This window comes from Brienomyrus brachyistius, chromosome 4 (genome assembly GCF_023856365.1).
Source record: "Brienomyrus brachyistius isolate T26 chromosome 4, BBRACH_0.4, whole genome shotgun sequence".
Taxonomy (NCBI): domain Eukaryota; kingdom Metazoa; phylum Chordata; class Actinopteri; order Osteoglossiformes; family Mormyridae; genus Brienomyrus; species Brienomyrus brachyistius.
In genome coordinates, this window is record NC_064536.1 from 18,821,422 (window position 1) to 18,961,242 (window position 139,821).

Sequence of the window (139,821 nt, forward strand, 5' to 3'; positions counted from 1 at the left end):
AAAAGGTGCTTGGATTTGGAAAATTATTAAAATAAAAAAAAAAACAAAACATATATGCATTTATATATATATATATATACTTTGGAGAGAGCCATACTCAAAGGCCTAATGATGACATCACTCTGCTGATCCTGGGATTTGAACTAGTGACATTTCAATCACAGACACCCTGCAATTAGCTGTTATTATACAATGCGAGTACAAGTGTATAGCATTATCAAAGAGCTGCACGGCACTGCTGGTATTCAAAGCCAGGATATTCCCTTTACCAGACAGATGTGTTAAACAACTAAGCCAGTGCACCACCTCCCTGAGCCCTGCAGCCTACCCCAGGAGGGACAGGGCACGGGGGGGGGGGGGGGGGGCACCCTGAGTGGCATTGTAGTCACAGGGCACAGCCTCATACACAATTTCAAACTAAATTCAAATTAAAAACTAATTCAGAGCAAGCAGTCTGGCTAGGAAACAGGAGTTCCTGGAAGAAGCCCACACGAGCATGGGGAAAGAAAGCAAATGCCACACACACAGAGCCGGGGGGGTGGCAGGGGGGGGGGCAGGATTTAAACCCTCGTCCCTGGAGATATGAGGATATAGGGTTAGCTGTACTAATTAATTAATTAATTGTCACCGAAACTGCATGTCATCTAGCAACATGGTCAAAAGAACAAAGACCAGTGTTTCAACAGTCCAGCTGATACTTATGTAGCGGAAGCTTTAACTCAACGCAACGTACATTTTTGAGAAAACAGGGTCAGGCCGGCCCTGAAGCAATTAATTGAGGGTTAAGGGCCTTGCTCAAAGACTGAACAGAACCATGCCAAGCCTGGGATTTGACCCACCGACCTTCTTAATAATAGGTTAAGAGTCCTGCCCTGCTGAGCCAAACTGCTTATTTATAAGTCCATTCCCCTTCACAAGTCTTGGCTTGGAGGTAACTCACTGCGCGCACACCAGTCATTAGCAGTCCGAAAAAACCCCAAAGGGCCACGCTTTACACCCTTTGAGAGCCAGATAGATCGGAAAAAAAGTGGACGGATGTGGACAGCCTACCATGACGCGAGTTTTGCTAAAGCATGATGCGTTGTGTCCTCTTGCATCTGTACCCATCAGAATTCCAGAAAGTCCAGATATCACCTCGAAATGTAATTCATTCCCAATGTCACCCATAAACCGCTTCTAGCACGTCCACTGAGAGGGAAGCGGCCGTCATTAATAAGGAATGCCAGTAAGTTTTAATAATTGATGGGTTCTATGGGATATTCCTTATAATTCAACATTTTACTACAGGCACTACGAAAGCCAATTCCAGGCGTGTCCATCCGGCAGGGCTTCTCCATAACTCACCCTGGCAGCACTGAGGAGGAAATGTCTTCAAAGTGCCTATTTTTGTCCCACAAATCAAAGCCCCATCCACATCTTTCCATTATCAATTTCTAATTAAAGTGCCTGCAGACTAATAATAGAGTCTGAGCCATGTTTCGTTTGAGTCCAGGGCTGGTCAGAGGGGAGTGTCACGTAGAGCCCCACCCGGTGGACACAGAGCAGAATGAGGTTCAGGTTCCGACGTTAGCAACTGGAGAGATAGCTGTCGCTAAGCGCTCACCACTCCCCCCCCACCTCCCCACCTCCCCAGGAAGAAAGCGCAGAGAGGAAAAACAGAGGTCGAGAGGACAGGCCACCCTCCCCCATGCTGGGAAGCAAAGGCTGCATCTCAGGTAAAAGAGGGAAAAGAGGGATGGGGAGGGAGGTGGAGAAGGAGGTCAGAGAGGGAAGGATCCAGGCAAGGTCATGGGGACGAGGACCTGTGACCTTAGCTGCCAGTTAACATCTCCCACAAAGCTGTGCTGGGAGTGGCACAGCACTGACACACACGCAGAGGCCAGAGGGGCAAGGGGGTGGCGGGGGGGGGGTGGCGGGGGGGGGGGGGGGGGCCTGCGGTCTCGCTTGGCCATTCAGATGCGCTCATCTCCCACCAGGTAATCTGAGCTTGTCGATACGTCTCCTCAGAAGGCTCAGGGCTTTCAGGAAGATCTCTGACGAGGGTCTCAGACCTCTGGGGGGGATGGGGGGGGGGGTCGTGCTTCCTGCACTCAGCAGAGATCCAGTGGAAAGGGGGGAAGGGGCAAGGGGGGGAGGATGGGCTGTGGAAAGCCTACTGCATTATTCCATTAGAAGGCAGCGTGCGAGGAAAGAACAACAAGCAAGTCCTCCTCCCCCACCATGAGCACTCACAGACAGAGTGATCCGGGCCAATGTAAGACTCACAGACAGAGTGATCCGGGCCAATGTAAGACTCACAGACAGAGTGATCCGGGCCAATGTAAGACTCACAGACAGAGTGAACCGGGCCAATGTATCACTCACAGACAGAGTGATCCGGGCCAATGTAAGACTCACAGACAGAGTGATCCGGGCCAATGTAAGACTCACAGACAGAGTGAACCGGGCCAATGTATCACTCACAGACAGAGTGATCCGGGCCAATGTAAGACTCACAGACAGAGTGATCCGGGCCAATGTAAGACTCACAGACAGAGTGAACCGGGCCAATGTATCACTCACAGACAGAGTGAACCGGGCCAATGTATCACTCACAGACAGAGTGAACCGGGCCAATGTATCACTCACAGACAAAGTGATCCGGGCCAATGTAACACTCACAGACAAAGTGATCCGGGCCAATGTAAGACTCACAGACAGAGTGATCCGGGCCAATGTAAGACTCACAGACAAAGTGAACCAGGCCAATGTAAGACTCACAGACAGAGTGATCCGGGCCAATGTAACACTCACAGACAGAGTGATCCGGGCCAATGTAAGACTCACAGACAAAGTGAACCGGGCCAATGTAAGACTCACAGACAAAGTGATCCGGGCCAATGTAAGACTCACAGACAGAGTGAACCGGGCCAATGTAACACTCACAGACAGAGTGATCCGGGCCAATGTAAGACTCACAGACAAAGTGATCCGGGCCAATGTAAGACTCACAGACAGAGTGAACCGGGCCAATGTATCACTCACAGACAGAGTGATCCGGGCCAATGTAAGACTCACAGACAAAGTGATCCGGGCCAATGTAAGACTCACAGACAGAGTGAACCGGGCCAATGTATCACTCACAGACAGAGTGAACCGGGCCAATGTAACACTCACAGACAGAGTGAACCGGGCCAATGTATCACTCACAGACAGAGTGAACCGGGCCAATGTAACACTCACAGACAGAGTGAACCGGGCCAATGTATCACTCACAGACAGAGTGAACCGGGCCAATGTAAGACTCACAGACAGAGTGAACCGGGCCAATGTATCACTCACAGACAGAGTGAACCGGGCCAATGTAACACTCACAGACAGAGTGAACCGGGCCAATGTATCACTCACAGACAGAGTGATCCGGGCCAATGTAAGACTCACAGACAGAGTGAACCGGGCCAATGTAACACTCACAGACAGAGTGAACCGGGTGAATGTATCACTCACAGACAGAGTGATCCGGGCCAATGTAAGACTCACAGACAGAGTGAACCGGGCCAATGTATCACTCACAGACAGAGTGAACCGGGCCAATGTAACACTCACAGACAGAGTGAACCGGGCCAATGTAACACTCACAGACACTGTTATAAACACAGAGAGGGGCACAGACACACTGAACCGTGCCAATGTAACACTCACAGACACTGTTATACACAGAGAAACACAGACACACTGAACCGGGCCAATGTAACACTCACAGATACTGTTATACACAGAGAAACACAGACACACTGATGCGGGCCAATGTAACATTCACAGACACTGTTATAAACACAGAGAGGGGCACAGACACACTGAACCGGGCCAATGTAACACTCACAGACACTGTTATACACAGAGAAACACAGACACACTGAACCGCGCCAATGTAACACTCACAGACACTGTTATACACAGAGAAACACAGACACACTGATCCAGGCCAATGTAGCATTCACAGACACTGTTCTTAACAGAGAGAGACACAGACACACTGAACCGGGCCAATGTAACACTCACAGACACTGTTCGTAACACAGAGAGACACAGACACACTGAACTGGGCCAATGTGTAACACTCACAGGCACTGTTACACACAGAGGGGCACAGACACACTGAACCGGGCCAATCTAACACTCATAGACACTGTTATACAAACGGAGGATCACAGACATACTTATTTGGGCATAAGCTCTGAAACACAAACACAGCCCCAAACACACAGACTGACATGCATGTGCACTAAACTGGGGTTAGAACATTCTCACTCACGCACACAAAAATGCACACACTTGCTTATTAGTATGCATGGTGGGTGAGGCGTCTGTCTCTCCAACAGCTGAGTGCTATTCAGGAACAAAAGGTCATTTAAAAGCAGTTATACAAAGGAGTTACTGATACCTCCCTGCCTTTGTGTGAGTGTGTGTGTGTGAGTGTGTGTGTTAGGGGGGCTACTCAATAAGGGGGGGGGGGGGGGGGACTGACAAGGGGGGTCCACAACGGACATGACAGCTGTGTCACGTTGTTTTATTTTTAGGCACCACCTGAAGCCCTGCCCCCTTGCAACGACAGTGTGTATCCTGGCAACAGCTCAGTCCACCCTCATCTCCCTCCCAGGGGGGAGGGGGTGGTGAGGATCTTTGGGGATCACCCCAATTGGCCACCCCCTGGGCTACTAGATGTAGGTGCATTCTCCTGATTAATAGCATTATCTTCTGTTTCCTTGGGGGTGGGGGGGGGGGGGGGGCTTGCCAGTGGTAGGCAGCTGACAGCACTGGCACCTCAGCTTGCCATGTAAGGCTCACCCCCCTCTGCATATCCTGAATGGACCATGCCAGGTGGGACCCAACTACAGGCCTCAGTTCTCTGCCAATAGCAATGAAGTGAATACTGACATCTAAGGCTCTGAGCTGGAAGATTAATGAGGCTTATAAATGTCACAGGGCACCTGAGTGCAATAAAGTCTTGTGGCTATTCAGTCTTTATTTGCTTAGAAAATACTTTTTGGCACCAAATAATTTGAACGTTATACGAACATGTAAACAACACACACACACCAAACTAGATAGATAGATAGACACTTCATTAATCCTGAAGGAAATGTAGGCATACAACTACATACAGTGTCTCCATTGTCCTGTTAAAAGTGTATTAATATAACCACCTGCAACTCTGTGAAGATTTGGCTTAATGGACTTGGCATAAGAGCCAGTGGCCTTATGGGTAGGGCGTTAACCTCCAGCGACACGAGTTCAAGTCCCATTTAGTTTGTTTTATGGGGTGGTCTGTCAGGTCCTGCTTTCTCAAACGTATGCTCCTTTGGATAAAAGTGTCTGCTAAATAACTAAAACGCAATAGATAACAGGGGTTCCATCACTAAAGTGCCACTTCTCCTTTTTGCCTCTGGGGGGGTCATTCCACAAAGCACTCTTTATCAGTTTGCTGGGTTAACTTAAGATAGACGTCATGATGGTCCAATAAGAGTTTAGTTAAGGAGCATTCCGATCGGACAATCATGACTTCCAACTTAAGTTAACCCAGCTGACTGAGAAATCTTGCTTAAGGAACACCCCCCTGGTCTGAACAGTGAACGGAAGCAGGTGACGGAGTAACGGGTCTGCATACGAGCGAGGGAGCTCGAGAAACGTGAAAGAGCTGTTTGTTTCACATCCACTTGCGTGAGTTTGGAGATTATAAAAAATCTGAATCAGACCTGGGCAATTTTTTACTTTTTTATTATTAGCTCTAATCTATGAAGATATGCAGATTTTCACTCGTGACTTTGCCGAATTAATAATAACTAAGTTACAGTCATCCACAGTCGCTGACAAACATGTCTCCATACTGAAGTGACTTTTTCAGAACGGCTCAGTCTTTGCGTGACAGAGATCTTTGTGAATTAAAAGTTGCATCATTTTTCAGTTCTGTGACAAAAAAAAAACAAAAAACGTTCGATGACCACATCTCACCAAATTCACGGATTGTTTTCTCAAACTCCACCCCCCAGCAAAACTTTACATACGTAGACAAGAAAAACATGAACATGTGCTGGTTCTACTGATTTCTGTACATTTATTATTATGGCTTATTATAAAAATAATCATTAAAATCGGCCCCTTGAATTTGTTCCTCCGGAGAAAATAACTGCCCAGCCCTGGTCTGGAGTCTGCATGGACATCGCGGTTTCCGGTTAATTCCACCAGGAAGGAGAAAAACAGAGCACTATAAGGAATGATCAGGACCAGGTGGAGTGGATTGACACATCCAACCCCAGTCACATGACCCCCCTCCAGACAAAACCTGATGCAGATGTTTTCTCTAAGTAACGGCCATCAACCCCCACACACCACCACTTCGCAGCTCACGCGGCTGTCAAGCTCTACATCTTTGTTCCTCATGAAGCCTCTCACAGATGTTGGCCCCGGCATCTGGATAAGCTTCTGTCCCGTTAGCAGCGGCCAATTAACTTACTTGATTGGTTTTCTGCAATGTTTTACCCAAGTAAGTGACACGAACAGGGTGGCTCAGGGGGTAGGAGGGCGACCCCACACCTCCAGGGTTTGGGGGCTGAAATCCCACCTCTGCTCTGCCTGTGGACTTCGCATGTTCTCCCCATGTCATGCGGGATTCCTCTCGCTGCCCTGCTTTAATCCCGCAGTCCAAACACAGGCAGTTAGGCTAATCTGTATCTCTGCACTGCCCCTTAGTGTGTACATGCCCTGTGACGGACTGACCTCCAGGGGTAGGTCTGCTGTTCCTGGGGCCTGATTCTAAACCCTGTAGCTAGTCAGCTAAAAAACATGCTACTTAAGCATCTCCTAAATAGGGATTATTTTATTATTTAGTGTAGTGACTATTTGCGGCCTACAGCCCCCCCCCCCCCCCAAACCTCAGGGAAGCCCTGTGAATGTGTGTTTTGAGTGGTGGTAAATGCTGCTGCTGTTGGCATCCCCTCCAGGGTGGTACACTATTCCTGTGTCCTATTCTCCCTGGCATAGGCTCCAGGTGCCCCTGTGACCTTGAAGATGGATGGATGGATGGGATGTTTAAATAGTTGTGTCGTTACCAAAGCAATAGAAGTTACAGTAAAACATAATTTCCTTTTTTTCAACCAGTGTCCTATAACTAACAAAGCTACAACCTTTCAACCATGCATTGCTAGTTATTTCTGGAAAGGAATTGGAATTCCATGCAAGACTCTCTCTGACATTCTTTGCACCGCTACTGTTTATTGTCGTTAATGTTTTATTGTTACTGTCTTTTAATATGTAAATGTCATTTTACTGTGTAATTGTGTGTGTTGTGGAATGGTTTATTGTCATTTATTGTTTATTGACACTGTTAATTCATGTATTTTTCTTGTCTAAATGTCTAAATGTGTATGTTGTGCTACTGTAGACATGGAATTTCCTTTGGGATTATTATCATATCTATCTATCTATCTATCTATCTATCTATCTATCTATCTATCTATCTATCTATCTATCTATCTATCTATCTATCTAATCTTATCGTATCTTTCTGGTACGTAGAGTGAAAGCTGTTCTGCAGCTGAGCTCGTTTTCCCCCATGCACCATCCCGCATAATTAACGGGCCCCGTGGTCATGCAGTCGGTGGGTCCCGGCGCACGCCACACCACACACGCCTCCCCCTAGGCCCCGCAGCTGTCCAGACAGAAGCCTGCAGCTCCCCACCCCCCATGGGGGTGTACATGTGGTCCCCATTACAGTCCCACAGAGATCGTAGGAACCCCAGCCAATTGACAGTCCTGTGAGATCCCCCCCCCCCCCCCGCACACCATCGCCACTGACGCACCCCCACATACACGCCAGCTCATGCCTGCATATTTCATTACACGTAAAGAGTGCAGGGGCCCTTTCTTGTGGTTGTGTTGCGTAAGTCCGCCTGACGTCCCCCCCCACCCGTCCCTTGCTGAATCTGACCCGCACCCATACCCAGAACTGCTATGTTCACTGGACCCTTTAGTTAGCCAGCCTGGACCACCGAACAATGGACTAAACGCAGCAGGACAGGAATGTTCTCCATCTTTAGAAGGCTTTTGAACCTCCCCACTACAACCACAAAAGTTACACGTCAAGGTTCGAAATCGGACCACAAGTGATCAACAGCCCGCCTTGAACCGCCTCCATCTTGCCCAGCTGAGCAGGAGCTGGGGCAGTGGGAATTCTGGGAAATGCTTACCCCTTGGGAAGGTGAAAGAGCGAACAACTTCACCCGGGGCATCTAACGATGCTGATTTTTTAATGCTAACTTAACCCTGGCGGCTCCATGAAGTACATAAAGATGGATAAGAAGTATCTTTTAAAACTTTTCTGCATGATAATCTGTCAAAAAAAGTATATTCATTATTCCCAGCGGCATCTGGGAGTAGCAAGAACGCTTTCCTTTGTTGTGCCCTGTCCGTCTCCTAGCGTCATCAGCACCTGTACCCATTACGATGTCACAGTCATTCACACTCAGAAGCATCTGTTCCCCTGCTGAGCATCACGACGCAAAGGTGCCGCCGTTCCATTGCCAGTCCTCCTGCCCTCAAGGGGGCAGCACCATCCGACTCAATCATTCAGATACTTATTCAATTAACGAGGCGAAGCACATTAGCGCCGTCGACAGGGCCCGGTGTGGCCTGAGTGATCCGCAGATGCAGCCCTGAGAAGGTGAGCCCATATTGATCAGCATTTGTTGTATCATTAATTTTCCAGATGGGCTTGAGTTAATTACAAGCATGGCATTAGTGAGGGTTCACTGCGGCAAAGACTCGCGAGCCAGGGTAGCGAGACTGATCACTACCCATTTACATCATGTCGAGCGCAGCAGGGCCAACAGACAGCTCTATCTCGCGATACCGCCGGGCTGTTCATGGGCCGACTGTTAACTAAGGACACCCTGTGGTCAGTCAGAGAACAGCAGATCCACACAGTGGTCCCAAGATGAAATGATGCTTTATTTGCCATTTGCACAAGTATATTGTGATGCTCTTTTCGCATATCCTATTTTGCTCTCCTTTGACAAACAGACACACACAAGAGTGAAGCTTGGAGAATGAGGACAGGGTCAGCCATTTATCTGGCACCCCTAGAGCATTTTTTAGAGGTTTAGGGCCTTGCGTGAGAGCCAAACAGAGGTGTGACTGTTCTGGCAAGAACGGGATTCAAACCGGCAACCTTCCAATCTCAGGCTCAGAAATGTAACCTGCTGAGCCACAAACCAGCCCCCTCTGCCAATACCCAAATAAAGCACAGCCTGTATGCAACAATTTTTTTCTTTTTTATTATCATTATTATTTGGCAATACAACAGACTTAGCTTGGTGGAATTTGTATATTCGGCCTTTGTTTTGCTGTATTCCTCTTGCAGATACATTTGCTGGAATCTCTAAAATGCTCCAGAGTTTGTGTATATGTGCCGTATGATTGACTGGCATCCCATCATGCCTTGTGCCCTGTGATGGGCTGGCATCCCATCATGCCTTGTGCCCTGTGATGGGCTGGCATCCCATCATGCCTTGTGCCCTCTACTTCCTGGGATAGACTCCAGGCCTCCCCATGACCCTGCCCGGGAAAGGCATTTGGAAGATGGATGGATGGAGTAATCCTGCTATATTTAAACTGTCCAGCTGACAAGCAGATGGTTTTTATTTAAGGCAGAAGTACAGTCCAGCAGGTGACCACACTCGAGGGCGGCGGGTTTGAATTGGGCCCCAGCGCCGAGCTCTTACACGTTATCTGTTTGCTGACTTGGAATTTCTCTTGGGTTCTCGGTATAATGTTCACATAAAATATGGATTCTACACTGCCCCTAGTGTCTGAATGTATGTGTGGCATCCCATTTAGGGTTAGGCCATGGTTTTTGAGATAGGTGATACAAAACAAATTCCAACTTTTATTGCATTATATAAAGGGTGGTGTATGGCTCAGCCATTTAAGGCACTGTGCCTATTATCAGTAGGTTGCTGGCTTGAATCCTATTCTTGGCAGAGTAGCCACATCTCTGTTGGGCACTTGAGCAAAAACCTCGACCCCCTGAAACCTGCTCTGAGGCACTGGAGGAATGGCTGAGCCTGAGCTCAGACCCCAGGCCTCAACCTCACCTGTGTGTGTATGTCTGAAAATAGAGGGCAAGATTGGCCTTGTGAAAACTAACAAATCTCCGTGTACCTCTTCTTATATTTGTACAAATAAAGCCTTATTGCTGCAGGACACTTTGAATTCAGTCTGCCTCATAGGGCCGGGCTGAGGAACCTGATCCATGGAGAGCCGGTGCGGGTTTTTGGTATGACCTCTCAATAACCCAATAATAAGACAGTGGTTCATAACTGCAGTCCCAGGCCCCACTATTACTGGCTGATTGAGAGGCCATCCCAAAAACCCACATTGGCCCTCCTTAGAGCAGGTTCCCTAACCCTGTGAAACCTGGCTCTTTGACCGCCATGCTGCAGGTAGAGGAATAGGTAGATAATAGCTAATGTATAGCTAATAGAAACCACGACTCAACAAAGATCTTATGGGGTGTTCCCTGCTTTAGAAATCACTTTGAGTTTGACATCCACCATATGCGGCTTAGCCGGACAGCCCAGACATTGGCCAGGCATCCGGACGCCAGCCCCCCCCCCCCCCCCCCCCCAATTCCTGACAGACACTGGCTGTAACTCAACTGTTTGCCACTAGAGTAACTGATGCTGTTGGCCCTGCAACTCATTGCAAGAAGCCCCTCATTTGCTCTGATGGATTTCTGCTAAATTTAATGACACAGGGTTGTTGGGAGGGTGTGTGTGTGTCTCCATCTGGGATTCAAACCAAAGATATTCGGTTTGGCCTGTTGATACGGTGAGATCAGCGCCCCAGCCAGCAGCCCCCCAGGCATGACAGATGCGTCACGGCCACGCCTGGATTGTGTGTGGCGGCTCCCAGCTTTCAAAAACCCTTTCATCCTTTTTTTCTGTTATAAGGTTACGATCGTCTTCAACGCTGGGGGAAGGCTCAGTGCCTAGGCTTCTGTCAAACCATTCCCCCCTCCCTCCGTAACCCCCTCCCCCACCACCACCTCTATTTATGTCCTATTGATCATCCCCCTGCTTCGCAACATCTGCATCACTGGGGCAACGGCGATGACTTCTGGTCAGACATCTCATTGGCTGGCTTTCATATGCTAAGTGATGCCTCAGCGCCCCTCGCCCCCGCCAGCTGACCTTATGGTAGCTTTGAGCAGCAAAACAAGATGGCAGCTGAGACCCTCAAGCAGCCCAACAGTGATGTACAGGGTGATGTACCCAGCCAATGTTACCACGCGATTTATATTTAAAGCAATGTTAACAAGAGAAATTACCTTTAAACACACAGACACTGGCTTCCACTGCATTTCACTTCTTTAGAAAATGCTTTTATCAAAAAAGATTTTTTGTATTTTTTTGAGAAAGCAGGAAGAGAGTCTCTGGAGCAAATGGGGGTTAAGGGCTTTGCTCAAGCATACAACCAGTTTTGGTTACAGTTTGAGTTACAACCTGCATCAACCAAAGTGTCTATATTTAGACATCAAAGCAGAAGATAAACAGAACCTGTGTGGCTCCAGGTCACTGGTATCTCATAAACAAGTGCATTCCTGCCCTAGGTGCCTTGTGGTACTGCCTCAGTCTCCAGGCACCCGCAGAAACACCACGTGGGGTCCTTCCTACCCAGACGCACCACACTACACAGGATGCGAACCTCCCCTTTAAGCCTTGGTCAAGTGGACAGACATTGGTATGCTAATGAGGGATTCTTATTGGATAGCTCTGTGCGCATAGGCAATTAGCTTCAGAGAAAGCCCATTAGTGGAGCATAAAGGCGAAGATTGTTAAAGGTGCTGTTTCTGGAAAATGGAAAATTATAATCCCGTTACCACATGAATGGATGCTCCGTGTATCAATCAATTCGAGAGGAATTCCTGTATTTTTAAAGAGGGACTGAGAGTCCTTTGAATTTCGCTCTGGGGTCTGCATCCGCGTCGCACGCATCCCATTTACGCACTGGCTCACCACAACAGCGTTTTGTTTACTCTGCTGTAGGCGCCCCCACTGGGCTGGAGTGCCCCCCAGCCAAGAGGGCCCCCCACGCAAAACCCTTGTGAGCTGAGGCCCCACCGTGAGAGACAATGACACTATTTAAGGGCACAGAGGGAGGAGAAACACATCGACAAGCGTGTGTGAGGCTGAGGAGCTGGCAGTGAACAAGGGCCCTCCTGCTCTTGAGAGCCACACTGCAAACTGCATAGATAGATAAAATTACATAGATAGGTAGATAGACGACTAATTCCTGATAGCCATTTAAAATGTATTTCATTTATTCATAGTTTATTTAGCCATATTTTTTTTGTTCAGCCATTTCCCTATTCATTTCATTTTTATTCCAGTAATAACATGTACCTCTGCGTTTTTCCTAGTCGTCTACCGTTATGTTCTGCGAGGGTCCTTGGTTTGGCATCTATGTCCATTTAGCGAGATAAGTAAACAAATCACAGGCAAATATGTACCGCGCCGTAATTCAGCCCTGATTAGAACGTCCTGTTTTGCACAATGGATGAAATAATCGCACGAACTGTTGTGTGCGCGGTTGCCTGACAACATTTCCGACAGAAAAAAAAGGAAGTGTGCAGAGTAAGGGGACCTTCTGGCGGGTAGCTGCATCCAGCGAGGGAGAAACAGGAAACGGGCCGATGTTAGTCAGCCTGAAGAGGCTACGGACTGTGCCCTTGCCGAGTATGGCGAGCTCACTTCTCCTCCCAGCGGACCGACACCTTGCCGTTTCATATCCGTCTTCTAGCGTGAATTCAAAATCTTCACATCCAGCAATAGCGCTTCTCTCTCCCCCCCGGACAGCTAGCGCCCCCTAGAGACGACAGACATGTATAACGAATACCAAGCAGAATAGCCCTCAGGGTCAATGGGACTCAGTGTGATTGCGCGACCTGAATGTAACGCCATCCGATCCAGGAAGATCAGCTCCGAAAAAAACAGCATAATAAAAATAAAATGGGCTGTACTGACATTTGTCACTACGGGATTATCCATTAACCGAAAAACTGAATAGGGAATTCGCTTCTAAGAAGATGAATTAATACCATGAGACTGTTTTTAAACTGCAAGCTAGACAATGAATGCTTAATAATGTATCTCAGATACTGTTGGTACAAACGTAATTGCGAAACCGACCTTAAAAACCGGTAGTAATATTATGCGATTCGTAAACGCCGACCCGTATTTGGCCACGAGAGGCAAACAGACTCGGGGGGGGGGGGTTGATTTGGAAAACATCCACAGCTTGACCATGGCGCCCCCTGCAGGTGTGCCGCGGTAGTGCCGGGTGATGAAAAAGGAGACCAGTCTCCATAGAGCAGGGTTTCTCAAATCCCTGGGAACTGGGAGGGAGCAAAAATGTGGACCGTATGGGGGTCCCCGAGGACTGGTTTGAGAAATAGGATTATAAATAACTACATGCAACTCTGATTTGTGGAACGGGCTACTTACATCAGTTGAGAACTGCCTCTGTTGAGAAAACTACAGCAGCATTATTAAGCTGTAAGATGTATGTTATAAGGGAATGAATGAAAATAATGAAAGAATAGGCCTGGATCAAGGATATGGGCAGATTCAGTAAATCCCTCAGCGTTAAGTAGGTTGTTCCCAATCTAGATAATATCATATTGGTATAATGGCATTTGTTCTAAAGTGCATTTTGTGTGTTCTATACCCAGGGGCATTGGAGGGGCACTGGAAGGGCACGGATACCCAGTGAAATTCACAGGGCCCAACACTTTCTAGGGGATCCAAATCCCCCCCCTTGGCGAAATCAACTGAGCAATTGAAAGTGCCAACCTGAACAGGGGGCCCAGGGTCACATGTGTTTTATGTGATTAAATAGCAAAAATGTCAAATAAGCCACACATTTTCTTACAGTTATAAACCAAGTATTTCACAATTCAACATTCAGCATGTCTTTGGAATTGCTGGGGTGAACTATCCCTTTAAGACACTGACCATTATGTCACGACCTGCATTTTGTCTTTCCCTCGATGGATCTATCACAACTCCTGCATGCCCACTAGGCTTAAGTCCATCCGTTTTCTATAACCACTTGTCCTATTCAGGGTGATGGTGGGTCCATAGCCTATCAGCACAAGGCTGGGAACAACCCAGAATGCGGCACCAACCCATCGCAGGACACAGTCGTATACACTATTCACTCACCCACGCACACCTATGGGCGATCTGGCAACTCCAAGCATCCTCAGCTAGTTTTTGGACTGTGGGGGAGGGGGGGGGGGGAACCAGAGCAAAGTCAGTGACAACATGGAGAGAACATGCAAGCTCCACACCTGTAACCGTGGCAGAGACTTGGACCCAGGTCCCAGGGGTGTGAGGTGACAGTGTAAACCACTGCAGCACTGTGACCACTGCAGCACTGTGGCCACTGCAGCACCTAGGCCAGAGTATCTACAGTTGAGAGCCACACTGCAAACTGCATGGAGTTTCTTCATTGTATCTGTAGGTGGCTGTGGTTAAACTTAACAAGTCCACCACATCGTGAAGAGATATCCAAATAATAAATATAATTCTTGAATGTTAAAATAGATTTTTGCAAAACAACATCATCTTGAAGAACTAAGTTTTCTAATTGCAGGTCAATCATACTCTCTTTAAACACTCACTTTATCAAAAAATATCCACCTTTTGTAAACAATGTAATAAACTTTCAAAAAAAAGAAAAAAAAAACTTTTTTTGGAAGTTACAAGGTTCAAAAGGCACCCTTTACTGAGAATGACCAAAATGCATTACTAATGGTGTTATTACCATCTAGCAGTAAGACTCCTGTTTTATAATTATTTTGATACAGATTATTGTCAGTCATCCAGCTCTTCTTTTAAAAGCAGTTTACTGGAGAGATTATGGATACATGGTCATTTGATGCTATCAAGAGATGTATTTGTGCATCAACAGCCAAGCCATGCAGGTTAATTTGACCATGTTATCTTTCCTCGAGGCAGCATGCACCGAGAGAACAATAAAACTCGTAACACTGGCCCCTGTCTGAAATCATATTTCACCTACGAAGTAATTAGATACCAGAACATACTGGTGACTGTTGGTGGATCAGAGGTGAAGCACTTCAGTAGGGTCCCGCATGGACCAACCTGATGCCGTCGCTTATTTAGCAGAATTCAATGGCCGATTGTGAAGCAGGACTAAGCTATTTTCTCAAGGATTTTTCTTATAAAGGGTAAACTGGAGACATGTCTGTGATTGTTCTGGACAAACGTATCCAAGTTTGTCCTCTTTTGTGGAGTCACTTTAAACTGATGAAGGATAACACCGGGATTTAGGGAGGCGTTGAGGTTGTGCTTAAGTATGGCTATTATGGGTACTTACTGAGATTCATTGAGGAATTCATTGGGGATATGGTCTATTACACATGTAGAAGGTCTTGTCTGTCCCCCCCCCTCCCCCCAGCAAATTCACCGGATGAATGGTGTCGGGTGTATTTACACAATCTTGAGACACTTGCAGTGCTTGGCAAGTTAATATTTGTAGACTGGTTTTGACTTCTGGTTAATTTTAATAATGAAAACTATAAAACTGCTACTGATAAGACTAGAATGTCTTATGCAAGAGCCTAAGGAGAACGTCCAGAAAAACATCCGTTTGGTGACAATGTAACACAATCAAGTAAACAATAATAAGTGCAAACTTGGACGGCTTATGCACTTTTTAGTCAATGATCCACCATAAGTATGGCACCGACACTGAGGCAGGCTAATGCTGAAACATCTGTGCTTCACCCATGCTGGGTCACCAAGAAAAAAGAACTGGACACAAATTTGGACCAGGTTATTGTTTAAATAACTGTTGCAAAAAAAAAAGCTAACCTTTTATCGTTAATTAGCTGGTAGTAGCAGAATGGAGACCCTCCTTACTTGGCCCAGGACTATCAGACCATACTAACAGGAGCATTGGCAATTGGGTTATCTCTTTAGCACACTAAACGACAAAAGGAACTCATCACTTAATACAAAACTCCACTAGGGGGCAAAGTGTGGCTCAGCAGGCCTGTGATCAGAAGGTTGCTGGTTCAAATCCCATGTTCTGCAAAATTGTTTCACAGTTGGGCCCATGAACAGGGGCCTTAACCCCCAGCTGATCCTGCTTCCACAAAACGAACTTCACTTTGGATAAAACGATCCGCTAAATAAATGAATAAAAATGTAGCAGCCAGCCCCAAAGAATACCCAGGCAAATGTTTGTGATGGATCAAATCTATTAACCAAAGGTCACCAGCCCACATGAGGCAAACTGAGTTAATGAAATGTTTCACACAGGCAAAAACAAAAGCAGACGAAAGTGGCCCAACTTAACATAAACCCATTACCCAGAACCCTGGTTCCAGCAGGCCAAGATAATCCAGCAGCACTCATAGTAGCCCCAAGCATTCAGAAGAATCACTCTGACAAATGAGCACAGCTTGAAGAACCCAGCAAGCTTTCATACCTAACAGCTATGTAAATGTCAGTAGGTGTGCATTCTTCTGCTGAAATTAGCCCAGAAGGCCAATGAGTGCGGCTGCTTTCTGGCGCCCTCTGGTGGCCTCACCTGAGCTTTGCCGAGGATGTAACATTACTCCTTTTGCTCTCAGGTTTATAGTGCTCCGTGTGCGACCGATAAGCCACAGACAGTGTTTAGTAGTTTTGATTCATTTCACTTCTAGTGGAACTATTTTATTCTGGGCCCGTGTAACAACTGTATGTGATATTGCTGACATTGCTATTATAAGTATAGTCAGGTATTTAAAAGGTGGCATTCCAACTGAAAGTATCTGTTTGCCTTAATCAAATCTCCATCACCAAGAAGATGTCAGAGCAGTGGCCTGTACTCCGTTACTCTGTTACTGGCTTATAGGGGTAACTTGTCAGATTTAAGGTAGTCTGGGCAAAATGTAAGTGAACGAATATGAAGTCCATTTAAACTGTGGTACCTTAAATACGACAAGTCAGTAATCCCGCTTCGTAGTACAGGCCAAAGGTCTGTAATGAACTTTTAATAGTAAACATCGAACATGTGAGTTTTATTTTTAGCAGTGTAAAGGTAAGTAATAATGCTAATGCTAATAATACTGCTAATAATGCTAATTATGATGATAATAATAATAATAATATCTAATATTATGATACACAGGAAAGAGGGACCCCTAGTGCAGGGCTATTCAAATCACGGTCCTCGAGGCTCGAGCCCTGCTGATTTTCCAGCCTTCCTTTACCTCTAAGCCGGTTGTGAAGCCTCTAACCAATCAGAATCAGTAATTATTAAACTAACTGCCTGGGAGAACTGAAAACAAGGCCTGGATTTGGAATAGAGGGCTGGATTTGAATAGGGGGGCCCTAGTGGAACATCTAACTCATAATCTTGGTCTATATATAGTTTCTGGTGGTACTCAGACACATTAGTGACATAAGGTATAGAGATCCTGGGTTGTTGAAGCGAATTAGAAGTGGGAGACTGTTTAAGCTGCGATACAGGGTCACGTGCCTGAGGCCTTGGTGCTGCAATAAGAATTTTTGGCAGGCAGTTTTGTTGGCCATGTTCTTTGATAACATTAATGATCCCTTCCACTTAAGATACAAAGCATTCTTAGAAAAACATTCTTACCAAGAACCATTGCATTTGCTATAAAGGCTTCCTCAAGCTAGAGGTTTCAGGAGTGCATAATTGGTAAGGGTTCAGAGGCATTTTATGAGCAGTTTTGCATATAGATATGACCATTCTCATTAATCCCTTGGATTGTTGAGGCTCAGTATCATTCGTTTCGTCATGGAAATTTCATTGCTGGAAATAATCTAATTTGGCCTCAGTGTTAGAAACCCGGGCCTCATGGAGGCATTTTGCTAAAACAAGTGGCTTTTCACAGATTGGAACTGTAACATTCCAACATGCAGGAGGATCATGGTTTAACATGCAGGAGGTTCATGGTTTAACATGCAGAAGGTTCATGGTTTAACATGCAGGAGGTTCATGCTTTGAACTATTACCCAGGACTCAGAGTTGACTACTGCTGCTGATAGATTTAATTTACATTCCTTTATTTAGCAGACATTTTTATCCAAAGTGATGCATGCTGGGAAAGCAGGGTCAGACAGTCTATGGAGCAAACAGTCTATGGACCCTTACGCCATCCAAAACCCAGTTTGTGTTTCTTTTCCACACACAGAGCTAAAGTAACTGTCTTATATTAAATTTGCCCCAGTTCCCATCCGGAAACCTTCCACTACAAGTGCAGCTAGGCGGAGCTTCCAGTGAATGTCCAGGTACAAGCGTACGCAGTGCTGGAGCAAGAGCTACAGTGTCTTGTAACAAAGCTAGAACCTAATTAGACACCTACTCAAGTCAACAGAAGGTGCAGCATTAAAACCATTCAGGAATAGATGCATGTAAAATGACATAAAGCATTGGAAAGAATCTCTACTTTAAAGCCCACACTTCTCACGCATTAAGACTCTCAGAACAGGGTTGGACTGATAGGCAGGGCAGCTGCCTCAGGGCCCCACCTCGGGCCCTACCCCGGGCCCCACCCCGGGCCCCACCCCAGGCCCCACCCCAGGCCCCACCCCTCTCCAACCATAAATCTCACATGTATGCAAAACATTTATGAGGGTTAAAACACTGACATCATACATACTGAATAAACGTGCGACATGCCAGGTGGGAGCCATAACGGAAAAAAAAATTTGGTACAGTACTTAAAACAACTTTGAAATGCAATAGTGTGTAATGTTTTGTAGTGAAGCGATGTTGCTGAGGCGTGTATTTAACAAAAAAAAAAGCATGTTTGTGGAATTTGTTAATTACTGCTGGCAACTGATTTCATGTTAGCCTTTAACTTTATCCTTTTCCTGGACACTCCAATAGGTATATTTCCTGTATTTTTCCTTTAATTAAACTAGTTCTTTGGATTTAGTGGCATTTAAACAAGGCATTAATACAAAAACTGAAACGACTGTAGATAACCTCCAAAAGCTTCTTTGATTCACTAGCAGAGCGAATGCCATTTCCTTACAGCTTAAAGAGCATAACACTGGCTGGGACAGACTGGCATAATGTGCAGCGATTCTCTACACACACCGAAGGTGTTCAGCTTCTCTGCATTAATTGCAGGCCACTTCCTTCTCTAGCCTGTTATTGAAGCAGACACCAAGACATATAGGTGATTTACCAGAGTGCAGTGGCACCCCCTACTGGTCAGATGAAAATATTATTTCAATAAAATTATATTTGTCACGTTTTAAAAATGTGGCTTGTGTTAATCATGTCACTGCGCAATTAACAATTGATTATACATGCATTTGCTTTCCTAATTTTTACTTATTTGTATTTTCTTTCTTTTTTTTTTTTTTTTTTTTGCAAATTAATTTATCTGGATAAAGTTTAGCATAGCCTGCACTGAATGACTGGTTGGGCTCTCTCACTTTACACTCCCCGGGAGAAAAGCCTATGAATCAAGACACTTTGTTAAACGTAAGCAGTGTTTCTCAACTAGTGGTGATGGGACAATTTTCAGTGGGCCACAGAGTGAGTGTGCTTTCATAAAAAATGACTTTTTCCAAGCTCCCAGTCGACAGCTATATTTTGATCGGGACTTAATGACCCATGAAAAATGCAGGTCCTAAAGTTTGTGGATCCCTGCTTTAAAGCACTGTACCATTTAATCCAGTGATCACCAAGTGGTGGAATCTGAGCCGAATCTGGACCAAAACACAATCCGGACCATGCGATTGTAAGCAGAATCTGTCATCATGGGTCCCGCTAACACTGTCAGAAAAAAAAGCACCAATTTGTACCATTGAGGAGTCCATTACTTTTCACTGGGGCTGTACCCTCAAGGGTCTGTCAGTGGTATCCTAGCTGTAGGTACCTTTTAATGCACACATATGCACACTAAGGAACATTTTTGTAGCATTGAGGGTACATCATTGTTGCTTGTACATTGGGACACAAAACTGTACCAGGGCTGTGCCCTTTTGTCTGACATTCATAAAATCAACATTTTTTTTCAGATGCATTGAACCATGGCTTTGTGTTGCTGATGGAATCTGGCCCTTGGGGTATAGTGACCCCTGACCTATGCACACTCCGCTTCGATGACGGCAGCGGTCTGATGCTCCCTGATGATGCTTAGCATGCTACATGCTAAATGTGCTCTCAGTTCAGTTAACTCTGAGTGAAGGGCACTGACAGGAAACGTTCGACAGTGGCAGTATTATTATATTATATGTTCATGTGCAGTGTGAATGGTGTGTGAGTGTGCCCTGTGATGGGCTGGCCCCCCATCCTGGGTTGTTCCCTGCCTCGTGCCCATTGCTTCCGGGATAGGCTCCGGACCCCCTGTGACCCAGTAGGACAAGCGGTTTGGAAAATGGATGGATGGATGGATGTTCATGTGCCCTTTACTCCAGGACACAAACACATCAGAGACGACAAAACGATGGGGGGTGGGTGGGGGGGGGGGGGGGGGGGGGGTCTAAGACAATGAAACACTTTAAGTGACAATTCACATTGTCATTTAGCATTAGAACAGTCTGTGACAAATTCTAAATAAGCTATAATTTTAATCTGGGAGATCAGAAGTTCTAGTTAAACTATCCCAGTCAAAGGTTAGATCAGTGTTTCTCCACCTGCTCCTTGTGGACCTATAGACAGTCCACATTTTTGCTCCCACCCAGCGTCTGGGGGTTCCTGAACACCAGTTTGAGACACTAGATTAGATGAGCCAAGTTTGGTGCCTAACTAGAGCGAAATAAAAAGATTTACTCATGAACCCGAATGATATAACTGTCACCACAAGAGGGAGCCCTTTTCACGGCTACAGCGTAAGGGCAGCAGCTTTTGGGTCTATAGGTATGGTAGGGGGATACGTATCTTTTCCGTTTTATCCGCCATACGCTCACCATAGCTGCAAAAGGATGGATCAAATTATCCAAAGGTCCCCCAGGCCCAGTCAAGCTGCCAAACTGCATTTCCCAAAGTCTTGAAGACAGTGAAGTCCTTACAGATAAAAAATGTATATCATTAAATACAATTCATTGTCTATTTCAATAATGTCCGCAGATCTACCATTCTGTCACACCGTATGACAGGACGCATAGCCTGTTTACGGAATAATATGTAAAAATCATTTGCCTTTATATTCCGTAAAGCTTAAACGTAAGACAGGTGAAATACCGATATGCGTTACGCAATTATTTTGAGAAATGGTGCTGGCGAGAACTGATTGGACACGAATTGAATAAATAGCGTTTATATTTAATTTCATGCCTATTTCAGGTCTCTTACTCTGTATCTATAGATGGATTTGGTTTTCATTTCATTGTACCACTCACTTAAATTGAAAATGACCTGGCGGCATAAAATCACACACGCACCATCCAAAGAAAACGATCAGCCGTAAGGCGGGTGAAATCTTACGCTCGCATGGTAGGACTACAAAAAGCTCAGATCACGCCTATTCGGAGCAAATCACATCACCATGACGAAAACCGAGTCTTGAAGAAGAAAATGCAATTGAAATACGTATTAAAACCTCGGTATTTGGAGAGAGGGTAGGTCTGCACTAGGCGTGCACTATTGCTGCAGTAGGTGAGTGCGGCTGCGGACTGCTTCAGGACCTCCCTGCGTGGACAGCGCGCGTCGGTGCTTCATCATCCTCCCTCTTCATCCTGCCATTGTGGATAACGTACACTTGGCTGCTTTTATGCACTCCGTCATAAAGCAGAAGATCATCTGACGTTTTTTTTTTGGACAGAACGGGACCAATCGCCATAATAAAGGAATACAAATCAAAGTTGTACATGCTCTGGTCCACACATAGGACAGGCTGCTTAATTCGTTCGGTGTATATTATCGATCCCCGTAAGCTGATGGCCAGCACCTCAGGCAGAACATCTATGCACGTAGACCTGGGAGATTCATACGAGCAGCTGGATACATAAAATAAAGCGGAAGACCCGGTAATGGTGGTAAGTATACCGGATGGTAATTGATTTTGAAGTAAGTATTAGGTTATATCATTTTAATTAGCATTTTGCGTTTCCGTTTTATTATTATCATTATTATTATTTAGAAAAGTTAGAAATGCGTATTGACTTGATGTGTCAGTATTGGCTTCATGCCTATACCTGTATTAATTATTAAACATTAATTTCAAATGCCAACACAATCGTGATTTTTCTGTCACTAACACATAGGTATTTAGAAAAATGGCCATATATGGGGGGGTTTGTTTTGACCAAAATAATCGCCTTTGCTACGCGACCATAATATTTCATTCATTTCGTTAGCTGGAACAAACCTGTAAGAATGACTGATGCGGTATTTCATCAAATATTGATGCTTTAATAAATCGCTACGTCAACCTTCACATCACACTGCAAACATAAGATTGGCTTTATCTAAAAGAATGTTTTATTTGAAAGGGATATTTTTACTACATGAAATATATTTTATATGAAGCCCATGTCAATAACGGTTTGAATTGGTTCTGTTCACTTCTCTTACAGGATTTCGAATAGCGTTGGTGCTGTGTGGGAACTTGATCCAGGAGTGTGTTGCAAAGGGCTTGCCTGTCAGCTATGTACATAAGCAAAAGCATATCCTGGCTTCAGTATTAAGTAAGCACTACGTGTGACTACCGCAAGTTTTGAGAAACAAGAATGGACACAATGACCCACTTACAAGCTGGTCTCAGCCCCGAAACCACGGAGAAAGCTCGCCTGGAGCTGAACGAGAACCCCGACACCCTACATCACGACATCCAGCAGGTCCGGGACATGATCATCACCCGGCCGGACATCGGCTTCCTCCGGACCGACGATGACTTCATCCTACGCTTCCTACGGGCCAGAAAGTTCAACCAGATCGAGACGTTTAAGTTGCTGGCACAGTATTTTCAGTACCGGCAACAGAACCTGGACATGTTTCAGAGCTTCAAACCCGATAACCCCGGCATCAAACGCGCTCTTACGGATGGTTTCCCCGGTGTCTTGGAAAACCCCGATCAATATGGCAGAAAAATACTGATCCTCTTTGCGTCCAACTGGGACCAGAGTAGGTAAATATTTTAATGTTATTACTTTGTGTCATCGCTCTTCATCACCCTTCAGCATTTCCATCCATGTCTGTAAAATACATGTATGGCTTAAACAAAGTCAGTTTTATTTGCAGGTATAGATAAACTTGAACACAGGCATCTTCTGGAAGTTCCATGAATCTCGGAATCTCCTTCTTGACCCACCCCTGATCCATGATCCTGATCCATGGGAACCATGTTCCAACCCCCACTCCTTGTGTTTTGTATGATAGCCCACCCCCCCCCCTCCCCAACTGCAAAAAGGCCAGCAAATTCGAACAGATCATTTAATCACATATCCACAGAGGTTTAAAGTTCAGGTTCAGAACGCAGGGGTGCTGCTGAAGATTGGGCCCCATGAAAGTTCACTTTATAGGGGTCCCAACCCAGATCCATCAGGTTATGTTAAAAAATTTTCAGGCTCGCAGTCCCTCAAGGGTCCTTGGAATCGGCCAGACTTTTCCCCGTTTTATGGCACCCCTGTCAGAATGTACAAATCCAGACCGTGATTTACTTTCAACCAGCCAGTTGAGCATAAAGAGTCACGGTCACAAAGTACTCAACTGGCTGGTTGAAACAAAATCTTGGTCTGGATTTTTTATTTTCTGGACCTGAACTTTCCACGTCTGATCTTTTTTTCAAGGGGGAAATCTCTGAGACTGGGTTTTATTGGTGGGACGTCTGTATACAGGAGGAAAAAATAAAACTGGCAAAACTTTTTAAAGATTCTTCCGTTAAGGGTTACTAAGGAAAACCCTTCTAATACCAACACATTTCATTCAATGATGGGTGTTAAAATAATCGCATGCCAAAGTTTTTTGTGTGTATACATGTTGTTCCTTTTTTCACGTGGACTAAAGGCCAGTCTGTTGCTGAATTAATCTGGCATCCATACAGGCAGTTTAACACATCGGTCATCATCTCCGGTCATGCGTCTTTCCGGGTGAGGTGTGAAATGTGACCTGAATTTCGAAAGCACTTTGCTTCTTCTCAGTTGGAGACCTCACATTCATGCCCATGAAGAGCATCACTGCCCAATTCGACTAAAAATAATCTACCCCCCCCCCCCACATCCTAGCAGACTACCCAGTGGGCCCCACAACGGATAATGAACATTGATTGGCTTAACATCACATGACATCAAAATAGTACATTTGAGTAGAATTATGCAACATTTAAAACAAAAAAATTCACTGATCGACCTCCATCACAGAGTCTGGAGTCTAGTTGTTTACCTTTAAACACAACCTTGTGACCTGTCAGAATACTGACATGTGGCAGCAGGAATGACCAGTACTTATAACAATAGTTTCTTTATGTACAATAAGGCTTTTAGAGAGAAGCCAAACTTCCTGTATCATTCAGATCACTAAAGGAAATTCTCAGCAATTAGGAGGTGTAGGTAAATGGATTCTCTTGGACTATCATTCCCTGAAATGCAGGTGAACCTGAAAAGCTATTTCCAGGTAATTCGGAACCTGGGGAGTACTTTGGACATTCCTTTGGCCCCATGAACGTGCTTCAGCCAGCTTACAACTACAAGTGACACTGAAAACATTAAATGGTTTACAGGTGACCCTATGATCTTATAGTACTGTTGTTTTTATATAAAGATAGTGGATTGGTGGTTATCAAATAGTTCGACATCTGAATGTCTTTAAAAATACATCAGGTATTATAATCCTAGTTATTATCAGGAGAACCTCAGCCTTTAGAAACGCAGTAAAACATAATGTTTCTTTTTGGCTGTGTTTATGATATTCCTTTCACTTTATTATTAGTTTATGTGATGCCATGTGTCCACAGCTCCTGCAAATACTAGCACCTGTTATACTGAAAATTAAACCTTTTTTTTTTTAGCTAGTAAGGAAGAGAACTCTTCAAATTACTTGTGTTTCTCTAGGTATTTCCATTCTGTTAGTGATTGCTTGAAGCTTCTAAATGAAAAAAAGATTAGCATGCCCTCTGGGAAATCATCACAGCATCCTTCATTACCTCCAAGCGTCGGAGAACATCCTTTAATATCCTTTAACGTCTCCAGATTTCTCCTGGTTGTCGGCAGGTACATGGAAACATATAAGAACACAAGAAGTGAAACAACTGGTCTCATTACTGTCAATGGGCACCATATGGGAAAGACTGATTACTCAGCACTGATCCAAAGAGATATCTACAATAAGAAAATGTTGTTGCCAGGTTTAAAGAAGTTTCTGGAAATCTACACCAAAGATGGGTAACTGTAATGGTGCGCACACTAACAGAGCCGTTGGTGGGAGTGAACTGAGAAACCTCATCAGGGTAGTAGGAGCCTGCATTAAAATATCATAAATGAAAAATTTTATATTCAGCTTTTGGGAAAATGTAGCTGTAACGTAGCTGGCATCATCAACATCAGTACAGAAACACCACAATTCTGCGAGTACTCAGAGACAAGATTTGATGGGTGATTTTTTTCACATGATTAAATCGCATTAAGAAAGGATATTTTTACAGTCGCACCAGTGTTACCAGCCAAAAGGTTTATGACTTTGCCAATATACTTAATTGTGAAATGCATTTATCTTGTTGTCAGAGGTGGAAAGTTCAGGTTCAGAAGGTACAAATCCATATCAAGATTTGGTTTCAACAAACCAGCTGAGCATAAAAAAAAGCACATTCACAAAGCGCCCAACTGGTCGGTTGGAACAAACTCATGGTCTGGATTTGTATTTTCTGAACCTGAACTTTCCATGTCTGCTTGTTGTCTTGTTTTTCTTCATTATTGGTATTACATACTTTGGGTATTCCATACTGCTGGAACACCTTGAGTGGGCGGGGCAAAAATTTATTGAGTGTTGTTTCGGCTTCTGCTGACGAGCTTTAAAGCTCAGTTGGTTGGTGAAGGTATTGTAGACTTGTAGTGTTGAAGGACTTGGATTCAAGTCTGGGATTGGGCAAGGTTAATTTCAGGGTGTGGGGTATGTCTTACTGGTTTATAGAAAGATTGTTCGTTCAAATCTCATGGTTGGCAGAGTGATGTCACCGTTGGGCCCTTGAGCGAGGCCCTTAACCACCAATTGCACCTAGGACTGGCTGACCTTCTCAGTTGTATATCACTTGGGATCTTCCATACCTGCTTGTCCTATATGTGTGGAGCCTACCCCGGAAGGGATAAATACGTCAGATATGTAAAGGATTATGGTATATTTTGAAGCCAAATATGGCTGTGGTCTTCTGAGGTGCTCCAAAAAGGTAACACATCCTTGATGAAGGTATATAGCAAGGTGATTCTCCATGCGTACTGTCAGTGTAATGACATCATCAGCTGTAGGTTATAAACTCTGGCACTCTGTTCCTTGTTTTGTCTGATATCACTATGCTCACACTGTACTCTTGCCTATGATCCCCACAAAGGAACTGCTTCACAGACATCTTACGGGCCATCCTGCTCTCCCTGGAGGTCCTGATTGAAGACCCTGAGCTGCAAATTAATGGCTTTATTCTCATCATTGACTGGAGCAACTTCTCCTTCAAGCAGGCCTCCAAACTCACCCCCAACATCCTTAAACTGGCCATCGAGGGGCTGCAGGTGAGACGGAAATATACACACTTTCTGTCATGTTCCAGTGATATTCGTTAAAACCACGCGTCTGGCTGATTAACACACTGATTCTGAATGGGTGCCCTGTGGAATGTAGAAAAGAATTTCGCAGGGCAGAATTCTGTATCTCAAAGCAATGTTTTAGGTTCTACTGGGTACTGTCAACATCATTTAAGTAAATTATCAGATTTTATGTACAAACATTATACACCAAGAGTGTGGTGTATGGCTTAGTGGGTTAGAATGGAGTAGCTGGGATTGGATGGTCGCCAAAATCCCTGGAACTGGCAGAGTGATTTCCCAGTTGAGCCTTTGAGCAAGACATCTAACCCCCAATCGCTCCCAGGAAAGTCTGACCCTTATTTTTTTAAATGTATGTCACTTTGTGTAAAAGCGTCTACTATGCATGTAATGCGTTTGACTACCCGACGTAACAGGGCACTGCTGTTACAATGGTTTCATGCGAATTTGAGAGCAATAGTTCTCATTTCTAGCACAGATGACAGATTTCGGGAGTCTGTTAAGTGCTGGCAAACGACGTGAGGACATGGGTATATTTTTCGTCGGCTGAAAGGCCTACTCCTCTCTGAGGTGTGATGTAACCATCGCCCAAAATGTGGAGGCTCACGTTCCAATAGGATTGGATGAAAAAGAACAAAACAGAAGTAGATGCATGAATGGTCCTGTGTGTGTGTCCATCACAAGGAAATCGATGAGAATTGTGTTCTTTTATTTCGCCTGGGGCTTCTTCTTCGGCTTGCTGTCGAAGCTCTGCAGTGCTCATAGAAATATGAGGAGCACATAAAAAACACATAAAGCTGGACATTTATCCAACATCCAAATAGAAAATACATTGGAAATTCCAATTTATATCCCCATATCCACTGGGATCTTGGATCCTGAAAGTGGAAACACTGTGTCCCCATAAACCGTACGGCACAGCAAAAGTGTGAAATTATGTTTGCGGTAGGCTGTTGACAATTGGGAATCGTGACTCGAGTGATTATCAAATTGTCTCACTTCTTTCAGCAGGAATCTGAATACAGTAATTGAGGCACAGTTCAATTTCCAAGTAGACAAATGGCTAAATAACAGAATGGATGCGACCCAAATCTCTGCAGTTTCATAGACACCATCCTTGACATGTCAACATTCCCGGCTCAAGACACCAACAGGTCTCTTGCAACTTGGAGCCCTTTTTCCGGCCAAATGGATTCTGTTCAACGTTAAACCAAACAGTCTGAGCCAGGTCATGTTGTGCTGTGTCAAGAATAAATAAAGATTGACGTTTCTCTTGGACAGTGTTTACATAGTGTTGCGACGCCTTGTTGCTAAGTAACAGGATCAAGTGGGAAAATGGTGTGTCGTCGGTATCCCTGACGATTCAGGAGAACACCGTTACATTCCAGCTTTAGTTTGGAAGATATTCCATAAAAATGTGGAAAATATGACTTCATATGAATGTTTAGTTTTTTCCTAGGGGCTGGAACAAAGGTCCAAATGAAACAGGAAAAGACCCCAGCCTTTTGAAAAGTACCACTTGCTGTCTCTGAGCTCACAGAGCTGGTTACCAAGTAGCTGCTTGTACGGATTTAGTGGAAAAAAATCTTTAAATAAGGCACTGGTGTGTCTTGGTGTTGTGACAGGTCACCACGGTGCACAACTATCTCCATCGTAATCATAATAGCTGCACTATTATCACTTTACTAGTGATTGTACTTACGTCCTTTGATAATTAATAGAACAAAATGAAAACTGGAAAAACAGAAAAATATATGTAGAAAAAACCTAAATAAAAAAGACCTAAATTAAAAAGATAATTTGATATATACTGTCTGCGATGGGCTGGCCCCCCATCCTGGGTTGTTCCCTGCCTCGTGCCCATTGTCTCCGGGATAGGCTCCGGACCCCCCGCGACCCAGTAGGATAAGCGGTTTGGAAAATGGATGGATGGATGGATGGATGGATGGATGGATGAATATATACTGTGTGTGTGTATACATAAATATAATTTTTTTATTTAGTTTTTTTTTTTTACTTTACTTTTTACTTCGTTATTAATTCACCCCCCCTAGCCCTAACTGTCCTCTTAAGGAATAACCAAACTTAACAAAGTGGCATGTACAGTGTGAGGGATGCAAGCAAAGACAATGTCCTCGACAGAGGAGGAAAAAGAATCGCTGGATGTCGGGAGCACATAAAGAGAAACTCACAAAAGGCAGTAATTTTCCTGTCTTTGTCATTGTTTGGTGGCTTGAATGAATGCTATACTTTATTTCCCCGGGGGGAGGGGAGGCTAACTTGCAGCATGTGATGGAATGAAGATGAAACAAATGGATTAGCTACCGGGGTCTCTTTGGGTACCATTTGCCCAGCTGGTGTTTGCCTTGGCCAATGAGAAGAGGAGTTCACTGCCGGTGTGTGACCCACATTTTACCAAATGCACAAGAAAGTGAATGGAACACGAGAATGTGAGAAAGGGGGTGTTGTGTGGCCCAGGGGGTTAGGGTGATGTCAGCAACGTGATGTCACCGCGGGGCCCTTGAGTGGGGCCCTTGAGTGAGGCCCTTGACCTCAAATAGCTCCAGGGACTGGCTGACCCTGCTTTTACAAAAACATATGTCGCTTTGAATAAAAGGATATTTTAAACAAAAGGAATATTCCGATTATAAAATTCAAGAAATGACAAAGGAATTGTATTTTGAATTTCGGCCAGGCTCATTCAAAACTGCTAGCATGCTGGTGAAGTCGGTAACATTATCAAGATTTATGCAATTTAATTAGCCCGCACAACGAGCTTTCATTACAAAACACTGGCAAGACATGATGTGCTGCTCGCATTAATTGATTTAATCTCCAAGCTTATCAAGGTTGCCTCACAGCTATCCGCTCTCATTAAAGGACCAGGTTTAAATTTCGGTCCTGAATCTGAGCTTGTTGACTGACAAAATGCTGGGCGCAGTGACGCCAGCCTGCCAAAGTAAACATAAAAACCATCAAACAACTAAATAAGATGTATTAAAGAGAAAACACTGTAACATCCGCACATAATCAGTTAGCAGGTAAATCTAAAGAATAGCAAGAATATATAACAAGCTGTGCTTACAATGCCAGTACACAGGAAAACTTGCTGGTGCACTGAGGAGCAAATCAGAGATGCTAGTACTACATTCCAGTGAGTGCTGTCCACTCCAGTGAGTGCTGGCCCATTCCAGTGAGTGCTGGGCCACTCCAGTGAGTGCTGGCCCATTCCAGTGAGTGCTGGTCCACTCCAGTGAGTGCTGTCCCATTCCAGTGAGTGCTGGCCCACTCCAGTGAGTGCCGGCCCATTCCAGTGAGTGCTGGCCCACTCCAGTGAGTGCTGGCCCACCTCAATCACCGATGGCTTTCCATGCACCATTATCATAACTACTAGCAATTTTATCAGTTTTGATAAAAGCGATGCGCGCAAAAATAAGTTACCGTAGGTTACCTACACAAACCAGTGACCTTCCAACCCCTACAGTAAACCTGCAGAGCCCCCTTAAATGCTAAAGTCCCACTAAAATTAGAACTCAGACCACTGGATTCAAAGCCCATGGTGCTAACCATTACACCATAGCACCTCACACGAAAACAACACTGTATTTCTGCCACTCCAATAAAAACATCTAAAACCCATCTTGCTTTACTCATACCAAAGTATCTGTGTTTCCTTTCGCTTCAATTCGCCCCCATTCTTCTTTCGAATCATCCAACCCATCACTTTCTGACATCATTCCGGTGGCTGTCCTACTCGGATTCTTGCCAGGCAAGGACCCTCCTAACGTTCCGCCTCATAAATAGTGGAGAATACCACCATTATTTAAAATGGACCCAGAATAGTCCAACATGCACTGTACGGCAATTTAATTCAGAATTGTGCCCCAGGCAGTGACCAGAGGTGGGTCTTGCAGTACGTTAATGCAGCAGGGTCATTCAGAATACGTGCAGCTGGGACCGTGATTACTAGTGCAATTTAAGACAGTATTTTTTTATTTATTGATACAGGATTGTTCTGTTTATCTGTAACAGTTTAGGGGGATAACAGGTTTTACTGTTTACTGATTTAAACAACTCCCTCAGTGCGATGAATCATACGTGGGTAGGAATGGAAAAGATGGTTTATATTTTTACTTGGAATTTAATATTTAAACTCAAAAGAGCTATTCAGAACCTGAAAATCCATCACTAATTTTCAAATGGTCAGAGAGCTGTTAATTAAATATGTGTCTCATTAGTCATGAGACTTTTCGGGAATACAGATTAGATTACGACCTTGGAATCCTGGCCAATCCTGGCTGTCCTTTTGAGTCTCAGAACACACTGTTACTCTACTGTTGTCCTATTATTCTACCTGACTTGCTTATAAAACCACAAAAGGTGACACCCGGTTCTCCATAAAGAATCGATCATACAGTGTAACATAGTTGAAGCTGGATCTTTTTTACCAGGCTGACAGTTCTGCCTGTATCGTCTCCCCGATTCCTAACCACATTCTATCCAATCACAGGCTAACTGAACCTTCCAAAAGGATGTATTGGTTACCATCTGGGCAATGGTGCCTTTTAAGCGTTTAACTGACATCACGACTAGCCTACATCACTGCACGCTCCCCGAATGCTCTTAATGCTGCACCTTGTAATAGTTTTCCTCTTAGGCTCTTGCTCCAGTACTGCTTTCCTTTTTACCTGGACATTCACTGGAAGCTCCGCCTAACTGCACTTGTAGTTGAAGGTTTCCGGATGGGAACTGGGGCAAATTTAACATAAGACAGTTATTTTAGCTCTGTGTGTGAAAAAGAAACACAAAATGGGGTTTTGGATGGCGTAAAGGTCCGGTGTTAGAGTCTTTATTGCAGTGGCAGACATTTTTAAGTTTTTGTGCTCGGCCCCATGATATAATAATTATCCCACTGGATCCAGTGTCTGTAATGTACTGTTTTCCTCACTTGTATGTTGCTTTGGACAAAAGAGTGTGCTAAATACAGTGAATGTATATGTAATTATTTTTAGCACCCTGAGCACCCGAGGATACCTTTACCATCTTCATACCCGACTGCTCCATACAGCTAAACGTCTTTGAATGTGACCCAGACATTGAGCCCTTAGGCACGTGGCGAGGGAGCCTGAACCTGGGGTAGCGGTTGGGAGGTTGGGGACGTGGCTAATTACTGATCCCGCGTGGCCCTGCCTGTTGTGTGTGTGAATAAATGGCTTCAGGGTTAAACACCATGAAGGGGAATCACTGCTGCACCTCTGCCATGTCCTTAGCTGCACAAAAACGTGAATCTCTGCAGGATTTAGCTATAGTGTCTAGTTAGCCAATATTTCTCAGACGCTTCCAAAATTCCAGCCGTATCTGTTCATAACTCTGCCTGGATGTGGTTATTGGCCAATTAAGTCAACCGTTTAATCTGACGAAGTGTGTGAACGTTTAATGTGTCATAATTTTATGCCATATAGCATAAGGTACATTTGTTTACACCGTTTGCTGGGAAAAACTGTCAATGCAAGTAGAATGAAATGATGCTTTATTTGACATTTGTACAAGTATGAGAAAAGGTACGTTGGAATTGTTTAAGGACTTTGCAGGCTCCATACTGTCCCTTAGAAAGGACATATAGAGATGATAATGAAACTTGCGGCCTGAGAATAGGGTCATGCGTCCATCCAGCACCTCTAGAGCATTTGTTGGGGGTTAACAAACTTGCCCAACAGTCTAACACAGATGAAACTATTCTGCTGAGCGAGGGATTCGAACCAACGACTGATCACAGGGCCAGAGACGCACACTGACCCTAAAACCGGAGCTCAATGCAAAATAATCTGCAAACCTATAGCTTATGAGCCTGTTCTGTACGGTGCCAATGTGGTTTGGGCTGCTAAGCAACTAATCAATAACGTTTTAACAAACCGGAAAGTTTTCTTCTCTTTCATCATCCTGATAGGACAGTTTCCCTGCTCGCTTTGGCGGAATCCATTTCGTCAACCAGCCGTGGTACATCCATGCACTGTACACAATAATCAAGCCCTTCCTGAAGGACAAGACGAGGAAGCGGGTAATTGCCGTCAATCTCTCGCATGAAGCCGGTCTCGTGTGCTCAGGGCGACACTCTGATCAGGTCTCAGAGTGGCAGGGAGCTCGGATAACAAAGGCTAACAGCTATTACAATGGGAAAGTTATTGAGGTCTAAGCAAGGTCTGACTTTAACGCGGGTGGTTGTAGAGGTAATATGTTACACCCCTGTATTTCGGTCATACGGAACTGTTTTAAAATCGTTTGGCAAATTTTGTCATGGCGGACACAGGAATAGAATTACTTTTGAAAACACTTCGTACCATGATATGATGTCCAGATGGGAAGATGGTATGAAAAATTAGAAACTGCCCAAGCCTTGGAAGTATATGTAATGCAAGTCTGCAAATAATGCCAGGCTCTGTCAATGCTGGAAGGGACTGGGTATTTAGCTTTATGTTCACAATAACGTGTAGAGGAGCAGGATAAGGGCACCGGGTAAGTAAGGTTAATGCACTCCAAGCCGTGCGATATATACACTGTCTGCGGAGGCAAAGATTCGCCCGTGGAATTCCTTTAAAAATGTATAATGCTCAGCTTGAAGTGTGTTACACCACAGTTACTACACATTTGGCTTACACATTTGTACATAAAGACGTGATTTTCACGATTACGCAATGAAAACGCGTTTCTTTACTAAAAATACTACGTTATGCAAATGATTAAGCATTTCGCTTATTCACAACCCAAGCCACCTTCGTTAATAATAAAAAAAGCTCATTGCCAAGACCATAAAGCAGTAGCTAGTTTGATTATAATAATGCATTTATTTACTACTGTGATTTTCCTAGCTGGAACTGTTTGTGCAGTTAAAGAAAACTGATGAACACTCTGACCAATCAGATATGAGGATGTGCTGTAAGGCTACGGGATGTATGAAATGTTCTTATGCTAAGATTTCATTACAAAGGATTTTCTGCATTAGTTGACAGCTAAGGTTTAAGAGTGCTTCCTCGACGACATTTAGCTCAGCATGGGGCGAAATATTACTGTCATCTTACAGGCTTCAGTAAAATAAGCTTATATGAAAAAACGTTGGGAAAAAAATCCTGTGTTTTTTAAATATCGCAAAATATGTGACGTTCTGCTATTTGGTCTCGGTTTGCCGCACAGATTTTCCTTCACGGGAACAATCTGAACAGCCTGCACCAGCTGATTTTCCCAGAATGCCTGCCGTCGGAATTCGGCGGCACCCTGCCTCCCTATGACATGGGCATGTGGGCACGGACGCTGCTGGGCCCGGACTACAGCGACGAGACGGAGTACACGCACACGTATGATGCGCTGCACGTTAAGGAGGCCCTGGGGGTTTCTGCGCGTGAAGATGCTGACATGCTAATGAAGAGGTATTTAAAAGCAAACCATACTGCAACGCTTCATAAAGCTAAACAAGTGGACCATTGTGCTAACATAGCAAAGGTCATGAGTTCAAATCCCAGGGAATCCTTCTCTCAACTTGAAGCTGCTTTGGATAAAAGTATCAGATAAATGAGCAAATATACAGTCCAAACACCAACCTTGATGGCACCTAACACCGTACAAGTGTTTCATACATACTCAATTGGCTGGAAGGCTACATATTTTCTAGTAATTACTGTATAGATCTCCTGTCCATCTTCACAAGGACCCCCTGCCTCCCCTGGCGTAGTAACTTTGCCCCAGAGGTTTGTTTGGCCACAAACAGTCACTACACTTAATATTAAAATAAAGAAGTTCCTCATTTAGGAGGTGCAGAAGCAGCAAGTTCTGCTAACCAGCTAGAGTAAGAAACAACTAATTAACCTTAGTCTTTAAATATTGAAGTCTTGACTGAAGTGTAACTAGGGCACCGTGGTGCCTGACCGGCTAGCACTGCTGTGTTGGGGTGAGGTTTGCATCCCGCTCCTGCGGGGGGGCACTGCCCACTGCCCACTGGAACTCACAGCCCCAGAAAGGCTCCAGGTAGGTCCCTTGCAAACCTGTGTCGGATAGGAGGTTGGAAGGTGGACATATCTCCATTCTGAGCTATATTTCTTAGCAAATGCACATTTAGTTATTTTCTGATTGCTCACTGACCCAGTTGAAATGCATTATTTACGCACGCGAGGCTCCACAAGCCGGCCCTCCATTGATCTTGCAAATGTTTCCCTTAATTGGCTCTTTCTCCATCATTTGTTTATCCTCCTTTTGTTAAAGCGACAGTAATTCCGTCACCTCCACAGGCCCTGGATCGATAGGGAGCCCTCGAGACTTTCCTTCATATTCTTTTAATGAAGAAGTAGCGACATGAAGTCCTTCTGGCGTAGCTCGTCTTCGGTGACTCGTTATAGCTGCTCAGGGCCGTCGCTGGGCTTCGTGGGAAGTTTTATGTGTTCCGCCGCTTGCTGTGGATATTGGCTCGGAGACGAGGTGCCGCTTTGATTTAATATCCCATTTTTCCAAACTGCTCCTTGTTACAAGGATGTGCTTTTGCGTCAAACTCCCCCTGGGGAACAAGCGTTTCTGCATTAATGGAAAGAAAGACTCAAGGATCTAAAGGTTATTAAAGGTTTATTTTTGCTGCAATGGTAGTAACTGAACAAGATGCTTTCGCCTCCCTGGGTTGAAGAGGAATCCAGATAGCTGGTCACTTTTGTATTTCCTGTCTACATTCAGTCTTTTTCATCTCTCTCCTTTTCAGGATTTTATAAGGTGGAGGGCATAGGAGTAGCTATAATTTATACAGGGGACTATAATTATCATTAGCCAATGATATGTTTTGAATCAGTGACTGACAGGGAAGGAAGCTAATCAGTTTTAAGCTGGGGTCAGTGCCCCTGTAGCCCCGCCTCCATATACAGCCCTGCTCCTTCACCAGTACATAGCTTTCTAACAGATTAACCCCTCAGAACTGACTTTTATATTTAGATCCAGGTCGCTCTGTCACAAGCCCGGTTTGGCTGTTCCTCCTGCTGACATGGGCTGACCACAGTCTCCTTCTGTTGAAGACTCACTGTTGGTTGAATGTGCCTATGACTTTGGGGTTGTGAAAGGGGCAGCCCAGTTATGGGACTGTAAGCCTGCACTGACTGGATATCACAGTCTCCGCTGCGCTGTGATTGGATTGCCAGTGAAAGGGCTTTAATTGGTTGTGAGAATATAATCTTTATGGTGGTATCATCCTCATATGTTATGTAGTTTCTGGCTGGTTTCTGGTTGTTCTCAGTGTCTCCTGCTTCACCTTATTCTTGTGTGCTGATGTCTTAGAAATGTTGAACCTGGGATAGGCTTTGTAAATGGTCAAAAATGTACACAAATTTATCATTTATTTTTTTATTTGATGCTGACCTCAACCGTCAAGGAAACAGATGCCTGGTCAGAATTTAAACACTAAATTGAGCATTAAAGACTGCTGACCAAGAGTAATTGATTTTTTTGTCTAGATAATGTAAAAATTAGTGGTGGGTGTGTGTGTGTGTGTGGAGGGGGGGGGGGGATATGGCTCATATGTTTATTAGAGCCTGATTAAAGGGTTTTAGCAATGATGGTAGTTGAACAAGACTGTCTGAAATTAAGCTTTATTTGCCATCATTGTTTATGCATACAAGAGGAATGGTGTGTGGTTCAGTGGGTTAGGATGCTATGCCAATGATCAGAAGGTTGTTATATCAAATCCCTGTGTGATTTTACTGTTGGGCCCTCAACTGCAATTACTCCAGAAACTGACTGGCCCTGCTTTCTGAATTGTGCATTGCTTTGGATTAAAGCATCTGGTAAATACATACAGTGTGATCATGCCAAGCCACCAGACTGGGAGGAGACAGTGTGATAGTCACTCCAGGCCAGCGTGGGCCTGTATCAGATTCAGGCTCTGAGGCAGACCTAGAAAACAGAGGCTTATGCATGTCACTTAGAATGATTTACATCTGCATTTTATTTAAAAGGCAGACGCTTTTATCCAAAATGACACAAGCCGGGCCAGCCAATGCGTGAGCAATTGGGGGTTAAGAGCCCTGCATACGGGGCCAATGGTAATATCACTATTGAACCAGGGATTGGAACCAGCCACCTTCTGATCACAGCACCGAAAGGGTCAGGCCTCCTGTCTGCTTCTGACACACCTAGTAAAACCATACTTCTGTTTAGAACAGCAATAGAATGCCAGTGTGGTGCAATGATCCATAAACTTCACTTATTAATCAAAGGTTGTGGGGTCGAATCCTGAGTCAGGTACTGCTGGTTTAATCACTGAAAAGGAAACCTGCAGTGTATCAGGGACAATCAAAGATAGATGATCTAAACACACCCAGGTCTTCTCAACTTCATCAGCAAGAACTTTTGCATCTGTGTTAATTAAGTGCTTATGACCGAACACTTAAATGGGGCACATTGGGACTTAAGTAAAAGTCCGAAGGCTACTTGCTGAAATGAGAATCCCACCCTCATATTTAACAGGAAGTATATGGTTAAAAGATGCAAATTGAAATACATGCACCATGTCTGAGACTGAAGTAAAGACCACAGGGCTGCCAAACCACTCAAGTGATATATAAGATGAACAAAGTGAGAAATTCGTCAACCTGTATGCAGACAAGGGGATCAGTTATCAAGACCAAACTGAAGTGTAGCTTACATTGAGATAAAGATCCCTGAGTGCTATCAGGCTGGTCAGCTGAACTCTGCATATAGTGACATTTCAGGAAAAGATCTGTGTAGTCAGTAGTTCTGGGATTGACACCATGGCAGGTATTTACATAATTTAGCTATGACAGGCCATAATGACGATCTTTATTACTGGTGCGATACACGCATTGGAGAGTGCATTTATCAAAGCTTTGTTGCGTATGCAGAGCTGCGCAGAAGCCTTAGGCGGTCAAAAAAATGTTTAAAGCTATTTATCTGGGTAGAAGAGCAGAACTCGGAAAAGAACACAATGTAACATTAGAAGATATGCAAATTAACATTAACACGATATAAACTAACAAGAGTTTCTTCAGTTCTTGCTAGATGCCTAGATGAAACACCGCTTCAGTTCCTGAACCTCTCCTCAGGGACTCCCCAGGCACTTAATTAACTTAATTAGATAACTTGATGAGGTATTACTGGGCCAAACATGGTATATTGGATGTTTACTGCAAATACTGGGGTGACTTCGGAAGGTTTTGGAATGGAGTTAAATGACAGAAAATCATAGTTTTACACGAACGTTATTTAAACATAATTTTCTTTAGCGGACTGTTGCGTGGTACTGCACACACCCTTCCAAGACTGAATATAAATTATACAAAATAATTGTTATTCTACTGATATTAAATACTATATTATACTAAAAATAATGGAGGGAGCCTTAAAAATGAATGAAGGGAGCATGAATTGTGACCCTGTTAAACAGCATCTGCACCTGCCAGGAGGTTCCGGGAGGCTCTGTCTTCTCAGTAACACCTTAATGTTTGTTAATGAAGTTCATCATGATCTACAGACACTTAAGGCTGAGCAGTGTCTTCAGTGGAAAGCAGACATTAGTATGAAACACTCTCATTGCCTCATGCTGTATCACTGCAGGTTTAATTTTCTTTAACTCATAGATGTGTTTCTGAGGCCTCACTGAAAAAGTCAGAAGATCATGGTTGATTTGCAGAATGTGTTGTTTCGGCATCTCCTAAATATGGAATGTGTTTAATTTAATATTCAGTGCAACGACAGTAGTGAAGGCCAAATGAAGCTTCCTGAACCATTTTTTGACCCCCACTAGATGGCGCTCTTAGCTTGCTTTGCGGCATGCTTTGAACCTTATTTTGTGCAGACAGCACCATCTAGTGGGGTCAGAAAGTACAGTAAGTGGTTCATGAAGCTTCATTTGGCCACTCACTAACTGTTTGTGGCCATCACGGAAATGTGTGATTTGAGTGGTGGTAAACACTACCACTGCCCTGAGATCCTAGCCAGGATGGACAGATGGATGGATGGATGTAATATAGCCTCTCTTGCATTAAAATCTTATTTTGACTTTTTTAGAATTGAATGTTGGATTGGGTGAAATATCTCTTTCACATGAAAGGAAGTCTGCCCACTCTAAAACCACTGCTTTCACAAGCACAAATGTGTGGTACAGTGGGTCAGGGATCTGTTCTTTTGATCATAAGGTTGTTAGTTTAAATCTCAGAATTGGATGATGTCACTGTTGGGCTGTAGAGCAAGGCCGCTAAGTAACTAAGTAGTAACAAGCCGTTTTACTCAAAATCAAGCATTTTTTTTCCCACCAAAATTATTTTAACCTGTAAAGGGATCAACAACAATCAGTGCTACTGACTGATAGCACCAGCAGAAGAATCAATCTCTTTTAGCAGCCAAAATTGGCCACAATGAGCACACCCTCCCTGCACGTGGCGCTATAGCACACCAGTGAAGACCCAGATAGCGAACTGGCCTACAGCTTCTATTGTCAAAACCATAGAAACATCAATGATAACACGGGCCCGCTCACAGGGTGGGGAACAGCACAATCAGTCCTCCACCCCCGGCACTCACCACGAGCATAGGCCAGACGGCGACTCACTACGAGGCCTTTGGCAGGAAATAGTTCTCTGTAGACATAACTCTGCCCCGGGACAAGCAGAAGGAAGGAGCCTGATATAATGAGTCATTCGTTTTAAGGAGGGCTTAGCATGATCGTGTTGGCCAGGGGGCCACGAGGGACTGGCAGGCGACTGGCGGGTCCTGTGCTGTTTGTCAACACGCGAGCTTGAAGACGTGTGGCTTGGCTCGGCACATAGGTGACAGACGGAGAGCGAGCGGGCTGCGGCTTCTGGCCTAATCCCTTCTGAAATCCATCTCTTTTGTTCCAAAATTTGGATCCCGCTCCATGAAAGTTCTCAGATCAGTGGGCAGATGGGAGGAGTCCCTACTTTTACACATGGCGCATTTTTCCAATGAAGTTCAGGAACCTGGTTCCTGATTCTGAGTTCATGGGCCACAAAAAGCTCATAGGTTACCTCATATGTAATTTCATGTATCACACTAGTCCCACCTAGTAGTTCCTGGTGATGTGAAAAGTACTTACTCCAGAGAATGGAATTAAGAAAAGGGCCACAAACTACCTTAGAGGAACTACAGTCAGGCCAGGTTCCTGCAGTAGGAAAGCATCTATAGTCTGCTTTAATTATGTAGGGATATAGTTTGGTGGTGAGGTATTTGACTACAGCTCAAATAGTCCCTGGTTCAAATCCCAGTGCCCATCCCAGGGAGCATGTCAGTTATAGTCCTGCTTATTGGGCTGAATAACCTCATATCTGTTGGGAGCTTCAGTCTTTAATCATATGAAAAATGCTCCTGTACTGCTAGTTAGACAATTATCCATAAGATTTGCTGTCATCTGCATGCCGGGATATGTGAAAACAAACAGAAAAGCCTGTGCAAATGGCAAATCAAGCTTCATTTCATATTCAGATGACCAACTCTCCCCTCTTCAGGTCTGCAGCCACGGGCAAAATGATTGGTCACAGTGGTGCACAAATCCAGTGTGAAGTAACCTGGCATGGTCATCGACAGCTGGGGCTTCTATAATCAAGGTCAAACATCACCAGCTGCACTTTTAATAGATTCTGACAGCACTGAAGGTGACCAGAGCGTATGCTTGAATGTATGTGTCTAGCAGTTCATTTTGACGGAGGACGCGTGTTTGAGGCGGACATTGCTGGTCAACCCACTGAGGGGGGCCAATATAGTCAATTTCACACTGTCACAGAAAGAGGGCGCCGGTGGGGAAGTTTGCCTAGGGTGTGACATCGGCTTCGACTGCTGCTACAGATAGAGATTTGTTGTCTTCATTGGAATTTCGTAAACATATTTAATCCCTTTTTATTTCAAGGGAAGGTTTATTTCCTGATGGGTTAAGTCCAGTTAGCATTAGCTATCAGTTTCATCTGTGATTCTAGATCCTAGTTTGTGGGACTTTAGCTACCATATTTTTTGACTGTGCCCCTCTGACAAATTACTTGTCCTGTGTTTTCGTACATACATTTTATTATGGGGGAGTTGGGAGGGGGGAGCTGACGTCCAATATTCCTTCACCACAAAACTTCCTGGAATAGCCCCTATGCACAGCACATTACACACTACAGGGTGTGAGGTTGGTAGTATTTGCTTTGCACTGACACGCTGCGAGAGCCATTAAATGACACCATCTGACGACCAGACGGCTCCCTTAGAAAATGAATCATTTTGTCATGCTTGATGGGTTTAATGACTTGTCACTAAGTAATAGGATCCATCCTGCTCATGAAAACTCTAACCCAATAAACAGGACTGAAGTTATTCACCTTCAACCCCAACGCTTCCCAATGCGACCTACTGACATCCGTGACTCAGTGTTTAAATATCCAGTCATGTCTCTTCCTTTCCTCCCCTCTCTCTCCCCAATCAGACTGGACTAGGCTAGATGAGGTCAACTGTGCAATAAGACTACAAGCCGTAATTGGCTACAAGCCATTTGCCTATGATCCAATCAAAAGCTGACTAAGGAAATCAGGAATGGCATGGAATGGCTGCTGACTGGCCCGGCAGGTAGATGACAATTCAATGGGCGTTCCTGTACAGTACTAGCAAAAAGTCTTAGGCTGCTGAAGACAATTTTAGGTTTCACATTTTTTTTTAGCAGACGCTTTCATATAAATTGACAATCAATTGAAAAAGCAGGATCAGCCAGTATCTTTGGCAACTGGGGTCAAGGGTCCAACAGCTCAACGTGCTGGGATTTGTGCGGGCGGCATTCCACGTGGGTCAAAATGATTCTCAGATCGCTGCTTTGACAAAAGCACCTGCTAAATATGTACATGTACCAAACAAAATGCTTTGCAGTACCGGTCAGCGGTAGAGAGAGAAGTTAGAGTAGTTTATATAGGCAGATCCCTAAGTCTGTCTTTAAGCTGAATTCATAGGTAAGTCAGAATAATAATACTGTACATAATAATTATACAGTAATAACGAAATTGACTACATATGGTACAGTACTGCACTTCACGTCAAGCCGACAAACTGCTGAAGCCGTGCAATGTTTTCAGAAGTGTCACAAATTAGTGTGTCCATTCATTATCACAAACCATTGTTTTGACGTAATCGGCTTTACGGCAGTTTGTTCGTAAGTACGAGTTGTCCATTAAGTCAGACGTTCGTGACTCAGAGACTGCAAAATCTCAGAGTTGCAAACTACAGCTATCGCTTTTACATTATCTATTGAGCAGATGCTTTTATCCAAAGCAGCGTACATTTCAGGATGCAGGGTCAGATGGTTCTTGGAGTAAGTGCCTTGGTCAAGGGCCCATCAGTGATATCACCCGGCTTTGAACCGGTAACTTTCCGATCATCGGGTTCAAATCCACTGGACCACACACTGATAACGATTTTAGCAGTGCTACGTTTAGTTACATAACAGCAGAGTACGCAAGTTCAACTATTTTGAACCAGTCCAGTTACTGGTGCATTACAGCTGCCATTAGGAAGCCAAAGAATTGCTTGGGGGACAATGAAAGCATTTAGGCACCAGCTGGAAATAGCCCACAGTTGCTGTACCTATTTAAGTGCATCATTCACAGGCACAGTAGCGTGTTGCGATTTCAGGCATCTTCCGAACCCATTTCGTCACACGCCACACCAGGGCCGGCCCAAGGCATAAGTGATAAGTGAATCAAGCGGCTGCTTTATGGCCCAGTGACCACCAGGGGGCCTCCCCATCTGATCAGCCTATAAGAACAGGAAGGGGAGATGACAATTAGGTTAATCAAATGTCGGTCAGGGTCCCGAAAAGGGTTGGGGCGGCCCCTGCATTACCTGCGCCCTATGTATCCATCATGATACCGCTTTTCCTGGTGAGGGTTTGGGGATGCTAGAGGCCATAGTTTTTTTTGACCGTTGGTTTCCGTTTGCAGATCCCAGTCGGCTGTAGAGCCCGGAACACTGAAGGCGAAGGGGAGGGACGATGACACAGCCCAACCCCTGCTGGCTCTGGACTGATGGGACGGCCGGTGTTACCGTGACCCGGTTTGAGCTGCAGCAGAGTGCCTGTGACGATGCCGAGCAGGCAGGACACTCAGTGTCACAGGGCAAATCACTCACAAGCCATTTACCTGATGTTGCCGACTCCGGCTGAGCAGAAGGCTACTATTCCATCTATGTTTTATTACAAACTTCGACGTGAAAAACCTTTTAAAAGCCAAGGTAGATTTGCCGCAGTGAACTCACAATTTGCTACTGTAGATGCTGATTTTCTCTTAAAAAATAAAAGCCAATTTCAAGGATTATACATATTTATCAGGATGTCAATCCTGACACCTCAAAATCTTAATCACAAGAACAAAAGAATGTATGTAAAATCATTTGAAATGATGATATTCGTGTATATAGAGGTTCGTAAATGCAAGTTGTACTAGGAAAAAGACTTTGAAAAACTACAAAAAAAGGATTCCAATAATACACAAAAATAGATTTGCAATGTATTTCGGAATAATTTTAAGTACATCTTTTGTCATCTTCGCTCATTATTAAATAATAATGACCTCTGATTTGTTTGTACTTGCACTTGTTCAGCGTTTATCAGCAAACCCCTGAACCAAAAATCATCTTCAGCGTTTCAGCAGGGTGTGACCATCAAGTGCAAAACATGTCTCAGTATGTGGACAGGAGAACTTACAGAGGGACCTTGTAGAGAATATTATTAGTTTAAGGGCCCACATTTCACAGCCATATCTTACACGTGCAGAGCTGCACATTTACCCGTTTGGGGCTGAGACAGTGTATACTGCAGCGACAGATTTGTAGGTCTACATTTTAAGATGAGCACACATATGACTTAGTGTTCAGGTTGGTCAGGTCTTGCCCAGAAGTATGACTCGTTCATGTATGCCAGGGTGCCCAGCTCCAGTCCTGGAGGGTCGGAGCCCTGCACATTGTTGGGTTTCCCCTCATTTACTGTAACACACCTGATTCAACTCCTTGTGCTAATTACCACACAATTCTTCGGCTGAATCACTTGTGGTGGAACAGGGAGAGGACTAAGCTACACAGGGCTCCGGCCCCCCAGGACTGGAGTTGGGCAACCGTGATGTATGCTATGGTCCTCAGCATCTATGAGTAAACTAGGTCTTTGTAGTACAGAGAACTGTACTGATTAAGACCAAGTCATATTCCACATGCAAAAAAATTACCAAAATCCTAACACCATTCTTAAACTTCTTAAAAAGTGGTCTTTCGGTTAACTGGTTAAATTTGCAATTTAATTTTGGCCAAAGCATATGAAATAAACCGGTGGAATAAAGTTTGCACTATAATTAAGATTCCTTATACACAACTCAATAATAAAAGCCATAAGAACCAGTTGAGAATGAATTTATTGAGGGTAAACAAAAAAAGAAACCAAAGAGTGTGCAGCAGCGAACAGATTGTCCTTCATTTGAATAACAGAGCATGACGAGGTGATTAATGCGCCAATGTTCCTCTCATCTGAAAAACTTCCGCCTTTAGCCACGAGACATTGGGGTGCGAAAAAGCAATTTGAGTCGCGGTGGGCAAACTCCTCCCCCCACAAAACAGCTGAACGAATTTCTATCAGAGTGGAAATACTTGCCCATCGGAGCGTGACTCTTCGAATCAGCTTTTACCTCCATCTATCCTGTCTCATTGTTGCGATATTGCCGCGCCCGGACGGCTTGGGGAACACGCAAAAGGTGGGCATGACCTCGCATTTTAACCAGATGCTCCAGCAAAAACACACCCCACAGACCCAAGCTACTCAGGATACAAGACGTGCTTCGCGCGGCGATCAACCGCCAATCAGCACATCCGTGCCTTTCACTATCATGTAAAGTGGGGGAGGGCAGGGGATGTGGCTCTATGGGTTCGCAACCTGAGCCCACTATTGGAAGGTCACCAGTTCAGATCCGGCAGAGTAATGTCATTCGCAGATGTTGCCGTTTTCCACTCTCTCCCAAAAGTTTAGTTATTGACGACACCTGAGATAAGGCAGAGGGTCCCGGAAACAACTAACCGCCCTCACCATTGGGCCCTTGAACAAGGCCCTCAATACCAGTTTCTGCAGGGAGTGACTGACCCTGCTCTCTCAAATGTGCATCACTATGGTTTAAAACATCTGCTAAATGAAGCCTTTCTCTGCAGCCTGGACAGTTCCACTGACAAACCCCGTGAGCATTTTATACTGCATAGCTGACTCCACTGTACCACAGGCAGTCAATAACCTGGACGAATATTTCCCATGGACAACTTAGACTTATAACTCATCTTCACTTTCCATAACACGCCCAAAGACATGGGACTTTTAAAAAGAGAGTAGGCAGTACTCTCCCTTTCATTTGGCTTTAGCTGGTCACTCGTCATAGGAATGCAGCTGTATTTGGAAAAGTGGAGTATTTAATCATCAATTATATCATCAATAGTGCATCAAGGGATTCACTGTGACTCCACAATACATCAAATGAAATGATTTATGAGGAATTACTCAAGCAAGTGCAGTAATTAGATAAACGGGATGGAGGTGGTGAGTTAGCAACTGCCACAAAACATTATTTAAAAAGTTATATTATATATTAATATAATATTATATATATTATATTATAATTGAAATAAGCAAACATAGCGAGGCCAGTTCCTCAGAGGTCACCTCAATATCGCTACTGACAGTTTCCCTCAATACGCTCCTCTACTCTGAATAATTACTACTGAAGGGCATTCAGTGGATTTTTGGTGGTCTAACGATGGAACATCTGAGGGTAAGCCAGCTGACTTTGGATATCGTAAAGGTGAATAACCTATGGAAAACCAAAACTACCCTCAGCGATTACACCCTATTTCAACTCCTACTTATTAAAGTCTATAGCATTCCTAAAAAATGATTAAAGATGTTGTTGCTAGTAACTGGTAATAAGAAAAAGTACGGTTTGAGAGATTTGGCTTTGGTTTGGTTGGGGGGGGGGGGGGGGGGGGGCGGTTGGGGGCCTGACCCACCCAACAGTTCAAATGTGGAGCCAGGCCTGCATTGCACTTTAAAAAATAAATGTCACCCAAATGTCTTTTTCATCCAGTTCACTTTACAGTCTCACATTCATAGTGGTCTAATGGCAGGGAGTGCAGGATGGTGAGAGACACACTCAGTCAGGGCCCACTGAGCCCAAGGGCAAAAGCGAGGATGTCTTCTGAACTGTCAGTCTGCAGCTGGTGTGATGTCAAGGGCGAGAGGCACTCTGCCAACAGAGGCGGGCATCCTACTGTGCAGGGGGACCTTCACTGAGCCTCTCTTCCACAGTCGGGGACAACTAGTTTTTAGTTTTATTAATTTTACAGGGACAGCCAACAAAATTAACTGCCCCAAAATTAGCTAAAAAGCTCAATTTCAAAACTACCACCACTTAATGATCTCCTCAGATGGGTGCACTGCAAATGAAAGTGTCCCCCCCGCACTACCTCCAGAATGGTATGTGCCATTGCTGGGCTTAAGGGACCTCCCTCTAAGACAGGATGTATTGGGCCTGCATTGGTTTCCAGTTAATCTTTGAATACCACACACAACGATACACCAGCCTTCCCAGCCATTGGTTCGCCCCCCAAACAAGCCCATTCAGATGCATCACAGCCCCGAGAGACAGAGAGGGGGAGGGCATTACAGGTACTCTGCTGGGTCCCTGGGGGGGCCCTTAATGTCCAGCTACTTTAAACAAATAGTGCTTTTTTGGGGCAGCATTCAAGTAATTTAGCAATATCCAGCATAGGTTCCTGGTATGCAGCGGTGGCGATACCACCAAGCCACACATTTGTGTATGGGGTTGAAGGTTGAGGGTCCCCTGTTGGCCAAAAACAGTCGCCACACTTGGTTGTGGGGGAAAAGAGCGATTTTTTTAACCCACCTTGTCTATTCTGGTTAAACACTGGTAGCTGAATGGTATTACACTGCTAACCTTTACCAATATGAGCTATTTTAGTGCGCACATTCCTACAAGCATTCCACCCAAGCCTGGTGCCCTGTGCCTGTCCTCGGACAGGCTCCAGGCTCTCCACAACCCACTACAGGATAACACATTTTGTATTAACTCATAACCAGTCATTTTAAAGACACACACTAAAACGTGTTCGTGAATTTAGCTTGCATTTCCCCATGAGGTAAGACAAATTTCAGGCTGCCCCCCCCCACGTGGTTCATTTCATCTCTCTGTTATCCCTCCCACCTTGTGCAGGAGAGCCCACAGAACTGCAGCTCCAGCAGAACCTGCCCAAGTCAGCTCCCATGGCGCCGGTATTAGCCTATTTCCAGCCCACCCTCTCTACGCCACGTGGTTCATCCCTGAATTATCGCCATAGAAACACACCATGTGACCAAGTACAGTCATGCCACAGCACCAGCACTCACTGAATTTATTTTAGGCCTATAGGCCCGGGAATCCAACGGGAGGGGCATTTCATACAGTAATCATCCACTAAAACCCAGTAAATACATTGACTTTTGTTTATTTGGTGTCCAAAGTAATACACAATGAGGCCTTTAGTACATCATACAAAATATTCCCCTGCAATTTGACATGGAATTCATTAATTACCACTTGAATTCCACGTGCAGTTGCTGCAGAATAACTACTTATTATTCATTTACTTACTGAATATCCATATTCTTCCCAGAATTTGCCAAATAACATATCCATAAAACCACAGCCATAAAAAATGCCAACGGCAGGACAATCAGAATAAATTCCAACAATTAAAGGAGCCCTTGCAGCGACAGCCTGTGACAACACAGCGTCTTCCCGGTATCTTCTCCCAAGTGGCTCACAGGGAAGGGCATGAGAACAAGCCCCTTCCTGCATCCAAAACCCATTTCCCATCGTTTCCTTAACCACTCTGCCACCTGCTGCCAGCTAAGCTGTACTGCTCACAAATGCACAGGCTCGCTTTCTGTTCACACTCCACACGACTTCAAATCCGAGCCGCGCCACTTACGGAAATTCTCAGATGACTCCGCTGCCGTTGGGTAAGATGGAATTCAGAATAGCGATATTATTTCAGAAGAGCGATATGTTATTATTCTCCATTTCCTGTCCCATCTTGCTCTCCATGAGACACATATGTAGGTCAGAGCAAATCTTGGGGGGGTCACAGCCCCCCAAGGGAAGCGCAGTTTTTGCAGAAAGCTCTGGGTATGTTGTACCAATCCACAATATTCAACAAAGCCTGATCCAGAAGCCATTAACCTGTAAGCTTTATCAAAATCTTCCTCCTTATGTTTGGAGATTTTAGGCCAGTTTTTTCTTGGGGGCATGTATGGCTCAGCTGGCTGTGATCAGAACAGAAGGTCATTGGTTCGATCCCTGGAAAAATCATCAAATCTGATTGGCCCTTAGACAAGGCCCCTAACCCACCCCACTAAGTGCTCCAAGGGGGGCCAGATAAATGGCTAGACCCTGCACTCTGACCCCAAACGACATTCTCACCTCTAATATATGTGTATGTGCATGTACATTTTTTTATAAATGTGTTTATGTCTGAAAGCAGAGCATGATATGCGAAAAACGCATTCCGATGTACCTGTGCTCATACTAGCGCAAATGTCAATGTCAACAGAAGAACGTGAAATTAAACAAAACGTCTATGCTAAGAATAACTAACAACAGCTACTTGATGGTACCTCAGGATTAATATTAAAAGCAGTCACTGCCAGAGACAGAGCATACTGGTTTATACAGTATATTCACACCAAGAATAAACCCACAGCTAGCCTGGTATGTCTGGTTAAAAGCACGCCAGCACTCCACCATACAATGTAAACACCCCTAAGGAGCACTAATTATATCTTATACTATTCATCCATTTTCCATAACTGCTTCACCAGTCTGAGTGCGATGAGCTGGAAGCCTATCCCAGAGTGCACAGGGGTCAGAGGTCATACGCACACATACGATAACAATCACTAGGGGCAACTTAAAGATAACAAATCACTCAACCGACAAACATGAGGGAGAAACTCCCAATTCCCAGCCCTTATCTCCTGCAATTTAAACTCAAAGGGCAGGACCTGAACCCACAGTCCTGGAGGTGTGAGGCCACAGTGCCCCCCATAGTTAAAGCCTGTAGTTCATACTCTAACGCTCATCCTGATCAGCGTCATACGGAGCCATAGTGAACAAAGGCAGCCTGGGTGGGAAGCCAGTTCATTGCAGGGGACAAGCATGCGCTTACACACACAGGCACCAAGAAAACTGCATGCCTGTGGGAGGAAGGAAACAACACAGGGAGAACATGCAGCCCCTCCCCCGAGAAAGTGAGAGAGAGACAGACACAGAGGGGAGGCGGGTTTCAAACCTGGGAGGTGATAGGAAACTGTGCTGCTCCCTGAGACACCAGCCCACCCTTAAACCAGCAGTGTACACAGTTGTTAATGGCATCTTGACTTGATTTAAACCTGCACCCTGTTTTCTAAGGATTAAAACCCACACCCCTCATCTCCTGGAATTTAAGCCCATATCCCTAATCTCCTTCCCTCCTGAGAATTAAACCCACACCCCTTACTTCCTAGGATTCAAACCTGCAGCCATCACCTCCTCTAATTTAAATCCACACCCTTCTGTCTTGTCTTTAATTTCCTCCCTCATTAGTGTGCGGTTTGCCCCCCACCCAATTCAATCAAAGATGCTGGGTGTCATGTACATTAGAGAATACAGCTGGATGTGACCTTTGGGGTTAAAACGAAACCTATACATCTGGTCTGTAAATCACATGCGGCCTGCTGATTTTTACTGGCCTGAAGTTTCAATGTTTAAGTCTATGAACTAATAATAAATATCTAATAAATGGGCCTTGCTAAAGGGCCCATCAGTGAAACCAGTCTGCCGACCCTGGGATTTGAACCTTCCCATCAAAAGGTACAGCATCCTAACCTCAGAACCACACACCAGCTCAACAGGCAAAGTCATTAGTGCATTCAACTGATACAAAATATAGTCACAGCTTAACAGCCACTTCCTTCCGACGGGCTTCAAACCTAACCAAACTGGTGAGACGACAAAGAAAGCAGTTCATGTTAAAATCAGTTCTATGGGGCCCTCCGTGAGAGAATTTCCCCAAGGGGAACAATAAGGTATCCATTACTATTAACCACTAAGCTAGCAACCCCAGTGCGCACCTCTCCCAAGATGACCTGCTATGAGCAGATCCAGAACACACTGCTTCCCAGGTCCCGGAGTGCCCTTCTGAACACGGAGGCCTGAACAGCATTTCCCTTAATGCTTAAAAAAAAACAGAAGCTCACAAACAGAAGTGGGTTCAACACGAACAAAGTGGTTCTTCATTTTCCATTTAGCTTAATCTTTCTTTTCAGTCATTCATGATCACTGTGAGGCAACACCGATCGGTGCAAACTGCCTACAATTCGATAGAAAAAATCCAGGAATATCGGTCAAAGATTTCCATGGTAGCACAGAGAAGTGAGAACATTGCATGTGTGGGGCAGATCCCATGTGATGCTGAATAATGGAGATAAAGCCTCGGCCATACATCTCAATGCGCAGAAGGTACCAGAACAAAACAACAGACCACAAGCAGCAGCCCCTTTTCACGCATCGTAAGGTCACAGCCCTGATTGGTGGAAATACCAGCTTTGTGACTCCATGTGCCCCAGGACAGGCTGCAGGCGACGGCCACAGCCAGCTCTCTGACAGCCACACCAGGAGCTTGTCTCACCCCCTTCATGCGAATTTCTTTCTCAGACCATTTACTCAATCTCTCTACCTCCCCAATCAAACAAATTCAGCAACACTCTTGGCACACTTTACAGCAGAGAGAGTTTAAAAACCTGCCACACGCAGATATTTCTTAATGAGCGTCGGCATCTTGAGGCAAACGCTAGGCTCCTCATTCCCAGACGCTGACCGAAAGCGTCACAACATTTAGCACAACATACACGAGATCATAATGTCAAGCAATTTTGAAAAGGTAACATTTCATTATCACTTTTCATTATAGTCCTATAAAATAAAATCTACATATTTCAATTTGAAAGTTCACAGTTTAAAAAAAAATGCATCCTTTATTTTCATACACAATCATTTTTGGCATTTTTCACATTAAAGGGATGGCAGCTATTCCACCATCTCCGTTTCCCGGGTTTTTGTGACAATGGACTAAAAATGGTAACAATCTGGTTTTGGTTAATGTGCTACACCTGTTTCGGTAATGAGCAGATGTCAGGAGAGGAATATGTTATGAGGGGCTGCGATGGATTGTTTGAGGAGCTGTCATGTGATAAATAAAATACAACATTATCTGACATCCACAAAATTTTAAGTAGTGTTGTTTGACAAGACAATACAGCAGAAGGAGCATAATACAACAAACTGTTATGAAAGAAAAATTACTCTGCTAAATGATAATGATAAACTGAGGACCTTTTTCTCCATTAGAACAAACCCAGCAAGAAGCCTTTATAACAAGCAGCACGATGAGCTATTAAGGTCTTAATGGCATTATTACCGACTTTCTGGTGGAGATGAATCTCGTTTACTCAAAGAGCAGATTTCTATAAAGGGACTGCGACGTGTCGCGATTCCTTTGTTCAGGCAAAAATGTGTTGCCGAACAAACGATGCCTAAAATCTGAACAGTCGGGTGCATGTCAACCAGAGTGAAAGAAACCGCATAGGGACGAAAACGTGTGCAGACTTTCGGATCTCTCTGGAGCTTTGGATCGCTTGCAGCGTGTTCCGATGAGCTGTATCTGTAGTCGGCGGGAGGTTCGGTGACAGGAATGAGGCGTCTGCAAAAAGTCACCTTGCAGACTCTCCAAGTGCCCATTCCTAGGGCTACAGATCGGACAGGATTCCCAGCTAAGAGTCAAAACAAAACCACGACGGAATCCTCCTATGCTGAAAGCTGGTGCTGCTCCCACAGTATAAACTCTCTGGCCAGGTTTTATTTCAGCAGGATGTCTCCATTGTGCTCATTTCCTTTTCAGACATATTGACCTGCTTCTAAAGTGACACAAAAAATAATAAAATCAGCGAAGCGTCCAATTGTCAACGTGGTCGGCCAGTTTTCTCCTGTACCTCGGGCTTCCGCCATAGGAAGGTTGTAAGATTGTGGTACCTTTGATTTTCTCTGCTGGGGTAAGAGATATTCCTAGCTAAATATGCAAAACAGTAGCCAGTGGTCTGCAGTCAGTGGTAGGCCCGAAGTCGGTGTTATATCGGTGAGAGCGTCTGCCTTTGATACTGGGTCAGCTCTGGGTGCCACACGTCTACGATGAAGATCAGCCGGTAGCTGTCCGCCTCCTGCCACACTTCATGCTCGAAGGAGTCGTCAAAGATGAGGACCCTGCCCTCCTCCCAGGTCCTGCGGGAAATGACAGACGGGGATTTACTGTACGGGCGCTGAAACCGGGACAAAGGCACCTTGTGATCGACAGCCCGACTTGAAATGGGGTTGCCAAGTTCTTCAGGACATTGAGCACTTGGCTGCTGGACTGGTGACTTAACAAGAAACCTCTTTTATTGAGAGACCATTTATGATTTTCCAAGTCGGCCCGTTTCACGTCAAAGGGAATCGTATCTTTCTTCTTACATTCTTAAAGACAAAAGCTACAAAGGCTCCTTCACACAATCATAACCAGCTCACTCAGATGCCTCAGACGCCCCATACTCACTAAACTCATCTTATGTCCGTGTAGGTGTTGGTTGATAATGACCAGGAGACACACTCGATAGGGCAGGAGACAGACTACAAACAATTCATCTTAACTGCATGCTTTTGGACTTTCTGGGAAGAAACCTACACAAACTAGAGAACATTCCAAGAAAACTCCACACGCACAGAGCCGACAGGAGGTGGGTTTTAAACCCACAATCCTTCAGGTGTGAGGTTCCAACACTTCTTAGTATAAAGCAGTAGTTCTCAAACTCGGTCCTCAGGCCCCACTGCCCTGCTTGTTGCTAAGTGGTCCAAAGAAAAAGTTCTCAGCATTTGTAGCCATAGCTTCAGCTCCTGCAGTCCCCCTGCCTCGTCCATCACGCCCATCCCCTGGCGTCGGGCCGCTCAGCTCACCTGGTCTCGTTGGTGCATCTGATCCGGCAGCCGCGGGCAGGGATGACCAGCCCCAGGTGCATCCGCAGCCGGCAGTTGGTGGGCCCCGTGTGGGGCCAGACGTGAGTGCCCGGCTGCATCACGGAGTACTTGACCTGTGGCGACAGGAAGCGAGAGGTGGGGGTGCCCGTCAGATCAGATAAGGTAAGAAAGCTGTGAAGGATGCCCCCCCCCACCAGGGCAGATAGTTGGCAGAGTGGGGGGGGGGCAACAAAGATCCACCACTCAGAGACAGGCAGAGGCGATGATTCATTCATTCATCACAAATCGGCACTCATGAAACAGCCGACCTCAGAGCCTCACACAGCTTTAGAGAAGACACACAACATTAAAGGAGGGTGAAAGAAGGAGAATGCGAGTATGAAAATGGGCGGGACTCCAGCATGCCCCACCCCCAAGACCATAAGACATCCCATCACAGAACAGTCCCATCGTGTGACAGCGTGACTATGGAAGAGTGTCACCCACCTGGCCCCGTTTGCAGCCAGTGGACTCTGGGAAGCGCTCCATCAAGGCACAGGTCTTGGGGACACTTTGGCAAGACTTCTCCACCTTCCGACCTGCGGTGGGTGGAGAGGAACAGAGGATCAGAAGAGGGCTAACAGCACCACAGCATGAGGGAACGTATGGAGCAGGCTCCGGAAGCATTGACTAATGTCAAACCAGTTATCAGATGCACACATACACGCATGGAAGCCAAACAAATTTAACGTTTCACACCACAAAGCACATTTACACGTTTTTAGGAGATGCTTTCGTTCAAAATCAATGAGAAAAACTTGGGGTCAGGGAGCTCAGACAGTGTCCCTGGAGCAGCCAAAGCTAAGGAAGTTGCATAAAGGGTCCAACAGCGATTTGATCTCTCCACCAACCATAGGATTTAAACCCACAACATGGGTACAGATCACTAATGAGCTGCTCGCCACCCCCACTGATAACAAATGCACAGTGGCGGAAAACTCATTAAAACCCATTTAGTGGAACTCATTAAAACTCATTCTATGAGGCCGAGGACGTGACCAAGAAGTGATTTGTTCAGATGTGACGTCCTGATCTGGCAGGCCACTGACAGGCAGCGCTGCAGGGTCAGAGCCTTGTCAAAGAGCCTTGCCACCCCGAACACCAGCCTACTCTCGCTGCCGTGGTCAGGGAGGCGCGACCCCAGCGCCAAGGGCAACACCAAGGGGAAGCAGAAAAGCTTCTACCTTCAGGCTATTGGCATTTTGAACGAGGACCTTCCACAGCTACACTTTATGTCACTCAACACACTTTCATCATTCCATACTGTAACCATCCATTTTACTACTGATGAACACTGCTCTGTACTGTCTATTTTACAGTCATCTCATCATTTTATATTTTATTCTTATTCAATCCAACTTTCATACTGTTTTCCTTTGTATAGGATACTTCCATGAACACAACCCAGAATGCAGGTGGAAAAGCATTTTACTACACAGTATTACAGCATATGACTATGTGACAAAAAACTAAACTACCAACTTGACGATCGACGCCTTAAGCCGTTTTCCTCCCATTTTGACATTTCAAATGGGGTTTTATCGTCACACCAACCACTTTCAGCACACTGCATACAATGATACAAAATAGCATTCCCCAGATTACATATATACATGAAGTGCACAGACAGTGGGGGACACATTAACAACACTGACACACAATGTGGAAGCGAACACTCGTGGAATGTTTCAAATGGGCTGATGGAGCAGCAGATTGGTATGTAGGAGTGATATTAAATAAATTAATATTAAAGATAAATACAGGAAATAATGCAATAATGGCGCAAATGGCAATAAAGTGACAAAGTGCTGGTGGATGGCAGTTAAAGTATAATTCCGAAGGCATGGGGGCACCAAAGAGTTCAGAGTCCGGTTGGCTATGGGGAAAGAAGCCGTTACAGATTTTGCATGTGCATGGAGTCGTGCTTCAAAGTATGGGTTTCCACAAAGAACAAGCTGTTTGAAAAGATGAGCTGTGAGGTAAAAATTAAAAGCATTTGTTTGACAAAAGAATGCAACAGTTTGTGGGTGTCGTCTGTTGGAGACAAATCTTGTTAAATGGTTCTACAAACCATTTACTACTTACCATAAAATCATATATAACAAATACTTTTATAATTCAAAGGTTTCGATTGCTAAATAAATAATAATAATAACTCTTGGAAAAGAGTATATGTAAGTTACCGCTCTTGCGGTGGCGCTAACAGTATATACACAGTAAGTTACCGCTCTTGCGGTGGCGCTAACAGTATATACACAGTAAGTTACCGCTCTTGCGGTGGCGCTAACAGTATATACACAGTAAGTTACCGCTCTTGCGGTGGCGCTAACAGTATATACACAGTAAGTTACCGCTTTTGCGGTGGCGCTAACAGTATGTACACAGTAAGTTACCGCTCTTGCGGTGGCGCTAACAGTATACATACAGTAAGTTACCGTTCTTGCGGTGGCGCTAACAGTATATACACAGTAAGTTACCGCTTTTGCGGTGGCGCTAACAGTATATATACACAGTAAGTTACCGCTTTTGCGGTGGCGCTAACAGTATATATACACAGTAAGTTACCGCTCTTGCGGTGGCGCTAACAGTATATACACAGTAAGTTACCGCTCTTGCGGTGGCGCTAACAGTATATACACAGTAAGTTACCGCTTTTGCGGTGGCGCTAACAGTATATACACAGTAAGTTACCGCTTTTGCAGTAGCGCTAACAGTATACATACAGTAAGTTACCGCTTTTGCAGTGCACTAATTCCTCTGGCTGTGGGGAGCTTCAGTACTACTACTGTGTAGGTGAAAGTTAATCAACTTTATGTCTGCACAAGCATCACCAATGGGTTATACAAAGCACTAGATATAGATATGAACCAGACTGCCCATGTAACCATTATGACAACAACTAGGGATAGCCTAGTTTAACAAAAACTAAATGTTATTTATAAATTCTTATTGACCTAGATCCAGGCAGGCTGACTTTGATTGAGATTTTTTTATTTTCACTTTGTCTAAATCATTTATCCATGACTCATTTAAACCCATTTCCGAATTGCCTATTAACTTGGTGAGATTCACGTCCTGCTGAAAACAGAAGCATCGGTCTGACGTCAGTCCATTTATTATAAATCCAAGACGGGAAAACGCTCTCTGATAAGAGAGACATTGGGTTCAGTATTCAGAGCCATCAGTGTCGAGGTAGTATACATACAGACTGTACTACACTACAGTCTACCACAGACTGTCCCCAACTTACGACTTAGTTCTGTCCCTGCGGACAGGTCGCATGTCGAAATGGACATATGTTAGAATAGGATAATCACACTGGCCATTGGGATGATGGGAGATGCATGTCAGGCTGGGATGGTCACACTGCTATATAATACAGTACGTTCCCATGGCAGCTATCGTACAGCACACAGCGTGTGCCCTCGCTCCATGTGTGTGGAGTTTGCATGTCCCCTCCATGTCGTCATGGGGTTTCCTCAGGGTACTCCGGTTTCCCCCCCACAGTCCAAAAACATGCTGAGTGTAATTAGTTACCAAATTGCCTGTAGTAGTGAATGGGGTGTAATTGTGCCCTGTAATGGGTTGGTGCCCCATCCTGGGTTGTTCCCTGCCTTGCGCCTGTAACCTCCGGGACAGGCTCCGAATCCCCTGCAACCCTTAAGAATGAGAAGATGAATTTTGGTCGTATGTGCAATTCATCGCAAGTAGCACAGGGTATAATTCAGGCACAATCTGTGTATATTTCTAAGCAGTGCTTTTTTTTGGAGGAATCACCTGGCATTTTCTCGGATTTCCCCAATGACTCATCGGTTCATGATTGCTGCTGCCAGAGCTGCAAGTTCGCTATACACACTTATCCCCACAATGTGGCCCCCTAGGCAAGCTTTACTGCCGGTGCTACTGCATCCAAGACAAAGTACAGTTGACATGCCAAGTTGGCTAAGATACAAAGTATGTATGAAACGTAACATGTATTCCACTTCACAAAATGACGCATTATGAGTTGCATTTGACCCACTTGTTATGCCGTAGAAGCCGCACTGAATTATGGGAAATGGAGTTACTGATCCTCAGTCTAGCATCTCCATGATTCATCATTGCTTGCATGTTGAGTGCTTCACTAAGGTCCTGCTGCCATCATAAAGACTTGCCACTTTACTCTACATTCCAAGTTCCTGATTTCTGTAAGAAGGCTATGATTTTTAAAACGCTGCACTGCATGGCGCATTAACTGTCCAGGAAGTGGACTGTGACTATTACGTTAGATTTTATAACCCATATTTATCCAGCAGTCTGTGGTCTGTATGAAGTATTGTTTTCCTAGATGCCACTTTATCTGACTCACGGAATTCTTGCAGTTACTGTACAGCTCAGGTTCTGGTACAATAGTTCTCCTCTAGAGAATAGGGGGGCGGCGTGAGCCTCTGTTTTGATCACTGGTTCAAGTCCAGCGGTCGGCAGGGTGATGCCACTGTTGGGTCCTTGAGCACGACCTGTAGCCCCACATTACTGCTCAAGGCCGCAACAGTAACTTCACTCTGCTGTTTTTGGGATTTGAACTGGCAACCATCTGATCACAGGCACTAACCCGCTGAACCACACACCACCCTAGATACACATGCAGAAATAAAAATTCATGCAATGGAAATAAACATTTAATAAAATAAATGTTTAAATGACGAAAACCCATCATTTCAATGCGACCATCACACCATGCTGTGCATTTTGGTCCCTAAGTACTTCCAAGACGAACCCAAATCCATCTGTCTTCTTCCCTGTCGCTTCCCTGCCCCTTGGCTGTGCCACTCAAGAGGCTCTCGACTTCTGGCACCAGCTCTCTGTAGTTTGGCAAATGTCACTGTCTTGTGTGCACAGTGAAATCTTCTGCCTGGCAGAGTATCATGTACTAGGTAAACCAGCCCAGACTAGTCAGAGCATCCAGGACAATGAAAATACCCAGTTCCAGTGAGAACATCCTGTACCTGCGAACCCATAACCTAATGGTTTGCCAAGCTCTCTGACATACCCTGCTGCCACAATGTGAACTGTCCCCACTCGCCGGTCTCCCGGAGGTTCTCGTCTTCGGGAAGGAAAAGCCCACTAGCGGCATCCACCACGGAGAGCGCCTCGTCCCGGATCGTCTTCCAATTCCGCTCCAGGGTCTGGCGGAGACACAGGGACATCACTGTACTTGTCACGTTTCCATTTACATGTTATTAATTCAGCAGATAAACATTTTTGGAAAGCAGGGTCAGATATCCCAGAATTGCCAGCCAGGGACTACGGGCCTTGCTCAAGGGCCCAATGGCGACATCATCCGTCTGACTATGGGATCCGAACCTCCAACCTTCTGATAACTATCACAACTTCCTTGCCCACTGAGCCACACATTGGCTCACTGAGCAGATTTGTTAGGGAACTCATTAGTTATGAAATAGTGACAATTTAACAGATACATGACACACTCTGAACATAACGCCCTTGATAAAAGAAGCAATCCAGGTTAAATACATTATGACCTTCCGATTACAGGCACAGCATCAGAACTTGCTGAGCCTCACACCCGGTATTCCCTTAAAATGCCCCAGTAGCATTAACTGCTAAACTGTGCCTCAAACATCTTTTCCTCTTACTGCTGCAGCTCATCCACATGTGATGTTACACCTTTGGACACAGATGCTGCGATTTGCCTTTGTTAGATTTCCACCCGGAGGGACACTTTATGGCAGGTTTTAAAGACTATAAAGAGTTTTGGAATTTGAAAGTGTAAAAGTGTTAATTTTCTATTGAATCACTTTTATTGATGTCGAGCATCCTCAGTCCTCAGAATGTCATTATAATACCTTGTAAGCGCCAAACACTAGCCTGACAACCGTTTGATTCTGTTACTTCAAACTGAACATCTTTACTCATCCATTTCTGACTTGTCACCTCTCTCTTATCCATTAAGTTCTAACACTACAGTCAATAATAAAAAGACCATAACAACAAATCCGATTAGAGTTTACAAAGATACCGTGGCAGCTGTTAGCGGAGGCATGTTTCAGGCTGGTCGCTTCGATGATTGTGATCTATTGACCCAATTTACCGATTAGAACCACAAGGGGCCACAATAGTAGGGGCCACTACAGGAATTTCATTCATTTTAAGCGCGTATGTTAGTTCTGGCACAGGCTGTACCTCAAGCTGGAAACGAACAGGGAAGGGCTACAAAAGCCCATGTTACATCTATTTATTCAGCAGACATGCTTGCCCAAAATATGAAATGGAATCAGAGTATTTGGGAATAAGGGCCGCGCTAATGGCCTCAAAGGTGATATTATGCCTGCAGGTCGTGGGATCTAAACCTCTAACCTATTGGACGTGGGCACACTCCCCAGGGGTGTTGGAGCCAACCTGTAAGCAAGCAGCACATTTCTCATCGTTATGTCTGGGCAGCTTGTAGGGGGCGCTTCTTTGGGGCCTAATCCACGTTCCACCCTGAGGAATGTCCCATCACTGTGCGATTTTTAACAACAAGTGTTCAGACTTTCACCACAGTTTGAGCTAAAGGCATCCCCACAATTGAAGAGACTTAGCAGAAACGGACTACTGCCCCCTTGAGGATGTCAGAGTTATACCTTGACCAGATGGGTGTAGCCGGTCTCCTTGGCGGTCCACCAGGGCTGTGCCCGCAGGCCGTTCACGTTGTAGAGTGACCGCTGCCACACGGAGGCGAAGTGGCCCCGTTGGTGACCCAATTCGTACCACTTATATGCCTGGGGGGGGGGAGGGGAGGATGCTGTTGTCTTAATGTTAATGCTAGCATTAAGGTTAGCACAGCAACCTGTTAGCCTTTAGCTTCATGGGTAGATCACATGACCTGACAGTGAGAGGAAGAGAGAAATGCACACTGCACTCACGCTGTCATCCCCGACGCGTTGCAGGGCATCGCCCAGGTGGAAGTAGAAACGGCCATCGTCGGTACCGGGGGCCCCCGACTCCAGACCCTCCTGGAAAACATGCGAACACTCAGCCTGCTGTGAACCTCCATTTTCTATTTGGCCGCATGGAGTTGCACGTCGTTGCAATGTTATTGCAAGAAGGGCTACGCAATTAAAAGCAAAATCCCAAAACTTACTCAGTTCATGGGACGATACCGTAACATATGATGAGGGAGCCTGAATTTACGTTGTTGGGGCCCTTCCAACCCCTTTCGATACCCTAAGCAAAATCTGATTAACCTGGCTGTCATTTGTTGTCTTCCTTCTCATTCTGATAGCCTGATCGGACATGGCGCCCCCTGGTGGCTGCTGGGCACTAAAGTAGCCACTTATTTCGCTTACACCCTGGGCTACCCTTGCATAAAAACGGCTCATCGCGTATCATTGCCACTTCATGTATGGTATATTACCCTCTGTAATGGGTAAGGGGAGAAGTAGGGAGGGAAGGGAAGAAGTCTAAATCATGCCAAAAATCATTATGGAGTTATAAAAGAGTATTAATAAGTCAGACCAATTCAACTCACACTAATTAAGCATTTTGGCGGCAAGGTCAATCGAGTGTCTATACCGCAGAGACAAATGGGCGGCGGACTGCACTCGTCCACAACTGTCAAGGCAGAGGGTCCGCGCTGTCCCTCACACACGCGCCGCACCACATTCCCCAAAGACGCTGCCGCCACCCCTCCCACTCACCCTCAGGAAGGGGATGCTCTCCGCGATCTTGTTCTCTGACTTCAGGATGAAGCCGTAATGCACTTTGGCAAAACCATCGTCGGGAGCTGCGGCCAAGACCTGGGGTGGTGAGGAGAGTTGTACTCGTATCTTTGTGGGGACCATCCATTCAATTTTGTGGGAAAAACCTTAATCCCAACAATGGCACCCATAACCCCCACCCAGCCCTAACCTTAACCATAAGTAACCAAACAAAACACAAGACTTTTGGCATCTTTAGCTTTTTTTTTTTTTAATCTACCGTTACAGATTTTTATGAAGCTGAGTTTCCCCTTGTGGGGAATGAAAAGACGGCCCCCACAATGTCAAACTAAGAGGTTTTTAAGACATTGTGGGCATATTTGGTCCCATACATCCATTTTCCAAACCGCTTATCCTACTGGGTCGCCTATTCTAGAAGCAATGGGCACGAGGCAGGGAACAACCCAGGATGGGGGGCCAGCCCATCGTAGGGCACACTCACACACCATTCACGCACACATGCACACCTACGGGAAATTTAGGAACTCTAATTAGCCTCAGCATGTTTTTGGACTGTGGGGGGAAACCGGAGTACCCGGAGGAAACCCCACGACGACATGAGGAGAACATGCAAACTCCCCAGGCGGAGACTCGAACCCAGGTTCCAGAGGTGTGAGGCAGCAGTGCTAACCACTGCACCACCATGCCGCCCATCATATTCGGTCCCCAGAAGATAATATATACATAACCCACCCACCCACACCAGGTACGCCATCCAAAAGTATAACAGAACAGTGGAAAGTGCTAAGAATTGAGTATTCATTATTTAGTTGAGTAAATCATTATTTAGTGATTGAGGGCCAAACAAATATACAGATCCCAATCACACACACACTCATAGCAGACACAGGATACCAAACAAACACGCAAAGCAAAAGTGAAACATAATGGAAATCCACCCATCCCCGCAGCAAACAGACCCTGCAGTCGGCAGAGTGATGTCGCCATGGAGTCCCTAAGCAAGCCCCTCAACCGTCTGGCCCGGAGTTTACAACATGTACAAATGAAAAGTGCCAGCCTGTCCTCATCCAATTTCTGGATGAAAAGTTTCTGGGAAAAAAAAATACAACCACTTAACGATTCCCCTCCTGTCTCTCTACACGCCCCCCCCACCTGCTCGTAGACCTTCTTGGCACTCTCATTGTCCCCCATCAGCAGGTATCCCACGCCCAGGTCGTTCTTCAGGGAGATGTCCTCTGAGAATATCTGCACCAGCTTCTCCAGGGTCAGCAGGGCGCCTCGCATGCGGCCTGCATCGGGGACAGATCGCGTCCCACGTAAACACACGTCTACGTGGCTAAACCGGCACTTTCATCTAAAGCCGTTTACAGTTTTTACCTGCTGGCTCACTTGTATTTTTCACTGGATGAGTCAAAATTATTTAAGTTACATCTTGCCTCTTTCAGACCTTAATTAGCATACAAATGCAAACTGAATTGCTAATGCAAATGTAAAAGTGCAAAGAGCAGCGTCCTGCACAGGCCAATGATATGCAGCTACACAAAGCCAGACTTCAACTGCTGCTTTGTTTACCAAAGGGGAGGAGCTTTCTGCAGAGCAGCATCACTGCAGGTCCTATTCCATTATGAACAGAAATAGAACTAATATTTATTTCTAACCTACTACTGTCCTTTTAAATGACCCTTCGCGTGTGTGAATATGCCCCGTGATGGACATGCATCCAATCCAGGGTGTTCTTGTGACCTGTGCTTCCTGAGATGGGCTACCTGTAAACCCACGCCAGATAAGCCAGTGTTTCTCAATCCGGTCCTGAAGGGACCCCCGGACGGTCCATGTTTTCGTTCCCTCCCAGCTACCCGCTAGACAGTTAACACTTTTGCTCCCTCTCAGATCCCTACTAAGAACTGAGAGGGAACAAAAACGTGGCCCGTCCGGGGGTCCCTTCAGGACCGGATTGAGAAACACTGAGAAAAGCGATCCATCACAGGGCAAAAGGACTATGCCCAATCTATGGATGGCAGGTTAATCACGTGTGTGATCTTAGACTGCAGGAAGAAGCAGGAGCACCAGGAAGAAACGGAGACCCTAGGGGGTGTAAAGCTACAGCACTATGCTCTGAGCCGGCAGCCTGGTCGCTGTCCATCATTGTGTTTTAATTTACACCTCTGATTCATATTCTCCCAGGCCTGGGGGGGGGGGGTGAACGTGAGATACTTTAAGTGGCCAAGAGGAGCTCTGTTACAGGAAGCATATACAGGTACACGTCATGTACTGTTCAATAGGAAGCTATGCAAACGCCATATACACTGCATACAAACTGATAGGGTATAGTATACTACACCTGTACTACCTAGATGGCCAAGATGCTTTATATAAGAGAAAGTACACATTAAAATGACAAAAGCACCATACAGCAAATGCATAAACACACAACACATTTATTATTATTACCAAGTATTATAAGTTCGTACTACTATGTAGTGTACCATTATACTGCTGGCAGTGCAGTGACTTTGTTTACACTAGCTACTCGTGGTGCATTACGGGTATTATAAGTTAGATAGACTATACACTGTACCATTATACAGCTGGCAGTGCAGTCACTTTGTTTACACTAGCTACTCATCGTGCACTACTGCTGCTTACATCTGCATTATCCAGTTAGCTGGTGAGGAATTCCAAACTATATTTTAATCTTATGGGACCTTGGACGTATATGCGGACGTTGCGCAGAAAGACGTTAAGTGACATTTAACAGCATTTGAATATCTTAATTGGGTGGGGGTCGGGGAGGCTCAGCAGATTGGAACGCTGTTCCTGTGATCGGAAGGTCGTCAATTCAAAATGTCACCGCTGAACCCTTGAGCAGGGCCTTAAACCTCAGTTGCTCCAGGGACCCTGCTGCTCAGCTGCATGTCACTTTGGATAAAAATTATTGTAGAGTATTTGAATGAGGCTCAAGAGCTAAAATGGAGCTCACATGCACACTGAATTATTAAATCTGACCCATTATAGTCCCATTATAGCTCTCAGTAAAACACTGAACTTTATACTTTAAGCAGTGTGAACTTAAGCATGCCGCAATCCTGTCCGCCTAAGAGGCTCTTCTGAAGAGCAGCGGCTGTCGCAGAGATGTGGGACAGGACATACCCAGGAACTGCTGCCTCTCCGCCCTCCTTTTCAGCGTCACCCTGACCAGGTCAGCTGGGACGTCTGGCAGATCAGCTACTTCCCCGTAGGTGACGACGGCCCTCTGGAGGACCTCGTTACTCCGCATCTTCTCCGCCAGATCATCCTCGGACTGAAGGGAAAAGGCGTGCTTCGCGTTTTCATCCAATCATGTACCCATCTGTAACTAATATTCCATCAATCCATTTTCCAAAACCGCTTACCCTTCCGGGTCGCGGGGAGTCCGGAGCCTATCCCAGAAGCTACGGGCGCGAGGCGGGGAACAAGCGAGGACGGGGGGCCAGCCCATCGAAGGTTAGTAATATTTCAGAACCTATATTAGCCACATTCTGTATCTGATTTTCATGTCCATCAAGGTGTTCTAGGAACCGCGGGGTAATAATACATGACCAGTCATCCTTTATGGTCTATAAGCATTTGGGGGCCCCCTGGTGGCCACAGAAAGTCACTACACTAAATAGGCAGCTACAATCTACTCATTAGGCATTTATCTGGCTTTTGAAACATTTGGGGGCTGATGTCTTTTTAAGGGCCTGAGAAATAATCTCTAGACTGAGGTCCACATTATATACTCACAGGGTATAACATCAAGAAGATCGAACCGCATCTACCACAATATACAGCTCTGCTCCTTGTCCAGACACCTGTCATCTCACTGTATGTCTTTAATGACAGTGCTGCCCTCATGTGTATGGATTTAAAATGCAGCAGGATGCCTGCTGTTCAATCAGCTGAAATGCTCTTGTCACACCCCCTCCTCATCTCTCTTAATTGGTTCCAAAGAGGCGCTTATAGCATGGATAAGACCCTTTGTGCTGTGGCTTTCAGTGCCGTTACTAAAATGGTACCAACCCACACAAAGGCCGCCCATCAGAACCAACACTGCATCCTGCTCCTCACAGTGAGCAAGCAATGGCCGTCCATCAGAACCAACACTGCATCCTGCTCCTCATGGTGAGCAGACAAAGGCCGCCCATCAGAACCAACACTGCATCCTATTCCTCACAGGGAGCAAGCAAAGGCCGTCCATTAGAACCAACACTGCATCCTGCTCCTCACAGTGAGCAAGCAAAGGCTGTCCATCAGAACCAACACTGCATCCAGCTCCTCACAGTGAGCAAGCAAAGGCCGTCCATCAGAACCAACACTGCATCCTGCTCCTCACAGTGAGCAAGCAAAGGCCGTCCATCAGAACCAACACTGCATCCTGCTCCTCACGGTGAGCAGACAAAGGCCACCCATCAGAACTAACACTGCATGCTGCTCCTCAAGGTGAGCAGGCAAAGGCCGCCCATCAGAACCAACATTGCATCCTGCTCCTCACGGTGAGCAGGCAAAGGCCGCCTGCTGTCTCCTCCGCCTTATGAAGACACGTCTCGTACTAGATGTTCTTCATGCATGACTGCTTGATGGCAAAGCGAGGCACCCAGCTACTTCTAGCCGGCAGAGTCCCTCACGACCTCCAACAAATGCCTTAACACCCATATCTTCGAGGAAGACCTCAGCTAACCTCAGCCGCACCTATTGCAATGCTGACTCCTTTACCGCACAATGTTCATGTATAGTCTGCTTCACTTGTACTGTAATAAGACTCCCGTTTGCCACTTATAAATGGTAGTAACTAATTAATATAATTTGTTTGTAATTCTCTATGACTTACAAAGTGTTATGACATAATTAACAGCCTGATTATACATGACTCATAAACCCTTTATAATATGGCTTGTCGTGTTATATAGCGGTACCCAAAATAAATCTTATAAAATGTTAGCAGGATGCTACATTCGCAGTTTGTAGGGTTACGCAGCGACAGTGCTGATACAGCCAAAAATGGAGACATACCTGGGCTTTTCCGTAGCGTGATCGGGGACTCTGAGGGTGTCTCTGAACGAGAGCTTCAAAAGCTCGGACAGCCTCTTCAACTCTTCCCTAAAAAGAAAATTTCCATATAAATGCATAATAGACGGAATATGAAAGGAGGACATTACTTTTAGCAACAACTGTACAAACTACAAAAAGTATTCTACAGTACAAGGGCAAAATACAGTAATTACGCTGAAAATAAAACTAGGAATAAGGGCTTTAAAGTTTTGTTGACTGCCCACTCAAATGTGTAGCATGTAGGTAATAAGTGTTTTCTTCAAAACCAAGCGTAGCTGAACTAAGGTATTTTGTTAGGCGACAGAACCGAGCAGAAACTCGATTCCAGTCACAGCTCAAAGTAAAATGCCATTTCGGTGTTTTGCCAGTGGATGGCATTACAGTTTGAAGGGAAATATGGGTAATCAGAGTCACTCAAGGGCTTTAGCCTTGGGACCCACATTATTCCTCAGGTAAGTCACAAGCCCAAATGTTTTGTCTGTATGAGTTTGTTTTGCGTTTGTTTAACAAAAAGTATGGATAGGCAACATTGTGCATCATTTGTAACCATGAAAGTCCTATACTACAAATTTATATTATATATATAAATTGTATGTATTTTTTAACCACACAATCAGTGACCCAATGAAAATGGTTCCTCGACTGACAAGTGGAGAACCACGGCGCTATTGCAGATGGTTCCCTGACACTCCAGAACCTTTTTTCGCAGACTCTCGGCGGCGTCGATCTCTGCTTTGATGGTTTTGTCGAATTTATTCAGCAGCTTGGGCTTCTTCTTCTTGGCTGAAATGAAGGGGGGGGGGGGGGGCACACTTTAACACTCACATGGGCGGCTTCTCGGGGGAAGGCAGTAAAGTGAATGGATCACACCGCAAAAAATGACTTCTGGTTGCGGTGAGGCTGAGGGCCAAGAGGTATGCAGAGATTGCAGAGAACCCTGAAATGCTTGAAGGACATCAGCGCCTCATCTGAGCAGGTATGCGCTTAGGAAGAATAGAATTCCGAATGTACAGGGGGGACCTGGGCGTTATTCACAAAAACAACACGTGTCTTGTCGCGACTGAACACGTATGTGGCTCTGGGGCACACAGGAAAAATCCATACAAGGAAGCAAACTACTGAGAACATGCAGCCCAAAGACTTTGTTGTGTATTATCCTAGTTAAGTACTTGATGGATGTATTAACAGGCACACTTGTTTAAAATCAGCATATTTAGGAATCAAGACCCATATACTCAAACTACAGCATCAGGGAAACTATAATGCTATCTGGGTTCTGGTTTCTAAAGACTGTATAAAACGAGAGCAATTCTACTGAACCTAATCTTCTGTGCTGAAGGGGACTGTATGTTGACCAAACGGGTTAAGACCCCATGCCTATGATCCGAAGGACGTTGGTTCAAATCCCGTGGTCAGTGGAGTGACTGAGTTTGGGCCGTCGAGAAAGGCCCTTAATCCCTGGAGCAGCTGGGGATTATCTGACCCAGCCTTTTCAATAAAGGTACATCACGTTTCATAGAAGGCTACTAAATTAAAAAAAAGTAACAAACATTGTGCTGCATGAACCCGACACCAGGCACCGACCCATAGTCTTTGATAACTGGCATCCCCACCATGAATAAATGCAACTGCAAAAATAAGTCTCAAAATAAAAATCCTCCATCCTGAACCATTTGTTGTATCACTAAACTAATCCAATTAAACAGTCCTATGTTCAGTACAGTGTATCATGCCCAGCATAGTCTTAGACATGCCGTGTGTTTGTGTGTGTGTGTGCGTGTGTGTGTGTACGGCATGAACAGCAAGTCATCACCACCTATAAACCAGTAGAGCATGTCTTTGTACTGTGGGCGGAGACTGGCGTACCTGGAGGAAACACAGCGGACATGCAAACTCCACAGGCCACACACACCTTAGAGGCGCGAGGCAACAGAGCTACCCAGCGAGTCACCAACCCAATCTAAATTTCACTTTACGCTACAGCTAAAATCTGTGGAAGACAACCTTATCCTGCCTTATATAAAATAAAAGACTTGTAATAGATTCAATTTTAAATGCACAGTAAGAAAATTATGTAAGAAAATGTGAAGTGTGACCAAGAGAGGCAGAAACCTTCCTTTAAGTTAAAAAAAAAAAGAAAAAAAGAAAAACAGGCCCTGGCTGCCCCCTTGAGGTCTGAAAAGGAAATGCATGCAATATTTCTGGTTTCTCTATTCCAGCATTCTAGGCTCCTACCTTGGACTTTGGGTTTCTCTTCCTGCTGGGCCTCAGCAGTCTCTGTAAAACACAAGAACACCATGACGTAACACACCGCCAGAAAAGCCCTGATTCAGCCAATGACATCATGCCCTAGGGGTGCTACGACGCTAACTGCTAAGACACCAATAATGTAACATCAGCAGTCCATTGTGCTTGCTAAGCATGTCTTCCATTAAACTGAAAGTAGCAGAAAATCCTGTTATTACTGCAGTATTACAGCTCATTTTTACAAGAAAGCTTCTGGTCTAAATGCCTCTGCCACTATTCATTCTATAGTTAACTCTTCAACTTAAGGTCACCTGAATTTAAAGTAAAATTAAAATACATGCTAAGACATCCCTAAGGATTGGGACTGGGCAGCTTCTGGAATGAGATAAGCCGTGTCAGTTGTCAAGGAGATCTCGAGTTCGCCCAAAGTATAGACACTGTAGCTGTTCATGGTTCGGAGCCTTTCTCCACGGCAAACGCCATTTGAAAAAGAAACCAGATGTTGCTACAGGCAACTATGGAGTGATGTCCACCAAAACAACACACTGAGCTTCACAGACCTTGCAGAAATGTTACTGTACAAAGTTAAAGGTACCAGCAGGTAGCAGCTCGGTTTACAGCCTCAGAAATCATTTGGCAACATCATATACAGAAGTCGATTGGCATTTTCTGAAGCTCAATACAGATTATCACTGAATACGGCAAAGCAGGCGGATTACTGGCTACCGGTTCCTGAACAATGTTTAAATCTTGCAAACTTAAAACAATAACATCTGGATTAGTACAAGAAAAGAGACACAACGTTTTGTCCCAAATCTTTATTTTCAGCCTCAAAACAGACTTACAGAGAACCATGGCAATCATAAAAATCCCCATTGCAATTGCACAATAATTTAAACCATCTGACCCATACAGAAATACAATTTAAGAAAGACCTCAGCCTGCTCACCAGGTAAACATCTCTTCAAGATAAAAGTGACATCAGAGAGACACCCTTTAGATTGTCTAAGTTATTACTAATGATACAACATCCGGTTCAAAGCAAAACAAATCCCAGCTTTCACTTATGGCTTTCAAAAACACAAGGTTATTTACACCTGTCATAATGGAAATCAGTTCCTTAAACAGTGTTAAATTTTACTCATCTTTAATGTTAAATGACCACCAGCTTAAAGAAAAATTAATACCATTGAAAGTGTCCCGAGAGTAGGAGGAATCTTTTTCCCCAAAAAGAAATTTAAAGTGTTTATTTTTTTTATTTTAATGTTCATCTTGATTAAAAAAAAAGGCACAGTAGCAGTGAGTCCTCCAAAGGCGCAGGGGGCAGTACAGGCTGATTCCCTACACTTATGTAACATGCGGGTGACACTGAACACGCTGAACACACGCTGGCGTAACAGGCTGGGGGAGATCACCATACTTGTAGAGTAGTGTAACAATTAGTTGATTACCAAGATCCACAATATTTTATTGTCATAAAAGCAGTAAACAATTCACCCTCACCATCATCTCACACAACAGTGACACACTATCAAAACGACCACCGGGTGCAAACTGTTAGAATACCATTAGTGTGGACAAGGCAATCCTAAAGCATCTCCAGTTTACCTTTATCGTCGTTTTTTAAAGGTTGTTTTCTGTGTCACTATCGACCCAAGTCATTCAAAATGAGACAATTTAAGCACCTCCCATAAAACTACACTGTCAGGACAAGAAGTACCAATTTGTACCTTTGAGGGTACAATTAGTTGTCACTGGGGCTGTACCCTCAAGGGTCTGCCAAAAGTACCTTAGCTGTAAGTAAGTAAGTAAATTTTAAGGTTGAGAAATGGACTCTGAGGGATATTTCTGTACCACTGGGGGTACAATAATATTATTTGTACCCTGGGGTACAAAACTGTACTAAGGCTATACCCTTTCTTCTGACAATGTAGGAACATGAACTCCAGGTCAGTTTTAGTGGTTAGCGTATCGTTTCGTAAACCAAAGCCAGGCATCCCCACAGTCAACCTGACGACTCCCGGACTCTACAACTGGCTGCTGTACAACCAATAAAATTGCAACACTAACTGCAACAGAGAGAGAGAGAGAAAAAAAAGATTAGTATTTGGCTGCGGCTCATCATGCAATGCTGTGTGCTAACCCCAGTGTGCTAACCCCAGTGTGCTAACGTCTGGCACATCAGCAAGGCACCCCCTAAACATTCCTTTAGTTATGGTGCTGACGCACATTTACCTTAAGACGCACACCCTCTGCACTTCTAAGCTTTGCTTGGTAGCCTTGCGTTAGAATGCTGACACTGCCACGAACTTAAGGGGAAGGACAGTCGTGTTAGAAGCAGACGCTCCATCCCTGACTGTGCACAATTACATGCACAATATATATCGCAGAGCCAAATGCACTCCAGGGTCCATCTACAAATGTAACCAATTAGGCATGAGCAATATAACCAACAAATATAAAACAAAATACTGTAGTAGATAAAAATGGGAGTGGGGGGGGTTTAAAAAGAAAAGAATAGAAAAAAATGACGTTGGTGAGAGAGCATTAAAAGGTATCGAGATGTTATAAAAGTAAAAAGAGTGAAAATTGCCTCTGAAGCTTTACACCCCCGACCACAATTACTGTCATCATTCATTAGCTTTATCTCATTGCTGGGAAAATTCAAGTTGCTCCCATTCAGTGGAATGTAATTTTGGGCTGGTCCTCATGGTGTCGTAATTCTCTGCATTTCAAGCCTTACGTATCTGGAAAACAAGGGGGGAGACGCTAAATTAGAGGGCCGGGCTGGATCGCAATGGCTTAGGAGCTAAAACCAAAATGACCCACAGGCCCTCATGACATGAAAATGCCACATGGAACACCAACGACGACGGGGCAGAACACTCGGGTGGTCAGAATGTCGGTTACCATGACGACAACCGGGGAAGCCCTTTATCGACAATCATTCCTCTGCACGAACCACAGAGTCTCATTTACAATGGAGATCATGGGCCATAGCAAGATATTTCATATATTAAAAACGTCTATACGATGTTATTTTTTTTCTGTGGTTTGAACCGGGTTTTTAATCTTTTTAAATACTACACCACTGCAAACACAAACTGTAAGAAATGCTAAAAATACCTAAATAAAATCCTCAAAACTGGCAGCAGTTCGTGAACCGTTTCCGGAGATACAGTCTTATGATCAACTGGGTCACCGACAGCCATAAGAATACTTACTGTTTTATTTGATTATTTGGTATACATGAGAAAATAAAGAGAATTAACCTCTGCATTGCAATACGACAAAATCCCAAGCCACCCTTTAGGGGTAAAACAATACCGTTTGCCCACAGTTCTGTATGTATTGAGGTTCAGTATAATATCGAATTTTTCGGCTTGTCATCTGCTGTTGTATAATGACTCTTAAATTATAGGCTTCGAAAATAAGATGACCCCCCGTTCTTTTAGATGCATTTAATGGGAAAAAAAACACTGTCTTATATTCGGGTAAGCAGGAATACAGAAACCATACTGTCAACCAGGGTCCAAAACCACAATACATACCAAACCGAGGGCAAATGCTATTGTTACACCCCTATTACTGCTGAATAGAAACCTGAAGGTAGAGTGATACTGCTATTTCTATACAACTTGTCAAACCAAAATAATGTTGTATAAGATGTAGAAGATACAAGTTCCACTGTCCAGGAGACAGACTGCTATGGACAGAGGTGTACCAGCCAATAGTGATGGAGTCTGTCATCGCGTGAGCTCGTCAGATAACAGAAATCCAGCGGAGGCCAAAAGGGAATCGCTGAAGCGCAGAGTGAAGCTAGTGAACCCACACAGCAGGACAGGACTGGCGTAGGCGGCGATACCCGCAATCCCATAAGCCCACGGACTCCAAACGACAAAAGGTGACAGACGTGCTCAGTGAGGTCCATGAAGGGCCGGGGCAGAAGAGCAGGGGCTTATGGCAGCCATTCCGACCCTCTCGCTTTGCAGATTGTTCCTCTCAGAATGACAGCTCTGGGGGAGATTCCACGGCACAGTGCGAAAAGGTCAGGGCCTAAGGCCATCTGCATGACCCACGGCTAGATGGAAGCATCAACAGCCCCCGAATCATATCTAAGCTCGCAAACGCAAATCTGGGACCTTTTGTAAATGTTTCGATTGTGAATGCAAGTGGTCAGGATTCCCTTAAACGTCTTGTTAATGACTGGGGAAAACTTAAGATACAACGCAAGACTTTCACGTTATTAAAAGTACATGGCTACTCCAGCTAAGGGGATATTGTGCCAACTATTATGAGTATTAATACTGATGATAATTATTTACAGCAACAACTTCAGTTCATCAAATATATTGTCAAATTCCACTCTTAATTTCTGCTTTTTGTGGTTATATGCTTTTCCAAGTAGTGATACAATACAATTAACAGCCATATATAGTCTGAGCGGGGTGGCATGGTGGTGCAGTGGTTAGCACTGTTGCCTCACACCTCTGGGACCCAGGTTCGAGTCTCCGCCAGGGTCACATGTGTGCGGAGTTTGCCTGTTCTCCCCATGTCATCGTGGGGTTTCCTCCGGTTTCCTCCCACAGTCTAAAAACATGCTTAGGCTAATTGGAGTTGCGAAATTGCCCATCGGTGTGCGTGTGTGAGTGAATGGTGTGTGAGTGTGCCCTGTGATGTGCTGGCCCCCCATCCTGGGTTGTTCCCTGCCTTGTGCCCGTTGCTTCCGGGATAGGCTCCGGACCCCCCGCGACCCAGTAGGATAAGCGGTTTGCAAAATGGATGGATGGATATAATCCGAGCACCACCAGGAGGAATGATCATGTCTTGGCCTACAAGGAGCCTCTTAATGAGGCTAAATCCTTGTATTACGCTACAGTTATCACCAGAGGTCAGAGAAACCCCAGAGCCCTGTTCTCCACAGTCAGTTACTCCAAGTTACTCCAGCCAGCTAAACCCTTTCCACTGACTCCCTCAACAGATCACTGCTGTGAGGTTCTTCACTTCTCCCATAACAAAATTAGCACCATCTATAGGCAGCTTAAGTCACTCCCCACTACCACCTTGGGTGACGGCTCCACTTTGCCTAAAACATCAGCTCTTTCTTTCTGCTTTCTCAGCTATCGATGAGCATATTGTCCATGACCTTGTCACTAAGGCTACGTCCACCACCTGCCTCATGGACACCATGGCCACCCCGCTAGTTAAAATCTGCCTGCCGGCTCTCTGCCCCATTCTTGTCCATATCATAAACACATCTCTTCGCACAGGCTTGGTCCCCTGCTCTCTCAAAACTGCAGCTGTCACTCCAGTTCTGAAAAAATCTGGAGCAGCCACTGATGATTTTAAAAACTATTGTCACATTTCCAAAATGCCTTTTGTCTCCAAATTTCTCGAGCGCACTGTAGCCACACAGCTTCAAGATCACCTGACCTCTTGCAGCCTATGGGAGGAGTTTCAGTCTGGGTTCAGGACAAAGCACAGCACTGAGACGGCCCTGGTCAAGGTCGTACATGACCTGCTCATTGCTGCTGACTCAGGCCATGTCAGTATTCTCCTGCTTTTACACCTCACGGCTGCTTTTGACACGGTCTGCCATGACACACTGCCCACCCGGCTGGAAGCACTGCTGGGCATTACAGGTACTGCCCTGGTTTACATCATATCTCACGGGTAGGGAACAGTTTGTCTCTATTGGTGATTTCAGGTCCCCTAGTGCCCCCATCTCAAATGGTGTTCCACAAGGTTCTGTCCTTGGCCCCCTGCTCTTCATCATCTACATTGTCCCCCTTGCTCACATCCTCCGTCATATGGCTTAAATTTCCATTGCTATGCCGATGAGACTCACACTAAGCCCTCCCATCCACTCCCTCCCTCGAATCTTGTCACTTGCCTCAACGACATTAGTAACTGGATGAGACACAACTTTCTCAGACTCGCCCATGACAAGACTGAAGCCATTCTTATTGCCACACCAGTACTGCTGAAGAAGATGTCAGTCAGCTTCCCATACCTGGCTATTTCACCACCGCTACCTCTGAAGTTAAAACCCAGGTGTCATCTTTGACTTTCACTGTCTTTTGATTCCCATATAAAACGTGTCTCCAGAACGGCTCATTTCCATCTAAAAACCATCTCCAAACTCCGCCCCTCACTCAACTTTGCTACTGCTGAGCCCCTCATTCATGCCTTCATGACCTCCACACTCGATTACCGTAATGCTCTGCTTATTGGTCTCCCAGCAAAATCATTAAACAGACTGCAACATATTCAAAACTCTGCAGCAAGACTTCTCACCCGTACGAGACCATATCACTCCCTTCCTCCATCAGTTACACTGGCTTCCAGTTCAATCTCGGATTTAATTCAAAATCCTTCTGCTCATCTACAAAGCCCAGAACAACCCAGCACTCATCTACCTCGCGGATCTTCTCACCTTATACAAACCCACCTGCACCTTACGCTCAACTGATGCACACCTTCTATCCTCCCCCTCTGCTCATCTCCGTTCCGTGGGTGACAGGGCATTTAGTGTGGCCGACCCTAAACTCCAAAACACCCTCCCACTTGCACTACATACATGCACTTCCTTCTCCATATTCAAATCCAAGCTCAAAACTCACCTCTTCAGTCTGGCCTTCTCAGCCTAGTCTTGACTTTTATGAGATTTTCTTTTATATTTATTTTATGTTTGTTTTGGTTGATATCAGTCTGGCACTGGTGTGTCTTTAATCAATAACCAATTATTATTTTGTAACACCACATGATAACTTGTAATGGACACAAATTTCAGTTCAAAATGATCATAAAAATGTGTTCTGTAAATACCTCATCATTTAAGCCACTGTTCATTTTTATACCAAAAACCCATACAGTTGAAATGAAATCAACTAAATATTGCTGCAAGCCAAAATAAAAAAAGTTGAAGAGACTCGGAACTAAAAGTAAAAATGACAAACAATGGCTGCATGTATAGAGCCCATAAAACCCTCCCCAGAATCATTATCATTACCGCAGCCTGGACTCTCGCATTACCTCCACTTCCTGCCTACTTAGCATCCCATAGGTACACAAAAATATTGGGGCACCTGCCGATCACACCTACTGGCACTGACATCCTCTACTAAACTCATAGGCATTAATATGGCATCAAAACTGGGTCCCCCCCTTTGCAGCTATAACAGCTGCCACTCTTCTGGGAAGACCTTTCACAAGATATTGGAGTGTGTCTGTTGGGATTTTTGCCCATTTATCCAGAAGAGCATTTGTGAGGTCAGACACTGATGTTGGATGTGAAGGCCTGGCTCACAATCTCCGTTATAGTTTCCATAGTCTGGAGATATGAAACCATGCATTTCACTGCACGGTGTCCTCAGCATAATTGTGTATAACACTGACAAAACTTTGATTCACAAATACACACAATAGCTGCAGGCAGACACTAGCCACCTTTACTGGTGACATACTTTGAAACAGTCTTGTGTATGAGAGCCTAGACTGAAATGGAAGCCTAAAATGACTCTGTTTAAACCCCCACAATACAAACCATGCATCTGCTGCTCCACTATCTCAAAGTGACTGTCTGCATCATCGGCAAAGGACCCACCAGGGGGCAGCATGCACCCTAACCACCTGGTAACAGGACAGCAGTGGCTCCTGGTCCAGAAGCCCCCGTTCTTCCACGCTTCAGTAAGATTACACTTATGCAGATGCTTCTCGCTTCACAATTGTCTGACTGAGGATATTTCGACTTTACAATGGTGCGACAGTGATGCACATCCAGTAGTCGACAAAACTTTGAATTTTTATCTGTCTCTGGCCTAACGATATACCGTACGATACTTTCGACTGTCGGGCAATGGCAGCATCCACTCAATCACGCGTCCAGTAGTGATCCTGAGCGCAAACACCTCAAACAATGTTTAACAGTGTACCGCATGATTTTTGGTTGTTCCTGCATTTCACCAAATTTTCCTATTCCTATCACGTCTAGTGAATGGCCAAGTGTCTCCTGCTCTGGGTGAGAAGAAAAAGAGGAAAGAAGTTGCTTTGGAGATGAGACTTAAGATAATTGCCCGGCATGAAGGTGGCAAGTATGAAATGGCCTTAGCGTGTTCGTTTACGTATTTTATCATATCATGCTCATATTCGACTTACGATATTTTAAACCTATGATGGGTTCAACCTCATCGAACATCGAGGAGCATCAGTATATCTATGTGACCTTGCTAGAAGGCCTTCCACAACATCAAATAAAGTGAAGGTTAACCATGTAAAAGGAACTTAAGCCAAGACCCCCAAAGGAAACCCAGTGTACCGTTCCCCATTTGGAAAAAAAAAAAAAAGCCACCAGACCACCATAGCCCAGTGGAGGACTGATTGGAAGAATCACTCGTCACATGAGTCTGACCTCAGTCCTCATTGGCTAATCACTCACTGAATGAAGCTACAGAACAACGCACTTTTCTGTGTGGACCACGTAGCCTAATCCGTTATGCTGCAGACATGTTAGTGTAAAAAAAATGGTTATGAGACCAGCATCACCACTGCAGGACACAGGATCACCCCAGAAACCTAAAGCCCACAAAAGCAGGTGCGAAGGAGCTAGAAGGATGGGGTTGGGAGATTTATGTTTACCTGTGGGCCCTTCTTGATGTGGATCCTCCCTAAGGACTGGCTCGTCTGTGGACGAAAGTAAAGCCACTTACTACGCCATTAGCTGAACATGGAAGCTTTATGTTTACATTTATTTTGCAGACACTTTTATCTAAAGTAATGTATGACTGATAAGCGGGGTCAGTCAGTCCCCAGGGCAAATGGGGCTAAGAACCTTACTCAAGGGTCCAATTGTGGAACCACCCTGCTGATGCTGAGATTGGAAGTGGCAACCTTTTGATCACAATAGTGGTACCCCAGCGCGCAGAGCTGCACCCCACCCACACGTTCTTTGTGGATGGTATACAATCAAAAAGCTAGAATATCTACCGCAATGGCTAAATAATCTTGTTCAAAGTGATTTTAAGCTCCGCAAATCTGTCCGCCACAAAGCAGAATATGCCTATCACAGAAGATGTCGGGAAAAGCTGCTGGCTATGCAGTTAAGTCACATAAGTATGGCAAATGGCCCATTTACTGACAGCATGAAGCCAGCAAGGTTTTGCCTGGAGACGGGAGAAGGTTCCCTTCCCCATGCTCACCTGAGGACTCTGCCTGAGGCTGGTCTTCTAATAGACTGGCTTCCACCTCTGGAGACAGACATGAATTAATCCACATTAAAATTTTACCAGCATTGCAGTCAGGCCCTTCATTTCTGCAAAGACCACTGAGGACATTTTCTTAAAGAGGATTATAACTCTGTTAAAGCAGCTAAACTAGCATTACTGTTCACCTGTTAGTTGTTCGTGTGATACCTCTGCAGCAGGCTCACCTGGAAGGAGGAAAAAACAGAGTAATAATCAGCTTAAACATTTCGCACTAATTGTACTCAGAGGTGAATCATAAATGAGTAACTGAACATCCAGTTGGCTTAGATCAAAATACACAGATAACCCAATATGTGACACATTAGATTAATGATATAACTATGGATGGAAAAGCTTAGTCATGAATATTAATTACAAAGGCATATCAAGACATTAGGGTGAGAGAGTGGCCAGACTGAAAAGCTCAGGTTTAGAGCAGATGGCGCAAGTTCTAAATGTCCATCTTAAATTCTTAAAGCTTGCACATCCTCCTGTTGTGAGAGTCATAAATGAAGCAGCTTCCCTAATCAAGGCTGACATAGAGGAAAGTGTTTCCTTAGGCTATATAAAGAGGCTTGTTGGCTAGTTGCGATTTTTATAAGTGCCTCTGCAAACACTCTCTATACTGTGCACTGCACAGTCATTTTCAGAGTAACTCCCTCAAGATATTTCCAAGGTTTTTCAAGCATTTAGAAAAGCTTAGTGCAGTGTTTCTCCCGCAGTCCTCAGGGGCCCCCACACAGTCCATGTTTTTGCATGCTCCCAGTTCCTAGCCAATCACGAACACTGAATACCTGATACAGGAGAATTGGGAGCTGAGAAGGAGCAAAAATGTGGACAGTCTGGGGGGTCACCAAGGACTGGGCTGAGAAACACTGGCTTTAGTGTAATAAATAATCACATCCACCCATTTTCCAACTGCTTGTCCTTGATGGCAACACACGCATATTATATAAGTCTAAGCAAGTCTCATAAAATTAATTCTCTGATTTTTAGCCTTAGGTTTTACACGTTAGATCCGCATATATCTTTCAAAACATCAGATCATTTTTCAAACAGACCTGTCTCTTAACAAGCATGGCCCCTAGCTTATGAATTCAAGAACAACAGAAGATTAAGTCCGTGTTTCACTTTTCGAAACAAAAAGAAAATTAACGTACAATTATATTATTAGACTGTCGTAATACCAGGGTGGATGTATCACAGACTCCTCCTCCACCGGATTTAAATCCTGCAGAAGGAACTGCGGCCAGAGCCAAGAAATACGACTGCGTGACCTCTCCCCGATCTCTCTCCACAGGGCTCAGACCAGATTATTTCTCTTTCTTCTGTATCAACATAGATGTCCTCTCAATTCTCAGCAGTTAAATGGAGACTATGCTCTTGGCCGCGCTGCCTATATACTCTCCTGTGAAAAATGAAGTGCACTCCCTTTCACGTCTAAGGATTTACATATCAGGACACTAAAATCAAACTATCGTAGAACTTCAGATGAATCATACGACATATCACAGCGTCATTATTAAAAACTAAGCCAAAACGAAGAAGCAAATGTGTGAAAAATTCAGCTTCCATAGGCATAAAGAGGGCAAGTAGCAATCAGATGCTGCTAATCAAATAAACTTTGACCTTTGAAAAGATGAGACCCAAGTGGAGATGTTTGGCTAATATACACAGTGGCTTGTTTGGTGAAAACCAAACAGCATATCAGTACAAACACCTCATATACCAACTGTCAAGCTCGGTGGTTAGGGGTGATGATTCCGGCTTGTTCTGCAACCACAGGATATGGGCACTTTGCAGTCATTGAGTCGACCATGAACTATATATATAACTGCATACCAAAGTACTGTAGAGTCAATTATGAGCCCATTTGTACAAACAGCTAAAGCTTGGCTGATATTGGGTCATACGAAAGGACAACGATCCAAAACATACCAGCAAATCTACAACAGAATGGCTGAAACAGAAAAGAATCAAGGTATTGCAGTGATCCAGTCAAAGTCCAGACCTCAACCCGATGAAATGCTGTGGCAGGACCTTTAAACAGTTGTGCGTAAACGAATGCCTGCAAACCTCAATGATCTGAAGCAACGATGTAAAGAAGAGTGGGCCAAAATTCCTCCACAGTGATGTGAGAGACTGATAAAGTCACACAGAAAGCCATTACTTCACGTTATTTCTGCTAAAGGTGCTTTTACAATTACTTTAAATAAGGTGGTGTACTTTGTTTTCTACACATGGCTTCTCCATTTTGGCTTCATTTTTGTTAAAGATTGACATGGTGGAATCTGTTGTGTGTTGTTTTACACCTGAGGTTAGATTTAAACAATTTTAGAACTTGGTGAGGACTAGATGACTTGAAATGTCCTGATATGAAAATCCACAGACCTGAATATACCAGTAGACCAGATGTACAAGTAGGTTTCATAAAGTGCTAATTCTATCAGCCATAACCCCACACTTCCTTCCCCTTCTCAATGCATGGTCACTGTCGGCGTCTGAGTCTTCAGAACTAAAGCTCCCACACAGAAGCATTTTTTTCATTTTTTGTGCTTACAGAAGGCTGACGTGCCTGGGCAGGTAGAAGGTTAGGGTGCCAGACGGCTATGTAGCCAAAAAAACCAACAAAAAACGTGGACCCATCTCTTTCAGGAACACCTCTACTAGCCCACACCGCTGCATGCTCCCTGAATGCTCTTAAGGCTGCACCTTCTGCTGATTTGAACAGTTGTCTCATTAGGTTCTTGCTTTGTTGGGAAGTGACTGCCGAGCTCGTGCTCCAGGGCCTGGTTGACACCTTGACAGCTGTATGTTTGCACGTTGCTTTGGACGAAAGCGTTTGCTAAACTACTTAGGGAAACGCTTTACAATTAGGATAGAGGTAACATTCATTATAATCACATATGAATGTGGGCTTTGACACAGAATCCAACACAACCGATGTACCTAATTACAAACAAACAGAAGACTAAACGTGACAATTTTAAAATCAGGCATTGCCATACAGGTTTTTTCCTTGTTCCTTACCACCCAAAGATCCCCATCCACTAGTCATTCACCACGACCATGCAAAGCTACCTATGGTCAGGCCACTTGACACCTTGCCAGCATCACCACCTCACGACACCACTACCTCACTGCACCACCACCTCACTCATTTTCAAAAGAATGGACAATGTATCAGCAGCTGTCTACACGCTATGCGAGATAATTTCCTCTTTCCTCTTCAGGGAACCGTTTCGCTTCAGGGTCTATTCATATGTCTGCTCAGGATCTGAATGACATTCTACGTCCAGACCAGGGAGTTAAAACAGATCTAACAATCCTGAGGATAAAGCCTCACTGAAATGAATACTGTATTTAATTTGTCTAAATACTATCAACATATTAAGCAAACAATATAATATAAATATCAAATAACGGCACAATGACTCAGTCAGTCTGTCACACCACCCCCCCCACCCCCCCGTTGTGTATGTGTGAGTGTGAGAGAGAGAACTTTGCATATCCTCCCTGTATTTGCATAAGAATCAGAGTCCCCTCCACAGGCCAAAACACATGCACTTTGGTGAAGAGTCTTCGAACCGCAAAAACGTGACAGCACACACCAGCGCATGCCCTGCAATGAATCCGCAGCCCAACCTGCATGTGTCCTGCTTTGCAACTCGCACATGCTGGGATAGGATCTATTGCATCAGGCCTCAACACTCATCAACACTACTACCACTAGGGTATCAAGCTTAACAACCTGACATGGACTAGGCCACCAAAATAACAGTAAAACCTGAATTATCAGCCTTGCATTTTATTGCATCTTGCTTAGTGCTGGTATCTTTGAATATCACTAAAATTATGGGTAAGTGCATACATGCTTGCATTTTTGGGTGAGTACGTGCATGCATGCATGTGTGTTCATCTGCATAAATGCACACATACTACCAGACCTTTGTGTAGGAGTGCATGCGTGCGTCTGTGCAACGTTAATACTGACCTGCTTCATCTGTCTGACTGCCGTCCAAAAACACGTCACTATCCACCGAATGTGCTGCAAATCAAAGAGGAAGACAGTTCAGAGCCACAATTCACCACATAAGTCACGCTGTCTGCTATGCTCACCAGCATCTGAGTTCATTAGCGAAATGCTCCTGGGGGGGGAAGGAGGCATTTGTGCTTCTGCAAAGGTCAAAGGTCATGTAAATAGGACCGGTCAGTTCAGACACTCCATCTTACCACTCTGAGCTATGCAGACTCACAGGTCACACATCTTCACGCATCCCTTCACATTAGTACGTAATGTGTGCTGTGTACTCAACCAGAATTCGCTAAAGACAAGACATCTAAACAAGCTATTCAACTTTTAGTCTACCCTAGAAATAAAATTGCTGAAACAACCTACAACTAATTGGAATTATATCTTTAAAATAAAAACTAAACTAATATAACTACACTAAAACTATACTGGATTTCAAATGAAAACTGAAAATATAAAAACTAAAAAAAAAAAATAAAAAAAAAATCTGAAATGACCATCTTAAAGAGCAGCGCAGTGACCATTCAGCATTACCCATTGGAGGGCAGTGCAGTGACCGTTCAGCATAACACACTGGAGAGCAGCGCAGTGACCGTTCAGCATAACACACTGGAGAGCAGCGCAGTGACCGTTCAGCATAACACACTGGAGAGCAGCGCAGTGACCATTCAGCATTACCCATTGGAGGGCAGTGCAGTGACCATTATGTATTACCCATTACCGCTCCCTGATTAGTCCCCTGCCTAATATGCTACACAGCCTGCTTCCCAGCAGATACATACCCACTGTCTCCTCAGGCTGCAAATCCTCAACGAGTTCTGGGAAAAAACAGGCAACCAAAACTTTAATATCACTATAATTATGGGTAAGTGCATGCATGCATCTTTGAGTGAGCGCTGCATGCATGTACGTGTATTCATCTGGATAAATGCACACATACTACCAGACCTTTGTGTATACTGTGCATGCAGACCGGAGTGCATGCGTGCGCCTGTCCAACATTAATACTGACCTGCTTCATCTGCCTGACTGCCGTCCAAAGACACGTCACTATCCACCGAATGTGCTGCAAATCAAAGAGGAAGACAGTTCAGAGCCACAATTCACCACATACGAGGGAAGGAGGCATTTGTGCTTCTGCAAAGGTCAACGGTACCGTTCAGCATTACCCACTGGAGAGCATCGCAGTGACCGTTCAACATTACCCACTGGAGAGCATCGCAGTGACCGTTCAGCATTACCCACTGGGGAGCATCGCAGTGACCGTTCAGCATTACCCACTGGGGAGCATCGCAGTGACCGTTCAGCATTACCTATTACCACTCCCCGATTAGTCCCTCACCTTATATGCCACACAGTCTTCTCCCCAGTACATACATACCCACTGTCTCCTCAGGGTGCAAATCCTCAACGAGTTCTGGGGGAAAAAAAAAAAAACAGGCAACCAAAACATGAATCAATTGCCCACTCAGTGGGCAATTTATTAGGTAAACAGCCTGATCCTCTAAACAGCCAATTGTGTGGATACAACTGGTAAGCGCGGCATACATACATAATTAGTGCCTCAGTGTCAGATCATGTATCCTAACCATTCTGATTTGTCAGGTAAGGATCTTCCTGAGATTTCGTAGTCTAAGGGGACCCAGCACTTGTGAGGTGGCCCACATTCTTCCATAAAGCAAATTCTACCATAGGGGACTCCTGGACACACATTACGGCCATATTAACTGAGCATTATTCAAATGTGAAGCATTATCGCCAAGCAGGTGACCCCCCCGTTACAGGCATCCAGCCTTTCTCCAAGCGGACATGTACTGCAGGTGAGGTGCCTGCATAACCTCAAGGTGGCACCGCCAGTGTGACAGGACTTTACTTCAATGCTCTACACAGTCCTCACATCCCGTCAGAGCGCCTTAGATTTCAGGCGGGAGAGGAAGTTTGCAGCAAGAAGATATGACCAAAATAAACCTGCAAGAACTGCCTGATATTAAGGCCGTAAGCATGGATCAAAACCACCTAAGAAAATGTTTGACACCTTGCCTAATTCATGCAACGTACTCACGATGTTTTGGAAGCTAAAGGGGATCTATCCCCCCACCAAAAAAGACCAGTGAGTATACAAACAGCTCAAGACAATATTCTGTAGATGATGAAAATATATTAAATAGCCATCTACATGCATAGCGTATCAAGTTGTTTTGAAGATTAGACCTTCAGACTTCAGTAACTATACCTTACAAACAGAAATGACCCACCTATCTACAAAAAGAGCTGAAGATCATCCTTATATAAACTTACCCCCCTTCGTGTCGATTGTATCTTCTACGTGGCGCTCTGTAGGACATAGATCAGACACACACATGAATACAATCAAATAATGTGCATATTGCTTTGGTGCAAAATCATCAAATCACGGTCAACAGCATCCCCGGAATTATCCAGCCCTAACGAGCTAAATGACCAGATACTATCTCTACTGTTGTGTTATCTTCTATTGTTTTACGCTGTCATTAGTGTCCTTGTAACAGATTGTGGCTGAGCGATTAGGCGTTTTCAATGCACGCGTTGCACACGGCCAATAAAGAATCTTGAAATCTTGAGCCACACTCAATGATGCATTAAAATAATGAACCTTAATGGTTGCCCCGAATGAAGGTGAACTCTATTCTTCAAGTCTGCAGCTTGAGTCGTTGACGGACAGCATAAGGGGAGAGCGTACCTGAGTCTGGTACGTCCTCCTGCACCTCTGGAAGGGGTACTGCTGCTACAATGACAGTTAAGGAAGGTAGAGGATTGAATACAACACGGTAGAGAGTACATGCATAGAAGCAGATTATGGGATGGGCAAATGGAGGGTCAAACTGACACTGTTAGTACAATGGGGTAAAGGCATGGTGCACATGGTTTAAAGACAAGGACACTCAACAGGAAAGTGGAACAAGAAGCAGTGATGCTCAGCTTGAGTAGCTCAAACAAGGACGACACTTTCACCACGCATGTAACAGTCTACAATGGACCATAGTTTGCACAAACCTTGGATTTCAGATTCCACATCCATGTTCTGAGATCCATAGACTGTTACAAGCAACGAAACCACAAAAAAGGTTAGGGGGGCTACTACTTTGGTCCCAGGATGCAGTATAATCAAGAATCAGAGAATGAGCTCACCGTCACTGACGTCTTCGGAGTCATCAAAAGCATCTGCAAAGACAATCAGCAAGAACTCAAATGATACCCTTAGATAGCTTTGCAGAGCAATAAATTAATGAATAAATGCTTCAGATTATCTTATCAACATGACTGCGGTTGAGTAATGTGCTTCGAAAAACCTTGGATGTCTGGTTCTTCCTCTCTTGGAAGGTGTTCCCCTGTGTGCAAAGATAGCACACAAAAAGTTATAGAGCAAATATTTGCCAAGGCCATTTGTGACATGAAAACACCCATACATAAGGACCAGATTAGGCAGAAATATCACAAGCCTTACCTTCAAACAGGTAGTCATTCACAGCCTCAGAGACCTCTGCTTCTTTAACACAAGGGAAGAAACGGGGGTATCAGCATGGAAACAGACTGTTCGCTTTCACAGCAAATTTCCTGAATTGCATTTCTCAGAAGGTAGGGGTATATATATAAGGGTTCGGCCATAGGGGCTCTGGCCCCAGCTAAAATCTATTGGCCCACGGAGTGCCCCTTGTCACTCACCGACTCAAAACATATCATTAGCTAATGGCTTAATTATGGTCCTTCTCAGAAACTCTTGTACAGGTTGTTTACAAAGGCGAAAGAGTCATGAATGGATGAAACCAGGGAGCAGGTACTCGGACATAGGTTCACAGGACGTTGAGGCACCCACCTTCTTCGATGACAGGTACGGCCTGGTAATCTTCAGCTTCCCGAGGTTCTGCAGGTTAAAATCTTCAATTACCCCACATTTAAATCACAGACACTACACATATACTGTATAAACGTCTGTCCTGAGGCCTTGTCCAGACATGACCACCAGGCATTATGCTGTGACAAAAGCGTTTCCTTTCTCTTGCTGGAGCAGGCCATCTTCAAAGGGGGAAAATCCTCTGTGGTTCATTAGTAACCATTTGGTCACCATGAATTAATAAGTGAGATTTGTTCTCCCGTGAACAGGGGTTAATTCATTCTTTAAATGTTTTTGTTCCTAGGGCTCTACAACCATTTATTAAAAGCCTATTAAACTTGCATTAGCCACATTGTCCCCATGGTACCAGAGCTTAATCTTCTGTAATTGCTTCAACATGAGCTTTTTCAAATGGATACTTTTTCTTACCACCAATTGCAAGAGTCTGGTTGCTATTTTAATCCCCATGGGGTGAAACACCCCAGCAACATAAATTCTTTGACATAAGACCCACCGCAGGGGGACAGAAAGAAAAAAAGCACAAGTTACATTTGTAAGACAAATTAAACCCTTTTGCATTTTGTGCAATAAAAAGCTCAGCACAGGTGGGGGGGGGGGGGGATGAGCTCACCCTCAGACTTCACTCCAGTTTCCACCTCAGCTTTAAAAGCCTCTTCAACAGGAGTTGTTACTGCCATCACCTCCTCCAAAGGAGCAGCCTCTTCCTCCTCCTCTTCCTCAAATGGGGCGGCCTCTGCCTCCTCCTCTTCCTCCTCCAGCTCTTCCTCTTCCTCCACTTGCAGCTCTGGTTCCTCTTCAACCACCTCTGCCTCCTCCTCTTCAGCTATCTCCTCCTCCTCCTCCTCCTCCTCCTCCTCAGCCACAACCTCTTCCACACGCCCCATATCACAGCCCTTTTCCCCAAAGGGCTTAGCTGGGAGTGACATCAGTGAAGAAAAGGCTCTTAGCCTCAACCCTCCAAGCTAAAGAACCGCAGTCGGTTGCTCTGCGGGCCACAGTTGCATGACATACACAGCTAATGAGAGGAGGATTTGGAGAATGTCAGGCTCCTTTACTGGTTTAACATTCCAGTTGAGAGAAAACATTATTTTGAATGTACAACAAGCAAACTATACAGCCAGAGGTGCTGCTTCAGATTTTGGTCCCCATGAAAAGTCTATCACACTGGGCCGGAAAACCAGACCAATCCAATTATGCTCCACATTTTTACTCAGGAGCCTTTAGAATCATCCTAACCCCCCCCCCCCCTTAATGGCACCCCTGCATATAGCCCCAGATGCTACCTTCCCTCTTGTGCAGAGGATGAATGTAAAGCAAATAAGACGATGAGATGTGCGAGATAGCGCACCGGCACCCACGTACCTGGAGGAGCTCTGTCAGCTTCCTGAGCACCGTGCCGGGCTGAGTGCGCCTCCAATTCAGGCTCACTTTCCACTGAGGGTGCAGAAGCTGCAGATGGGGGTTATGTCTCACTTGAATAATCAGTCAGACTGACATCACAGGCACCGTCAAGCAGGAACTTGGCAAAGTCACTGTGAGGCCTATGAACGGCCATAAAGCACCATGCCTCCTTCACAGAGGTGGACATTTCATTAGAGCGACAAAGAAGAGGGTTAAATCTCCACTGACCAGCTGTAGGGTGCCAAAGCAACAGGGCACTATATTCTCCGGATGAGCGACAGTTACCGATTTATCAGAGGCTTTTATTCAAAGTGACATAAGATTCAGAAAGCTGAGTCAGACACCGCCACGGACAATGGGACCCTGTGGTGAAAATCCTCGGGGTTTGAACCAGCAACCCTCTGACTGCAGGCACAGCATCCTAACCTGCCGAGCCACACACATTAGGAAATTAAATATCGTTGCACTACATTTTTCCAAGGTTTGACTTTGTCACAAAACGTCTAGTTGAGAACAGCAGCTAACAATGTTAAATGAAATTAAATGCCAACCAGATGTTCAGAAACACCAGGCGGACTAAGGTAGTCACCGTATCCTAAACTGAAACTGTTACACACACAGTTGTGTAGAGTTTGAGTGTAAAATCATCACTAATAATCACTACTAGCTAGAAAACAGTGTGCTTTATTTTAAAGTAGGTTAATCAGATTTGATGAGCTTCATGATTGAATAAAGGGGGGTGGGGGGGGAAAGGGGAGCTGAACAAATGAAGTGAGGTACTGTATGGCAGGTTACCGTGACAACTACAATTCGACATTACAGCACTATCGACAAACCAACACCCACTAAGGAAGACGACTAGCTTTGACAGATACAGGTGGAGCTTAAAGAAATGCTTAACAGACAGGCTATGCCTCTTTACAACCTGATAAACCAGAAGAGGAAGGCTCTGCGCCTTTAAAATAAAAAAAAAATTGTGCAAACTGTAAGGAACGCACTGGGTTAAGGGCCAAGTTCTGCTATGTTGCACGAAGTCTGCAACATCTCTCAGCATGTGGAAATACCCGTTCAAAAGTGTTTCGATGGGTCTATCTTTATGTCACCACATAAAAGGTGTTGAACTGGGTTGGGGTCCACGCAACAGTCTGCAGGACACATATCACTTAAGGTCACTGCTTCTTTGTGGCAGAGCAACGTATAAAACCAGCGCTACCTATCTGTAATTAGAGTCTTGATACTTTTCAGCTGCATGAAATGTTAACGGTAAACTATAGGAGTCGCCTTAGACAGGCATTTGCAATTGAGTATAGGGACTTAGCGCAGCCCTACGTCTTACCTGGTTGTGGAGGTTCCTGAGCGTCCTCTGAACCTCCGCTCACCGTTGCCGCAGGTTTCTCCGTCAGCCCTGAATGTTCCAGAACCGCAGTGTGAAACTCAATGCAGCATCATTGTTCATTATTACACTTAGACAACTGTTGTGAAGGATGTTTTTTCCTCTTGTGATTTCATAAAGGAACCAGAACGTTTAAGTGGAAACACAACAATTAGCCATTTTTTTTTGTTTTTTTTACATAAAGAAAAAAAAATAGTAGAACAAAGGGAAGCTGAGAATGACCAACAAAACCGAACAAACACAAATCAATGACTTTGGTTTACTTTTGTCTGTTTTTGCACAATCCCTGCCCAGAAAAAAGCAAATGGAACTCCAAATGACAGAAAAACATAAAACCAGGAGAGACACTTCTTGCCATGAGCATGTTAAATGTAAATTATATGGTAACTTTATGAGAACTGTCATAGTTTCAGGGAAGAGGTTTGGGATTCACACGACCTGCCTGAACACATGGTCACGATCTGCCTGAACACATGCCCCACTTAGAGCAAAAGAGCCCAGCATTTCCTGTTCATCACAAGGGTGATTCTGTCAAGTGTCAGACAAAAATCACTGGTAACTACACTGGTTTTTCCAGTTTCCATTCCCTGCAGATACTGACAACATTCAGTTCACTGGATCATTAAAAAAAATGTATTCTACAAAAATAAAAAAATAAAACAGTCCATGAAAATCCCACAAGTTTATTTCTGACAAATGTGTGTGTCGTGTTCATCAAAAAGTAGAAATTCTTCTCCATTGCAAAAAAAAATTAAATAAATAAATGTTCACCAAATCTGCAATTCACCATTTAAAGTGGCATTTGAAACAGAATGACAGTACTTAAATATTATTTCAAGGGCCAGTGGAAATAAGCATTACAAAAAATGACAGCTTTCTTACATGAGATTTCCAAAGATACAGTACAATGGTAGCACTCCAGACCTGGGACTAAAACTCACAAACACATTTAAGCTACACATAATATCCCTTCAGAGTGATACATCTGGCCTCCTGAGGGTAGCATGCATGTCAGAGGCAAACTATAACTGACAGGACACAAACACTCGAACCGAGGAAATGATTTTATTCCCCATCCTCCGAGGAGCAAACGCTCATTTCAGCCTCTCTCCCATCCTCGCGACGCCTTTACACCTCGTTCCTTGCATGAGATCACCAGCAAGAACTTTGTCGTAAGAACCTCACCGACGCCATTTCTGGGAGATTCAGTCTCACTTCTTCCCGCCCTTGTCTGACTCCTTGGAAGTCTTTTTGGATGCTGCTTTAAGTAGATCCTTTGTGGAGATCTTCTCATCCTTTTTGCTTGAGGCTTTTCCATCCTTATCCGCCTTCCTGCCGTCGTCCTCCGGCACCTCGGTCTTCTCCGGTTTCTTGCTTGGTGGCTTCTTCTCAGCCTTCTCTTCCTTGTCCTGTTTAGCCTTCCTCTCTTCCTTCTCCTTTTCCTCCCTTTCCTTCTCAGCCTTCTCCTTTGCGACCCTCTCTTTTTCTTCCCTCTCTTTGGCCGCTCGCTCCCTCTCAGCCTTCTCCTTCTTGACCTGCTCCTTCTCTATCCTCTCTCTTTTCCCCTCCCTCTCCTCTTCTTCCTGGAGCTTGGTCTCGGCCCGTTCTCTGGCTCTCTGTGCCGCAGCCTCTCGCCTGAGCTCCTCCTCCTGGAATGCCGCCTTCTCCGCTTCTTCTTTGGCGACGATGGCCCTCACCTCGGCCAAGGCCATCCTGGCGATCTTCTTGGCCTCGATCTTCTCGTGGATCATCCGTAGCTGCTCCTTCAAGGCTTCCTTCAGCTTCCTCCCAATGTTTCTTGTAGGGTGCTCTAGAGGGTTTTGAAATGGGTCTCAGCGACTGGAAAGCTGCCCCCCCCCCAGTAATATGAATGGAGGTCAGTGTGTTGTCAAGATGCAGCTGACTTTAGCTTGAACCCAATGCACCTGAGGTAGGGGGTTAACACTCAGACACGCAAACCATTCCAGAACCCACCATCCGGTGTGAATTTCACCACATTTGCACCACATTTCATTCTATCAGTGCTGGTAAGACTGACAAGCGTATTCATCCAAGTAGTGAGTATAATGGCTAAATGCAGATCAGCAAAATTAAGAATATAGTCCCACTTAATGCCACAAAGCGGCCTCTTTGCAAACAGTTATTTCACTAAACCAAGCACAAACAAAACCATTTCATAACCAACATGACACAATCATTAGTCATCAGATACTTAGAAATGTTTTATTAGTCTGTTCAGGTTACAAGAGGCTGATGCATTCACAAACAAGGAAACAACTAAAACTAATGTAAAAGCAACAGAAACACACAGACCATGATAACTCTAAAATAACTGAATAGATTATTTCTATGGCAAAGTTTGAAAGCATGCAGTAGTCATTTAGGACCAAACAAACCCAACTGAATATGCACCTAAATTCATCTTATTCCCAAATGCAAACGGTCCACAAAATACCTTTTGGTTTATCTTTCTTGAAAGTTCCTTCTCCTGGTTTCTCATCTAACGTTTATGAGGGAAAAGGGAAGTTAAAAGAATAAAATCTACTAGAATGCGAGTCATCTACAGCATGCCAAATGCTTTTTAAACCAGAGGACGGATACTGGAACATCAAAACTAGCTTGGGTTAAAGAAAACAAGTTCCACTTCAAGGAAACAAAAAAAAAAACCCTGAAACTTCAATAGCGATCATCAGTAGGACACTCTGAAGGTGCTGTGCATCAATGCTTTTGCATAGACATCAAAAGAGATGTGGACAGCTGTGCCACAGATAGGCCTGTTTTCACAAATCGCGCCCCGTACCGAATTTTCTGCACTGGAAAGAGCAGAGTCCATCATTAATACTTGGTTGCATGATGTAACCTCTGCAAGCTCGAAAGGCTGTTAAATAAGTCTCCCAGGTAGGGTAATGAATTCTTATTGACGAGAGAGAGACTCAGATTAGAATCTAACCAATGGGTCAGGAGGACGCCAAACCTCTGTGGTCCAAGAAATGGACCTTGGGGGGGGGGGGGGGGGGTAATTCCGAAGCATTAAGAAAATATGTATCATAATTTTTATTTAAAAGGCAGAAAATTGGGAAGGGGCGTCCAGCAACAGATATTAGGGTTGAAAAAAATACTGCCCAGCCGAAGATGGATATTCCACCTTGGAAAAGTGATGTCACTTAATGCCCTCTTAATGCACCCAGGGCCCGAGTATCTACAGCCTGCATTAACGGAGATCACACAATTTTTGTTTATTTAATCCGACCTCATTTGGCTTTGAAAATGACACTATCATCTAAGAATATAAATATATGCATTTCTGAAGGTTTACATTTCTCGGTAAGCCTGCTGTCATCCGATTGGCCAAAGATTGTGCACGAACCTGAATGCAAATTCATCACATGCAATCCAATATATATGTGCCCTGATCAGCTGTTTTTCCTTCATTTGCAGTCCACTGATTGCCCCTCATATACATGACCACTACCATTCCATATTTCAAAATTATTTTACAATATTAATACAATTCAAAGTTGCGGCTCCATCTGGAGTTTATATTGCCAAAAATCCAACAGGCCCCCAGCTTAGCTTAGTCAGTCAGCACCACATTTTGAAAGTGTTAATACTTCTGATAGATTATATCTACATATATTAAATGTTACCAGCGTAAATAGCGACACTGCAAAATAGCACAATACAATTAAGCGATACGGAGTCCTACAGTGAAATTAACAAAACGAAGATGCATTACTGACAGCTGACCAGCATGACTAAATACAGCAGACGGAACCAAACGGCAAGAAACATATGATCACTCATTTGTTTCCTACATCGCAAACCGTATTCCCCAAAATGCTATGTCCTTTAGGGCCACGGAATTCTACATTATCGTTCAAGTGTTCTTATTTGTAACATGAGGCTCCTTGGCTACAATTAACTCGGATCTCATGATGCAAACCAGAATGATAGCATTTAATGAATAATATTCTTGTAAAGGGGTCGACCATTCCCATTGGTCAAGGTCATTCTGCTGGGAGACCGTTCTGATCACAGATTAGGCAGTCTGGGGTTCAGGCTGACACTTGAATATGATTGGTTTTTACTCCCTAGAGTAAATGAACCAACCAGAGGATGGCACATCTGCCTCGCCTACGTCACCCCTGACAGACTGACTTTTGAGTAGAGGTGACATTGGCACACCCGAGTCCTGAGTAAGAAACACCCAGCTATAGCCTCGGAGGACTACACTGCCTTCCCAGAGGACCCAAACATCTCATTCTAATACGTTAAGAGAAATAACCTTGCTGATACCTAAAAGGGGTACGGAAGACGTTTATTTTATGGTGATGGAACAGGAACCCTGACCGGAAACATATAAAATCAGCATCAGTAATTGGTGTGTCCACAATAAGAACAATATAGACAAGAAAGCCCTGGAGGGAAGAAATATGGTAGGTAATCATGACATATAAACCTCTGTGGTGGAGAGATGGTGCGCATCTTGGGCATGGAGGCATTGTTAGCTCTTTATACATGCCGGGTGAGATAAATCCAATGCCAAGTCTTAACGTCCAGGTTAAGTAGCGCATCATGGAAATGCTTTGGCTGTTATTGGAGACGAGACCGTTTAACAGCGTGTGAGTTTGGAGCGCCATGGAAACTTCTAGATGTTCCCCATGGCTATTTTGACTGCCAAAAAGCCCCAGAGGCGCGTGCATGTACATCCGTACTGGTTCAGCCGTTCATTGTGTCTGACAGGATGAGCAGCATTGTAGGGAGAGGGGAAAAAAAAAAGACAGACAAACAAACAAGAAGCGTCCCCTTTAGATTCATTTCTCAAAGAGAAAGCACTTAACCCAGAAGGAAGCGATATCGCTATTGATTTTTCAAGTCTAAGATCACACCCTGAACGCCTTCGCTCTGCGATGTACCAGCACTGTCCTCGTCGTCCTCCTCCGCTTTCTCAAACGGAGTTATTACGTCATAGAGAAAAGCCAGGAACCCATAAAACCAATCAGAGCCCTCCTCCGCTAATATACCAAGGACTTCCTGCAGGGAATCCGAACTCTCACTACTGCCATCTTTGGTCAGGCCTATGTAAACAGAGGGAAGAGAGGCAGAAAAAGAGAGAAACGAGAAAGAGAGAGAGAGAGAGGGGGAGGGGGAGGGAGAGGTAGTAATGCAGGAGAGAGATAAATATCGACGTTGCAAGTAAGTAGACAAGGGAGAACTAGGCATTAACACGTTAGAAAGCAAAATACAAATGTAACAGATACTCTATTATACAGAGAAAGCAAAGGAAAGTCAGAGTAGGGTAGAATCTTTTTAGAGAAGCATGCAGAGAAGTTGTCGGTTTAAGGCTAGGCCCAACACTAAGCACTGAGTTTAACGTCGAGTGAAAAATAACCCAGCTAGAAATGGGATGAGTTTTTTTTAATTAAACACAAGGCTAAGTTTGTCTTTAATGACCTGATTAAAATCACTTTTAGGGGCCGTCCGATATTCTGTCACACTACCTTAAAGCATGGTAAATTTGTGTTTTTTTGAGGCTGTAGCTATTTTAACCACATTACTGAATTCTTGCAGGCTGTGATTTAGGGGAATTTAATCTTAAAAGCATGCATCCTCTCCAAGTTCATTTAATAGCACTTCAAGTGTCGAAGTTAAACATAAAAAAAGGGTTATGATACTTAAACAAAAGTAAACCATAAGTCAGTCATGCAAAATAATAATAAAAAATAAAGTTATTTGGCGCCATCGTCAAAGAGGCGCGAATGGCAGTAGGTTATACTTGCCAAGAAGAACTCTGGCGTCCTCCACGTCGAAATCGCCATCCCCGTCCGCGTCGTAGGCTCCCAGTTTCCCTGGGAGGGGGAGAACCAGTCAAAGTCCTTTCAACTGACAGACAGTTCATGTTCAAGGAAAGCTTCTGTGAAAGGGCACACATTTCAATCTGCACGTGCCCATACTTATGGTCAGATGGAGTTTGTCCTCATTATGTCCTAAATAAGAACAGAGAATTGGTTTCCTTTGGCAAGTGTCAATGACAATGTCTGTATAATCAGGCACGACTGTCTCTGCAGACTAGCTTTATAATGCAACTTAAACAGTGTCCTTCGAAATGCTTTGGAGAAGCTCGTTGGCCAGTAGGAAACAATGCTTCAAGGTCTTTGTTTGGTTATTTCAAGCCTTGAAGCACGCAGCTATGGCTGACCTTGATCTTGGATGGCTTCCAAGGCTTTTAATAGCCCCGAAAAGCTCTCAAACTTTCACCACAGACATCTTCCCTAAAACTGCTCTTCAGTAGAATATCAAAAGGTCTACATTGACCGCTCACCATGAATTCAGGATGACGCTCTCTTAAAAGGCACTTAATGTGTGGGAAGTGACTGACAAAGTGTCAGCGCCTGAATGTGCTCTTTTCGAGAACATAAAGGTTTGGCTCTCCGAACGGAAAGCATTTTCAGTTGTTAATTCATGTTAATTTATGCAATTGACACATTTACACGGCAGAAAGACAAGTCATACCTTGCAACACCTCTGAAATGTTATAGCGGAACTCCTTTGCTCGGGCTACATGCAGGATTAAGACAAAACGAAGACAAAATTAGACATTAAACCGGTAGAAAAATTTTAGTCGTTAAGGGGACCTTGTTACTGGTCAACAGAGGAACGTATGTGACACAATAAACTCCGCCCACAGAGCACGTCAGCAACACTCACCAAGCACGTCATCATAGTCCACCAGCTCAAACCAGACCACTGCCACGGAGGTCCAGACTCCCAGGAGGGCCAGCACCATGAACCAGGTGAAGAAGGTGCTCCCAGAACCCCCTTCTGCTTTCTTCCCGTTCTTATTGGCTGATGGTTGCCTCCCCTCTAGAAACACAGAAAACCACACAAAAACAACAAAACGCAAAGGGTGAGGACGTCACCTTGAAGAACACGACTCTACAGGACTTCCTATATTGTACCACAGAGGTAAAGTACCCCAGTAGCAGTCCAGTAGTCTTTTTCTTTAAAGGGATTCTCATTCACAAAGAGACATTGTGGCCTCCATCAGTTCAGTCAAATATAAAACTTCCACGGTTTTCAGTCATGCCAGGGTGTTATTTCTCAAGGAAACCAACATACAAAACAAACGCAACAGTGACAGCTGGACATCCAATCAAAAATAAAAAAACATCAGCGAGCCACATCACACAGCTGAGCTAAATGGACTCGTCACTGTACATGCATCAGAAGAGTGCTTTAGAAGAAAAGGCATTTAATGCATTAATTACCCAAGGACGAGCACACCCTGCAGTAGGATTCCTTTTAAGTATATAAATGAGTCACGAGCAATGAGGCATGTTGTGAAAGTCAACCAACAGTGTAGGTCTGAGGATCTCACTCAAAACTTCTGGAGCAGCAGAAGCAGGGCTTGCAGTTTCCGAAGTTAAGGTGTTTCTGGATTCTGAGGAACAGCCACGATCACTAAAACAAATGTGCTTTCGGGTTCCAAAACCAAGCCGACAACAGGATCTTCCAAGATAGAGAGCGGACAAAGGTCATTAGGTGCGTGGAAAGCTAAATTTGACAGTAACTATAAGGTTAAAAACTTACATACTCAGAACCTATGAAAATAATGGGAAAATGTGCAATATGAAACTATTCAGGATTCAGCTTCAAGCCCGCAGGTTATAAATGTCCACGTGAGCTGGATAGGGGGTGGATCTGCTCATTCCTGAAGCGAGTCAGATACCACAAGTCAAGCGGTTATAAAACTATGCAGGAAGCCGATCCTGCACATTCCAATGACCATCAGAAAAATTAAAATAAAACAAAGGTGCCCCCCCTCCAAGATAAAGTTAAAGGAATGGGATTAACCACCCATTTAGTCCTCAGTACATCTAAATTAAAATCATTTAAAAAAAACGAATAATTTCAGGAATATTGCCACTGGTGACCGAAACCAAGTGTTGCTATATTTTGTAACACTAAGCCTAACTAAACTAAAGTCAGTTGTGCGAATTCCTAGCTATCAATACGTTACCTAGTGCTGCTGTTCAAATAAACAATTACATAACGCTGATATATTTAAAGGTGGCCACTGCGAGGAAACCCTCATTCCAGCTTGTGGAAGTCTGTGGTTTCCCATTCCTCCAATACAAAAGCTGCCGTTTCTGTCCAGTTTCCATTTATCTACATTTTGATTTAGTATCACCCTGAAAATTAGAAAAGGACAGCAGGTCTAAAAAGAACGACACCTCTGCTCCCTGCAAGGCCCGCTGTTAAAATACCCAAGCAGGTTCGACTTCCAGGTCTTTATTTTTTTATAAAAATGGCGGCATCCAGGTCCTGTTCCCTCTGGCCATAGAAGGGAAGAGTGTTTTCAGGGAGAAGCTCTCCGGAGAGGCCGGTGAATTCCCGGGCCTCCGAACAGACTGGGGTATAAATATGACGGGATGCCAAGCGGGAATAATGAACAGGTGCACGATCCCGTCTATCATTAGTCAGAGAAAAGTCATGCAGCGTTTACAGGCTTATACAAGAACCGCGGCGAGAAAAGGGTGTGAGGGCCGAAGCGAGGATCGACAACTGTCCATAGGGAGACAAAACGCGTCCGTGGCAAGACTCGCCTGTACCCACGGCAAAAATACTATGTAGGCTATGATTCTAAATACCGCGTCCATGACAAAAACTGGATTTTGATCACAATGTCCGTCAAAATTCACCATCCACAGCTAATGACACTGAACGAGACCCCAATCGTCCTCAGCAGAAAGCTGCCGCGTCATTATTAAGGATAGTTACTATGGCAGCAATCGCAAACGCAGGACTTGCCCTGTACTTTTTCGCCCCCGATGGCACCGCCAGAGTAGCACGCCAGCTCTCATGCACCCAGACACCCGAACGCTACTTGTGATACTTATTGTTCGAGGAACGTTTGCCAGCTCCGGCTCTTAGCATCCGCTTTCCTCGGGCTGACGCTACCTGTCTCTTCAGCCATCTTGTTCACTTCGGCGTTCGGTTCTCCCATCATCGCGGGTTCATCCAGAACCATGGCAAAGATACGGGCACTCGAATCCCCCAGTTCTGCCCCCAAAATGCCACCATAAAGCGCCTGCCGGAGGCTCTTTCCGCAGCTAACTCAGCTAGAACCTGATACAGCTCTCCGGCGCCTCAGGAATATTTTTAGCCTAAGCCCACCGCACAGGCAAAAACTTATTTGGGCAGCGTTAAGGAGGGGGCTCTCAAGCCACGTCACTCTGCCAACCCATGTCCCGGAAGGCAGACGGAGGGACACCCCAAGTGTAAAAACTGCCCACCCAGCAGGAAGCGCTGAATGCAACCAGAGGTATGGCTTCCATTAGCTAGACATTGACGGATACGGGTCCCCCCAACCAGGAGAGAAGAAATGATTGTAGAAGTGTAAAGGGGGCTTTCGCTAGGCTAACTGGGATGGCTGTGTCCATACAAGGCCAGCTCCAAATTGCACCCAGCACCATCTATAGACATGCCATTGTGGCGTACGGCCGCGGGTCTGTCGTTTACCTCGGCGGCGGACAGGGACTTCAGAGGGACACCACTGCGTTATCTGGGAAACTTCCTGCTTCCCGTACTGTACCCAACAGGGGAGACTGAAAAGCATCCTCTAGTTTACATTAAAGCGACCGTCTCAGGTCATTTTCAGCGACCACGCCCCCTGCTTGCTAAAGAGTTACGATTGGACAGTAATTACATTTCCTGGTGCCACGGTTTCAGCAAATACGTTTCGAAAGTGATAACGAACCGACGCAGCAGAGCAAAATGGCCACTGCATTTTCGGGGTGATGTGGCACAATTTCATCATGAAATTATATGTTAATGTAAACCATTCTAATTGTTTTTCTGGATGGTACTTTTACAAGATGCAAATCAGTGAAATGACAGTTTTTGCTTTTCATTGTGTCAGGTTCTCTTCACGACATCCACTGAAAAGCAGTGCCTCATTCACTGCATTTCCACATGGCACCGTTTGTGCATGCGGTGCAGTGCAAAACTAAGTTGCGTCGATTGTTCCCGCTCAACATGCCAAAGTCGTGTTTGCATTTGAAGGTGGCACAAAATACACTCCATAGTCTACAAATTACCTATGGCACAGTTAGTTGCTTGATCAGAAATCTGAACGCCAATGTTTCACGCTACTTCATTCAGACATCTATCAATAGATACAACAAGGCAAGCAGTCTATGCAACATGATAAAAATAAAAGCCTAACAATTCCTAGAATTCGGATACGAAAAATAAAGACCATGTGTTACGGAGAGATAATGAGCATACATGTAAAGCACAAGTAAACGCCACACAGATAACGAAGTAGAATACTAAGGACAGTGTTGAAGACATCTCTTAGGAAAACATAAATTCATACAAAAAGACAGAAGGAAAGACACAAGTCAACAACCAACCATAAGCATGGCAGTGTTTAGTCCATTTATTAGGAAACTTGTTAAAAATGCACAAATGCAGAGCACACGGTTGCAATCTTTCACCACTTTACCTTCACTCTGGGGAAGGCAAAAGGAAGCCAGACTGAAATTCAAATAAATCAGTTTAAAGAAATGATATTTAAATATAGGTGGCTTTATGAGGTTAAAGCTGGAATGATTAAATGTGAAGACTGGATTTTATTATTCATTGAAGATCACAAATATCTCTATGCTCATATTAATGATAAACATCTTAGACTAACAGTCTCTCCTTAATCCCTAACTGTTATGATTCCAGGATTTAAGTATGATTTATTTATTTAAACAGTTATTTTAGAACTTGGTGACTTAGCACTGCAATGTATCAGTTTCCATTGTGATTCGCTAGGGATTAAAATAACCATTAACTAGGGTGACCAGATAATCCATATCAGGAGGACACTGAGCTACAACAGGGTTTGTAAACTACCGTTTCAATTAAAAAGACCAGGATTTCACTTTAGCACTGAGGTCTTGCTGTGTGCTGATTGGTGTCCTATAACCATGCACGTGTCGCTAAAGTTAATGTGAAACAGCTGCATGAGTCTTTCAATCAAGGAAACAAACCAGTCAGAGAACAATAACAACAAACAAGAGCCTTTCAGTAGTTTGTAAAACCTGAAGTAGCCCAGTGTCCTCCCTGACATGGATTATCTGGGTAGCCTGCATTAACATCACTTTACACATAAACAATAAAAAAACAATTACAACCTTGCCCAATTATTGCAGGAAAAAATAAATGAATCTAAACCCTGTTAAAGGTAGTATTCTCCATGTCTCAGGTCCCCAGAAGCACTCAAAGCACATCACTAAAAAAAACGAAACACGCCAAACAGATCTAAAGCTAGTGTGCATATTTTCTAATTGATGCTTATTTATTAACACACTCCGATTAAACTGTTATAATATTGCACTTGTTCTGTAAATCACTGCTGAGTCTTCCCGCCCACCCATTAACTCCGTGCACAAAAATTTCTGACTGTTTCCCCCAAATACTATACGTGCATATGTTAAAATAAAAACTTAACTTCTTGGCATCACTGAACATAGAAAGACACGCATATTTAAGCGTTCGGACCCTGCATGGCATTGCAACCCAGAAGACTGCCACGCGTGACCCCTCCTACACGCCCCGACTGAAAATTGGGTTAAAAACCATGACCAGGAATGATATGATCACCCAGTGTTATGCGGACCACGCCACGGAAAGACAAATTTTACTAAAGCCATTTTAACGACTCGTGCTGAACAACGTGACGGCATGGGGCAGTAAACTAAAACAAAATACATCCCTACTAATGAAACTGGGGACCTGAAGCGAAAATGGGACACCCAAACTTAATATTTGAGCGTGCTGCAATCGCGTATCTAGCAGCCTGGACAGGGACGTCGCAGCCTCAGGACTGTTTTAGATCACCGTGCGTATTTCTTAGATGTGTTATTTTTGGAAACCTATGCACTATCGGCTAAATCCGCTTAATGTCCTAAAGATTACTATGAGCAACATACAAGAGCCTCACAAATAATTATCTCCTTTCTTGCAGACTACTGAATTTCACGGGCCTTCTTCACTGGAATCAAAGGTTGAATGGATTAATAAAAAACTATGTGTATACCAACCTTTTTTTGTAGGTGCCCTTGTGGTTTTCTTCGTGGCCATTCTGATGTTGATGGTGGAAAAATATTAAAATTCTATTACTAAATCCAGACTCTCTAAATTCTAACACTGACGAATACCTAAAAACCCAAATCCCGATTCCCTTAAAATGCAAAGCTCAGTGCAACCCACGTCAGCTGGTGAGTGTCAGTAAATTCCTCCAATCGGAAGGCTCCATCTATTAAAGTAAACGGAGAGAAGGTCATAACAAGCCAATAGCTACAAGGGGGCGGACGCTTTATTCAATCGTGTGGATGGTAGTCACATAGACCCGCCCCTCGCGTCTTGTTTTCCAGCACTGGAACGTGGCAAAATGGAAGATTCGCTGTTATCGCGAGATTTCGGTGTTGAACCTTAAATATAAGGGTTGGGAAAGTGGTGGTTTCCTAGGAGCTGTTCTGGGTGGTTTCGTAAGTGATTGTCGTGTGTTGGTTATTGTACTGACTACAGTTTTCGCAGAAATGCAGCCTTCCTGATTCTTAGAATTCAGTCTGCGTTTTAGAAGTTAGTATATAAGATAATATTCTGCACAAAATACACGATTACCGCATGCGCGCACAGTCTCATGGGAACAGCAGCCCAAGTTGCCCGTGAGCAACGCCTACCGTCTGCTATGTGTATTTTACTTTTAGTAGAATACCATTCCACTGTCGCCTCACACCTCTGGGACCCGGGTTCGAGTCTCCGCCTGGGTCACATGTGTGTGGAGTTTGCATGTTCTCCCCATGTCGTTGTGGGGTTTCCTCCAGGTACTCCGGTTTCCCCCCACAGTCCAAAAACATGCTGAGGCTAATTGGAGTTGCTAAATTGCCCGTAGGTGTGCATGTGTGAGTGTGCCCTGCGATGGGCTGGCCCCCCATCCTGGGTTGTTCCCTGCCTCGTGCCCATTGCTTTTGGGATAGGCTCCGGACCCCCCGCGACCCAGTAGAATAAGCGGTTTGGAAAATGGATGGATGGATGTAACAAAATACCATTAGCAGTAAAAGAACAGGTTGCACTAAAAACTATCCGTCTTACAACCAAGTGGTATGGAGGGTGTTTTTTGACAATATACAATAAAGAAATGTCATTTAAATGATTTTTTAAGGTACAATTTAAATAATACCAGTAACTATTAAAACATGCGTGTTGAGAGCAAGTCATTGCCACGCTGCCCCCTGGATATGATTTAGTATTTTAAAAAGTCTTTTCTGACAATAGTTGCTGAAACAAAGTACGTGTAGTCTTTGAGGCCATCTATATTTCGGTGAAACGGTATGCAAAATAAATGACTATATCCTGATATGAATGTTCTGTGTGAAAGTGTGGTCAACCACAATCACAGACCTTTTCAAGATGCTATAATGCATCTGATACATTTGTCTCACCACTAAAATAAATGTTAATTTGAGAAACTTAACCCAGGTCAGTTAATAGCCTTGTTTTAATATTTTAATCTCCATGAATATTCACCCAAACTATTAACTATCATAATTCTGTTGAAAATAAAAAAAGCAGTGATGAGTCAGAAGTCTGTATTTTATATGCTAAAAATGTCGTTGTCGTCCCCCCAATACCTTGAAATAAAATGTGCTATGCTACGGCAAGCAATCAAGGTTAAACTATGTACTGTCTCTCTACTTCATTACTTTCAAGTGTATTAAAAAGTGGACAACTGGAATGTATAATGAGTATTATGAAAATGATTTTATGAATGGCTGATTATTTCTAAATAATATGCAGTGATGTATTATATAATCCCATTTATTTACTAGCAAACAGTCCACACATTCTGAGCATATTCCAATCACTAGCTTAAATGAGTTATGCATGGGATCTAATGATGTATTTATTGGAATATATTTGATGGAATTATGACTGTTACAGTATCAGCAGGTTCCCTCTTGAACTTTGACATAATGTTCAGGTAAAATGGGCCAAGGCAGAACAACACTGTACTTTCAGCTGAATTTATTTAAATTTTACCTGCAAATTGACAACTTTTGTCTTTGGTGTGCCATAGTAACAATGGAGTGAATACATTTCATGCAATACAAAGATACATTAACTATTAATTAATTATGATGCCTTTGTCATACTCAAGGTCGCTTGACATAGAAGGACAAGAATGAATGAATGTAACCAAATGTATTAATGAAAATGAATGTGTCATACAATGAATGAGATTATGTCACAGGCTATATGAGAAATATGCTAACTAAATGTTTTATGGTCAGGGCCAAGACAAAGTTTGGCTAAAACGTAGTCTTTAATTCAGGCTAAAAGAAGTATATTGTGTTTTAAACGGTTCATTATGGGACAGTGCACAACATTTAGAGGTTGTTTATTGCACAATTGTTTTGCAAATTTTTTTGTGCGCATAATGTGACGCCCGCTCCGTCCGCTCCTCGTGTGTGCCACGCCCCCTGATTACCCACGTGTGCTTCCCTGATCGTCTCCAGCTTTGTCCATTTACTTTGCTTGGTCCTGTCTTATTTAAGTCCTGGTCTTACCTGTTTGCCTTGTCTGTCATTGATGTAAGTCGGCGTTTCATGTCTCCAGTTCCCTGTTTATCGATTAAACCCTCGTTAAATCCCGAATCCTGCCTGCCTGTTTCCTGCTTCCCCGCATGCCCGCACGATCGCCGCTCTGCCCGCGATCGCTGCCGATCTCCCGTGACACATAAGATAAAACATACAATTTTTCGGGACTTTGTGGGCTCCGTAGACCCCAGTATTTAAGATGTAATGTTAATACACCGTGTGATTGAAGCATGATTGAAACGTCGTCTTTGTTTTAAATACTGCTTTAATTCACAGGCGAGCTTGGAATTCCTCAATGACAGCATTAAGAGGCTCTCAGATACCCCTGCAGTCAGGGGAGACCCGAAACTCTTATTCTGTAATGATCTTGTGGGAGGTGTGGTCTTTCGCGGTGTTTTCTGACCTCTTCAGACAGACAACAAATAACCACGAAAGAAGCCGTTTTCCAATTTTCCCTTTAGGATTGGCCTAGTCGAAATGGAGAAAATGACCAGTTTTTTCGTTTTTTCCATCTAAAGTTGAAAAGCGAATTATACTCACGCACACGGACCTTGCACCTTTTGTTGTGAAAGTGTATATGAAATATACATGTCCCGTGTTCCCTTTCCTCCGCCCCTGGTTGTCCTGTTTTTCCCTCCCTTCCCTTTCTGTTATGTCCAACCCTAGACTGGACTGTAACAGTCCTGTATAGCTGAGTTTTTTTTCTGGTCGGAAGTCAGGCTAAAGTGATTAAGCTGTATTTCCTTCGAGGGCCAATAGGCTTAAGCACTTCAGTGTCATTAAAAGCACTTTGACTTTGTTATTTCTAATTTTTCGAAATGTGACTGGGGAGCCTCTTATAGCTAATAGTCATTGTCTAGCTCTGATTTAAAAGGTTTGTGTTTCTTTTTGTTTTCTCAGGCCAGTTTTATTGTAGGCTATGATTTGCCATAATGTTCATTTTTGTGAAGTTTCTGAAATGGAGTCATGTCCCTTAGAGCTAATCTTTTTTTCATGAAGCATAAACTATACTTAATGCTGTAGACTTGAAAACAATGAAGGCATAGAAATGAAAATTTTGTATCCTGTCATATCTTTTGACATTACAATACAATACAGTTCAATTAATGTTAATATGAATAGGACTAAAGTTACAGTATTTCTATCACAGTTTTTACTTTTTGTCTGTTCTTGCGATGATTGTTCCTTGTATTGCACCAAGAACCATCACTGTGGCTGTTATCTATTGTTAACCACAGGCCTAGCAAAGTTAGGTACCACATCACCTTCCACTGGCTGTGTAATCAGCTAATTGAGCGTCATGAGCTACATTTAGATTTCCAAATCCATATTTCCAGTTATTTTGGTGAGAGTAACTTAAAAGTAATACAATAGTAGTTTAGTGCCTTACATTTTAAATACAGTAATATTGTAATGTAATGAATTACTTTGAAATGACAGTAACAAGTAATAAATAACGCATTACAGTTTTGAAGTAACCTGCCCAACACTGTAAGTTAGATTATATACTGTACCATTAAATTCCTGGCACTGCAGTCGCTTTGTTTACATTAGCTACTCGTGGTGCATTATGGATATTATAAGTTACATAGACTATACACTGTACCATTATACTGCTGGCACTGCAGTCACTTTGCTTACACTAACTACTCGTGGTGCACTATGGGTATTATACGTTACATAGACTATACACTGTACCATTATACTTCTGGCACTGCAGTCACTCTGCTTACACTAGCTATTCGTGGTGCATTATGGGTAATATAACTTACATAGACTATACACCTAATTGGACATGCTAAATTGCCAGTAGGAGTGCGTGTGTGAGTGAATGGTGTGTGAGTGTGCCCTGCGACGGGCTGGCCCCGCATTCTGGGTTGTTCCCTGCCTCGTGCCCGTTGCTTCCGGGATAGGCTCCGGACCCCCCGCGACCCAGTAGGACAAGCGGTTTGGAAAATGGATAGATGGATGAATAAGTTAGATAGACTATACACTGTACCATTAAATTGCTGGTACTGTAGCTGCTTTGTTTACACTAGGTGCTCGTGGTGCATTGTGGGTATTATAAGTTAGACTATACACTGTACCATTATACTGCTGGCACTGCAGTCCCTTTGTATACACTAGGTACTCTTAGGACACTACAGCTGCTTCTGTCTGTGGTGTTTTGCTCTGACCAGGATTTTTCATCTGTATTTTAAGTTTATGGGACCTTGGGCATAGATATGCAATCGGACGTTTTGTGGAAAGATAACTGACGCATAAATGTATATAGTTATTAATACTATTATAAACAGAACCAGGTGGCGGCGGGAGTTTGTCCCCTTTCTCTTATTGTTACTTGTTATTAAGTGACATGGATAATATCCCCAAAAATCCTACGTCGTGTCACTGAGTCCGTGTACATTTCTGCTTAGACCGCTTCCGCGTTTGATATGCAGCATTTCCTGTTTGTAAATGAAAGTGAAAGTATTTTAATGCTGGACTCTCCATTTTGTCAAGAAACACGGATAAGATTCTGTATTGCAAGGTAAGATTTTAGTCAACAGATACAACATAATAAACTAAGCTATATTTTGGAGTTATATATTATATAGCTATTATATTATATAGCTTATCTTATATAATATAAAAACACAACTATATATAGCGACCACACATATTACACACCTATTACATTAACAAATAGCTACTAGATATTATGCATGTATGTTACTATTTACCTTTCGTGTTCATAGAGGCCCCAGCGTCAGTCCTCTGGTCTAGATCGGCACAGAAATGGGGGGAGCTGCTTCTGAAATACCCCCCCCAGCTGAGTGTAAAACAAAGAGAACTGAGAGGTAAGACAGAACCTGTGTGTTTGTACTGCTTTACACACGGTCATAAAAAATAAACGTTCCAGCATTTTCGAAAGATTACTCTATTTGTCTTAACTTAATTCATTTCCTGGAGACTTAACTGATCCCGGTCCGTGGGGTAGATGATTTATGTTTATCATTTATCAAATTTATGAAATTTAATTTCCTTCAAGAATTTACATTTAATTGTACTCCCTGGACGCCGTCCTCTGCTGCCACCTAGCGCTGCTTCTTCAATTTTCCACACCTGTATGGCGCGAGTATTTTCTGAATATACCAAAATAAAGTTTATATTTTCGGTCTCCTCTCCGCACGCCCCCCCCCCCTTTCAGAACATATCAGAACATGTTATTCGTATTCAGTACAGTAGTCGGTCTGGTATTGGTTATTGGTAACTTGGTGAAATTTACCGTGGGGATCCCATTTAAGGCTAAATTTATATCAAGCAACAACAGACAAGTCTATTAATGGAGGCTGTAACAATGATACTAAACTTTTCATATTGGGATCTTCATTTTAAGTGAGACACTTTATTTCACATTAAAGCTAAATGTAAACAAGCATCTTTGCATCAAGAGCTTCACAGCATATCAAAGTACATGAAGACAGAGCAGGAGGTTAAACAGCTGAAGGTTTAACGTGACCCTGTCCACATTATATGGATTATATTTATGTAATGAGGATCTTTCCTCTCACTGTCCACAGTGACCTGATGGAGAGAGCAGGCTCACCTGTACCCAGCTGTGTTTCCATGAAGAGTGACAGGTCAATGAACCACCCAATCTTCTTCAGAGACGGACGTTTTCCTATAGATCAAAGGTAAATATACATTTAAACATTGTTTAAAACACTCAGACTCTCAGTTAAATGACATACAGGCACATACAAGCTACAACAAAAAAAATAATTTCAACTTCCATTTTTTTAAAAAACTTTTCTACGGAGCCCGGGAGGGACAAGGGAGGGGAAAAAGATAAATATTTGCCAGATCTAACAAAACATTAATAACTGTGCTGTGTTTGTTTGAAATACAAAAGATGGAATTTTGGCCTATTTATTGACTAATAAGTATAAACGTAAACGATGCAGACATGTCCAGTTAAGTATATTTAAGCATTAAACTTTGAGGGACAATGCACACCATGTAACTTTTATATGAGTTTTTATACTCATTTATTCATACTAATTCACCAGCAGTCACTTTAAGCAAGACAAATGTCAATGTTTGTGAGCACACAAACATAGAAATATATACATATAAAAACACATTGAAAGATATTCCAGCCGGAAAACTGCATATACTGTAAAGCTAACTTTACCGCGGTGCTGAAATTCCATTTCCATACATGTATACATCATCAATCAAGAATATCAGGCAGACGTAGACGAAAGTGGGTTCGGGTGTAAATTCAGGCACCGCCGTAAAACTAACTTTATTCAGTTTTCCAGCTGCTAAATCTTTCTACAAAAGTGAACAACACCCATTTTTCAGATTTATGTACGGTCGAATTTTTAATGAATATTTCAGTGGTGTTGTGTAGACTTTATGGTCAATATAGTCCAGCTGTCTTTCTTACAGTCACTGACAGTGAATGGACATTAATAAATAAATGTGTATAAGAAGAACGCATATATGAAAGTTATACATGGTGTGCATTGTACTCCAAAGTTTAATGCTTAAATATCCTTAACTGGACATGTCTGTATAGTTTACGTTTATACTTATTAGTCGATAAATAGGCCAAAATTCCATTTTTTGTATTTCAAACAGACAGAATACTGTTATTAATGTGATGCGAGATCTCACAAATGTTTATCTTTTTTAGTCCCATGTCCCTCCCAGGCTCCGTACCTTTTGCAAATCCCGTTGTCTTTGAAAATTTAAACAGAAGTTTTGTCTGTCTTCTATATAAATTACGTCTGAGGTTAAAGTCTGAGGATCACTGTAAAGACTGACTTCTTGTGAGCTGGAATTAGAGGGTAGATTGAAAAGTGCATTTTAAATGTCAATCCTCAGCATGCAGCTGGAAAAGAGCTACTGCTCTATATTGATTAAGCGTGACTGGACAATAGATTGTCTTCTTCTGGAATGGATGTTTCTGCTTTGATAATAAATAGATTCTCATGGGCTCTTTAGCTCTGTTCAGACTGAGGCTTCAGTTTGAACATATTTAATGGAACAGAGCCTGTTACTGATTAGCTAGCTATCATGGGATCGGGGGATGGTGCAGGTGAGGAAAGGATGACGATCCACAGTGCGGCTCCAACATGACAGGGGTTTATTTATAACAACACAGAGCAGATAATAAGGGAACCACGAGGGGTCAAAAGGCCATAACAACAAAACACAGGGGAACACTAGTAAAGGGTAGGGGGGTATTTTCTGTACATGGATTACTCGTTTAGCCGGGTGTAATTGTTGAAGATTTGTTATGATCCTGGATCTGTCGGTTTTTCGAAACCCTTGCTGGATGTGTTGTCATAGCAGCACATCCAAATCCTCAAACCTGCTCGGAGCAGTGGCCTATACTACGAAGCGGGGTTACTGACTTGTCGGATGTAAGGTACCACAGTTTAAATGGACTTCATATTCGTTCACTTACATTTTGCCCAGGCTACCTTAAATCTGACAAGTTACCCTGATAAGCCAGTAACCCCACTTCGGAGTACAGGCCCCAGGTTTGTTCTACGTAAACAAGGATTACCTCACACACTTAATCAGTGCTCATGTATGGAAAACCGTTCGGTCATGCCCTCGCCATTCATGGATGACCGACCAATCGGTGCACAAATAAGGGAATTTCAGATTGAGAGGGTTTTGCACGATCGGCGAAATGCTTTGTTGCCGGATGATATTTTTTTCGAACGATACAGCTTCAGCCGAGATGGAATATTATATCTTACAGTTTTATTAGCTCCGTATAGTAGAAGTCCAACTAGGTGAAGTCAGGCTCTCACAGCCACACAGACAGTGTGCATTGCCATGAGATATTTTTTGTATACTGAAGGCAATGCGGGAAATATATCAAAGAGTACAGTTTGCCAGGCAATTCGCAAAGTCTGTTTGGGCCTGAAATATTTCCTTCAGGTCAATTGCAGGCAATTAGAGGCATTTTATGGCACTGCAGGTAATGTATATGTGGTGGCCCAGGGTGTAGGACCCCCACTGCCTAATGACTATTTTTGTACTGAGTCTTTAATTCTTCCCCCTTAACCCTTTCACACAGCACAATGCTACCCACACACCCTTTAGGATCTCCTGGGGCAACGACACAATGGGGCAAACGACTGGGTGAGCTGGCACAGATTTATTTGGGGGCTCGGTTACAGATACTCCAAACTCCCAGGCAACAACCACCTCCCTCCCACCAACAGGTAAATCACACCACCACTACAAATGTTATTTCTCCTTCCCCAATACTACTCCAAAACAACCCCACAGCACTCACACCTCCCCCAATATCCACTACGACTAATCACACAGTGGCACAGCACCCTTATGCAGCAGGGAGAGGAGGTCAGTTAACATAGGAGGACAAAACCGAAGGGTGACCTGCAAAGGTCCCCCCTACATAAACCTAACAAATATGTAATAATAATAACAACATGATGATGAAGAAGAAGAAGAAGAAGAAGAAGAAGAAGAAGAAATGAAAAAAGAAACTAAAGACTCAGTCCTGGGCCGGCACACTCCCCTCGTCCGGCCCACAAAAACAAAAAAAATAAAAATAAAAAACAAACTTAACTATCCCTTTTCAGCAATGCCGCTACCCTCCGGCCGCGTCCACCTCCTCCCGGAGCTCTCTCGGTCCCGTGGGAGATAACCAAAACTCTTCCCACTGTCCTTCTCCTAGCCTGGTAGCTCGTACGCCGCTCACCGCCTCAATCCGTTGGCTGCGATATGCACCAACCCGGTGCCTCCCAAGCCATCCGACCCACGGCGGCGAGCTTAGACCTGTGGGGGAAACAAAGCCAAAACAACCCCGGAACCACACCATCCCGGCTATAACCCGAACGGATACGTCCTACACCCCACCGGTTAGGAACCTTCCCTTACTTCCGGGTTCTAAGCACCGTATCCCAGGCCACTCCCCCCCACCGTCATCGGCGTCGCCTTCCCACTGCTCCTACCTCCCCAGACGCTACGGCTGCTCGCTCGGTATCCCTCTATCGATACCGCGGACCCGTGACTTGTAGCCTGGTACCTCAGCTCACTCACGTCCGCGGTCCGCTGGGGAAAGCGCGCATCGCCCCACTGACGCGTCCTTAAAACCAACCGCCGCGATTACCTTCCGTCCCCGGACCGCGCTCCTCTCCACTCTGATGTAGCCATCTTTAAAACCCGATCAAGTCCCCGCCTCCGCCAACCAATCTAACAGGTCCCGCCCCTCAATTACCAATGAGGGACGGCGCAACCTCCCCAAGCTTTCGTGGCACTGCTGAAAGAAGGAAAACAAAAAAAAAAAAAAAAAAAAAAAAGAATAGAAAAAAACCGAACCATAAACAACCCATAAATTATAATTCCCCCTTCCCCTCACAGGGGACACCACATATACATGATAAAATTACAGTTCTATAAAGAATTTAAAAATCACACTAATATTCTCATTACTCAGAATTTGCAAAGGTTTTATCTGCCTTCTAATTAGCTTCAAAGGGGATGTTTTATAAATATTAAAGATTTCCTACATTTCATATGCATAAAATTAAACACATATTTTATAGTTTCACCAGCATTAAGTCGTCTAAGATGAGGCATCTGATCTCAGATGATTTAAGCGACGTACGGAAAATACCCCCCAGGGCAACTCAAGGACCTGAACAACTTCCAGGCCACAGTTGTAAATAAGAAACATGTTCTTAATCTGTCTTGCCTGGTTAAATAAAGGTGAATAAATAAAAATAAAAAACTAAGGGGGGAAAATAACTACAGAGGAATCCAGTACACAGAGAATAAAAGCACAGGATCAACAGCATGTGACACAATGACCAACTGAGGGAACTGAGCACAGGCAGGAACTGAAATACGCAGATCATGGGGACTAACAAAAGGCAGGTGTGAGGACTCAAAACAATCAACCAATCAGAGAGACACTGGAAACAGGACACAGGTGGAATTAACTAACTATTAACAAACAGAACTAAGGAGCTATGCACCTGGGACCCGGGACAACACTTGTGAGAGAGAAACTGAATAGAGGGATATTTTATAATCAGCGTATCATATGAACTTTATACAGCCTGTAACTTGTGGGTCTGGCCATCTGCAAGCAGCCCCCACTTACTGTAGCCTTTTGTGATTTTCCTGCTCTGTCTGATAAACAGGCTCTAAACTTGCATTTCTGTTCTCTAACCTGCATTTCTGCTCAGTCTAATGAGCACAAAGTTCAAGCACATATTGCTGCACTAAGGTTAACTCTTAATTCTCTTAAGCTGACATTCTTGGCTGTCAGCTGCATAACACTCAGGTACTTTTGCATTAGTTTCACAAATATACAGTTTCAAAGCTGATTACAAAATATCCCTCTAGTCAGTTTCTCTCTCACACTGGACAAGATCCTACGGAGCTGCCAGAGGTCACACCAGAGCCTGGGCCTGCTGGGAACCTGAGGTGCGGCCCAGCGAGAGACAGGAAGCCCCTGAGTATTACAGGCAGTCTAGTGTTAACCCTGGAAACAAGGGACAGAATAAATCCCTTTGGGGTTAAGCGAGCTGCTTTGGGAGGCAGAAGGGAAACAGGAGTGCTGCTGGGGGGGGAATATCATACAAAATTTGTATATTGTTATAATGCTATACATTTTACTGTAACTTAAACCAATTCAAAATTAGTATATAAATGGTTTGGTGTGAACATTTGATCTATGTGTTTTTTTTTTTTTTTTTGCAAAAAAAAAAAAAAGTCGAGATCAGCTGGGGGGCCCTAAATTGGAGAAGCCAGGTTTGTCCCCCCAAAAAAAATTCCACTCCCTGATAGTTATGGTAATTAAGCTGAGATCTGTTTGAAATCATGTTAAACAGTTTACAAGAAGTAACCAGTCAATGTCATTGAGTAACTGGGAGCTACATGCCAAACCATCTCTCATGGCTGCTACCTGCTGTCTCTCTCTGCTACCACTAGGTGTCACTGCTTCTCTTATACTGTCATAAGCAAGCTGATGTCAGGAAGCCGCCCTAATGAAATAAGCTCAGAATGTGGATGGCAGTTACGTCTATTTAAATAACAGTATAATAATTGGATATTTGTGTTGTATTCACAGGGACCGAGTGAATAGAGTGAATAAAGGAGACTTGTCATCCATCTTCAAGGTGTGCATTTATTACTGAAGTACATTTTCTTATATTTTAAATTGACATATATCTTCTACAGATTACTGTACTTATACAATTAGTAGTTCATCCTGTCAAAGAGAAGATATTTCCAACTAATGCTGTGTTCCATTTACCTCGGAAATCTGAAGTCTGAACTAGGAATGACGTCACACCCAAGTTAAGCTTAAGTTATTTTATTGTTCTTTATTAGTTATTCGGCTAAGCAAGAAATCCCGCTTTCTAAAACAGGCTCCTGTTAAAGCCAGGTTAATTCTTAGCCATTGTTAGCAGTACCAGTTGAAAATACATTACTTGATATTTTACACATAAAAACACCATAGCAACACGTCCACAGGGAGCAGTGTGTACATCCAGTTTAATGAGCAACAAATATTACATAAAAACTGTGAAACTACAGGTTTAACTTCTGTTGATGTGAAGTAGCCATTTCGAATTCTGCAGTTGAAGTTGTGTAGGTTTCCCCAACTTCATGAGTTGGAATTCTGACTTTAGGGTTCCAAATTTCACACTAGGAACTCTGAATTGGAATTGGATTGGAATGGAATGTAGCATAATTCACAAATGAAAAGATACGGTGCCTAGAGTGACGATAATTAAACTGTAACTGTTCATTTCAGTTACTGGAGAAAAAAGCTCAAATGTTTCTGAAGGATGAGCTGATGAAGTTCAAAAGGTACCTGGATCAGAATGACCCAGAATGCTCTGAGCCTCAGCTGGAGGAGGACAATGACCTGGACAGTGATGGTCAGATGCAGAAGACCTGTGGTAGAGAGGGAGCTCTGAAGATCACACTGTACATCTTGAGGACCATGGAGCAAAATGATCTCGCTGACATGCTGGAGAAGAGTAAGAGCTGTACCTCATTCAGTGTGTGATTTACTGCAGAAAAAGAATTTATGAAAAAATGTGTATTATGTTTCAGTTCATTTATTTAATTTGATTTAATTTGGCTTAAATGAGTAAAAACTGTTTTTTGAAAAGCTCTCATTTCATTTCAGGGCATCTTCTGTCGCAGTGTCAGTGCACAACCAAATATAATCTGAAGAAGAAGTTTGAGTGTGTATTTGAAGGGAAAGCTAAGGAAGGACAGCCAACACTTCTCAAAGAGATTTACACAGAACTCTACATAACTGAAGGGGGAGCTGGAGGAGTCAGTGATGAACATGAAGTGAGACAGATTGAAACAGCATCCAAGAAAAGGGCAATAGAAGATATTACAGTCAGGTGCAATGATATATTTAAACCCTTACATGGACGTGCGACACCTATCAGAACTGTACTCACAAAAGGGGTCGCAGGTATCGGGAAAACAGTCTCTGTGCAGAAAGTTATTCTTGACTGGGCAGAAGGAAAAGCAAACCAGGACATTCACTTCATTTTTGCTCTTCCTTTCCGGGACCTGAACTTGATTAAGGATGAATACAGTCTGATTGACCTGCTTCACCACTTTGTCCCAGAACTGAAATCGCTTGAATCCACTGCCATGTATAGATACAAAGTTTTGTTGATCTTTGATGGTCTGGATGAATGTCGCCTTCCTCTAGATTTTCAGAACAATGAGAGCTGCTTTGATGTAACAAAGAAAACATCACAGGATGTGCTGTTGACTAACCTCATTAAGGGAAATCTGCTTCCATCCGCTCTGCTCTGGATAACCTCCCGGCCAGCAGCAGCCAATCAGATACCTCCTGAGTGTGTCCACCAGGTGACAGAGATACGAGGGTTCAGTGATGCCCAGAAGGAGGAGTATTTCAGGAAGAGATTTAGTGATCAGAGCCTGGCTAACAGGATTATCAAACATGTGAAATCATCAAGGAGCCTCTTCATCATGTGCCACATACCTGTGTTCTGCTGGATTTCAGCCACTGTCCTTGAAAGGCTTTTTAGTGAGACTGAGAGGGGAGAAATTCCAAGGACCCTGACTGAAATGTACACACACTTCCTGATCTTTCAGGTGAGTTTAAAAAATGACAAGTATATGAAAAACTATAAAACCAAGCTCAAGGAATACAGCAAGGAATTCCTTTTGAAACTTGGTAAATTGGCTTTTGACAGCCTTGAGAAAGGCAATCTCATATTTTATAAGCAAGATCTGACAGAGAATGGTGTTGATGTCACAGAGGCTTCAGTTTACTCTGGAGTGTGTACAGAAGTCTTTAAAGAGGAGTATGGGTTGTACCAGGAGAAGGTGTACTGCTTTGTGCATCTGAGCATCCAGGAGTATCTCGCTGCTTTATATGTGTTTCTGTCAAACTCGTCAGCTGACCTGCTGAAGACTGCAGTGGATGAAGCATTAATGAGCAATAATGGACACTTGGACCTCTACCTTCGCTTCCTCCTTGGCCTCTCAACAAACTCCAGTAAGATTCTGTTACAAAAACTACTGGGAGATACAAGACTCAGGTCACATAACATTAAGGAAACAGCCCAGTACATCAAGGAGAAAATTCAGGAGAATTTATCTGCAGAAAGGACAATCAACCTGTTCCACTGCCTGAATGAACTGGGTGACAATTCTCTTGTAAAGGAAGTACAAGGATACCTGAGTTCAGGAAGTCTTTCAGCAACAGACCTCTCACCTGCACAGTGGTCAGCTCTGGCCTTTGTGTTACTGATGTCAGATAAGGAGCTGGGTGTGTTTGATCTGAAGAAATACATCAGATCAGATGAAGGTCTTCAGAGGCTGCTGCCTGTGATCAAGAAATCTAGGACAGCTCTGTATGTGATCTTACATACGTCTGTTGCTAAAGAAGTACAGATGTTATTCATGATACTGCATTTTCATCTCATCAGAACAATTAGAGTGTATTTATATAGACACCCAGAAATTCTTTTTAATTCTGGATACTACAGGATATGTATATTTTTTAACATTCTCGGTGTGGTGTGTGGTTCAGTGGGTTTGGCCTTTGGTCAGAAGGTCACTGGTTTAAATACCTGGCCGGCAGAGTGATGCTGGTTTTGGGCCCTTGAGCAAGGCCCTTACCCCCCAGCTTCAGGGGGCTGGATGCTGGCCAACCCTGCACTCTGACCTGTATGTGTGTGTCAGAGAGAGCAAGATCAGAGAGGCGACAGCACTATTTTATCAGGGGGATGAATAAAGCATCACTATTTCATCCCTATCTGACAGGATTGATAACTGTCTGATTAGTGTTTTGGAAATTTAACAGGTTCTCAGGTACAGCAACACAGAAAATAAGTATTTCAGTCATGGTGTCAGCAATTGAAAAGTCATATAAAATATAATTAAAATAACTTAAGCTCTTCTTCACATTCAAATCCCACATAAACATGTACACTTGCACATATCAGAGGCAGGAACTGAACCCAAAACCCTGGAACCCCTGGGTTGGCTGTAGTGCTGATCACTGAGCCCCAGCGCTGCTCAGAGCTTTATAAAAATACTTATGCATATATTACAGAGTCTCAGGGTAACTCACCTTGTAAGGTCATTAAACAGCAGGTTTGTCTCGGCTGGGGAGTGTCAAGTAAAAACTATTTGCGTTTCTGACTATAGGACAAGGAAACAGCAAAATAACTGATTTTTCAGCTATATGCTGCATGTCTTATTGTACTAAAAATGTTTATTTTGATATGTTATTTGATATACATGTGTGTGGTGTATGTATTTATATCTTAACACGTTTCCTTTTCCAGGCTGGACAGCTGTAGACTCACAGAGACATGCTGTGAAGTTTTGGCTTCAGCTCTCAGATCAAACTCCTCTCAGCTGAGAGAGCTGGACCTGAGTGACAATGACCTGCAGGATTCAGGGGTGAAGCTGCTGTCTGCTGGACTGGGGGAATCACACTGTAAACTGGAGATACTGAGGTAAATTTTACTGCGTATTCCACACTGTAATGTGTAATTGCTGAAAGCTTTATTGAAGTCATCACATTTACTTACAAATAATACTCATAGGGATGAGGTGTTTTTATTTATTGGAGAGATATTGTCTGTCTCTCTGCAGGCTGTCTGGCTGTAGAGTCACAGAAGAAGGCTGTTCTTCCCTGGCTTCAGCTCTGAGGTCAAACCCCTCACACCTGAGAGAGCTGGACCTGAGCTACAATCACCCAGGAGACTCAGGGGTGAAGCTGCTCTCTGCTCTACTGGAGGATCCCAGCTGTAAACTGGAGAAACTGAAGTGAGTACAGAATGTGTGTCTGTCCTGCTATAGACTTGTGTATGTGGAGAAAATGCAACAATTAAATAAATGGATACAGCAGTACTATGTTATTCTGCTTCTGCTATAGTGTGGACCACAGTGGAAAGTGCAGGACCAGACCAGGGGTCCAGAAATGTAAGTTTGTTTGCATGTTTTTATTCTTAACACTGTCAGTCCTACTTTATGAAAACATTCACACAATTATTGTGATGTGTGTCTGCTTTTTTTATTTTAAATTTTTTTTGGTTTAAAGGTGACGACTTTCTTAAATAACAATGGGAGTCTGGGAACTTCTGTAGTAGTACTGTTTTGAGATTTGTTAGTATTGTCCTAAGACAGCACCCGTAATCTCCCCAAACTGGCTGTGACACCGAACGTCTCCTCAGTCTGCACTAGTGATGGGAATTTCGGCTCTTTTTAGTGAGTCGGATCATTTGGCTCAGCTCACCAAGTAGAGTCGGCTCTTCCGGCTCCCAAATGACTCTTCATTTTATTACTTCTGCCTCAGCCAGATTCAGCTCTGTTTTGATGCATGATTGATATCTGTAGTAAACCTCATGATTTCCTTAATACTATAATTTTACATTATGTTTGGTATAAAAAATATTAAATGTAAAAACCTCAAACACTACTACATGTGTATTGAACATTATGTAAGTGGAAAATCTGTTTTTGTCTTTCATCTATTCATAACAGTAAAATAACATAAATAACAAATCATAATTTAAAAATAATAAATAAATTACAACGTGCAAAACACCAGCATCCAACAGTTTTAGGTTCTGTCCATTATAACAACTATCTATCACCTTTCTAACAGTGTAACATTTTAACATTTCCTTTGGCGCAGAAAGGCTAAGTGCCTCAGCTTAGACGGGCTGATCCGGCTTCTGGCAGTAGCAGGCACGCTAGCCTGTCTTTTTCCTTCCATCTGAAGTGTTGGATGCGCAGTTCCTAAGTGTCTGTGAAGGTTGTTTGTGGATCCTGCTCGAAATGACAGCTTCATCTTGCAAACTGTGCATCTGCCTTTGAGTTATCATAGCTATTAAAATGCATCCAAATGCCGCTTCGTGTCCGAATATCACTCATCTTGCGTATTATTCACGCACCACACTCCCTCTTTCTCTCCTCCTCTCCCTCCCTCGTGCTCTGTACCTGTACACCATCAGCATGCGCCCCCCCCCCCCCCCCCCCCCCGGTCTGTCTCATCACGTGATCGGTCGCGCGGATCACGCACCATTAACACAAACTTCAGTCACAGTCAGAGCAGCATGGGGCGCTGAGCCGTGGAGGCGTTTTGCTTTATAAAAATGTCTCTCGGTCCGGATCCGGATCTTTTCAGTGGCTCGTTCGCGACCGACACATCACTAGTCGGCGCTGCACGCTGCTGGAGGGGGATATGTGTCCGAAGCGGTTTGAAGGAAGTTCTTGTTTTGACGTAAAAACAAATAACTTCTAGTGGTAGTCTTTGTGGTACAATTTAATATTTAACATGTTTTATTAATGTTGTTTATAATTTTATTTACCTGTAATTAAGGCTATTAATTTAGCACGCGCAGCATTTCGGCGCGTCTTCCCGCCGGCGTCGCGCGGCGTCCGACATTTCCTGAGGTATTTCACATACTTGAATTCCTGCTTCGTTTTTTTATTTTATGTATCGTACAGAATAATAGAGCGCAGGCTAAAGTGCAGTTGGGTCCCCAGCGAGTCTCTCAGCGCGGCGTGTCTCACAGCGCAGGGGGCAGCCGGAGCGCCGCAGACTCTGGCGGCTACATGAGTATATTGGGAATAAAATGTGTGTATTGGAGCGAGTTCTGTGTTAGTGAGTGTGTGAGGTGTGACAGTGATAATGATGGAGATGCTGGGCTTCGTCATGGGATTAATCGCTCTTCCTCTTGCCTACAGACTCCTGCCAGCTGACGCTGGACCCCAACACAGCAAACAGAGACCTGTCTCTGTCAGAGGGGAACAGGAAGGTGACACGGGGGGCAAAGCAGCCATATCCTGATCATCCAGAGAGATTTGAGTACTGGCTCCAAGTTCTGTGCAGAGAGAGTCTGACTGGTCGCTGTTACTGGGAGGCTGAGTGGAGTGGAGATGGAGCCCGGATAGGAGTGACTTATAAAGGAATCGGGAGGAAAGGAGACAGTGATGACTGTGGGCTTGGATACAATGACAAGTCATGGATGCTGCTTTGCTCTCCTCACAGTTACTCTGTCCGACACAATAATAAACAGACTCTCATACCCATAAAGCCCTCAGGCTCCCGCAGAGTAGGAGTGTATCTGGACTGGGCGGCTGGTACTCTGTCCTTCTACAGAGTCTCCTCTGATGGACTGACCCTCCTGCACAGCTTCACCTCCTCATTCACTGAACCCCTCTATCCAGGGTTTAGGTTTTATTCAGGGTTATTTTTTAATCCAAACTCCTCCGTGTCGCTGTGCATGCTGGGATAGCTCACTGTGTGCTGGAGGAATCATTTTTACCGTATCAGAGTGTCACATGTCGCTGCTTCTCCACGGCAAAAAGGTAAAATCTCTGCTTTATAACCAGTATAACCCTTTTTACTTTGTATGAAGTGTGACGTATGTTAGACAGAAATAAATGAATGTTTGTTCAGTTTGCCAAACTCATGCAAAATGACTGTTTTTCTCTGACTTTTGTTTTATGTTGTCTGTTAATGCACCAATAATGGCAGAACAAATTCATAGTAAATGCAGTTGTACCAATAGAGTGAATTCTGATTCTGAATAAAATAAAATGTAATGAAATATAAGCCTGATAAGTGGGGGGGGAGGGGGGGTTAGCTTTTCCCCTCCCCTTATATGTACATTTTATATATTTCTGTCTGTATATTGAATTTCCTACCTGTACACTGACAATAAAGGCTTGCTCTTCTATCCTATTAATGTCCTGGTTCCGCTCTGCTCAAAGCATAAGTGAGGTAACTGAGTAACATAAAACATAATTTAATTAAACAAATACACTTTACTGTAATTTCACTGACACGATTAGATTAAATCAGCATTTATAATTACCATGTAAAAGGAGACGGGAGACATAACAGCGAAAGCAATAAATATCCATAGAGTTAAAAGCAAAAGTCATAAATCACATCAATAACACACGTTAGATTAAATGATCAAAATACAAACAATAATAAACATTTCCTAACTAAACCTGTGAACTGCTACATTTGACAATCGACAAGCTAATTACCAAACGGCGTCTCTCTGACCCCATTAAACACCGGAAAATAGTCATTAAAAGCCGAACTATGTCCTTACAACTAAGTAAATAATTACACAAGTAATAAAAAATAAAGCGAAACACATTCTTTCTCCCAAAAAAATACGGTTTAACTTCTGACAGCTGAACCTCACGTCCGCCCCCTACTGCCGTCCTGAGGTAACTGCGGGTTTCCCGTCGGTCGCAGCATGTGAGACGCTGCGGTCCCTCAGTTAACGTCCGCATCACAACACGTCAGATATGGTTAACAGATACAGTCATTATTTTACGCACAATAAAACATTAATCTGATAAAAATAGTCTAAAATAAAAATCTTAACTTTTGGTGAAGTCTAAAAAAACATGCATATTTAGCAACAACGAGAATGGACAGTTAAGTTGATATTCTGACTGCAGCGTTTCAATTTTTTATTAAAACCTATGTGGACAGCATTTTGATTTCACTACATGCCTGATCATCTATGCTGCACTACATGTGATTCCAAAAGACCAAATGATTTACTTTATATTTCGGTCAAACTATCTTCTTTTATAATCCACACAATTTAGGAATAAGATTATTAGATGCAATGTGTCCCACAAAACACTCACAGTTGCACTGCAGTAATACAGATATACCCCTGAACACAGTAGAAAGGTGGATTCTTACTCTGACGTCCCTCTCCTTCTTCTGGTGACCAGCTATTGGCCTCTTGCAAAATTATATCAGTTACATCACTGATACACTGAGCATCTAAATAATAATTTGTTTTGTTTCCAAACTTTTCACTCACCCTGCAAAGACATTTCTAGTCATTCTCAAACAAATGCATATGTACATATGTAAATAAATAAGTAATTTAAATGGCATCCAATAATTTATGTAATATATGTTGTGATCTGCGGGAGAAGAAGGGCAGGTAGGCAGGCTGGTGGTAGGGAAGGACGACGCGGGCAGACAGAAGACGTGGAAAACTGAGGATTTATTATGAACACGATGAAGGAACATGGTGACAGGGCTTACGTGAATGATGGACAATCAACTCTGGCAAGACAAGGACTCAAATAGACAGGACTGATCAAAATAACTAGACACAGCTGGCAACGATCAGGGAAACACACGTGGGTAATCAGTGGGCGTGGCACACATGAGGAGCGGACGAGCCGGGCATCACAATATAGGCTTGATTCATTTTGATATTAATATTGAATTGTGAATATGAGAGTGGGGGGTGTCATGCCCGGCTCGTCCGCTCCTCCTGTGTGCCACGCCCCCGGATTACCCACGTGTTCTTTCCCGATTGTACCCAGCTGTGTCTGCTTCTTTTCAATCAGTCCAGTGTATTTCAGTCCGTGTCTTACCTTAGTCCTTCGTCCGTCATTGATGTTAGTCGGCGTTTCATGTCTCCTGCTCCCAGTTTGTGGAATAAACCCCCAGTTTACCCCGACTTCCGCCTGCCCGTTCGCCTCGCACGATCGCCGCTCTGCCCGCGATCGCTGCCGTCTCCCGTGACGGGGGGGGGGGGGGTAAATCTCGGAAGGGGTGAATGTGCTCAGGTAATTTTTAGGCCACTCTCTTTAGTTATGTTATGGTTATTAGCTCTTATTAAAAAACACCAAACCACACATTTTAAAAACATCACAGAGGGAAAACCTCACAGTCAAATTCACAATTGTTGTGAATTGTTGTGAAATGTATGCAGAAACATTGTAACAGTGTAATAAATATGAAAACACCACTGCTGATGAAATAAACTTTTTAGCTCATTCTTATTTCATGCTGAATTATTTGTTATAAAAATATGAATGTCTAATACTAACCAACAGTATGGTCATTTTTGTTAATATTTTGTTTAGGGTTTGTTTAACTTTAATTAAATCATTTAAGCTCATTTACATCATATTTTAAAAAATACAATCCATAAAATACCAGGTTACATAAACTAGACTTAAAGCAGTCCGATTCCACTGTTGCATAACATCCACATACACTATATTGCCAAAAGTATTGGGACACCCCTCCAAATCATTGAATTCAGGTGTTCCAATCGCTTTGTATAAAATCAAGCACCTAGGCATGTAGACTGCTTCTACAAACATAAGTCTACTGGTGAAATTTCCTCTCTACTAAATATTACACGGTCAACTGTTAGTGGTATTATAACAAATCGGAAGCAATTGGGAACAACAGTAACTCAGCCGTGAACTGATAGGTCACATAAAATCACAGAGCGGGGACAACGCATGCTGAGGCACACAGTGTGCAGAAGTCACCAACTGTCTGCAGAGTCATTAACTACAGACCCTCAAACTTCGTGTAGCCTTCAGATTAGCTCAAGAACAGTGCATAGAGAACTTCATGGAATGGGTTTCCATGGCCGTACAGCTGCATCCAAGCCTTACATCACCAAGTGCAATGCAAACCATCAGACGCAATGGTGTAAAGCACGCCACCACTGGACTCTACAGCAGTGGAGGCGTGTTCTCTGGAGTGACCAATCACGCTTCTCTGTCTGGCAATCCAATGGATGAGTCTGGGTTTGGCGTTTGCCAGGAGAACGGTACTTACCTGACTGCATTGTACCAAGTGTAAAGTTTGGTGGAGGGGGGATCATGGTGTGGGGTTGTTCTCCTAACGTGAGTTTTCTCTCCAACCTTCAGAGCCTGTAAACATGTGGTCAGCCGATTGGGATCTCTAAGCTGTCCTTAGTGTGTGATTGTGTGTGTGAGTGTCTGCTCTGCTATAAACTAGTATCCTATCCATTGTGTCCCCCGCCCTGTGCCACCTGGGACAGGCTCCAGGCTCCCACTCCCCTGTACAGGATAAGCAGTTATTGAAATGTGTTGGATACTTTTTCACTATTTCATCTTTCTGTTCCTGGACCTGGCTGAAGCATTTTACTTATATTAGATCTTTTAGCTTAATAGTGGTAATTAATGATTCTAGAAAAAAATTCTATAACTATATTTTGGCAAACATCCTGTTTGTTTGGATGCCAAATTAATAACTCCAAACCTGCTTACCTGAGTCTCCTTCCTAAAACAGTTACTAATTTACTACTAAAAACAGTTTACTAATTAATAAGGACCAAGACCAGGAGGCAGCAGGAGAGAGAAAGAGAAGCTCCCCCAGCAGAAGAAAACGAAACACAATAAAACACAATAAAACACAATAAAACACAATAAAACACACTCCACCCCATACAGGGAGAGAGAAGCGTGTGTGTGAACAGACTCACATTGTAAGAATTCTGCTCTGGTCCTGGGCACTAATACTGGTAGGACAGTGTCTTTGGTAACTAGAAGGAGACAGAGAGAAACAGGGATATGAGTAAAAGGAATTTACTTGTGGGAGATGGACGTCACTCACTGTGGAGACACCAGCAGAAGGAATTTATCATTACGAGGGACAATAACAGTTCTTCTAATCATTGTAAATTCCATGTGATACAAATCTTTCGGTTCCATAATATAGAATAAACATGATTCCTGTGATCTGGGTTTTGTAGCCAGTAGAATGTGGAGCCTCTTTCACTGGTTTTCACAAAGACTGACTGAACAGAAACTGACTTGGTCACACCAACGTGAGGCTGACTGTACTGCACACTCTCTCTGCATGGTGTATAATAACAAGAACAGACTGAAAAATGTTTTTATTTATCAACCTGTATGATGGATCTCTGCCATTTTCTTTTTGCAAACATTCTCCAGTTGATCCTTCAGCTCAGAAACCACCTCCATCAAGTTCCCAAAATACCAATGTGGATTGACAGAGATTCTGGGTCCAAATCCAGCTTCAGGGGTGACAGGAAGACTCTGGAACCTCTACAGACACACAGTCTGATTAAACAGCTTCATCAAAACAAATTTGCATTGTAATCTAATTAACAGGACCATTAACATCTGACCAATGACAGTCTAGCTGAAATACAAATGAGAACATGCATCCATTTGAATGCTCTGGTTTTCTTATTGCCAAAGTAGCTGTTCTGTTACCTGGAGGAAATGGATGTGATCCTCTGTGTGTGAAAGCTGCTCCAGCTCAGAGTGTCTCCTCTTCAGTTCATCAATCTTCTGCTTCAGTATCTCCATGTCTCCTTCAGCCTGACTCACTGCAGCCATCTCCTGATCTCTGATCAGCTTTGTCACCTCAGAGCGTCTTCTCTCAATGGAGCGGATCATCTCAGTGAAGATCCTCTCGCTGTCCTTCACTGCTGACTGTGCTGAGCTCTGTTGGTGACACAGGGAGCAGAGAACGATAAATTACAATTGGCCCCTTTTGAGACTCCAGAGAGCCTCAATGTACAATAGAGATGACAGGAGGTATAAAAACAGCACAGGGCTGTTCAGGTCCAGTGGCATCAGTCAGCTTGTGCTTCTTAAAAGCTGGAGACACATAGTGAGGCTGGAGGTGAGTTTTACAGTAAGAGACCAGACACACCAGGCAAGACTTGACAGCTTTATGTTTTCTCCCAGTACAGAAATCACACTCCACATCTCCAGGTCCAGCATAACTCAGTCATTGGGAGTAGCTGCTTGTAATCCAGTCTTCTTCAGTTTCTCCACCACTTCAGCCAGTATGGTGTTTCTGCCCAGAACTGGTCTGGGTATGAAGGTCTGTCTGCATTGGGGGCAGCTGTAAACTCCAGCATGATCCTCCTGATTCCAGCAGCTCTTAATGCAGCTCATGCAGTAATTGTGCCCACATGGAAGAGCCACTGGATCCTTCAGTAGATCCAGACAGATCGGACAGCTGAACTGGTTCTGATCCAGTGCGACACTGGCTTCTGCCATTTTACCACAAACACTAACGGAATTCACTTCCATTTTCTCTCACAGTCGTCTGTGCAGTGGGAAGAGCTTCCTGAGTACAGCAGTCTAGGCAAACATTGGAGTTGGAGAAAAAAATGGTAGATTATACGTACAACAAACATCCATCCATCCATCCATTTTCCAAACCGCTTATCCTACTGGGTCGCGGGGGGTCCGGAGCCTATCCCGGAAGCAATGGGCACGAGGCAGGGCCAGCCCATCGCAGGGCACACTCACACACCATCCACACCTACGGGCAATTTAGCAAGTCGAATTAGCCTCAGCATGTTTTTGGACTGTGGGGGGAAACCGGAGTACCCGGAGGAAACACCACGACGACATGGAGAGAACATGCTAACTCCACACACATGTGGCCCAGGCGGAGACTCAAACCCGGGTCCCAGAGGTGTGAGGCAACAGTGCTAACTACTGCACCACCATGCCGCCCCTACAACAAACATGTATTTAGTTAAATTATTTAATTATATTCGTTTTATTATTACTGTCTTTGTTTTTTTCATGAAACAAGCTATAATCTGACAATTTTATGTTGTAGGATAGAAATTAAGCAGAAGGCAGAGTTTTACAAGAAAACTATTATGCAGAGAATTAATTTGTTTGTTTAAAAGCTGATGTTTGATTTGAATTTTTCCCGAGATGCCACTGATTTAAAGCACAAAGGCAGTGTAATGTTTAGCTGTTATATGGTATCAGGTGTATTACACAGGGATGTACAAACCTGTGAACGAGCCTTTATATGTGCTGCCAGTCAACAGGTTTGTTTTTCACATTGGTCACATGAAGATTAAGCACAAACTCTAAATGTTATATTTCTCATTTTTGTTTGCATCTGTGTGGGGAGAGTGTAATTGTTTTAGGAAGGAGAGTCAGGTAAGCAGTTTTGGACTTATTAATTTTAGTTATTAATTTGACATCTATGTAGGATCACACATGCACATTTCACCAAGCTTAAATTCCAGGTGGCCTGAGACAAGGCCTACCCTGGTACGAGAAGGCACACATCGACCTAGGCCTCAAAGGGGGGTTCGTGACCCCACACACACAGATAACAAGGGAGGCCAGCACTCTAACTTTTATTGCTCAAAGTTTTAATGACCTACAGACAGCAGAGTTGACCCCAAGGACAGGGGTCCCTTGACTTGGCACACAACCCCCTCCCCAGACATCCTGCCTTACGTACCACTCACCCAACACCCCACAGAAAGTTTCTTTTAAGTTTGGTTTTGTATACCCAGTATAGTACGTTGCTTATGATCGCCAGTCTCAATATACAGGTCATGTTTGTGTGTGTGTGTCCTTAGACAGTCTTAGTTTTGTGTGCCACCCTTATAACCATGTTCACAGCGTGCCTATTATTTTACCCCTGACACTTAAACACTCATATAAATTTGAATAAATAAATAGGTATAACTACCACTGCATATATGTTATACCAGAGTAATCTTGAACAGTCTAACCAGGGATCTTAGTGTGCCCTAACTTTCAAAGATTCTTTTTCTTTGTTTGACAAACCTTCTCCCCCCCCTTTTCTTTGCCACATTCCTCGGCAACCCTTATCTGATCTTTGTATTCTACCATGCCTATCTAAGGGTAAGATGCGCTATTGACATGAGAATATGTCATATAATGTCTGTATTAAGGGTAATATCTGTTGAGGTGCAACCTAGACCACCTGTACCATATACTGGTGTGAGTAATAGAACATAACATAATGGCATAATATAAGTAATCATTAATTAATCATTACAGATGGTATTTGGTGTGAACCGCTAGGCTGGTATGGCATGTTTGGTATCAAACCGAAGGAAAATCACTCCAGTTTCCAAATCTGGTCGGTGGTTACCACAAAAGTGGATATATCAAAAGTTACACCAGCCTAATGAAAATCATCATTACAAGAGAAATCAGTCTGGTCATAAATCCCAAAAGGACTGATACCGACCCCCTTCCGAAAGCCCGCCAAATGGATGATCATCCATTGGTCCAGGAGTGGAATTCCTGGTCAAGCCTATTCACGAACTTTACACTATAAAACCTGGCACCTCAGAACAAAGCCAGGAGAGGAGAGGAAAAACAGAAGGGAGAAGAAACAAAGACCATCAGCCCAGAGAGAAAGGTGTAGAACATCAGCCCAGGAGAAAAGAAGCTCACAAGAAGCCCTCCTGAAGCCTATCAGTGAAGACCCAGCTGGACAAAGAACTGCAACTCAGCCCAAGATTCACCAGGAGAGAGAATCAGAGGGGCTCCACTCCAACAACCACTGCAAACACCGCGCCTCCCTGAATGCCATCACCCATCAGCTCATCAGCATCCGCAACCAACTGCCAAGACCCCCCCCCCTCCTTTCCTGCAGCCAAGTAAACCAACTTCCTTTCCTTTCTAACAACCTAAACTGTCCTATTCACCTGCTATATTACTGTAGGGTTGTATTTCCACAAACTGCTTGCTTTGCAGAACAGTTTTTCCCTTTTTAGGTTATTCATTTTAAATCTGGTCATTGCATTTTCATGATTACATCGTCTGTGTCTAATCCATTATTTCATGTTTATTGTTTTTTAGGTGTAATGTCTGTCTTATGTTAGTTGTAGTGTTAGTTATGAATAAATGCATGTCTTTTACACAACTTCAGCCTCCGTCATTGAGTGCTCACAATAGTCCCTGCCTCTGTGCGATCTGGCTACTACGCTCTGAAACCTCAAACTCGCCTGAAATATCGCGAGACTCTCTCTCATCGGCCGTGAGGGGAGCTTCGCTACCAATCGTTTACATTACCTGGTGACGCAGCTCGCTGGATGAGCCTACTAACCCAGGTTATTAAGCAATACTAGTTATTAATGAATCCCATTTAAGTTTCACATTAACACACTCATGGGGATTCGCAATTGAGTTTGGAGGAGCCGACCATTCGGCATAACAATTGGTTAATAATCAGCATTAAATAATAATTAATTAAAAGTTAATTAATTTCAAAACATATTGGTGGAGATATTAAGATTTACCTGAGCTAATAATTCCTACATCTAAACAAGCAGGAAGCTTCTCAAAATGGAATTATGCATTTTGTCTAGATTAATTACCAATACCAAGTTAAACTATCAAATCCAAACCAAAAGTAAAATGCTTCAGCCAGGTCCAGGAACAGAAAGATGAAATAGTGAAAATGTATCCAACACATTTCAATAACTGCTTATCCTGTACAGGGGGGTGGGGAGCCTGGAGCCTGTCCCAGGTGGCACAGGGCAGGGGACACGATGGGTAGGATACTAGTTTATAGCAGAGCACACACTCACACATACAGACTCACACTAAGGGCAGCTTAGAGATCCCAGTCGGCTGATCACATCTTTACAGGCTCTGAATGTTGGGGAGAAAACTCATGTTGGGGGAACATGCAAACTTCACACAGAGAGTTAGCGGGGGGGCAGGAAACAAGCCCAGAGGTCACACCTTCCTAAAACCACACAAACTTATAGGATTTTTTTAAAGCCGTGTTTTAATGTTACCAGACTTACTCACATGTGTATATTTACATTTTCACTTACTGTATTTTATTTTGCAGACCCTTTTCCCCAAGGAAACGTACAACTGAGGCAAATAGCACATTACAGACATATAGCTGTCATGGTGTCGACTGGACACAAGTTCAGCTGGGCGGAGCTAATGAATTACCTATTGTTCTACTGTTACATGTTGTTTGTACTGACCGTAGTTATGCAAGTGTACCTGTGATATCCTATAATGTCCTTAAGTACTTCATATTAATAGCTCAATCTATCACAGACAGAAATCCCCCTTCCCAGTTGCTCATGCGCCGTTCACCAGTACCATGGTAACCTTCCCTCACAAACCCCAGCTTTCCCTTCGTTACCTACCAGGTACATCCTCTTCCTGTCAGTTGTGACTGTTCCCTCAACTCGTGTCAGGTCAGCATGCTCCACAGCGTGTTCACTGCAGCATGCTTCCTCTCACGAGTCCACAAGAACAGACGACATCTTCTGGCCTGAGGCCCATGACAGAATTGCAATCTCACAATTCAACAGTATCTTCTTGCTTACGGCGTAAGACAAAACAGCAATCCCATAATCCACCCATCCCACCTAACCCTTAATTATTCTTCCACATTCTCTCCTTTTGGACACGCTGGAAACCCATGTTGTACATAAACTATTATCCTCTGAGTCCGGCCCTGAATAGTCCGTATTCCATTTAGGGCAATCATGTCCATTTCATGTGGGGTACATCCTGTGATCTACGTCCTCTCCAGCCCTAACCTTAACCACAAGTAAACAAACAAAACACAAGACATTTGGCATTTTTACTCTATTGATTGCAGTCACAGATCTTTGTGGAGACCTGAAAAATGGAAAAAAAGTTTATAAAAATAAAGCCCATTTAAACTGAGGTACCTTTAACAAGTTATGTAGCTAAACCAACAAATCTCACTTCATGATTCAGACCACAGGTCACAAGGAGCCATTCTTGCATAAATCTAGATAATTCCAAACTGCTGGGTTTATACTGGGGTTGGTCTTTGTGTGTCTATGAAGTGGGTGTGATGTCTGTGTGTATTTCGGTGTTGCCGTGTCTGTGTATCTATGGAGTGGGTTTGATGTCTGTGTGTATTTCGGTGTTGCCGTGTCTGTGTATCTATGGAGTGGGTTTGATGTCTGTGTGTATTTCGGTGTTGCCGTGTCTATGTATCTATGGAGTGGGTTTGATGTCTGTGTGTATGTCGGTGTTGCCGTGTCTGTGTATCTATGGAGTGGGTTTGATGTCTGTGTGTATGTCGGTGTTGCTGTGTCTGTGTATCTATGGAGTGGGTTTGATGTCTGTGTGTATTTCGGTGTTGCCATGTCTGTGTATCTATGGAGTGGGTTTGATGTCTGTGTGTATTTCGGTGTTGCCGTGTCTATGTATCTATGGAGTGGGTTTGATGTCTGTGTATTTCGGTGTTGCTGTGTCTGTGTGTCTATGGAGTGGGTTTGATGTCTGTCTGTATTTCAGTGTTGGCAATGATTACCTCCAGTTAGGCAATAAACTTTCGCCTTTCGCAATAAACTCCTCTCGAAATAACAATTTGCTTTCATAAAATGATATACATTTAATAAAAATAATTTTTCTTTATTATTCATATGTATACTGATACAGTGGAAAGGATTATGTATCCGTTTAGGTCACAAGATTCTCATTTCTCATATTTTCCCCTACAATCTGCAGTACGAGAACAACAACTCGTAGAACAAGCTCTAAACTGCTCAGTCCAATGGTACTGTTAGACCCGGAATGACCGTGGTCGCCATATAGGTCTCATGTGGTTAGTTTTGCTTAGTAGCTCTGGTGTGTTACACAGGTATTATCTTACCTACTGGTTTTATGCTGTTATATGAGTTCTTTGATTAGTTTGCCATTTCTGCTGGCATTTTTAATTTCTACTGACTGTAAAATCTGCTGTTTACGTGTCAGGGTATAGTGTGGTGTATTTGTGATTAAATACTAATGTTTGAAATCAAAGGATTTTCTTCCCTCTGTCATTTATTTTTATTATTATTTATTAGCAATATTTGTAACCACGCTTAAATAGCACAAGTGTACTTTTAAACATTAGCAGTAAACAAAAAGTATGTTTTTGGTTGTGAAATATATGACATATCTGTGTGCATGTGAGTATGTCTGCTTTAAAGGAGGTGCCGACCCATTGCAGGGCACACTGATACTGACAGGTACACTGACACTCACAGGCACAGTAACAATCACAGTCACATTGACACTCACAGGCACACTGATACTCACAGGTACACTGACACTCACAGGCCACTCACAGGCACACTGACACTCACAGGCACACTGAAACAGTCACACTGACACTCACAGTAACACTGACACTCACAGGCCACTCACAGGCACACTGACACTCACAGGCACACTGAAAGAGTCACACTGACACTCATAGTAACACTGGCACTCACTGGCACACTGAGACAGTCACACTTATTCTCACTGGCACACTGACACAGTCACACTCACACATGTAGCTGAGCTGATAACTCCAAATCACTATTTTTGGACCTGGAGGAAGCCCCACGACGACATGGGGAGAACATGTAAACTCCACAGACACGGAGCAAAGACTGAAACCACAGTTTCCCAGTGGATCTTGGCATCTGTTCAAACATCTGTGCTAATTATAACAAGACCAACATCATCACTAGATATTTTGATAAGCATCGATTTGCTGATGTTGTATGATAAATGTGGTTGTAATAAGCCATACATTCGGATATGTTGTAATATCGGAAGCATACTGTCTTGGCAGTGAGACCACAATATCTACACACATTAGCAGCTTAAGCCTGCCTGAGCATTGACTGTTGCAGTGGATTTCACACATAACACTGTTTTATGGGAAATATGGCAGCTGCAAAGCAGAGCTGTGTTGTAGAGCTGTGAGTTAGAAGACAGACCTACGGAGTGTCTACTGTCCTGAAGTGCATCCGGAGACAACAAAGCTCTTACCCTTGCATACACACGTATCGACCAGGTCACTTTATTCAGTGATCATGCAAAGATTTCATTCTGAGGAATGACTGTATTGCGATTCACAAAAACCTACCTTGTAAGTGTAGCTACTGACATGAAACACTGAACAATGGCACAGATTGGGTCATTACAGTTAGTTGGTATCACCTGAACAGGTTAACATCATGTTTAAAGTCATCACAGACCTGATTTACATGTTACATGCTCACTTGGACACAAAACATTGAAGCTTACGTCAAATTTTATTGCTAATGTTAAAACTTTTGGCACAATAATACAACCAAGATTGACTTTTTCACTTACTTTTTGCTCTTCCAAATGTGCAATGGCTTCTTCTGAAACTCCACGAATAGACATGAATGCCGCCAGTTCTGTCATTTTCCACCAACACTTACATTTCCACTTATACCCTGAACAAGGACGGACATCTGTGTGCTCTGCTCGGTATCTTGCATGTGGCCTGAGGTCTGCAGCCAGACTCTGACTGTGATATCAGGATTCAGACTTTGGTCTCACAATTATGACTTTTTTTCTCAGAATTCTCTGAAATTTATTTCAGTTATTCAATTGCAGTAAAGTGGGGCGGCATGATGGTGCAGTAGTTAGCACTGTCACCTCACACCTCTGGGACCCGGGTTCGAGTCTCTGCCTGGGTCACATGTGTGTGGAGTTTGCATGTTCTCCCCATGTCGTTGTGGGGTTTCCTCCGGGTACTCCGGTTTCCCCCCACAGTCCAAAAACATGCTGAGGGTAATTGGAGTTGCTAAATTGCCCGTAGGTGTGCATGTGTAAGTGAATGGTGTGTGAGTGTGCCCTGCGATGGGCTGGCCCCCCATCCTGTTCCCTGCCTCGTGCCCATTGCTTCCGGGATAGGCTCCGGAACCCCCGCGACCCAGTAGGATAAGCGGTTTGCAAAATGGATGGATGGATGGATGGATGGAGTCCACTGAGTCAGAACACGATCAGCTAAAGGACCCAGACCCATCATCGCCAAATTTTAACACTTTCAGCAAGAAGAGCTCATGAAAAAGAGGAAGAGAATTAAATGGAATAAAATCGGACACAGTGACCAGTTTCCGCAAGAAATTAACAAATGCTGCAAGATACTTTATTCAATATTAAAAGACAACAGTAAAAACAATAAACACACTTATATGGATGTGGGCAAACTACTACAAATTACTGTCATACATAGAGAGTGGGCATCATTTATGTAAATGAACGACTCTCCGGAAAGCACAGCATCACGATTATGAGTAATAGGTAAGACTGCGATCAGAGGACAAAATAATATCATAGTCATCATATAAGGAGAAAAAGCACCTTGAATAAGAATCAGCTGGAAAGCGAGTTAAAGAGCTGATAGACATGTACAGCTGTGGCCAAACGTTTTCAGAATGACACAAGTGTTGGTTTTCACAAAGTTTGCTGCTTCAGTGTTTGTAGATCTTTTAGTTAGATGTTTCTATGGTAAACTGAAGTATAATTACAAGCATTTCATAAGTGTCAAAGGCTTTTATTGACAATTACATTAAGTGCAAAGAATTAGTATTTGCAGTGTTGGCCCTTCCAAGACCTCTGCGATCCACCCTGTCTGCTGTCAATCAGCTTCTGGGCCAAACCCTGACTGATGCAGCCCATTCTTGCATAACACTGGACAACAAAGTTTTTGCTTCATGAACACAGTTGGATGTTCCTTATAAATTTTTGGCTGCTGATCACGAAAATCACACCCAAGTTTCCCCATCACGTACCATTTCATCGAAATCTTCAGTTTTTTCATGTTTTTTCTTATATTTGTCTCCAAAAAATTTGGTTTCTGCAAGAGAGCTATCAACAATGTTTTGTACAGTCTGGGAATGTCCAGGCATGGAATCAGGTCAAGCTGAAAGCTGGTCTGTGGAAGCTTGTAGCCCAGACATGCCTGGGTAGGCTAGAGCCAGCTTGACACTGCCTCAGCAGACTATAAAAGTGCTCAATGGGTTAATATAGACCTGATAGTGTGTATGTATTGTTTCAGAACATTGCATTGCCTCGGTAGCAATGTAACAAGTAAGCTAGATGCTATAGACGTTTGCAGGATGATTGGTCTCAGTCGGTATGTTTTGTCAATGTCGTAACAGCCGTGATACATTCTGCTAAATTTGTGGCAAATGTACGCTTGCGCCTCAGAGACACTCAATGACTGCTCTAGTGAAGAAAGCATATCATCTGTACTTCGGCTGTAAAATTGGTGATGAAGACAAGGAATGGACGCCTCACATTTGTTGTGCGACATGTGTCTGAGAGCCTGATATGGTGAAAACAGAAAGACCAGGTAACGGACTGTTACTTCTGTTTGACTAATGTGTCTGGTTTCTCTGCCAAAAGTCAATTGAATACCCTAATGTGCCTTCAGCAATGAGACCCGTGCCACATGACCACAGTCTTCCAATTCCAAAACCACCAGACCTTAGACGAACCAGATGAAGAAACTGCAATGCAGGGAACTGGCAGTGACAATGATCAGAATATTGAACCGTGCTCATTGGAGTGGTGATTCTGAGGCTAGGGTTCTGTACCAGCAATCAGAAGGTTGTGGGTTCAAATCCCGTGAATGCCCTGGTTGATTCTACTCTGTTGGACACTTGAGCAAGGCCCTTAACCTGCAACTGTTTCACCCTGGATATGGTGTTAATCTACAAGACCCTGCAAAGAAATCCTGCAACTTACAGGGAATAATTTGGGGGTTGGTGGCAGGACTGGCACTCCAGCCACTGGGGGGAAAAAACCTCCCACTGGTCCATTTGCACTAGTGTGGTGCTGAGGTTTCACCTGCCCCATGGCTGTACTCAGGTTCTGATCCCTGAGGTGGTTTGTCATGTGGTGGGTGTGACAACGCACTGTAATCAATGCATTGAGGTGATCCACATCTCTTAAGGTGATCAGGTGATCCTCATATCATAAGGTGATCAGGTGATCCACATCTCATAAGGTGATCAGGTGATTCACGTCTCATAAGGTGATCAGGTGATCCACATCTCATAAGGTTATCAGATGATCCACATCTCATAACACAGTCAGAATTACACGATCTTGTCGGAGATATGGGTGCGTCGAGAACAAAAGATGAATTGCTGGGTTCGAGACTGCAGGAATAGTGTTTGCTGTTATCAGGTATGATAATTACTGCTGGACACTGCAATGTGATGCACCTGATATTGAATATAAATCAAGAACAAAATACTTATAATTATGTTGAACTTAATAGCGTATGAGAATCATAAACGTGATTAAATACTTTATTGCCAGAAAACAGTTAACTGTCTGTTTCTCAGAGTTCCTATGTGATGCAACAAATACAAAACTATATTTGTGCAAACCCACGAGGTTCATGTAGGACAGGACCACCAGATGAGGGAACACAGTAGGGAACAGACCTTGGGGACTAGGAACACACAAAATGGGAACACTGGAAGTGAACATAAGGGAAAGGACCCCAGGAGGAGCAGGATTAGACTGGTTACAATGGAACACAGAGGTGGCAGTAGAACAGGGGTGAGACTGCAGCTGCGAGCATAAGCAGACAGAGGCTTCTCTGCACTTCCGGGATCCCACATCTGACATTAATATGGTGACGGACGGACTGAGGCATTGCGAGAGCAGCGAAGGACGTGGAGTCTTTCTTATCAGAACAAAACACGCTCTTTATTATACTCCTGAACAGGACTGTAACAGGCACCCAATGAGCACCAAACCCTCCAACACACTAGAAGAAATTACACATTACTACAGACACGCCAGGATCGTACAGGGTGCACATAAGACATGGGCAACACATGTGGGACAATAGGAAATGCAGCTAAACCATAACAACAATAATACAAGGGCTACTTACAATTATATTACAATTGCAATTGCATGTTGGAACATACAAATTTGTGAGCACGCGACCCGCCACGAGAGTCAGACCAATCACTTCCTGAACCATTGTAGTTAACTAACGTGGTTCAAACTAGTTTGAACTAACATAGTACGATGCATCCTTAATGCTAACTTCCGTCGTTGTTCGGGAAACACACCCCAAATGAGAAATATACTGGTGGATGACGGTCTTTGTAACCTGTGGGAGGTACAGTGTGATGTAAATTGCAACCCTCCACTCCTGTAGCTCAGCTCCTTCTTCTTTTGTGTTTATTGCCGGTTGTCATGCCACAGGAAGTGTGAGTGCCCTCCGGTAAGCATACTTTTGCTCACACATACATACATGCTTCTGCTTTCACTGACAGATGTGGACAAATGTGTTGCTATCCTCATTGAAACAATGCTTCATTTCACCTGAAAAGTGATTAAATTTAAAGCACTTGTCTAATGCATACCTGCATGCTTTTAGTATCTGATAGATAAACCAATACAATTGTGAAAATAAATGATTTGTTGCAAAGGTATGCACGTATCGACCAGGTCACTGCAAAAATAGTATGGACAGATTTGTTGGTGCCCCTAAAGAGACTATTTATCCTTGCATTATAGTCATGTTTCAAACTAACTGTTTAACCTTAATTAGAATCACAGGTGCCTTCAAACTTTGCAATAGCCATTCAACCTATTTAAAGGGAAAGAACATGCTACTGTGTTGTTTGGTATCATTGTGTCACCACACTGAACATGGACCAGAGAAAGCAAAGGAGAGAGTCATCAGAGGAGCTCAGGAAGAAGATTATAGATAACAGTGTTAAAGGTAAAGCCTATAAGACCATCTCCAAACAGCTTAATGTTCCTGTGATCACAGTTGGGAATATTATTAAAAAGTTTAAGGTTCATGGGACTGTAGCCAACCTCCCAGAACGTGGACGCAAGAGGAAATGCAACCTCAGGTTGATCAGAAGGACAGTGCCGATGGTAGAAAAATAACCAAGAAAACCAATCAAAACCATTCAAGCTGAGCTCCAGGGTCAATGTATGTCAGTTTCTGATCGCATCATCTGTCGCATTTTGAACAATAATGGCCCCCATGGAAGAAGACCGAGGAGGGCTGCATTACTGACAGAAAAAAAAACAGAATGAAATTTGCCAAAATGCATGTTGATAAGCCCCAAAGTCTCTGGGTCCTTTGGACTGATGAGATAAAACTGGAGCATTTTGGACAGTCACATCAGCTTTATCTTTACAGAAGGAAAAATGAAGCTTTGAAAGAAAAGAACACCATACTGTACAGTACCTACTGTGAAACATGGGGGGGGGGTTGGTTTTGTCTTGGGGCTGCTTTGCTGCATCTGACACGGGAACCTTGAGTCTCTGCAGGACACAATGAAGTCTAAGGGCTACCAAGCCATCCTGGAGTGAAACATACTGCCCAGTGTCAGAAAGCTCAGCCTCAGTCACAGGTCATGGGTCCTCCAACAGGATAATGACCCAAACATACAGCTAAAAGCACTGAATAATGGCTGAGAAAAGAAAAAAAACATTGGATTATTCTTAAATGGCCTCCATGAGCCCAGATCTCAATCCTGCTGAACATCTATGGAAAGATCTGAACATTGCAGTGTGAAGATGCCTCCCTTCAAACCTGAGACAGTTTGAGCAGTTTGCTCAGGAAGAGCTGGCCAGACTACCTGCTGGCAAATGCAGGCGTCTCACTGTGAAGTGCAGAGATCACTGGTTGGCAGTGACTGCGGCAAAAGGTGGTGCCACAAAATATTAAGGGTAGCATCTTTTTTGTCTGTGCCATTTTCATTACTTTAATCATATAAAATATTCAACTGAATGAACAATCAAAAGTCAAGTCTGATTTATGTTAAATATGGAATAAACAATAATGTATGCCATTAAACTTTTGTCACTTTCAAGTTATTGCAGAGATAGTTGTGTTTTTTTGTGGAAGGGTACCAACAAATTTGTCCACGTCTGTACATACATACTTTATACGTATGAACGTACATGCACGTATATGTATGTATATTATGTATGTATGTTAAAGGATATGTATGACAGTATGCGTGTTTGTGCACCTGCTTAGTATATATGCATGTGCAAGTGAAATATGCAGTTTGAGCCTAAACAGCTTCTCAGGGCTGCAGCTTAACTCACCAAGAGTAAGAAAGCTAGCAGTACTCCTATGACAATGTTAACAAATAAAACTGAGAGACACTCATTGCTGAAGCAAATGACATCTTACATGTCAAGACCATGGACAGAACAACCAACCTGAAGTCAGATTTTTTGTTCATCATGATTTTAGCAGTTTGCACAAATACAACCATAAGCATATAAAACAAAGTCAGCGGTTGCTTAGAAAAATGCTGCACTACATTTTACAATCACATCACTGCTTTTTAGTGATGGGACAGATAATACTGGGATTTTGGAGCTTCTCCCCCCAAAGTAAAATCCGACTGGAAGCAAAGAGAAGGCATCAGAGGTTTCGATTCCTGTCAGCTCTAGAAAACATTTGGACATTGTTGTTTGTTTTCCGGTTGGACAGATTCAGTGCTATACAGTTTGTATTACATACAAAACCTTTTGATTCATCATAGAAAGTGGCTCTGGAAATAGCAAGAGGTGATCCTCAGATGTTTCTGACTTATTAGTGTTAATATTTGTAACCCGTGGCCATTAGCTGGTAAGATTTATTCAATAACAACTATATATAATGGGCTTTGCGATATAAGCAAAATCCCAATAATGAGACATATCACAATGTAACACGTTTTCTGTAAATTCAATGAATAAATGCCTGACAAACAGCAATCTGTCCTTAGGCCGTCCTCTTTTGGTCTGGATGACGTCCTCAGAACGTCCTCAGACCTATTATGGACTTTTTAAGGAGATTCTCAGGACCATTTATGGACATTCTGAGAACAAATTATTGACATTAAATCCATGCAAACCTCACATTATATATATTTAATATTTAACATTATTTAATGCAGTAATGCAGCCCGAGGACATCGCCTGGACGGCCACATCATGTCCCTGCTTTGGGGGCGTCCTTAGGATGTGTCACGGTCTGCCTGTCATGTCTGCCTAATCCTCGTGTCTCCTCCCTGACGTGGCTTTAATGAGTCACGCCTGGAGCTAGTTTGTCTCACCTCTCATTCCTGCCCTCCTGTTAATCTCTCCCAGTTTCCTTCTGTTTGCTCCCTTGTTAGTCTTGTATTTAAGTGCCTCCCAGTCCGGTGTTTCCCAGCTCTGTCATTGATGTTACACTGTGTTGTCCGTTCCCAGTCTTCCTTTGTTAAACCTGTTTGGATGACCCTGTTACTAAGAAAAACAAAGAAATCCTTCAAAAACAATTCATTATAACTTGCAGGAATAGCTATTAAATATGTATAATTTTATCTGAAATATTTCATTATCCAGAGGACATCCATAGGAAATCTGTCATGTCTTAAAGCACCAAGATGCACAAAGAAACCCTAAAGGCAGCTTTGGAGATGGTCAAACCTCAAGGGTCTGCTAACTGTAGGTAAATGTGCCTTTTAATCTAATTTGAGGTACAGAAATGGACTTTGAGGAAGATCCCCAAGGTATAAACAACATTAATGTTCCCCCAAGACTTCCTCATAGTCCATTTTTGTATCTTAAAAAGTACAATTACCTGCAGCTATAGGGTACAATTGGCAGACCCAGCCTCATTGACAAGCTAAGGTACAAATTAGTACTCTTCTTCCTGACGGTGTACACGGTATTCTCCACCTGTACTGTACCTCTCCTCCCTAAAAAGCCAAGATACTTTATAAAAGAGAGAATACACCAAATAATTATAAAATTGCAAAATAGTAAATAAATGCACAAAATAGATGTTTACTATCACTATGAATTATTTTTGGTATTATAAATTAGATAACCAGGCACAGCGGTTAGCGCTGCTGCTTACGCTAGGTACTCGTGGTGCATTAGAGGTATTACAAGTTAGCAGTGTTGGGAGTAACGTATTACAACAGTAAGGAATTACTGTAATACATTGCTTTTTGCTGTAACGCAGTAATGTAAGGCATTACAGAAAATAAATTGGTAATATTTTACCCGGTATAGATGTCAATAACATGCGTTACAAGGCATTTTTTACCTGGAATGAAGTGATGGGTTTTTTTCTTCATACAAATTCACCAAAATCACCACGAGATCAGCAGAGGAGAAATGTCCGCGCAAAATGTTTCACTTCTTGTAGTCAGACAGAATAGAGAGATGAGTGAACCTGCAACTCATCTAATGTCGGATAGTACATTCTCCAGATGATCATACGCCCATTACTTTAAGGTTGTGCAAAATAAGGATATGAGGAACATCGTCGTCAAATGCACTTTGTGTGCTAAACATAAAGAGCTGTCCACTTCCCGAAATAGCACCAGTAATTTAACTAAACTATTATTAATTTAAATATGCTGTTATTCATCTCCTACATAGATCCCTCTCTCACCTGGAACCACTGTAAGAATAATGTTTTTTGATTTCTCCAGTACCTTCAACACCATCATACCCACAAGACTGAGGGACAAGTTACTGTATACAGGAGTGGGCCCCCACCTCACCTCCTGGATTCTGGACTAACGAATCGACCACAATATGTGAAGATACAGGACTGTGTGTCTGATACAGTCGTGTGCAGTACAGGGGCCCCACACGGAACAGTCCTGGCCCCATTTCTCTTCACCATAAACACTGCAGACTTCTCACACAACTCGATCAACTGTTTTCTGCAAAAATTCTCTGATGACTCCGCAATTGTTGGCCTCATTGCTAATGAGGATGACGAGGAGTACAGAGAAATGACCCAAGACTTTGTGGAATGGTACCAACTGAACAACCTCCATATTAATGCTGGAAAGACCAAAGAACTGCTAGTGGATTTTCGTAGGCACAAACGTCCTCCATCCACACCAATCAACATCCAGGGGATGGACATTCAGATTGTTGACTCCTACAAGTATCTGGGTGTTCATCTGAACAACAAACTGGACTGGACCCACAATACTAATGCTATTTACAGTAAAGGTCAGAGCAGATTGTATCTGCTACGCAGACTGAGGTCCTTTGGAGTGCAAGGGCCACTCCTGAAGACCTTTTATGATTCTGTGGTGGCGTCAGTTATCTTCTATGCTGTGGCCTGCTGGGGCAGCAGCATCTCTACTGGGGAGAGGAGAAAACTGAACAGGCTGATTAAAAAAGCCAGCTCTGTCTTGGGAGGTCCCCTTGACTCAGTGGAGGTGGTGAGCGACAGGAGAACATTGGCTAAGCTACATTCCCTGTTGGAGGACATCTCCCACCCCTTACAGGACACACTATCAGTACTGAGT

At 43.8% G+C, this 139,821-nt stretch overlaps 3 protein-coding genes across 14 annotated transcripts; 2 read left to right on the plus strand and 1 right to left on the minus strand.

The window, feature by feature from the left end:
• The first annotated feature begins 21,416 nt into the window (after positions 1-21,416).
• On the plus strand, positions 21,417-43,258 carry LOC125739639 (clavesin-1-like). 2 transcript variants are annotated; one of them, XM_049009959.1, is made up of 6 exons: positions 21,417-22,104; positions 22,614-23,164; positions 26,576-26,750; positions 32,731-32,841; positions 33,972-34,204; positions 42,740-43,258. In XM_049009959.1, the coding sequence occupies exons 2-6, from the start codon at positions 22,767-22,769 to the stop codon at positions 42,822-42,824; spliced, it is 1,002 nt and encodes a 333-aa protein (XP_048865916.1). In that variant the 5' UTR covers positions 21,417-22,104; positions 22,614-22,766; the 3' UTR covers positions 42,825-43,258. The 2 variants fall into 2 exon arrangements, with proteins under 2 accessions (XP_048865916.1, XP_048865915.1); XM_049009958.1 differs by having other exon boundaries at positions 21,417-22,073.
• A 7,611-nt stretch (positions 43,259-50,869) lies between these two features.
• unm_hu7910 (un-named hu7910) lies at positions 50,870-100,224 on the minus strand. Of its 11 annotated transcripts, none has more exons than XM_049009894.1 (33): positions 100,034-100,224; positions 94,644-94,799; positions 94,449-94,493; positions 93,716-93,784; positions 87,879-87,947; positions 86,504-86,590; positions 85,752-86,054; positions 85,103-85,150; positions 84,734-84,775; positions 84,579-84,617; positions 84,418-84,450; positions 84,283-84,324; positions 83,969-84,013; positions 83,548-83,583; positions 82,631-82,666; positions 82,262-82,315; positions 82,032-82,067; positions 81,211-81,264; positions 77,363-77,401; positions 77,172-77,219; positions 76,612-76,656; positions 67,963-68,004; positions 66,425-66,510; positions 65,689-65,775; positions 63,808-63,958; positions 61,810-61,946; positions 60,637-60,735; positions 59,863-59,952; positions 59,581-59,718; positions 57,987-58,122; positions 53,405-53,496; positions 52,898-53,031; positions 50,870-52,189 (listed from the first exon to the last, which is right to left on the minus strand). In XM_049009894.1, the coding sequence occupies exons 1-33, from the start codon at positions 100,071-100,073 to the stop codon at positions 52,039-52,041; spliced, it is 2,709 nt and encodes a 902-aa protein (XP_048865851.1). In that variant the 5' UTR covers positions 100,074-100,224; the 3' UTR covers positions 50,870-52,038. The 11 variants fall into 11 exon arrangements, with proteins under 11 accessions (XP_048865851.1, XP_048865850.1, XP_048865849.1 ...); XM_049009893.1 differs by lacking the exon at positions 100,034-100,224 and adding an exon at positions 96,897-97,312 and having other exon boundaries at positions 86,504-86,575; XM_049009892.1 differs by lacking the exon at positions 100,034-100,224 and adding an exon at positions 96,897-97,312 and having other exon boundaries at positions 84,734-84,772.
• Positions 100,225-105,312: 5,088 nt separating this feature from the next.
• On the plus strand, positions 105,313-118,574 carry LOC125739607 (NACHT, LRR and PYD domains-containing protein 3-like). Its single transcript, XM_049009885.1, has 9 exons — positions 105,313-105,432; positions 106,156-106,269; positions 111,708-111,756; positions 112,398-112,626; positions 112,779-114,498; positions 115,438-115,611; positions 115,751-115,924; positions 116,034-116,080; positions 117,851-118,574. Exons 1-9 carry the CDS (start codon positions 105,371-105,373, stop codon positions 118,399-118,401), a joined length of 3,120 nt encoding a protein of 1,039 aa, XP_048865842.1. The 5' UTR covers positions 105,313-105,370; the 3' UTR covers positions 118,402-118,574.
• Positions 118,575-139,821: the final 21,247 nt, after the last annotated feature.

Excerpts from the sequence above, each read along its gene's own strand:
- unm_hu7910 (XM_049009890.1), bottom strand. The coding sequence starts at position 96,966 with ATGGTTCTGGATGAACCCGCGATGATGGGAGAACCGAACGCCGAAGTG. Across the intron at positions 84,325-84,417 it reads CTCCGAAGACGTCAGTGACG|TCTATGGATCTCAGAACATG; the intron begins GTGAGCTCATTC and ends TGCTTGTAACAG. Across the intron at positions 58,123-59,580 it reads GCTACACCCATCTGGTCAAG|ACCCTGGAGCGGAATTGGAA; the intron begins GTATAACTCTGA and ends TGTCTCCGCCAG.
- LOC125739607 (XM_049009885.1), top strand. The coding sequence starts at position 105,371 with ATGGGGGGAGCTGCTTCTGAAATACCCCCCCCAGCTGAGTGTAAAACA. Across the intron at positions 105,433-106,155 it reads AAAACAAAGAGAACTGAGAG|TGACCTGATGGAGAGAGCAG; the intron begins GTAAGACAGAAC and ends CACTGTCCACAG. Across the intron at positions 111,757-112,397 it reads ACTTGTCATCCATCTTCAAG|TTACTGGAGAAAAAAGCTCA; the intron begins GTGTGCATTTAT and ends TGTTCATTTCAG.
- LOC125739639 (XM_049009959.1), top strand. The coding sequence starts at position 22,767 with ATGGACACAATGACCCACTTACAAGCTGGTCTCAGCCCCGAAACCACG. Across the intron at positions 23,165-26,575 it reads TCCAACTGGGACCAGAGTAG|GAACTGCTTCACAGACATCT; the intron begins GTAAATATTTTA and ends ATCCCCACAAAG. Across the intron at positions 32,842-33,971 it reads AGGACAAGACGAGGAAGCGG|ATTTTCCTTCACGGGAACAA; the intron begins GTAATTGCCGTC and ends TTTGCCGCACAG.